Below are 144,179 nucleotides of genomic sequence, written 5' to 3'. Positions count from 1 at the left end.
TGTATGTTCCTGAGTCCAAGGGAGGACAGTCGATGTCGCTGCCTCCTGAGTTGTCAACTGAATGAGTGGCTTTGCTAGAAATGCATATTGGGGAATCCATTGTCTGCAGTACGAGGTGAGGCCTATGAAAGCCCGCACCTCCTTTTGTGTTTTCGGTGGTGACATGTTTACAATTAACTGGATGCGATCTGGAGTGAGCTGTCTCCCCACTTTGGACAGCAAGTGACCCAGGTACACAACTTGCTGAACACAGAATTGCAGCTTTGAAGGGGAAACCTTGTGCCCCTTGTCAGCCAGGAAATTTAAAACCGTCAGTGATGCTTTTTCACATTCGGGTTCGCTTCGTGCGGTGATCAGCAGATCATCGACATACTGGAGTAGGGCGGTGTTAACAGGCATGTGGATACTGTCAAGTTGTCTTTTCAGTGCTTGGCTATAGATGCTGGGGCTTTCTGTGAATCCTTGAGGTGCGCGTGAAAATTTGAAACTTCGTCCATTTAAACTGAATCCGAACAAGTATTGGCTTTCTGGATCAATTGGGACGCTAAAGAAGGCGTTCTTGAGGTCAATTACAGTAAAGAACGTCGCTTCTGAATCAATAGCTGTCAGTAATGAAGAGATATCTGGAACCACAGGATACTGTGGTACAATGCATTTATTCAATTCGCGCAGATCAATAACTAATCGATAAACAGGTGGTGCATTTGGATCAGTACGTTTAAGAACTGGAATAATAGGAGAATTACATACATTGGAGTCGGTTTCCACGACCACTCCTTGTGCAATGAGCTCGTCAATGATTCTCAGCAAAGCCACTACAGCATCTGGAGGTAACTTGTATTGTCGAATTCGTGGTAATACCACTCCTGCTTTGAGTGTGACTCGATATGGTGTAATGTGCATACAACCTACATCAGTGGGGCCTTGCGCCCACAAGTGTGCAGGTACATTCTGTAACCGGGGATCCATGTCTCTTAATACATAATGGCCTTTAAAATCTTGCAAGAATAATCGTACTCCTTCCGGAGAACAGCATATTATAGCTCCTAGAGCTTTCAGTGTCTTTATACCTAACAAGTTTTCTGGACATGATTTTGTAAGCAATAAATCTGTAGTCCGTGTCAAAGGACCAACTGCAAGGGGAAGTGGCTGTGATACTTCATTAATAATAGGCTTTCCTGAAAATCCAAGGGAAACATTCTGTGAGCCTGAGAGGGGTGCCCCTGGAACCTCATTGTGACTGATTGTGGTCCTGCTTGCCCCTGTGTCAATTAAAAACTTTCTGTCTTTTCCTAACACTTGACTGTGTACATAAGGACCCTCTTGATCTACAGGAACTTCAATAAGGGGCAAGCCAAACTCCCTCTCTAGGCTGTTTCATGTGTACCGCTGATAATCGGGGTAGTCATTCTGTGCATACTGGTACATCTGTTGTGTCGTGTTCTGTGTTGCAGTAATAGGCTGTTGCTGTGGCACTGCTACAGTTTGTGATGAAGCTGGCATAGGCGGAATATGTTGTATATTCTGTGGTACTTGTTGCTGGGCCTGATCTTGTCTAGGTGCGCGCGGTCTCTCCTTGGTCTTACCCGTGGAGATATTGTGTTTCAGAACTGCACAATCGTTTACATAATGGCCTGGCTGTTTACAATAGTTACATGTCCCTTTAACTGGAGCCGTCGAATTACTGGGCTGGGTCGCACCCTTTTTGTGCCCGTCAGCAGGAACCGACTGGGCAACTAACATTTTCATTTTCGTGTCTTTCATACGTCTTTGTTCATGTTCTTGTTCTTCTCTAATTCTATTCTGGTGGTACTGTAGCATTTGTAACATTTGTGAAGGGGTGTTAGCTTGCCAAGTCCTTTCGACTTTCAGTACTCTGTTCTTAACCTGGGGCAGGGAATTCTCGACTAATTTCGTTACAAAAAGGTGTGGATACGATTCGCTACTTGGTTTCAGGCCGCTATTAATACCAAAACATTTCTCAAATCGAGTATAAAAATCACTAGTGTCTTCATCGGGTTTCTGTTTACAGGCTGAGATTGCACCCCAATCTTCCTTCTTCGTACTTAATAAACGTGGCAACACTTGTACTAACAATCCTGGTAATGCTTTAACCTTATCCCCAAGCCCTTGGCCTGGAATTCTAGTATTTTCTTCGTTTTCTAATGCAGTCCAATCAATCTTTGCATTTCCCACTTCCCATTCTTTTTCTTTTAGTTTCTCATAAATACCAGGAGGCAGTAATACTTTCAATATCTTCATAAGGTCGGGATAAGTATAATCACCCATGAGTAACATGTCTTTTATTTCACGGTGAAAACCTGCGGGATCTTTATCATGGCTGGGTACCAGTTTTTTCATTTCCAATAATTCTATTTTGGTTATGGGTGTGAACACAAACACACGTCTAAGTGTATTATCGGCATTCTGGACTGGGTGCACTTCTCGTAACGGATTCTGTCTATCCATGTAATACATTTTTCTTTCCATGGAGTGTGCTGAATCAGACTGTGGACATAGAAAGGCACTATATCTGTGTCGATGTTCTAGAATTACCTTAATTAGATCGGTACCTAGACCTCTCCACTTATTCATGAGTAGTTCTGCTAATATATCAGGCAGGGGGCCTGGATCGGAATGTTGGCTTCTATACAATAGAAGTAGGTGTTGTATCATGTATGTACCAGCTAAACGCTGTTCACTTGGTGTCATGTTCAGAAATGTGTGTGCTAACGCATCATCACTATATTTCTCTGTATTGTCAGCCCATTGTACTGCTGACCTCGCTAATTCTTGTTCATCCATAGAATCTAGTACATGGTACCCCATTCGTTCTCGGAGTCGATTATCAGTAGCTTGAAATAAGTGTTCAGGAGTTCTTGGATTACACATGGCTTCTTGAAAAATTCTTTTACTTTCTGGACGTACTGGACGCATTGAATTATTAAAGGGTCTTCCTTTACCTACATACGCTATCGTTTCTCTAACTGGTAATTGTACTTGTCCTGTAGCTTCTTCTGGTTGCTCCTCCTCTGAGGACTCAAACTTGTCTGATTCTATTTCTGGTTCTAACTGTCTTGTTTCATGTATTTTTATTACTACGCTTCTGATTCTTTGATACATGTTTTTTATACAATTCTGTTTATCATGGTTCCCGTCCGCTATATTCTGACCCCATCTATGAAGTGCTTTCATTTCCTCCGGGTCCATCCCCGGCCTATCTTGTTCTCTTATTAAGCAGTTTATAAAAAACCGTAATATCTTGGGTTGAGTGTCAACTTTCTGGTGAGCCATGGCTTCCTTAATACTTTCAGGTCCTTGCCCTGTTTGGACAAAATGATATATTCTGTCTAGATGTTCAATCATTCCGGGTAGGGTCAACAAAAAGTTGGTGACCCGTCTTAGTCGTACTGATGCTAGTATTAATCTTTCATCATTTCTACCGGGTACTGGATCATATCTACAATCCCCGAGACGTTCTTTTATTATATCAAAATCGGCTGATCGAGGTGTACGTTGTTGTGCTAGATCCCTGTAAGTCAATCTATGTACTTGTGGTGGTGTCTGGAAACCTATCGCCCCTCCGGACGCGCCTCCTGTGGCACTGGCTCCGAAGGGGTTGTTCGGATGTAAAGTGGGAGGAATGGGTGCGGGAAGAGCTGGAAGAACGGGAGGAAGACCAGGAGGGACAGCCGGAACGAGAGGAACAGGAGGGGGAGTAGCTTGTCGCGGAGGTAGGGGCTGATTGTCTCGGGGTCGAGCGCCGCCAGTAGGAGGTGTGCGCGGCGGTGCGGCATTAGCATATGCGGGCGCTACATCATCTAGATAGGAAGAAAGGAAAATGTCCTTCGCGGTTTTGGGATGCATTTTAGTCGGGAGCATGGGAAGTGGTAGATCTTTTGGTACTTCCGGAGTGGCCTTAGGTAAACCTTCGGCCAGGAGAGGATACATACCATTCCTAAGGGTGTTTAGTTGTCTGTCTACTTGTTCTATTTTTACTCGGATACCTTCTTGGGCCTTGTCTGAATCCTCTTTCCTTTTCTCTTCTTTTCTACGTTCTTTTTCTGTACGCCTATGCGATTCTTTACGCCATAATTCGATGGCATCTTTCTGTGACTGTCTGGCTTTCTTTTTTCGTAATGCTTCTTCTACTCTTATGATGCAATCTGAATCCCATGTCCCTGCAGCGGGCCATCTCTGATTCTCTGCTAGATCTTTAGTGTAGTCCACCCATAAATCGAGAAATAAAACGGCATCTAGGCCGTGCTTGTGGTACATAAAGTACCCTGGAGTGTCCCTAGGTGGAATGGGAACAGCTTCCTCGAGTATCCCTTTTCTAGTCTTTATCTGTCTTAATTTGGAGAATAACGGCATCTTAAAAATCTGGCTACTTGGTTCTTACTCAGATATGAACACAATGAACACAATAATCACAAAAATGAAGATCGAACAATCACTCATACCACGACATTTTGAGACACATTAAAACATTTTGAGATGAACAATAACAATTAGAATGTAACTCGCTAACTGCATAATACTAGATACACTGCTCAACAGTGCAGACTGGATATACTGCTAAACAGTACAGATACACTGTCTAAAACAGTGCAGACCAGGTCTGTGTACCCAAACCTGTCTTGACCGGCACAAACTAATGCGCACGTCTAGATGCGTCCCCAGCAACGATACTCACCGGGAAGCACGGAAACAGAAGGCCTCGGAAACTCTGGACTGGACTTGACTGGATTCGGGCGGGATTCGGACTCGACTCGTGACGCAGATACTTCGGAACTTCGGAACCTGGTGGGCCTCCGTATACCTCGGATCTTGCTCTCTCAGCTAGGCTCTGGTCGGGATCCTCCGCACTTCTCACCGCCTCGTCTGGGTGTCGATCGCGGCCTCAGTCACCTCCGTTGGCCTGAGGGAGATACAGGAAATCCTGCGGGTACGCGTAGTTTCCGTCCGGCTGTTGCAGGGGGCTAGGCCTGCAAAGCACCTCCGGCGGGTGAGATGGGGGAGGGGTCCCTGTTCGGGCGCCAATTAGGTGGTAAATTTAATTACCTGGTACTGAATTTCTATGCGGTAAAGTCAATAAGAATAACTCATAATAAATAAGAGGCAAAATCCGTGATATTTGAGGTTTCTCAAAAAGGGTTTTATTCCTTAAAAAGGAATTGGGTAATTAGCATATTGGCTCGAGCCAAGGTGGCATACCGTTCCGTCACCACGCAGGTTCGGGAAGGGACAGACTGACAGAGTCAATGGTAATATGCGAGTATGCAAGTATGCGACAATACATTATTGACAGGCATTCATATATATAGTCAATGCGTTACAGTAAAGGCATATGCAGGAGGCGTAACAGCTGAGAAGAGAGATAAGAGTGCATGTACGTAATACAAAAAGGCGTTACAATAGGCGTGCATGAAGGCGTGAACAAGAACGTCATTTAACATGATGTCACAAGTAGGCGGATCCATGAGTGAATCCGGCAGTGTCAGCAGAAATACATGGCAGAGATGCGCGCGCAGCAGTATGACGTGTAATGTACGTGTAACTTGAGGGGTGAAGGGGGACTTGACATTTAGCCCTACATGTGGAGACAGAAGTCTGGATGTCAGATCAACCTAATCCCAAATCGTATCTAATATCTCATGTTTAAGGAACTGTATTATCTGGAAGGAAAAGGTCTTTTGGACAAGAGGCTATTCTATACTGACTGTGAGTGCGTGTATGAGCGTCTACGTGTCTGCATGAGATGCGAGGGAGGGCATGGGCCTACCATGGAAACAGGGCTATGAATTACTTGCACGGAGACAGTGAGGCCGAGCCCTTTGCTCTGCAGCTGGAAGGATGTTTACGCGAACTACTAGACAGGAATGTATTTTCGAGGAGCGGAGCAGATAATTCGAAGGTTGAATACAGTCTTGGCAGGCAACAGGCTGAGCCAAGCACCGTTAGCCGCGCAGGGAGTAAGGCAGAGGTCACGGGTACAGATGCAGGCTCAGGTTTGAGATTCAGAGTCAGAAGGCAGGAAAAGGCTCGATGGCAGAATTCAGGGCCTACTTCGCCAGAGCTGAAAAACGTGTAAAGTACACTACATAAAGACGTTGGCATGGCATATTTAGGAACGGACTATTTGACCCATTCATGGTGGATCTGAAAGAGGACATGTTAACGTTGGACGTAAATGTATTTGCGTCTTCATAGCTTGAAGTGGAGGGAACATACATGTACTTGTAGCGTGTACACGGAGTCGTTGGGGTCTAAGATAGGGGACACAATTGATCACAAAATTTATATTACCTCACTCTGGTGGCAGGCGGAGAACTGTTTGTTATTGTGGAGATGAAAGGGTGATAAGGAGAGAAATACGACATAGCGTCTGGCCTGTAGAAGCGTGGGAGCAGTGATTAACTCTGAGTAAAGCGGAACTGTGTCGGTGCTTAGTAACAGTAAAAAAAAATGTTAACAGTGGTATAACTGTCTTTACGGTGCGCGACCTACTAAGAAAGAGTTCACGGGCCGTAATTGGCTTGCAGGTTCTAGTATCAGTAAGTGAGGTCGAGAAAAGAAAACATTCAGGACTTTATTTATGAAGGCCTTGCGCCACCGGTGCGTTACTTTTTCCCATTTTAAAAAATGAGGCACTGGCGGCGGAAGGTCTTTATAAATAAGGTCTTCAGTGTCTGCAGTTAAGGTTATGTGGAGCCCATGAATAGTTTTTCAATATGAAATCATTTCAGTTGAGATTATGGATTAAAAGAGAAACCGTGAATATTTGAAATGTTTATTTAGAAATGTACTGTTTTAAAGGCAAATCATTATGTAATATGAGTACAGAAATTGCAAAAAACACAGTAATTGGTATTGTCAGTAGTACATGGAATACAAACGCTATAGTTGAAGAAAAATGAATATAGTTGGAAAAAAACATTGTACACTCTTATAAGGAAGTATATTATATTTTAATAAACGGAAGAAGGTCTCTGGCCTTTCAGTTTAGGATCGATATATGAAAATGCAAGTGGTTATACATCATTACTTTATGAATCAGCTGTCAAACAACACAAAATCATAATGTCCACTGTTAGTAAAGCAAATAGGTCTGTTCTTCAAAAGAAAATATGGAAAAGAACGTGAAGAATATAGAAAACCAAAAGGAAATGAGGACGTCAATGGCTTGTATGAGAGTTATTGAAGCATTGTTTAGGCAAAATAGGTAGCTTCTGCTTGTAACAGGAAATCAGTTTTATCATTTGAAAGTATGTCAGCTATCCAATGGAAAAGAGTAAAGCAGTACTGATAATCTGTTATAATCGGAGCCTCTTTTACCATCAGAGTGCAGGTCGGTGGGTTTTCGATGTAGCTCGCTGTTAGGAAAGAGTTAACCGTCCATTGTGTAGGCAAAGTATGCAGCAAGTGCCTCTAACATGAAATTATTGTTATCATTTTTCCAAATATCATCTGAAAACATGTCAGCCATCCAATTGAGAAGATGAAAGGAGCATTCATGATCTGTCATTATTGGAGCGTCTTTTACCATCATTGGGCAGCTCAGTGGGTTTTCGATGTAGCTCTCTGTTAGGAAATCTTGCGCCGCTGCGAATATATTCCAATGACCCAGAACTCCTTGTATCGCTGCAAAGGCCATAAACCCTCCGTTGTAACAAAGCTGTTCATGATCAAGTAACGGATTCATGAGGTGATTGTAATTCGGTTCAGGAGGTACCAAATTGCAGAGACATAAATCCAGGGCCCACGTGAAATCACAGCTCAGGCAATGAAATACAGGCTGCACACAGGTGAAATACGAATATCGAAATGATAATCGATATGAAGTATTCAAAGTTGAGAGTGGTAAGGTGCCGTAGTACAGAAGCATTCTCTGTCGAAATAGTTCTAAGTGGCCCGGCTCGTTTGCGAAGGCAGGAGGGACATCCATTTTGAATTTCCCAGGATGGTAAAGGAAACGGCGCAGCACCGCTGGTTGTATAGCAACTCCACAAAATTAGGTCGCCGGCTATGCAGTTGAGAGGAGCAGAATGAGTTGATACATTTTCTAGGAGTCTAGTCACTTATATATTGCTTAGTAGTTATCAAAAAAGTAGCTTTTTTTGAACTGGAGGATGCGTTAAAAAATAAGGGAGTGATTTGAGGGAGTTGTAAAGCAAGGTCAATTTTTTTTTACATCAATGCTGTTTTCTGTGAATGTTAGCTTAGTGAAAGATATGTGTGTGAGCAGATGCAACGTTCAGTTTTAAATGTGACAATGGCGGTCTTGTTCATGTCTTCCGATTCAAGGTCGGTATTCGCTGCCAAATACAAAGATCAAGAAACGCATGCGTGGGGTACATAGTCTGCATTCTTAAAGGAAAGCAAATGAAGGGTTATTTTTACCGCGTTAGCATTGTCGTTTAAAAAGTTACAGTGATTTCTATTATATGTTAAGAAAGTGTCACTGATGAAGACTGAAAATAAATCCTTATAAATGAAATGGACTGGTGTATTTTAGAAAAGGTGTGTAACATTACATGAATTGTGAAAAAAAAAAAATGTAATTGAAAGTGTATGGTTTGAAAATGAAAAGTAGAGGTTTATAGTTCACGTTTTGAAAGCAGTTCTAGAGGGTCAGATAAAAGTGTATGGTTTGAAAATGAAAAGTAGAGGTTTATAGTTCACGTTTTGAAAGCAGTTCTAGAGGGTCAGATGCATGATAGATTTATAAAAAATAGAACATTTTTTAAATAGTATTATGGAAAAAATATGTGCCTTTATGTACTATTTACATTATCTGCCTGTTGCGTATTCTTTGAGTTTTAGTAATCCTGTGTCTTATAAGTTTTCTAGGGGTGGTTTGAGGTTCATGGTGGGTTTGGGCAGGGAGGGTAGGTTGGGGGTTTGTAATAGGGGGTCCGGGTGGGGTGGAGTGCGGAGTTTAGTGAAAAGTGAGGGGGGCGGGGAGTTACGGTGTTTGGTAATGGAGCAGAGTCAGAGGACGCCACATTTGTGTTATGGGGTGCCACGGAAATATGTATTTATTCTCAGAGGTTTATTATATTAAGGATATATATCAACATGGTGGCTCTTGTCGTTTTGTGGTTCTGTGCATGTTTATAATGCTGGCCCTGTAGTTTTTGTTTATGGACCTTATTACGACACACAGGGGAGCTACGTTGCACAGTTGGAGATCAGAGACTTAGGAAATAAAACTTTATAATTGTAAGGGCTCTAAGCGATACAAATCGCCCGTTCTCGGTGTAAAAAATATCACCGCTATTGGTGGTATTTTCTACGGTGTTAGTGCTCGAAGGAGAATAGTAACATATATGTGAAATAAAATTCTGTAACAGGCTCAGCATTTCACATTATCGCGTGAAAACAAAAGTTGTTCTCACATAGCAATAAGTCTCTTATATTTAAGGGACGGAGTGTATATAGTGCTATTTACTACTCTGTTATGTGAACGATGTCGAATATTTCATAAGAGGAGGCTTTAAAAGTTTTTCGATAAACTGGTTTTCCAGGGAAGTGGGTGGAGTGGTCCGTGTAAATTGCAGAATAGAAACTAGTGAGAACCAATTGGAAGTGTTGTTTTAAAGTCACATGACTGCACATGCGTGTCTCGACGCCTGTACGCGATAGGTGGGTGCGCGCACCCGGTCGCGCACTAAATGTAAGCGGTGAAAAAACATCCTATAATATGCTCTTGGAGCACGTTTTGGTAGAAAGAGTTAGTTCTGAAAAGAACTTTTTTTTTTTTTTTTTTGGAAACAAGTGTTATGATGCTTTTGATTTCTTAAAGTTGCTACGACATTTTTCAGTATGTCATACTATCCAAATAAAGTGAAGAAATGTAACTTTTCTTGGAGCATTTATGACTCTCAATTTTGTGTTTAATTAGAGTAAAGCTTTGCTCTCCGTATACAAGAAGTTTTCCACAGTTCGTGCATTGCATGTGCACGTTCGCCAGATATGGTTTTAAGTCCATTTCAGCACTCGATGGAGATACAGGTCGTCCACTGGAAGATGTGCTGATTACTTCTGATGGTAATAGCGTGGCCTCCGTTTTTCTTGTCAAAGGTGGTCGCTCATTTCCTTCGGATTCGGAAGATGAATGCGGAACGGTAGCCATTGCAGCGAAGTCTTTGGGAAGATGTTCGACGTTGTTCTGTCTTGAGAGTAGAAAAGAAAGTGATGGAAGTGGGTGGAGTGCTGCGTGTAAATTCCAGAATAGAAACTACCAAGCACCAATTAGAAGTGTTGTTTTAAGTCACATGACTTTACATGCGCTTCTTAGGACGTGTAGGTGGTGACACTATCTAGTTACGAACGTGATTTCATACTTAGGAACTAGCATTCAAAAAACCTATGAAATTCACTGAAAAAAACCATAGGTTTTACACACGTTATAGTTAGGAAATAGCATTTGAAAAACCTATGAAATTCACTGAAAAAACCATAGGTTTGACAACAGTTATAGTTAGCTGGAAATTTTACTGACATAAAACCAATGAAATTCCACGTTATAGTTAGTTGGACTCACTATAACTTGCGCGTGTAATGCACTGCTGATGACATTACATATTACATCACTCATGACATGGTCAGTGACATCACTTATGACAACATCCAGTGAATGTGTGTCTTTCTAAAAAATAAATATGTTTTATATATGTATATGTAAAGGTGGAGGGAAGAATAAATGTTTAAATTATTGTCTTAATGAATGTTTTTTTTTAAAAGAAATGATTGGATAACTGGCTTATTAAGTGTATCTTACTGAATACATATATTAGCGAGTAATGTTTAAATATTTCAATATATGTATCAGTGTTTCACTTTGTGAATAAGTGGCTGCATGGGTTGATGAGTACCTACATGTGTGTTTATATGGGTTATTAGATGTTTTTTTAGTATCAGTATGAGCGTCTCTATGGTTTGGTGGGGGTGTTACTTATGATATAGATCCATCAATGACTGACTCACTGTTTCTATGTTTTTTGAAGACAACATATGTGCAGGACTGTATGGGTGGATGAGTGTGTATATGTTTGTGTTAGTAAGTAAATGACTGTTTTATTATTGTTTTTATCAGTAACTACATATGTTTTAACCTAGTATATGTGATTATTGATGTATATAAGTGAGTATATGTGAGAGTGAGAGATTGAAAGAGTTTCTGTTTAAATAAGTATGTGTTTCTATAAGTGATTGTTTAAGAGAGTAAGTATGTATAAGTTTCCTTAGAACTAACGTGGTAGTGTGTGTATAGTTGTATATGCAAATAAATGGATGTTCAATAGTTTATTTGCATGTGTGAGTATGTGTGTGAGTAACTTTTGGATGACTGTCGGTGTGTAACAGAATGTATAGGTGTATCACTACATATGATGAGTGAGTATATGTATGAGTGACTATATAGAACTGTTGGTGAATGACAGAATGTGTATATAGATGATGGAATTACTGAATTGGTTGCTGTAAGTGGTATGGGTATCTCCATTTTTTGGAAAATGTTAATTTCTATTTTCCAATATGTGTTTTAAGAGTTACATTACACTTAAAGGAGGTCTGTCATCAGTGATGTCATAAGTGATATAACTGACCATGTCATGAGTGATGTAATATGTAATGTCATCAGCAGTGCATTACACGCGCAAGTTATAGTGATTCCAACTAACTATAACGTGGAATTTCATTGGTTTTATGTCAGTAAAATTTCCAGCTAACTATAACTGTTGTCAAACCTATGGTTTTTTCAGTGAATTTCATAGGTTTTTCAAATGCTATTTCCTAACTATAACGTGTGTAAAACCTATGGTTTTTTCAGTGAATATATACATAAACAAGCAAAATCCCAACCGTTCCTGGTGGCGGTTCAAATGGGCTCAGACCTCCACTCCACAAGTTGAGTAACAAGATGTTGAATCATCAAGCCATCACGCCGAATAAGGTGTCAGCAGTGCATATGTATTAAGCAAAAAATGAAAGAGCAAGTGCCCTCCCTGACGCGTTTCGCTCCGCGAACGGAGCTTGGTCATATATATATATATATATATATATATATATATATATATATATATATATATATATATATATATATATATATATATATATATATATATATATATATATATATATATATATATATATATATACATATATATATATATAATTTTTTCTTTTCAAGAAATACCCCATATTTTGTTAATAAACCCTTTTATAAACAATATGTGTGTGTATATATATATATATGTATATGTGTGTGTGCATGTATGTCTATATATATATATAAATATATATATAAACTTTTAAAAAACAACTTCATCTCCCTTTATCTCTACCCTCTACTGAACGATAAAAAGGTAGCCCCATTTTCCTCTACCTACACCTGAATTCTAACATACACTTACCTCTCTTTACCTCTACCCAGCTGTTAGAAATGTGGTTTCTGGTTGACTTGAGTATGCACCTAAGCCATGCACAACTCACTACTCTAGTCACAGCAAGTCAGTTACACACCAATGATAATCTGGTAGATTGGCGCAGAGCAGGCAGGCTTATCATCAGAGGCAATGTGTAAAACATTTGTGCAACACACTCACATTGTGACGCCGTGCATACACCACAAAAGAGCCTCCACACACCGGACCTGATTACGATGGCGGTGGGACTGCCACCATCAGGCCATCAGTAGCGGTCCCACCACATAAGGATGTGGCGGGCAGAGGCATCTGGCTGAAGGGCCGGTCAGCTCGCATCCGATGGTCTCAAGGAGCTTGTCTGACCATCGAAGAGACTGCAATACCTACAATATAGCTCAGGTACAACTGTAGGGATTACAATGTCCATTTCCACCTACCAGGCAGGCGTAAAGTGATTTTGCACCTCTGGCCCTCCACTTTGGATTCTGGGGTGCACCTTTGGTGCCCTCCTAAATATCCCTGCAACGTGTGGCAGGCCCTGCATGGTGCCTGTCACAAGGTGCAGGGATGTTTACAAACATGCCTCTTAGCAGTGAGGCTTATGCTGCAGCCCTTTTACAGCCCGCAGCACAAGCAAATTTTCGACTGCCTCCATGGCGGTCAGGTCGTAATTCGTCTGGCGGGTCCACCAACTCTCTGTCGGCCGGTCCCGTTCCCGGCAAGATGGTGGTGGGACACTTGTACGACCTCCATCATAAACAGGCCCAGTGTTATATGAAAATATATAAAGAGTATATTGTACATTAAACAAGACCAATCTGATATAAATCATAAATACTGTGCATCCAATGCAATTATTCAGATAGTACATGTTATCCTGGACAATGTAACGCAAAAACAACATAAATCAGTATATCCTTAGGGCATGTAATGGAGCAGAAAAGCACATCAATGCTAGGTAAACATAGGCATAGGAACCCCTGCATTCCTACTAGCAGGGTTGCCATCATCACTTTGGCCAGTTCGCCTAATTTTCACATCTCTTGTCCGCACTAAACAATTTCAGCACCGCCCTTTCCTCCCAAGATGGCTGCCGTAGTTCCGATAATATCACGTACGAGCTCGCCACAAGTGACTTCTCCTCTTCCTTCCCCACCGCGTAGCATTCCTAACAATCCAGTTATTCCGCTTTTCAGGTTGCGCTGCCTTTCTCCTTTTTTGCCTTGAATGCAATCACTGCTTGGCTCCGCCTTCAAAATTTGGATGCATTGCCACCTTGAGTAACTCCGCGAGTTCTACGCCTCCCAAATTGCCAGGTCTGTATTATGCATCCTACCACCTCAGATCTCTCTTGCCACAGTTAGGACATACCTTCATATCCTGATTGCTTGTTTTTCCTCAGCTTGTAGCCATTGTTGCTAGACTCTATAATACAGACTTCCCTCCCCAACAGGAAACCACAGGCCCCTTGCATTGGTTCTGTGATAATGTCAGTCACCTTTCCGCCCGTAGCCCCTGCCAGGCACTTACCGACTCCGTTGGCTTACTGACACTTCTATGAATAATGAGATGCATGACGCCAGCTCACGTCTGTGCATGGTTGTGAGTGATCCATTTTTTTCCACCTTGGATCTTCATAAATACCGTAACCCTCTTTTAAATATTTCCACCTCTTCCCTTATTTCTTGTTATGCAGACAAATTGATACTCTCAGGCATAATGATCCCTATATCTTGTAAGGGGATTGAAACGTCGTGGACACCCAGTACGATGACTATTGTATAGTTCTGATTCTTAAGTATGATAGCATTGGTACCAGAAATTGTGTCATGTTTTTTGTAATATTTTTTTTTATGTTTTTCCCTTGTAAATTTCATGTGTATTTTGTCGCATGTGTCCCACTTTCAGTATGTTCTTGTCAACTATGTGATTCAATAAATATTTAGAAAATTCTTCTTGCAAACATTGTGACATAGACCTCATTGCATTTCTATGTGTATTGTTATATGCATTCCCAAACCTAGGACCACCTGTCCCTCGATGAACAATCCTTACCCATGGTCCCTTGTATACCCTTGGGTTCCCTTGTCCTTCAAAAAATCTTTTACTTACACAGCACCCTGCCCATAGGACTACTTAAGGCTTACCTAAGGGGTGAGCTATGTGTAATAACAGGGGAGTTTAAGGCCTGGCAATAAGTTGTAAATGCCAAATTAAAGTGGCAGTATACTGTGCAAATAGACCCGGTTGTGGCAGGCCTGAGACAGGTTTGAAAGGCTACTTATGTGGGTGGCACAAGCAGTGCTGCAGTCCCACTGGTTGCATTTAATTTACAGGCTCTCAGTATATGGGATGCTATTTTACAAGGGACTTACAAGTAAATAAAATATGCCAGGAAGGAATAAACCAATCATACCACGTTTAGATGCTGGGTCTTGTGGCTTAGTGGACTAATGCATCCACTGCAGGGACCTGTGTTTGAGCTCATGGTCACAAGTTCAAATCCCAGTGGGTCTATCCAGCCTTTCATCCTTCTGAGGTCAATAAAGTGAGTACCTTTAAGCTGGGTAACAATAAATATCTGTTATTCAGCGCCAAGATACTTTGGGTTTACGTGCACTTTACAAATACACATTATGTAGAGGAGAGAGAACATGCGTTTAACAGTGGTAAAGTGCCCTGAGTCATGAATACAAATAAAATAATGTCAGAGAAAGGTAGAAAGTTTGGGTTAACCCTGCAAAAAAGGCCAGGTCCAACAACATGCCTGAAACACTAAAATCCACTTACCTCCCTCATCACTAAAAACCCCTTACCCCATTTACCTCTACCCACCTCTGAATTAGCCTCGGTCGGTAGTGGGAGTACCTGCAGGGCAGTGGCATGGGGAGGGGGAGGGGCAGGGTGGGGGGTAGTAATGTATGGATTACGGAGCTTTACAGGTAAGTAAGCATATAAATAAATAAAACGAATTTCGTTGCGCGCACTGCATCGCATTTGGGGATGCAGTGCATGAGACGAAATTCGTTTTATTTATTTATATGTGTACTTACCTGTAAAGCTCCGTAATCCATACATTACGACCACCGCCCTGCTCTGAATCTCCTTTAAGTGTCATGAAAATTATGCTTCTAAAAAAATCGTACCTGCCTTTCAAAGCTTGCATTGAGAGGCGTTTAAAAAAAGCCGTTGTTGTACTTAACTGAGCTGTGAGCGTTCACGTTATAGCATTCATTGTGGTAAACGCCACTATGCAAAAGTTATATACCGTCAGGAGCTCATCTACTACAGGGGTGAAACACTTGACAGAAATCAGCACAATCACGCTGTAGTTAACTCAAGATGCATAGGTTCAGAGCTGAATTCTAAATAATCTTTATTAGTAAAGTCTCATTTATTGTAATGTGGAAAATGTTTCTTCATGTTTAATACGTTTCCTCTGAAACATGGCATTGCTCATTGCTAGGAGATATTCCATATTCTTCACTGCTGTTCCAGGCAGTTGATTGATCTATAGCAGGGTATGAAATTAACATAGATTCAACACCTCTGATATTTCCTTGTTGTGGTGAACACATATAAAATAGTTTGAACCTTGTGGGTGGCAGTCAGGCTTCATTTACTGTTTGAAAGAGGAAACCAGCGAAATCAACATATTGTAGGAAAGGACGTTTCTAATACAATTAAACAGACTCCCAATTACTTCGAGGCTTTGGGTGGCACATTTTGCATTCAACAAAATCAAACTCTGCAGCCCAAAACCTCACAATTTGCAGTATTTTTTGCTGTGGGCAAAAAATGTGCCTGCCACAAAAATACTGAAGGCTTGTGCTCTGTCACTGCTGGAGACTGTGCTTTGTCACAGTCTGTAACATTGCAGAGTCTCCAGCAGCACTGTGCTTGGAACTGGAGGGGGTCTGATGCCAAAGAGAATCATCATACAACCTGTGTGTGCAGGGCAGCAGGGGAGGATACGGGGGGCAACAAGGGTTAAGTGTATATAAAAAAAAGAAGAAAATAAGCATTTGCAATGCAATCGGAACCTATATGTATTTAGCTATGCAGCACATTAGCCAGGGTGCTGAAACATCTAGGGGGTGATTAGGATGGCGGGCGGACTATCCTCGCGGTGCTGGGACCGGCTGCCAGACGTGCGGCGGCCCGCACCGCAAATTAGGATGTAACCACCACCATGGCGGTTGCATTCCGCATGTACCACGGGTACCCCCAAGTGCACCCTCCCCGGGGGCCGGCAACAAGCCCCCAAAGCCAGTCTTTCCATGGCGGCATCGCCACCATGGAAAGGCCTTCCACTGCACTCATTACAATATGGATGGGGGTGCCTGCTGGGCACCTCCACCATATTGTGGCCCAGGACTGCCGATTGCCGACTGGCCTAAAAGAGGCAGATGCACTTTACGTCCGCCACGATACCCCTTGCCATTATAATATGGTGTGGAGTAAATCACTGTATGATGGCAGGCGGATCACCACCGCCAAGCTGGTGGTGGCGATCCGCCCACCATCCTAATAACCTCCTTAGTGTTCTTTAACATGAAGGGAAGGTAAGCACCAAATTGCGTGACATGCCAGGTATGGGAACACATGGAGAGAAATATTGTTTTTCAGCAGTATAGTCCAAAGCTCTGTTTTTAATATAAAATCAGGGCCTTTGGTGGTCATATCACAGAAAAAACAAGATTTTATAAAAATATTATTGTCTACGGGTGCTCGTGGACGACAATTTCTATGGACTGGAATCTCGTATGTTCGACCTAAAAAATGAGACATGAGGGAATGTTAGGGGTTATTAGAAACAAGATGAGGTGGTGGAAGAGGATTGGGGAGGCAGGAGAGCCTTTCAAGGTCCTGCAGAGTCCATGGGGGGGGGCACACGAATGTGTGAGACAGTTGCAGGCTAATCGCACAGGAGGGTGCCCTGCATTTCAAAGAAAGGAGATGGAGGAAGTGAATACCCCTGCTGCTTGCTGGACTGTTGCTCACCTTCCCTTAACAGGCTCAGTGGCAGCCCAGATCCAGTAAAGAGAGGGTGAATGCCATGCATTTGTTTCTTTTTTAAGCATATTTTGCAGTCACTTTTGTTAAAATTGCGTGATTTTTACAAAAGTGTAGATTTCGAAATTTTATTGCAGATCGCAAAATCACGATATGCTGAGGAGTCCGAATAAACTATTTCTGAAAGAGGGGACCAAGTAAACAGAATAGTAGTTGTTATTAATGACTGTTTTGGGTATATGCAGCCACTGTGTTGCTACATCTTTGTCTGAAAACACACAAATATACTCATTTATGAAGGCATGCACAATTGCTCATTAACCTTCACGCCTACATGCTAAAGTTTAGCTCTGATTCCGCCTTTTGTGACTTAATACATTCTCCTGTAAATCATGTTGCATTTCTATTGTCTGCATTATTTTGCAGAGCTCCCTTGACTGCTTTATCTCCCATTTCATTTCCTTTAATACCTCTACAAGCTGGGATCCACACAAAGATGACTTTGTTGCCTTGACATATTACCATGTTATAGCCATCAATAATTCCCAAAGCCATTGCTGCACTGGTGATTGAAATTTCCAGGGTGATACCAAATGGCACATAAAAGATTTGAAAAAACTGACAGATTGTAAAGGTTGCACTTCAAAAATCTAATACTGCACCGCCAGGTCGTCAAATAACTCAGCAATTTAACACAATATGTAATCTTGCAATCTGACTCCTTTAATCCAAATATGTGAATGCCATGCTGCTGGGTGCTTCAGAACAGCGGTAAAATGCGACCTTCGTAATGTGTACTTATTCTCAGCAAGAACATTTAATTCAAATAACATGTTTAGCTTATGACGTTTCTTTATCTCTGAAACTATCCTTTTTTCATTTCCTTGAAGAGCATGGCTAGATCAAGTTTATGACTAGGCTGATCAGATGTGCAAAATCCATGACTGCAAAGCTGCCTACCTGTTTTATGTAGGAAAATAATTATCGGGGATGCAGGGCAGCACATGGCGGGACCTCACAACACAAAAGTGCTTAAGCGAGTCACTTTTTCTAAAAGTTATTACAAGGCCATCAGCAGCAGTAGGTACTCGCTGCTTCACATCCATCGAAGCTATAGCCGGTATCTTCAGCCCTCCAACAATTTTTATGCTCCATCTTCCTTAACCTACCATTCGCTTGTAAACAGCATACAATTAGAGTGATTTAGTCTGTTTAGATTGACTGGAGAATGTCTGTTGCCAGAGAGTTGAATCTCTGTGCACTGCCACACTCGTGGTGAACAATTCACATATAGAAACATCAGTGAAGATAGCACAAGATAGACGGCGCACCACAATACCAACACTCAATCCTTGTTAAGGGGTTAACAGGCTGTTTTAATAGAACAGGTCTGGAAAATGTATTATGAAACCTCAGCAAGAGCCTAAAAAAACTAAGCAACCTCACTAATACATTAAAACAAACAGAACACCCAACCCACCCCTGTAAGAAAACTTACACCCCAGGTGACCCTTTCCATCCCAACCTTGTACCTCAAATACTGCACCGCTCTGAAATGTTCTCCACTGTCCATTGTTACCCTTGCCCCTCCATCCCTTTGGTCTTTGGTCAATATCCCTGACCTCTCATTGCCCTGCCTTTCCGACCCCCTCCCATCCAACAAATGCCTTCTAGCCCATCAATAAGGAAAATCCACTGGTGTTTTCCTGCGCCCCCTAAAGAACAATGAGTGATGTGCTCTAAAACTGAACCCCACAACCTTTCTCCTAATAGATCCGTAATTTTCAAACGTAAGTACATGATGTAAAATTCGTTGCCCAAGGGAGACAAATGTACTATATCCTTCCTAAAAAGCGAGCCATCTTCCTGCACACTGTCCACATGCCTCTCATCTCCCTGTGTATCTTCTTCCTCTACTTCACAATAGCCGCCTGAATCCTTACACCTCTCCAAAATCTCCTGGGCACTAATTCTGCCCATAGAATGTGTGTACCAGCCCATTTCGAATGAATCCTCTCTAAATTCATCTTCATGACTTTCAACAAACCCATCCCCAATAAAGCAACCAAATCATTCTCCCAAGAGGTAAAACTAACAAATCGGGACAAAAACCTACTGACAATTTCTTAGAGAGTGTACCCAATAGCTCACCCCATCTCATCCCACTTTTTTCAAACCATCAAACCACTACTCGAGTTCTATCCAAACCAATCTGCTGTCCAAAACGCTGTGACTCCGCCTGCTTTGTCACCCAACGCACCAAGGAATGACCCACAATCCACATAGTGGAAACACTGCTGCATGGCCCGGCATCATATCCTGCAAAAGAAAAGACAACATTAACAACTTCCAATTAAAACAATGCATAAAAAATCCATAAAAAGATACTACAATATTTAATGCCTCAAACAGGCCAGAATGAACATTACATTTAGGCAATTCGACCTCCATTTGCCTATGTTCATTATCATGAACTTCGATATACCTCTCTGTTTTGCCTCAGTAGCTCTACAAGATCCTTTTGGAGAGATACCCAACCCACCTAGAGCCAACCTCAGAATGGCTGTAAGCTTAGACCCATCTCATGGATGAAAACATGGTGTGCTTCATTACTTAGAAAACGACAAAATGAAAACCAAAGTGCCATAGGACACACTGATGAAGAGTTGATCTTCAAAATAACTTCCTGCCCTCCGCCCAACTGATCTGTTTGACTGAACCAAGCATATCTTAATTGCTTCCTTACATGCTATGACATTGGAACAAAGCAAACCCTCCCTGCCCCTTGTCCCCACTTATCCAGAAGCCTAAAACGATGCAGCGAGCACAAGGTAAATAGTTTATTTATTTACTTACCTTACTCCTGCCGGTCGTATGTCCAACTCCACTATCCCCCCATCCTGACCCTCCCCCGCCCCACTGTCCGCAGAACTCCCTCTGCGAGCTGCCACTGGAGTGTCCTCAAATGTAGTGTTTGTAGTGTGACAGCTATCATAATGTCTCTATCTATCCTCATATAGGAACAAATAATGGCAGCGACAGCAGCAGTTGGCACTGTTGCTTTTACGGCTTCATCAGCCATGGAATTATCTGTGATGTGTATTCCTTCATGCTGGTGACTCAAAGTGTGAATCACATGAGTCCATGGCAATCATTCTTTTAGCTTGGGCACTTGTGCCCAAAGCATTTTGAGCTTTAAAGTGTACACTTTGGAATCTCTGAATCCATTCTGGCTCCAGTAGTTAAGATACTCATTCAAAGACTGGACACAATCATACAAATCACACACAATGAGTTTGGGGAACCCAGGATTCTGTATTCTCAAGTGTCAGAATTAGAGCTCTGAGTTGTGCAATCACCTAGTGACAGCCTGTAGGTTTTTTCAGGGTGAAATTTACCTTCCTGCATTCTACCTTTCACAGCGGTCACACTGCTGAGTACTGGTGTTTTGTCCCTACGGCCAGCTGTGTAGAACAGAACCATCAGTATTGATGATGTAATCATACTGATCAAGAGGCATGAATTAATTAGGCAAAGGGTATTCAAATCTGTATGCGTCTGTTTGTAGTGTGGACTCAAATAGGTAGTCTCCATCTGTTGCGGTGAGAGATTGGAGCACTGTATCCATCTTGGATGTAAAGTTTTTGCATTGGTAATGCATGCTTTTATGACAGCCTTCAAGGCCGGCACTGGAGTCAAAGCAATTATTAATTTCCCCTGAGCCAATGCTCTCTCTCGCACCACAGCAGTCTATACCACTGTCAGAATATTTTCTGTCAGTGTAAAACACATTTCTGCATTGTTGTATGAATGTGATTTTGATGCAAATGGCACAGTGTCACCTTCATTAAATGTAATCTATGTATACCATGATGACCCAGCAATTATACGGATCACCAGGTTTGTTATGTTTACACGTGTTGGTAAGTGATTTGAAGCTAGCATGTCAGGTTGTACTGAACTTAACTCCTTTGTGCATTTACTTGTCCAGTGTGTACTTGAAAAGTCTGGATGAATCAAGTTGTAGAATGGCTCAACACATTCTGTGTAATCTGGAATGTAAATTCTGCCAAAATTTAGGAATCCGAATATCGATTGAAGTTTCTTCAATGTGTTTGGTGGTTGTAAGAGTGCACACTTCTTTAAGAAGTGTGTTGCAAGGCTTTTACCTTCACTTGACATTTCGTAAACCAAGAATTGGACATTGAGGTGGGCCATTTTTAATTTCTTAAAATTAAATTTATAGCAAACGTGAGCAAATCCTAGAACTACGTGATATACTTTTCTCAAGTGTGCAAACATTTCATCATCTGTCAAATATATGTAATCAACACAGGACAATGCCTGGTTGTCAAATTATTTTAAAAGTTCTGTGACCCATGTTGAGAACAGCCTCTGCCTTTTCGTATACCCTTGACAGACTGTTTATGAGACCCAAGTGCACTGAATGCTGTCAAATACCTGCTTTCAGATGGTATCATTTGGCAGAATAATTCATTTGGGATGTTTAATGTGGTTTTCTATTTTTTATGCACTATGTTGTTCTCTGGTCCCACGTTATGCGAGTTTTGAACAGCGAATGTATGTGTTGCTGTAATCTAACACTAAACAATATGAAGGGTCAGGTTTCTTTACTGGAAACAAAGGATTATTCATAGGAGAGGTGAAACCTTCTATCTCACCTTGGTATTCAAGTTGTGTGAGTATCTCTCTAACTTGTTTTTAGCTTAATTTTTAATGGGGCATTGTCTTTACAGTTGTGGGGTCGAACTCACAGGTATTACATAATAAAGGAATCCATCATCCCACCTCACATGTATGCAATATAAAGCAGGAGCTAGCACTAATGCCCACTCCTTGCCATATGAATGTTTTACTGGGTCTTGAACGAGATCGGAAAAGGCAGGTAAAATGACTGTTTCTCCTTCTGGGCGATCCATCACAAATTCAAGTGGCCAGCCCTTATCAGCCAAGAGCATATTGTAGCCAATTGCCAAAATCCCCCAAAAGAGAACATTAATGTACCTTTGTAGGCCCCCCTCCAATTGAAGGTGCACCTCATATAATCGATGTGGGATGCTCACTCTCATGTCCTGTGTTTCCACCTGGATATAGTCACTCAACGCTACTGTCACTAGACATTCCATCAGATTCTGGGAAACTATCATGAGGTCTGCCATGCTATCCAGCATGGTCAGAGCCTACTCCCTCTCAGAAGCTGTGTCCTCAATATCCGCAGCATGCTAGACTTTTATGCCAGCCAGTTTCTTCTTTTTGAATTGAGGCTTTGACTGTTTAGGTTTGTCCTCCATTTTTATCATGTTGTTAGAAGAGCGTTGTGAGTCCTTCTTTATTTTCATATACTCTGATCTGACCGTCCACCTATCTCCAAGCATTTTTAGGAAAAATCCTGAAATTAATGAGAGGAATGTGTATTAGTATTGTGATACCTGTTAGGCATCTTAATATTATCACAGTTACGCAAATTATAGCATTTTTCATCGGACTCCTGTTGAGGAGATCCACCCTGTTGTTTATTATTTTCTTTTTTTCCTTTACTATACCACTTCTTCGTAGAAGATTCAGGCATTTGATTGATTTAACCTTTTCAGAAATACTCTTAATTTGTGGTTTGCTAGATCTAGCTCCCAAATTATCTCTACAGGTTTCCTCAATAATTTTTGGGAATTTGCACGCCTGGTCTCCCTGAGCCAAATTCCTGAGTCACTGGCATTTGCTGCTTCCCTTCAATCAATCAATCAATCAATCATTTGTAAAGCTTACTACATACCCGCGAGGGTCTCAAGGCACAGTGGGGGGCGCTACTGATCAAACAGCCAGGTTTTGAGTATCCTCCTGAAGGTCAGCAGGTCTTGAGTATGTCGTAGGCTCAGTGGGAGGGTGTTCCATGTCTTGGCGGCGAGGTGGGAGCCGGTAGTTGTTCTTCGGATGCGCAGACTGTGGCGAATGAGAGGTCGGCGGAGCATAGCTGGCATTTGGGGATGTAGAAGGAGAGCCGTCTGTTGAGTTAGGCTGGGCCAGTCTTGTGGAGTGCCTTGTGTGCGTGGGTGAGGAGCTTGAATGATATACTCTTGTTGACTGGGAGCCAGTTCAGGTTTCTCAGGTGGGGGTGATATGGCCGTGGCGTGGTACGTCGAGGATTAGTCATGCCGAGGATTTTTGGATGTGTTGTAGTCATTTTATGAGCTTGGTCGGGGCTCCCGCATAGAGGGCATTTCCGTAGTCGAGTTTGCTGCTGACGAGGGCCTGGGTGACTGTCTTTCTTGTATCTGTTGGGATCCATCTGTAGATCTATCGGAGCATGCGGAGGGTGTTGAAGCAGGAGGAGGAGACGGCGTTGGCTTGCTTGGTCATTGAGAGCATTGAGTCGAGGATGATTCCCAGGTTGCGTGCATGGTCGGTGTATGTCGGAGCTGCCCCCAGTGCCGTCGGCCCCCAGGAATCGTCCCAGGCTGAAGGGTTCGAGCTGAGGATGAGGACCTTCGTCTTGTCCGAGTTCAGCTTCAGATGGCTGGTCTTCTGCCAGTTGGCGACGGCCTTCATTCCTTCGTGGAGGTTGACTTTGGCTGTGATGGGGTCCTTGGTGCGGGAGAGGATCAGCTGAGTGTCGTTGGCATAGGAGATTATGTTGAGGTCGTGCTGTCTGGCTATGTGTGCAAGCAGGCCATGTAAATGTTGAACAGCGTCGGGCTGATGGAGGATCCCTGGGGTACCCCGCAGATGATCTCGGAGGCTTTGAAATGGAATAGGAGGAGGCGGACGCTCTGGGTTCTGCCGGAGAGGAAGGAGGTGGTCTAATCCATAGCCTTGTCTTGGATCCCTGCGCCTTGGAGGCATGCGCGTAGTGTGTGGTGGTAGACGAAGGCAGCAGAGAGGTCTAGGAGGATGAGTGCTGCGGTCTTGTCGTGGTCCAGCAGGATCCTGATGTCGTTGGTGGCAGCAATGAGGGCAGTCTCGGTGCTGTGGTTGCTGCGGAACCCTGACTGGGAAGGGTCCAGGATTCTGTTTTCTTTGAGGTAATGGGTTAGCTGTCTGTTGACGGTTTTCTCGATGACCTTGGCCGGGAAGGGGAGCAGAGAGATGGGCCAGAAGTTATTGAGGTCTTTTGGGTCTGCTTTAGGTATTTTGAGTAGGGCGTTGATCTCGGCGTGTTTCCAGATCTCTGGGAAGGTCGCGGTCTCAAGGAAGAGATTGATGACGTTGCGCAGGTGGGGTGCGATGGTGCTGCTTGCTCTGTTGAAGACGTGGTGCGGGAATGGGTCCAAAGGAGAGCCAGAGTGGATTGAGCACATGTTCTTGATGGTGTCATCGATGCTCACGCTGGCCCAGGTTAGCAGGGGGTCGTGGTCATTTGTGTACGGAGGGTCTGTTGTGTTGCTGTCTACTGGGGCTGTGTGGGTGCTGAAGCTGTCGTGGATGTCTGCTATCTTGCGTTGGAAGAAGGTGGCGAGGGAGTCGCACAGGGCTTGCGAAGGCGGGATGTCATTGGTGTTGGAGCTGGGGTTGGAGAGTTCCTTCATGATCTTGGAGAGCTCCTTGCTATTGTGTGCGTTGTTGTCGAGGTGGTCTTTGAAGGAGGTCCTCTTTGCCGCCCTGATGAGCTGATGGTGGTTGCGGATGGCGTCCTTGTGTGCTGCGTGGCTGTCTGGAGTTTGTTCACTGTGCCATTTCTTCTCTAGTTTCTGGCAGGCTTGCTTGGAGGCTAGGAGTTCTGTGGTGAACCAGTTGTCCCTCTTGCTGGTGTCTCTGTGGGGGGGTTTATTCAGCGGGCGAGTGTGTTGGCGCAGTCCTTGATCCAGCGTCTGAGGCTGTGGGCAGTATCGTCGGTGTTGGAGGGTTCAGTGGGCTGGCTGAGAGCAATGTTTACGTGTAGTTGGTCTTTGGTGATTTTGCTCCAGCAGCGGTGGGGAATCTGTTGGGTGTGGTGGTGTGTGGTGGGTTTCTGGAAGGCAAAGTGGATGCAGCGGTGGTTGGTCCAGAGGAGATCAGTGGTGTGGCTGATGGAAACGTACGGGCCTGAGAAGACTGGGTCGAGCGTGTGTCCGGCGGAGTGGGTGGACATTGTGATGAGTTGCTTCAGTCCGAGGTTGGCGATGTTATCGATCAGGATTGTGCAGATGTTGTTGTTTTTGTTCTCAAGGTGAAAGTTCAGTTCTCAGAGGAGGATGTAGTCGGTGGAGGTCAGGGCGTGCATACTGATCAAGTCGGCGATGGACTCGCTGAACTGGGGGCAGGGTCCGGGGGTCAGTAGACGAGGGTGCCTCTGAGGGTGGAATTAGGGTCTGTGTGGATCTGGAAATGCATGTGTTCGGCGGTGCTGAGCGAGTCGTTGGTGCTAGTCGAGACCCTGATGCTGTTCTTTTGGACCATGGCGATTCCTCCTCGGACTCCGTTGGTACGCTCTCTGTGGATGATCTTGTAGCCGTCTGGGATGGCTATGATGATGTCGGGTGCGGAGGAGTCGTTAAACCAGGTCTCTGTCAGGAAGGCGATGTCCGGGGATGTTGTGTCGAGCAGGTCCCAGAGCTCGCCGGCATGCTTGCGTGCGGAGCGGGTGTTCAGTAGTATGCATCGGAGGTGGTTGCGGTCTTTCTTGGCGGGTGGTTCATTGGCTCTGAGGCTGGTGTAGCTGCAGTTCCGGCAGGTGAAGGGGCTGTGTGTGCATTTTGGGGTGGCCTTGAAGCAGGTGTGGCTCTGTCCGGAATTGAGAGCGGGCAGAGTGCTGGCGTCATAGTGGTGGCGGTCGTCGTGGCGAGTGCGGAACCACGGGTTCTGGCGCTGGGTGCGGTCCAGGCACGGTCGGGCCTTCTGCACGCCAGCGGCTTGGCCGTGCAGCGGCTGGCATATATGGGGAGGTGGGAGGAAGGAGCAGTTGGGAGGTGGGAGGCGGGGCAGCGAATGGGCAGTGGGCAGTCAGGGGACGCAGCGGCGAGGGTGGGGAGGGACAACGAAGGTAGTAGGAGGAAAAAGGGGCACAGAAACAAGCGAAATACGAGTGGCAGAAGGGCACAAAAAAATGAGTGGAACGGAGGTCAGAAGGCACAAAAAACGAGGGAAAAATGAGTGGAACAGAGGGTAGAAAGGCACGAAAAACAAGGGAAAAACGAGTGGAACAGAGGGCAGAAAGGCACAGAAAAACGAGTGGAACAGACGGCAGAAAGGCACATAAAACGAGGGAAAACGAGTGGAACGGAGGGCAGAAGGGCACTAAAACGAGGAAAAAATGAGTGGAACAGAGGGCATAAAGGCACAAAAAACAAGGGAAAACGAGTGGCACAGAGGGCAGAAAGGCACAAAAACGAGGGAAAAACAAGTGGAACAGAGGGCACCGAGGCACAAAAAACAAGGGAAAAACAAGTGGAACAGAGGGCAGAGAGGCACGGGGCAGCGAGGGGAACAGAAGGGAAAACCGGGCAGAGCCACGGGGGCAGCGAGGGGTACAGAAAGAAATACCAGGCTGAGAGAGTACGGGGACAGCGAGGGGAACAGAGGGAAGACAAAGGGGCACGGACCACGTACAGGCAGCGGGGGAAGACAGACAACAGTAGTCACAGACACAACAATGAAATACAGGCAATACAATAAAAGCAATAAAGCAGAAGATGAACAGACCTACGGCCTACCACTGACCACCAGGGTTGAGGTGCAGGTGGTAGCCTGCGGATGGTGGAGGGCCTCGAATGTCCTCAGCAGCGGCAGCTGGGGCAGGAAGGCAGAGGCAATGCTGTGTTGAGAGGGAGCAACCTACCTGGTGGGGTTAAGGGTCGCTCTTTAATGTTATTTAAAATTATGGTGGATACTGTGACAAAAGTGCTGATCAGTTTCATCCTCAATACCAGGACAGGGGCTGCCCCATACTCATCCGGAATCTGTTTAAACACCTCTGGCAAAAGAACTAATGAGGGTGTATCATGTATTCTGGTATATACTCCAGCAAATACTGTATCCCAAAGAGGTCCAGTCCTCTAATTGGGGACCCATGCCCATTGCTAAGTAATATTGTATGAATTCCATGCTTTTCCTGAGGACCTGTGTGGGGAAACACTGCTTCAAGCTGACTTGTTTTTTTGTGGAATCCAGAACAGAATTTCCTCTTGTCTGATGAGAACTTTACCCATAACTGCATTGATCATTTGTAGGCTTATGACTGTCATGTTTCTATGTTTGGATGTCATGTGTAACCGACTACGATTGGCCCCGTTCCTCCCTCAGTCCTACGGGGACCTGGTCTAACTTTTTCTATAGAGTGTGGCAGGGCGCCTTCAAACCAATATTCATGTTCTTGCTAAGTTAATAATATTTCTAAAGCTTCATAAGCTATATAGTTGTTTGGAATCTCAGTTGCAGTATAAATGTGAAACAGCCTTGATCGGTCGTTTGCTGCTGGGAATGGAACCCATGAATAGAATACCTCTGTCCTAAATGCTTTGTGAGTCTCAACCACAAAGGTAACCTCTCCACCCATGAGTGTAAAGTCGTGTTGGAGCAGCTTCAAAGTAACTGCATGTCTGCAGTTTTCAGGTATGTTTAGGGCTGCTGGGTCAGCCATAAGAATATGTTAAATTCAGAGACGGTACAACTATGGGGAAATACTTTGAAAGGTTCAAGTTTGAACTACCTAGGGCTGATACCTAGGGTTTATCTACTCAACTGAGGAGGATTTTTTCCTAACACCAAGGATGTCTCCTGTTAATAGGTGAGTATCGGTCTTTGGGTATACAAAGGAAACCACTCAGGTGATGTGGCCTAATGGCTAGAGTGGTCGACCTTGGAGCTGGGGAACTGGGTTCGAGCCTCAGCAGGGACGCCCAACATCCTGTGATTCTGGGCAAATCACTGTCTCTCCCTGTGCCTAACAAAAATGAATCTGTCCATCTGTAACACAACTGGTGTTCATTTAAAGTGCTCTGATACATTTGGGTCTAGTTCACGCTCTATAAATCTCCCCCCAAAAAATAAGAACCCAAGCTAGAACACTGGCTGCGCTATGCCATACGGCCTATACCTCCCCGGTAAAACTGTGTGTTTATTGGACAACATAGATGTCAGGTTTGTTCCAGACTGGTTCCTTGCACACCCTCAGGATACGATGGCCTGTGGCCCTGCTAGCTCACAGTGCATCATCTGCGCCCCTTACAGGGTAACAACTGTATGTTCAACCTCATAACATGACAACCCTGACTCCCCAAGGAAATCGTGAGAACAAATCAAGAACCCTTTTGTTTGGTTACTCTTCCATACCCAAAGAAAAACACAAGAAATACTCAGCAAGGCATTTTCAATATTTATTGAAGAATTTAAATTCTTGTATAAATTTCACATGCTGTGTTGATCAGTATAATGAAACAGATTAGTGTATTTGCATTACGAGAACAGTGAGCAAGATGAAAAAGATTAACCATTGTGCTAGAGTAGTGAATATATGCTGTCATATACGCACTGTTATAAGGTACTCCTCCTAGCATTTCCTAACCTAGGTGCCTAGAGGGGGTGCTCTGCCAAATCTCTGTTGGGTGGTCTAACTCCCCCTTACCTGCAGGTAAGTGTCATCAGGGTGCCTGTCTGGGTTGTAAGCTGGACATCCCTCTTCGCAGCGTTAAACATAAATAACTTGGCTCAAATGCCTTCATACAGCAACCTCTCAGTATCAATGAAATGCTCCACTGTCTTTAACAAGGAGGCAATGCTGTGTATATAATAACAACACCCATGCTGCAATGCAGAAGCCTTGGTGAGTCTGTAATTGTTTATCCTATTGTAACAACTTTGTTGCTTACCAGACAACAATATGAAACAACATTTGTGCAAATGTATGTTATCCCTTGTACAGAATGTTCAAGGTGTCGTAATATTGTGCCTACAAAGTGGAATTGTAAGCAATGCAGTTTCAGAGAATATTATCCTGCACAGACACATAAACAAATCTATGTCAAAAGTTACTGTGTAAAAAGAAGGCAATTTAAGAAAAAATGAGCATGTACAATGATGGTGTTTCTAACCAGGCCTATCCTAACCATGTGACACGTTTGTAGTACTGCAAAGTGTAAGCTTTGCCTATAATTATAAGTGCAGAGTTGTGTGGATTTTAGTAGTAAATGTGGGAGCGACACAGGAGGGTGGGAGGGGAAAGGGACTGACTTACTATAAAAGGGATGGGATTAAGGAGGAGTAAGAGAACCATGGAGGAGTTTAGGGAGGGACATCACACACCCATACAGGAGTAAGCCAATTTCTTTCTTCTGGGGTGAAGACATGTAACTTACACTTTTGCAGTAAGTTTGCACTTGGAGATTTTGATTACAGAAATTAGTAAACTTACAACTACATGCAAACTTACATAAAAGGTTACTTCCCTTTGTCAATCATGCCCCTTATGTTTAATATGTTCGATTTTTGACTTTAAAGCACAATGAGATTATTTATAGACATATACTTAAGTGAATTCCCTCACAGTGATGTCCATAGCAAGGCTTTAATCACAGCAGTATGGTATTACACAGTCAATTTGACTTTATTTGAGATATTCTGTAATGAATTATCGGTACAAGTGGTGTTAGGTAACAGTGCACAAATTCTGAACATGTTTTGTTTTGTTAAGATTGATGTAATTTAACTTAGAGTTGGAACGTTTTATCTGGGATGTATTGTAAGTAAATGAAATCCTAAGAAGAAAGTTGAATAAGCTTGAATAGAAAGTTTGGAGCATTTTCTTTGGATGCGGGAAAACATCCATCAAAACATGTATAAGGAACTTTATTTGAAAAACTGGATCAGATTCATATACGTGCTTGCAGGAATTAGACACACTTACCCAGTATTTTGTTACATTGGTGATGACATGTAACTGATGATGACACTGGATCTAAAAGCACATAACGCTAAATTATTATTATTATTTTATTTTTTTTTTAAAACCTTTATTGATAAAATGCACAAAACACAGCGTCTGCCTACAACCTCGCAGGGCCGGCCGCTATGACACATGGAAAAAGGAGAAACAGGAGCTAATAGGACAGAACACCGTTGAAGCCATCCCTGAGGAAAGAGTGTCGTGTGGAGCCGCAAACCATAGTAAAAGGATAGAAAAAGGTTTAATTTTATGATTTTGTCGAGTACAAATTACATCAATACAAAGAGAGTAGAGGCTAATAAATGACCAGGATAGCTATCATCATTAGAGGAACACTGAACCCCGACCCCAAAGGAAGCGAGGAAACGTAGAGAAAGAAAACCGAAGAAGAGAAAAAGAAAAAGAGGGCCATAGAAACAAAGAGAAAACACAAAACACATCCCATCCCCCCACCCTGCATACCAGCGGAAGGCCACGGCCCACCCCCCCCCAATAGGCATGCCTGTCACCCCAAGAGAACCCCCAAGTGGGAAAGAGAATACAGGGAGTGAGAAGAGACATCCCACTCCCCAACTCTCGGAAGAAGCGGGAGGAGGAGAAAAAGTAAACATACTCCCGGTCCCCACCAGCCCCATAAGCATCCCCCACCAAAAGTATCATCGGCAAGACAGTGGTTCCAAGTGGAGCTGCAGGTGGGGAAATATTCACAAATCTGCGAAGAAATCAAACAAAAGGCAGACCCGTCCTCACCCCAGCCCGTCGATGCGTCTATAACACTAAAGAGATCACCTAGCCCTGGCCCGATCTTGGGTGGCCCCATATTTCCATCCCCCGTAAGAAGTCCCAGCCACAGATAATAGCGAGAAGGCAATGCAATGAAGAGCCTGCCGAACCCTAGCCCGAACCTCGTAAAATGTCAGTCCCCTTCACAACTAAGGGGCGAGATGGAAATAAAGATCGGGGGAAGAGTATAACGAAAGGAGAAGCAACTCTAACCGATCCCAGCCCCACAGCCGAAGTCTCGACCCCCACCCTATTTATACCATCAAAGAAGGGAATAGCAATGCAGACACAGTTGGGGAAAAACAATTCGCAAAGCGTGACTTGAACAATTACATAAACAGCGATAGCCTCTGCTCAACTAGCCAATCGATCGATAACAGTGGAGAGCAATCTAGCCCTGGCCCGATCTCGGATACATTCCCAACTGGAGTTCCTGGTGAGAGCCCGCCCCCTCAGAGAACAAAAGACAACATGGCCGCACAAAGAAGGAGAGTAAAGTGAAAGCATAAAATGGCCGTTGAATATCACCATACAGTCCTTTGTCCTTCATGAGTTGTTTCCCTCGTCGATCCGGAACGTAAAGGCTCTTCAGCGTAGCGAATGTAGGACACGAGGGAAACTCCATCGGCTGGGCCGGAGGCTGCATGTCCAGGTCTTGGGGCAATAACAAAGTTGCAAGCAACAATGTGGCAGACCCCGGAGGCGGGGGAAACAAATTGTCACAGGCGAGTCCACCGGGCGGCCGGTGTTGAGCGTAGGCAGAAACAGAAGCAGTCAAATCACATTCGCGGGCAAAAGGAAACATTGTATCCTCAGCAAAGTTTAATGGAGACAGTTCCAAGGGCAGCTGGTTTTCGACATCTCGCTCCCGTCGCAGATCAGGCACCATTTTGTCTATGCAGTCGGTCATTGCTCGGAAATCCATGTGCATTCTCGAGCGAAAGTCCGACAGGGCGGCCAGGATAGAACCAGTAGAGAGCCGTATTTGTAGCCCCTCGTCATCCCAATCCGGGAGAAATGGTGGCAAGCAGTCTCCCAGCACGAGTGGGGTGTCCCAGGCAGCAGATTGGGACGGGCACTCTCTCACGCTCCCCGAGGCACAAGGTACAGCCATGTCGGTAGGGCCACGGAATAGCAGCCGAGGCGGGTGCGGCATGAACAGGCAACGATACCAGTCTCACTTCCAACTCAATGATTTGGATCGGGCTCTCGAGATCGAGAACCCTGCAGCTACATGCCGTAGCACAAGGATAAGGAAGCCTTCAGCCAATACTCGCCAAACATGGCAGCGCAATCTATTCCGCTCGCACTCCGCCTCGGACAAAGACGCCGTACCTGGGGAGCAGCTCTGCGCAGCGATCAGGCACCGGGCACAGCTCGCGTTGTTCCGTGGCAGGCAGCGCCGTCAGGGTTCCGTCCCGGTGGGATGGTGCCACCTTTACGTCCTCGGTGTCGCACAGGGAACCCCGGTCCTCATCAAGCCTCCCAGACTCGGAGACGGTAGGCGATTCAGCGCGGGGCCAAGGCGAAAACCCTTTGCGCATCTATCTCCGGCTGCCGGGCGAGTCGAGAAGCCCGGGAACGATGCTGTAGATCAGCACATCATAGCGGACGTTCCGCCGCCACAAAAAGCAAGGATAGGGATCAGGATAGTAGCACGGAGGAAGCAAGCTGGTGGAGCCGGGAGCTTACACGTCTGGTCAAGTCGCCATCTTGGCTCCTCCCCCTAAATTATTTTTTTTAATTAAGCTCTGATACTCATCTTGAGGTAAACAAACATTATTTTTCTATAATATACGTGGTCATGTGTCCTTTGAAAATGCCCTTGACAAGTGTCCTCGATCTGATATAGATCAGTGTCACTTATTATCATGAACAAAAACAAACCAAGCGTAAGTACCATATCAGCCAATGTCACATTTTAAGCAAATGTATTCATGAGATTTTGTAGGAATATAATCTAGCTCCTCACATGGAACAGCTGGTTACAGTGAGACTCAGTGCGGGGTTCCTCGCAGTCACAACGGGCAGGCTGGGCCTATATACTGCTGCCGTCGTGATCTACTCACTTAATCTGCATACTCTGATTATTTACTCTGTCAGCATGCACACTATTCCAGATTTGGTCACCCATTCTTTCTTTAGAAAAGCACAATCAAGAATGAATCAGGTTTGTGCAAAGCACAATATTTTTGGCAAAGAGGTGTCATTGTCCGTAAAATAGATTATGACTGTACCTTCAGTGTGGTTGGATATGCTGTACACTTGTGGGCAATGTTTAAAAGGAATGTTGCTAAAACACAACAATAAAAAATGTGTTAGAAAAAACTGCCGGACTTCAAGGAATTCCATATGTGCATGAGGCATGATTTTGCATGGACGCTGATACAACAAAATGCCTGGGGTAGCATTATGCATCCTTGGCCTGAATGACATCACAGGAAATATGTCCTTTGACCATTAATCTTCTAGGAAGTGATGTCACATGATCTTAATAATGGTGACATCACAATAAATAACATTGCTGGAGTTTCATTATAACTGCATGACAACTATAACATCACAACACGGACACATTTCTGTTTGAGATACCACCTGTATTATAGTAGTAGCACGATAAGCCAGAGAAACATTACTTTGTTCTCTTGTATTTTATGAAAATATATGTGTTAATAGTAAGTCTAGGGCAGGGGTCTTCAAACTTTTGGATGCCGAGACCCCCCTGTAAACATTTTTAGGTGTAAGAACCCCCTCTTGACAAAAATGTCCAAACCCGTAGGCAGAATCTGCATATTTATCAAACTCCAGCCCTGGTCCAGGCAGCACAAGTTTTGGTCCCAGAGCAGAAGTGGGCAAAAAGCCTGGATTCATGGCTCTGCCAGTGCCACAGGTTAACAAACGGTTTCCTAAGCCTACATACTCAGTGCTTTAAAATTTTTACAACTCCAGCACATCCACTGGACCAAATTCTCACGAGTAGGAGTGTCGAGATGCAATAGGACTTGTATATAATGTTTTTATGAGATAAATGATTCTTATAATAGAAATTGACAAAAGTGAAAAACATTTTGGGGCAGAAATACAAGCCTGTTGCGCCACTTTTGCGTCACTTTTAATATGGGAAAAGTGACGCAAAAGTGGTTTACGGGGCTTGTAAATCTGCCCCTTGGTGTACAAATGTTTTTTCTGTTCTTGGTTAATTTAATTTGTTGTTGAACTGTGACATTCTTAACTTCCTGGAGTTTTATTCACAGCTGCGCTTGATAGAACTGTTTAAATGTAAAGAATAGGCAGAGTGGGGACCAAGGGGGTACTGGAACTTGAAAAAAAAACAAAGCCTCAGTAACCAGTTCACAAAGCCATGTAAGTATGCAAATGGTCTTTAACGACCTATCACGGTGGACATAAGACTCCAGAAATTGCCCAGCCGAGCCCACAACAGCTCGAGTTGCATTGCAGCAGCCTGGGCTGAGACACAGACTGGGAGGAGGGGGTCTGATGCCCTTGTAGTTGTGGGGGCCTGGGCAGAAGTATAACTGGGAATACGCAACCCCCTTTGAATCACTCCACGCCCCCCCTGGGGGTCGCGCCCCACAGTTTGAAGATCCCTGGTCTAGGGTATATTGCAATGAGAAATGTATTGATAAATCAAATGGGAGAAACCCGAGTGGTTACGTCAAAATGTATTAATTGATATAGAAAACTCAGTCTGTGGAAGAATCCATCTGGAAACAATGGACTGAGTTGCTCAAGGTTCTCCAGAGTTATGTTTTAATATTGGTTGTTTAGTAAATACATCTTTTAATATGTATAACAGAATTATAAATACTTGGTCCTGCCTAAAGACTGCACCTACTGCCTCTTTTTGATATCTATTGGATAACCATACAATAAACTAAGCACATACTCATGATAAAATCTAGATTGAACCTATTGTGCCTAAAGCTGGAAGATCCAAAGAGTATCTAAAGAGTGAAAAGGTGTGGAAACAAACTTTAAAATCTGTAAGTTAATGTTATATAACTTTGATTTAACATCATGCAGGAAGGATGCTAGATATGTTCCTGTGCATTAACCAGGTGAACATAGTTTACCTTGGGAGGCGTGGCTACCGGCCGAAGAAAATGGCCGCATAGCCCCGGAGGTCCAGAGTCGTATCAGCCCTTAAGGTAAAATCCGCACACTGATCCGTATTACCGGAGTCCGCTGAGGGGCTCCCCTGGCATTGGAACACGAGCGGCATCCAACGGAGCGGTTCCGGTTCCCTGCGGATGCCCACAGCCATTGGAACCGTCGTCAAGCCGCCAGCGGCCTTGCGGGGCCTACAAAGCCGGGGACTCTATTGTTTCCTGCGGGGGCACGGTGCACGGAGGCGCGCACATCATTATCGCCGGGCCCTGAGCTGCGCTGTCATCGGCTCCGGCCCTTGCCCCCCCATCCGCGCCCCCCGTGGTGCCATTTCCGACCCTGTGAGAGGGGGTCTTGGAGCTGCTTTGTACTCCCTGGGCGGCACTTCTACTTGGGCTTCTCGACTTGCCCGGTGCTGTTGAGGCCTGGATCGCTCTGAGGGGGACGGGACTGGGGTGGTGTCGGAGGCGCCCTGGACTGCCTGCGTCCTCCTGGCGTCCCCCCCCCCCTGTGCTTGGTGACATTGTTGGTCTGGCCCGCTGTGGTCAAAATCCTTCTCCGACGTGTTGAACCATCTCTCTACCCCTGAACTGTTGACGGCCTCCCGTGTGGAACATTTAACATCCCCTGAACTACGGTGCTGCAGGCCTCGTGATCCTAGCCTGGCGCTCTGGTGTGCCCCTGCCTGAACTGTCTATACTCCTTGACCTGCCGTACACATCAGTCGTGAGTGGCGGCCCTTGCTATATTTACCTTTCTGCCTGCGGGGGGAATGATCTTGACTGTGTCGATTTCCTGGTGGTCAGAGGCCGCACCCACTGCATCCACAGAGTGCTGCCCTGTGTGTTGGACCTACCCTTCTCTCTCCGCTCTGCCTGGACTACATAGGCGGGCCCTTCCCTTGCTAACCTGGAAGCAGGCTTTGTCATCCCCCTGGTGGCTACACCATGTTTGTGACTGCGATATATCCTTAAACCTGCGTCAAGATGGTGGGCAGGCGGCCCAGGAACCAGACCGTCCAGGGTAAGCTAGACAAGTATGCCCACGACAAAGGACCTAGCACTACGCCACCTCGCACTAAGCCGCAGGAGAGCGATGGAGGGAAGAAAATCACACTAGAGGACGTCATGAGAGCACTGGCGAACGTCCAGGCAACGGTTGGCAAGATCTCAACGGACGTTTCTTTGCTACCCGCAGACCTTCACAAAATGGCGGACAGGGTGAAGGAGGTAGAGATAGTGTCAAAATCTCTGGTCCAGGACACTTCAGACCTACAAATGTCAGTGACCCGTCTTGAGAAGGACAACAAGATGCTGATGGAGAAGCTGGACGACCAGGAGGGGCGCGCAAGATGGAACAACATACAGATTATAGGTATTCCGGGGACGGAGGGGACCCAAGCTATGGATCTTTACATTGAAGAGCTGATCAAAACCAGGCTACAGCCGAAGGGCCTTTCCCACTTCTTCTCCGTTGAACGTGCCCACCGGGTCCCTGGGGGAAGGCCTAAGCCAGGGGCCCCCCCGAGACCTGTCCTAGTTCGTCTCTTTAACTTTAGGGACCGAGATGCCATTCTCCAGGCGGCGAGAATGTCTCCTCCTATCCGGGTTCAGAACTCGGCCATCACCTTCTTCCCGGATTACACAGCGGCTGTCTCTAGGAGGTGACAGAACTTCTTTGAGGTTAAGAAACGACTCCAGGCGCAGGAGGTGCCCTATTCAATGCTTTTCCCAGCTAGGTTGAGGGTAGTGGATAATGGACAGACCTGGTTTTTTGATACGCCGGAGGAGGCGCAGCAGTGGCTGGAGGGATGGCGCCCTGCGAACAGAAAAGATTGAAGACCTAAACCACATCGCCGCCGAGAAGGAGAAGACTCACCAGATGATCCGGGCCCTGATAGCCAGGAGCCCCAGCAAGACTTTACCCCGGAGGAGGAATGAACATGACTATACTATGGTGACTCCCTTGCATTGAATGCAGAAGCATCCACGTTGACGCCTCGGTTGCCTTGTTGTTGTGGACTGGGGGAGCCTGAAGGACTCCGAACTGGCTGTCGACTAGTAGGACTCTTTTACCTGATCGCAAGTATTGCAACTATGGGTGGGAAGGAGCGCTCTGCTATGTTGGGGGGCGGGCAGTTTTAAGTTCGCTGAGCATGGAGGCAGGGAGGGGGGACGGTTTCCTGGGTGGGAAGGGTATGGTTGCAGCTGATTCTGTTGTTCCTATTGTATTTCTAAAGGTTGCACTTTGGTTTGTTGGAATTTCTCACTACGGGACAGCTTTATATTACACTATGTCAGCTTTGCGGGACACTTGCACTACTGGGTGTCTGACTCGCCTCCCCACTGATAATGGCTGAGACTAACGCGCAGGAGTTACGGGCTCCTCTCCTGGCCCTCACTCTGCTTACATGGAATGTGCGTGGGTTAGGGGATAGGGTGAAGATGGGTCTAGTGCTGCAGTATCTGAAACAATGTGGCCCAGCGATGGTATTCTTATAAGAAACACACCTCGTGGGGTCAGCAATCCGAGCTATGGACAGGTGGGGCTACATGCTGAATTCTCCTCAGGTTCAAGAGGTACTGGGATCCTTATTAAGAAAAACTTTCCTCTGTAGGTGCACCAAACTCGGGTTGACGACCAGGGCCGATTCGCAGCATTAACCTGTCAATGGGAGGGTCGGATGTTCAATCTGGTATCTGTGCACGTACCCCCGGCACTCCACGCACAAGGTCACTCAGCTCTAACAGCATTTCTCCTTGTGCTACCGGCTGTGACATTCCTGACGGGGGTTGACTTTAACGACATCATTGATGGAACCCTAGATAGATTCCCTATTAGGACGGAGCTACAGGGTGGGCGACGTCTTCTTGGTCTAGTGGATGCCCTAGGTCTTACAGATAGTTGGAGATTCAAGCATCCGGTTGAGACGTGCTTCACTTTCTAATACCCAGTACACACCTGTCACACGCGCATTGACTATTTTCTGTTGTCCGCAGACGCCCTAAGAGGTCTGGAGGAGGTCACAATACGTCCAAGAGGTATCTCAGACCACTCCCCAATTCTTTTAAAATACTCCCTTCGCCAAGCGGGTAGAAGACGAATGTTTCCGTTGCACGCCGGGTTCCTTCAGGTAACCCCTGTCATGGCAGCCCTCACATGCACTACTAAGCAGTACTTCCAAGAAAATCAAGGTTCGGTGGATTCCCCCAGTACGCTCTGGGAGGCTTACAAGACGGTTCTGGGGGGACAGGCGATGGCCTCGATCACAGGGCATAAGAGGGAGCAGCGGGCAACTTTGGATGGCCTTGAGACGGAATTATCTATGGCTGTTGCGTACCAGGAGACCCACCCGTCTCCGGGAACTACCTGTACGGTAAGCAGGCCGAGATCCTGTCCCTGCAGAGGGAGATGGTTCACGACACAATCCAATCCACTCGACATAGGGTATACGAGCTGGGAGAGAAGGCGGGGAAGATGCTGGCCTGGCTAGACAGGAAGGACAGGGCGTCCAGAGTCATTGCTCAATTGCTGTCCCCCACTGGCTCCATGGTATCCAATCCTGCTGGTATAGTCAATATACTGGCGGACCATTCTGAAAAAATCTATGCCCCCCAGACGTCCTATACAGTCTCAGAGGCCTATGACTATATTAAAGATCTCACGATACCCAAGCTCTCCTCGGAGGCAGCGCTTCTATTAGAGGCAGATATTACGACTGAAGAGGTGCAGGCTGCTACCTATGCACTGGCATCCGGCAAGGCGCTGGGTCCGAATGGGCTTCCAGTTGAACTTCATAAGAGAACGATGCAAACAACGGCCCCCTTCTTTCCACACATGTTATCTGACAGCCTTGAGCGCGGGGAGCTACCGAGAGATCAGCGGCTAGCAACGATAGTTGCAGTCCATAAGCCGGGCAAGCCGGCTGCGGACTGCGCTTCCTATCATCCGATATCTCTCATTAATGCTGAGCCCAAAATACTAGCTAAATTACTTGAGTTAAGGCTGACTCCCCATCTTGCATCCCTGATTAGCCCGGACCAATCTGGTTTTATGCCGCATCGGAGCACGGCTCTTAACCTCCGTCAGCTTCATGCGGTCATGGCACGTTCGGCACTTATAGAAGAACCGGCAGTCATCCTCTCCCTGGACGCAACTATGGCGTTCGACACAGTCGAATGGCCATACCTGTTTGCGGTGATCCAACATATGGGCTTCGGCCCCAAGTTCTGCGCCTGGGTTAGTTTATTATATACTAAACCACTGGTGCATGTTGCTGCCAATGGACACATTTCACGAGACTTCCCTCTGGGCCATGGCATAAGGCAGGGGTGCCCCCTGTCCCCGCTGGTTTTTGCGTTGCTTTTGAAGCCTCTCGCGATTTAAGTCAGGTGGGAGCCCTCTATCAAAGGACTCAATTGGACTGACGGGTGGGAGGATCGTATAAGTCTATACGCGGATGATATACTTTTATATCTCACCTCCCCCAAAAAATCTATTCTCGAGTTATTAAATGTCTGTTAGAAGTTTGGTAGGGTGTCTGGTTATAAGATCAACTGGACCAAGTGCTCTGTCTGGCTCACCTCCCATGCTTCCTCAGAGCTGTCCCCTACAGGTCGCGACGCGCCATTCAAATATCTAGGTATTCTTATTACCTCAGATCCCGACTAATTTTATGATTTGAACCTTCGACCACTACTGGAAAGGTTTAAACGCGACGTTAAAGTGTGGCAGACTCTTCCCCTCACGCTCCTGGGAAAGGTGGCACTGTACAAAATGATGGCGCTCCCGCGCTTTTTGTATGTGCCTGAAAATTCCCCGTTTCTGGTCCCACCAACTTACTTCAAGGAGATCGCTGCAACTGTGTCTCACCTGCTTTGGGGGGCACAGCCGCCCCGAATCGCCCAGGATAAACTGACCAGAAGTTGGTACGATGGGGGGATAGCGTTCCCGAACATTGAACTCTACTACTGGGCGGCTCATCTTAAACAGATTAATTTCTGGTTACATGCCCCGCAGACTAAGCCGGCGTACTTTGCTGATAGGCACTCTCTTGAAGGTAGGGGTCTACTCCGCAATCTTTACTCCCACCGCCCTCCGTCGGACCTGGTGGGTCCGACTCACCACTCTGTACAGTTGTGGTACAAGGCCAATAGACGTCTTAAATTCAGGGACATTGTCACCCAAATGACTCCTGGCAATTGGGCTTCCTTCGGAACAGGAAGGGGTTCCAGGCTTGGGACTCCATCGGCATATCGGTGGTAGGTGACTTATGGAGGAAGAGTGACATAGTCGACTTTAGCCACCTGCAAATGCAGTATGAAATGTCTCTGACCGAGAGGTTCAGGTATCTGCAGATTGCACACGTGTTACACTCGGTTATACCACGGAGCACTGTCTTGCAGGAGTCGTCCCCGCTTCAGGACAGACTTCTGACAGACCACATGACGGATAAGGCCACTTCCTTTACTTATAGGAAACTCATTAATAATCTTCCGGATGTAATGTCAACATTGAAACAGAACTGGGCTGAAGAGGTGGGCCCCTTTGACGACTCAGAATGGCAGGAGGCCCTCGCCTCACCACGTGAAACTGCTATCCCCTCCAGGATAAAACTGGTCCTTTTAAAGATACTGCACCGCACATATTACACTAGAACGACTATGTACAAAATAGGTAGGGCCACACACAAGTACTGTCTTCGTGACTGTGGGGAGGAGGGAGCATTCTTCCATACCATTTGGGACTGTAGACACATGGCAACGTACTGGACAGCAGTAATGCGTACTATTTCCCAGACGATTGGTATCTCCTTGTTGCTGGAGCCTCGCCACTGCTTGCTGAACGACTGGGAGCTTAACGACTTGAACCATCGCCAGCTGGACTGGGTAATGTTGGGCATGATGATAGCAAAACGCAACATTACCATGTTGTGGGGATCGGTGGTTTCCCCGACGCTCAACAAATGGTGCAAAGATATGGACAAGGCGATGGTAGCGGAAAAGGCTGTCTTCATCCATCGTGGTTGCCCGAGAAAATGGGAGGGAATATGGGGGTCCTGAACAGGTTCTGAGGTTGTATTTGTGAGCCACCACGTACCACTGGGGAGGATGAGGACTTAGACTGATTGCTTGTAGAAACCTCGCTAAAATGGAGTTATGATGTGCTATATTGTGTTTCTAATTATGTTTTTTCCCTGCAAAGCCCTGAATTGACTGTGACCAGTATGTACCCGCTGACTTACATATGTATGATGTACCATGATGGAAAGAACGTTTAAGAAGCTGTCCTAACTTTTCTGTTGAGATGAAAATAAAAATATTTTTAAAAAAATAGTTTACCTTGTTGTTAGTTAAGAAACAAAATAATAAAGTGAGGTGATGGATGTTAGAATTAAGAATGGGAAAGATCACTAGTCAGATAAAATGGAGTCTTATAACATTAAAATGAAGGTACTATATAAGTGTCCATTGTCTAATAAGAAACCATTATCCTTACAGCACCTTATCTTTATTTACATGATGTTGTACTCTGAAGCGGGAAACCTTGTTATTAACTATTATGGGGATGTTAAACATTTGACAAATGTAATTGATGTAAGAATGCATAATGACATGCAAGAATATAACACTCTGTAAATAATTATGATCATTCTCTGCAACAATATTCCAGAAACTAAATGTTAAAATGGATATTGCATAAAAATGAGGTATACATTCGGATACATATGTTTTACTTAATAGACTATTATTAAATTTCAGAGTTACAAAAACATGCTTTTATATCAATTGTTTAGAAAAAAATTAGCTAGCTGCTAATGGAAATAATACATTTGTTTTTAAGAATTATGAAAGTGTGAAGGAATGGGAATGATTGTAAGTATTTTATTACTTTTTATGTTTGTTTTCCACTACTGAGATAATTCAAACCTTAAAAGAATAAACCAAAAACTTGATATCGAGAGTATATAGACTATGAACTATATTATAGGTCCAAATGAACCCTTATTATTAATAATATCATTTGAAAGGCACTATTACTCTAGTGAAGCTCAAAGATGAAGGTTTTATTCAAACATTTAAGTTTTCATGCATTTACAATAATGGAACATTTAACAGCTTGTTTAAAAATGTTTGATTTTTAGTGATTGTTTTATTTGTTAAGCAGAGTGAACATTGCACTGGTGATTTCTTTTTTTTTATATATATAATTTAAAGAGTAATATCCTATCCCGGGGGAAGCTACAGAAAGTAAACAGTGCTCATCAAGACACTGTTTACCATCTGTTCTTGCAGTGACAGAATTCAATTTTTGAAAGTGGTGGACTGTAATCCTGGCTGTGAATTGTAGTGAGTCAAGTGAGTAAGCCCACCCTCTTCTAAGGGGGGTTCGAGGGGACTCTCCCCCCGAGGACCAAGAAACCGGATGTTCCCCTAGAGTTCCCCTAGAGTTTAGCACAGTTTTTCTAAATGATGCCATGGATTCCCTTCTTTATGCCAGGGCTAGCATGTTGTCATGGGTGTTCCCCATTGATGCCCCTTTAAGACCACATGACGTACAATATGCGAGCCCCAGAATTTTACCATTAGTGCCCTGCATATACAGTGTGAGATACTTAGCTAAAAAAGTCCTTTAGTATCTTTGTGCCAACATGTTGCCATGGTTGCCCCTCTCCCATATGCCCCTTTATGCCAAGAATAACCTTTAATGACTAGCATTTTGCCCTGGGAGGCCGTGCCAAGAATGTCTTCTGATATGCGAGCATCAGCGGTTTTCCATGGATGCCCCTCTGCCAAGGTTTACCTCAGTATGCTAGTGTCCGCATTTTCCTTGAGTTTCCCAAATGCCAAATATAAGCTCTTGTGTGCCCTAGTTTGCCCGTATTTTGTCACAAGTGACTGTATTGCTAAGAACTGACTTCAGTTTGCCAGCACCAGCATTTGACCTTGGGCACCTCTTTAAGGTACAAATTATCTTATACATTTCAGGGCCAAAGGCAGACTCACAAGCATAATACCACACTCTCACTGACTTACATTCACTCATTAAATTATTCTCACTCACTTGCACTCACTCATTCTTTCTCACTCACTCGCTTGTACTCACACTAACTCTCACACACACTTGCACTCACTCTTACTCTCACTGGTCCTCGGTTACTCTGACTCATACATTCACTCTCTTTGACTCTTACTGTCTCTTGTCATTTCTCACTTACTCACACTTGTTTGCACTCATTCTTACTTTAAGTAGCTCACTGTCATTTATGGTCACTCATTCTGACTTACTCATTCACGCTCACAGTTATGCAGGCCCACTGTCACTCACTCTCACTCCTTCTCACAGACACTCTAATACTCGCTCACACTCATTCTTACACATTCATTCCCACCCACTCCTCACTTGTAGTCACTGTCTTTCTCACTGATACATTCTTGCTCACTGATTCACTCATACTCATGGAATCTCAGGGGCACATTTACAAAAAATAGCTCCGCACAGTAACCAAAGTTACTGCAATAAGATATGGAGCTGCTGCTCTCTTTCTCAATATTGGCTCACAAAGAAGCTGCCTAGCACTAGGCACACATATTTGCACCATGGGGCAAAGATCTGTGTGTGTGATGTCTGTCATATGTTTTCTACTGAAATGGCAACCTTCTAGTACAAGTTCTATGCCTAGACAAACTTTAAAACTTATCACATGTGAAGGATTTGGAGAAATTATAAAATATCTCCAATTTACAGCCTACCTCAATGAGGGGTTTATTTTATGTAAAGCCCTTACTAACAATATTAATGGATAGGGATTTGCAAAAAAACATGGGTTGTAGATTGGGAACTCCCCAGTAACACCCATGGAACAAGCCTTTATTTACAGGAGCACAAAGTGCTGTTTGCACTACTTTGAGCCTACTACTTTTCAGTGTTAAAGCATTCTGCAGTGGAAAGCAGATGGTTTAACAAGACTTTTTGCTACTTTGTGCCACTTTGTGGGACTATGCACCAATGAAAAGTCTTGATAAATCTGCCTCTGAGTCTCACTCATTCTCACTCACTACCTGTCCCTAATTCTCACTCACTTTCATGAACACACATGTACACATGCTCACTCTCACGCAAACACACTGTCACCCTCACACACTCAACATATATTTAAAAGCATTTTATTTTATTCATCACAGCTGCCAGCAGAGGGTCCGTTCCAGATCACGGTGCTTCTTTTTTATACACTAATGGTGAATAAAACATTATTGCTCAACATTAGCAAAATAAATTTGAAGAAAAGGAGAGTGGGGCCTGACACTTCCAAGTGCAAGCTGCCTGTGTGGTCATGACACTCTTCAGCACAGGGTTGCAAATGCAGTACCAGAGGGGGCAACTAGGAGTCGGAGCTTCAACCCTTGGTGACCCCTAAATCATATCAATGGAGCTTTGAAACATGGCTTGTCCAGCAAATGTCACCACAGGGTCTAGATACATCACACCATTCATTTATAGTGCAACATGGGAGCACAACATAGGGGCATATTCACAAGGAGCTATCGCGGAATTAACTGCACTTTATCGCAGCCATTTTCATCATAAATTTACCCCACCATTCACAAGCTGGTGGTAACTGCCCACAGCGCCAGTTTACCCGCGATAGCAGCTGCAAAAAACATCGCCACAGAGGACCCCTGCAACTATCGCTAATGAGATGCAAAGTAGATGTTCCCTTGACAAAAGTCGCATCAAAACCACTCCTCAACATTTACAACGACCAGACAGATCGGCGATGAGAACACAAAACACACGATAAGGTGAGTTAGCAGCAGGAATTTTACACCTGCTCTGACCTGCTGTAAAATCGGATGGCAGCCTGCACCACAATAGGGAGTCCTGCCCAGGGCGTAATCTGAAGGGCAACAGATGCCATGGATCAACTGAACATGCAGCATGGACACCCAAGAGGGCCACAACACCCACCCAGCACATCCCCCCGGACCACCACATGGGCAGCTCAGACAATTCCAGTGGCCCCCCCAGGAAATGCACCTGCCTCACAGGTACAAGATCTGACAATGGCACTATCCACCACAGGCTGAATGGGACAACCATCCCACGCATCCTGGCCATTATCGCCTAAAAGGCTTACAGCACCAACACAGTGGACAACCAACATCCCACCTCACACCAAGCTGCTGGCCGTGTCCCACCTGTTGGCCCTGGTACAACCCAAACAACACCCGCCAGAGTCGGCGAAGTCTCACAGCCAGCCACATCCAAGACCCCACGCCTGTCCTGGACATCCCCATCTTCCTGGCACCCCAGTCACCAAACAACCAACACAATGTGCAGGAACCGTTGGAGACCAAGCAAGGACCACATGCCACAGCTGGATGCATGCACCTGTAGGGGGAAATCCACTGCACACATGTTCCACATGTGCCCTCTGGTGACACAGCACACATCAGCGCAACAGGAAGCACACATCACACTTCAATGTGCAGGCAACATTCAAACACAGTGGGACCTTCACCAATGTCGCCTCCAAATACAAAGACAGTGTGGGTGATCCCTTCTCCCTCCGACAGTCCCTCCGTCCTAAGATGGCAGAAAGGGAAATGCACAGTCCCTTGGCAACTTCCCAATTAACATCCCACCCACCTCAACTCCACAACCATGCAATCCACAACTCTGGCAATGCACACGTCACGTGTCCACCACCAATATGCACAACAACATGCCCACCCACCAGACAAGATAGAACAACTCACAATGGTAACCTGGGCAAGCCGCGAACATGACCAGTCTACGGTATGGCACCTTAGCCACACAATAGACAAACAATGGAAGAGTTGGCAACCAGGCATGTATAAAGGATGCAGTAGAACCATGATTGGGAGAGTACACAATGCCAAGAGTGGTGGTGAAGTACTAAACAAACCGCAGTATGCAGAACATATCCACAGCAACATACACCTCTGGTGAATGGAGTGCAGTGGACCGTGGACGCAACCATGTCACCCCAGCCAGTGGGGGTCCCAGCGAGAAAGTTCGCCAGGCCAGCATAGGGGTGGGAATAAAAAGCACGTAGTCCTGGGTGTAGTCCTCTTCTGGAAAGCCCAACGTATCTGCCAGGGAGGCACCTCACTCTCCGCTACGAGGCCGATGCCGCCCTCATAAGCGGAGTTGCCTGGGATCCTGTCCGCCTGCCATTCCCTGCCCACTGGACCACGAACCTATCAGGCCTGACCCTACGCAGCTAGGCCACACTGATCAGCATCCGACACCGACGTGTGTCATGGAAGGCCAACCACGTGCCAGTGTAAGCTCCAAGCCCGAGGCCCCCGGCCCGGCCAGCCTTTCAGACCACCGCTGTCCCCCCAACGCTGGCCCACATTACTCATTTCTCTTTAACATATTCTACCAGCGTCCTCTGCGATCCAGTGGGTCCGATATGTGAGACTGTGTCCTAGTTCCTTAATGGCAGTGGCCCCAAATCCGGGACAAAAAAACCCTACTGGGTTTAGGTTCCCAACAGTAAGGCCAAGCCTTGAACAAATAACAAACTTACCAAATGCCAATACAGCTGCCTTATTTGAACTCTTTCTTCTGGCAAGTCCTATTGAAAATACAACAACATGGCCTGCAGACTCCTTTTTCTGTCAGAAATTAATCTTATCTTATCTTTTATTTAACCCCTTGGCCGCTGTGGTAATTCCGCCGCGGCACTGGGGGAGAGGGGGGCAGGGCGGCGCCATGCTCGTGACGGAACCACTCCGTCTAGAGCCACGGGCGCGTTGTGCTTGTGACAGATTGGTTCCGTCACGGGCCCACCCGCTCAATAGAACGTGCCGCGCAGCGCGTCCGTGGCTGGTGATGGAATGGTTCCGTCACCAGCACAGAAAGGGTTAATTCTTTCAAAATATATCAAATTTTAGTCATTACTTTTTTAATCCTATTCTAACATCAAGCTCCTAATTTTCACTCATAACACATCTTTTGCATTCATTCTGTTTTCTATCATTCATTCATATCCTATCTCCACACACCCTTCTCTTTCATTCATTTGCTGCACATCTCCCATACACCCTATATTTTAGTAAAACGTTTTAGTCCCTATCTCTATACAAAGCCATAGTTGACACTATAAACACAAAAATTCAAGTATTTACAATAAATCAAACTTTGTTTAAAAAGTCTTATGGCTAACAACATAAAGTAGTCTACGTGTTTCGAACTCTTGCCCTTTCTAGCGTTCTCTTCAGGACCACGCAGCTGAAACACAAAACACAAACAAAGCTTGCATTACATCTTGGAATCCCACGGTCTCTTTTGGTCACAAGTAACTTCTTGTCTACTAAATCTCACCTTTTCTTATGCTTGCTTGGTTCAATCAAAATCTTTCAATAGCAGACCAAGTACCTGAATTGAATAAGCAGACAAGTCTTAGAAGATGTCCTTCTTTGCATGTCTGGAGATTGCTCGTATAAATGTAGAACACAGACTTACATTAATTGCCTGAACTTCAGCCTGTTTGTCTCGTAGAAACTTAGAAAGCGGAGTGTGGGCGTCAGGCGTCTGTAAAAATCTTAAATATATATACAGGTCTGTTAGGAGTACGTCCTGCTAATAAGATTGAGGTTAACTGCACATGTTTGAATACATTCCAAAAAGTGTTGTCAGAAAATGCTTACTTGGGCTGAAAATTATGCTACACACAGTATGATGCTGAATAATTCTTTGTTTCTGTCAAATTAATTCTTGCCGAGATTTTGCCCTACAATTCAAACAGACGTATTATTCCATTGCATCCTTATAAATACAATATCTACTTTGGGATTGTCCAAGTGTGTGTGTGATTCTTACCTCCTGTTTTCGTCAGACTTTTTGGCCGATGTTACATGGAACCGTGCAGACGTCCGCAGCCGCGGCGTTTATTCTTAGAATAGGGTTAAAAAAGTCATGACTAAAATTTTATCTGTTTTGAAAAAATTAAATAAAAGATAAGATTAATTTCTGACAGAAAAAGGAGTCTGCAGTCCATGTTGTTGTATTTTCAATAAGACTTGCCAGAAGAAAGAGTGCAAATAAGGAAGCAGTATTGGCATTTGGTAAGTTTGGTATCCCAAATCTAGGACAGCGGCCACAGCACCAAACTCCCTTCGATCCGTGAGGCATACTTCCATATGCGCATCTTGCGACACATCCTGCCACAAACCCTGTCCAATGCCATCTGGCGAGTCGTGCTGCCACAAACCCTGTCCAACGCCATCCGGCGAGCCGTGGATGAGGGACCAGGACAACCTTGCGACCAGTAGGTCTCACATCTGAACTACGCAGGCAGGTAGGGCCACCAACCTATACCGGCGAAACTCAGTGAACACCCCGTGCTGTCTGTTGCACCCGGCCTACACTACTCTCGGCCTAGGCTAGTGCTCGAGTAGGCCACAGATTTGGAACTGAACATCGATAATGCAAAGGCAGATGCCACATCATTGCACACAAGGAGAGGCCTAAGAGGATGTTGCCTTGCTTCTTAGTGTAGAGAAAAGGATCATTGTTACAGAGGTGTTTGTACACTACCAACAACTGCCCTGGTATCACTAGTGCTGTGCATCGCGAGCCAAACATATGTGGCTGGAGGGCACTGCTGACAGCTGCCTACGGCCTGCACTGCGGTCCAGTAGGTTACAGAGTCATGATTTTGCAATGGCGAAGTCCATATCAGTGTACCGGTATCATCGCAGTCTGCATCCTCACTCAGCTCCGGTGCCACTAAGTCTGTTCCCCAACATTCATGGACACTCTCTGGTCGGACAGTGGTGGCGTCTGAGCCAATGGATTAGGGGGCATTTTTCACCCCCATGTAGCTGATACGGACTTGGTGGTGGTAACAGGCAGCACCATTCCACTCCTCCATTTGCTGCTTACTGATTAAATCAAACCTTTAGGCGTCTTGCCCTGGAGAACACCTTCCACTGTCCCATGAAACACTCTGAAACATACACCTCGGACAATGATTATTACCCACCCAGGTCGCATGGCCCATCTGACTGCATCAAAGTCCCCGTAACGTGGCTGGGTGCCTGTGCCAGCCGCAGTGCATCCGGGGCCACTAACCCTGTGCTGGTCAGGTACGGAACCCCTTCTCTGGGGCCATAGGCTGGACCCCGAGTTGTGGGCCTTAGGCTCATCAACATCATGACTCTGTGGCCTTGCGCTGTACGCAGCCTCCGGGCCCACATGCATCCCTCCAGGGCTCACCACTAAAGAGAGTCCAGACCGGCACGGATAACGCATCACCGCAGGAGGCACATGCCACCACCCCAAGGATCACCGCCAAACACCATTTGCAAGAGTTGAAGCAGTGGTCCAGACTGACTTCGTGGTTGCTCAGGCCTGTCGTGGATGCCATCATCGGCCTGTTACTCTGCTCAGCACTCCAGGTGCCAGTGACTCAGTGCACCGCAGGTCATTGTCCATAGTTGATTGTGTTTTGCGCTGTGGAGCGGTTGTGCAGGTATATCACCTCAGACAGTGTGGGGGCCTTGAGACATTGATGGCGAAGATGATGCAGGTCTGACACACCCCACTGCATCTGCATCAGGAATGAATCATAGGGACACAATCCAAGACTTTTTCTGCACATGAGTGCGCTCATTTCTAGTGTCTACAGCTCAGTGCACTGCGACTCACAGACACTTCTGTTTGCATGTTGACTGTCCTCTGGACTTTATCCGGATCACCCCATGTTGCTCATCAGTTGGTTCTGTATTGCATGTGTTTTCTGTTTGCTTGCACTAGTGTGCAATGTCCAAGTGGTTGCCAACACCGGACATTCTGTGCGGAATGGCTTACACTCACCCCACACACATCCAGCACAGGAGTAAGCGTACATGTGGCCCTGCCAATAAAGGGGCCGGGAGCACGTGCCTGTAGCCAGTTCTACATGATCTCTGCGTGTGTCCCTGTGGTCTTGTAGTATGCATGTGGTCCCTGGGCCCTACGACTTTACATTGTGAAGTGTAACACGGATGCAGACATGTTACAGGAGTCAGTGGGTTGAGGCTTGTACATGTAGCTTTGTCGTCACGCACTCCATTCGCGAGGGGAGTGGCTATGGCTGTCATATGCACAGCCAACATGGGTGTGTGACTGCTAATTGCACGCCCCTAGCAGAGGTTCTGGGCTGTGCATGTTTCTCTATGGCACTGTGGGTCCACCTGGTGGGGTGTGGCTGGGCCCTGTAGGGTGATGGATCCCTACGTATGTGTCCTGGTTCGAATTCCATGGGTTCGATTCCCTCCAACACATGTTGGGCCACCTCCTTTTGGTGTGCTGACACATGCCATTGGGGTGTCATGTGTGGGTGGGTAAAGTGTTGTGAGCCAGCTGTGCCTGTGGGTGCTTCCTGCTGTGTGGTCTGTTGCAGGCTCAGCGGTCTCCTCTGAGTTGCTTGGCTGTCCGGGTCCTGGGGGGAGTTGCGTGGGATATCCATGGGCTGTTGTGGGGCGTCGGTGTCGACAGTGTGGTGGCCCTCTCCGGCATCACTGATGCGTTGTGGTATGTGCTCTGCTTCAGGTGTTGTGTGCCCTTCTGCGATATGAAGAGGAGGTGCGTGTTGCCTTTGTGTTGGCATTTATGTTGGCGAATTGTGCTAGTTTGCATGCAGACTGTATGGCAGTGTACATTGTGACTGTTTGGGGGTGCTGGATTCCTCTGTTTGTGAGTCAGTTGCTGGTAGTGTTCTGTCACTTCCATAGCGCTGGTCTTGTTTTCCTGCGGTCTGCACCCCATCTTCCTCTCCCTCTTCTCCTTTACCTTCCCCGACCCCGTTGTTCCTTGCTGGTAGTCTCTGGGGGTTGTGGGGTTCGAGTTGGGCTCTGCGCTGGGTCAGGGTGCATCCATGTTGCTACATGCTTTGGCTTGTCTCTGGTGTATTTTTGCCGGGTTTTTATGGTGCATTGTCCCACCAGACATTTGTGATTTGCAGCCCTGTGGCCGGTTTTCGCTACTTTTTGTACTGCGGTTGGCCTCATCGCATGTTTTTTTGCTTTCGTGTATTGCATTTTAGCTGCGTGGCATTGATTTTCACGCGGACATTTGCCACATTGTCTGGTGTCTTTCGCATGCCACCGCCTTGTTGTGAATTCCATGTTGTCACATGGTTATTATACCGCAATTGGCTGCGATGCTGGAAGTTGCGTTACGCTACTCTTGCAGTAGTTATCACACATTCTTGTGAATATATCCCATAGTTTTTTCGTATAACGTTTGCACATTAGGATTAGAAAAATATGCCTAATGTTACCCAGATAGAGTAACACGTCAGCAGATATAGATAAACATAGAGAGCCTAAAACACTGAGCCCAATAACTCAGGGGTCCTGTTTCACTAACGTTTTTAACTCTGCTAGGGCCCATTGGGGTGTGTGAAAAAAGCCATTTACTAGAATACATTGCACATGATCATTTGCAAGATCATAACTCTTGTAATTTCACTCTCACAAGGAGTACATAGAAATGTCCAAAGTACACCAGTATGGTGCATTTACTACAAACTTACATTTAGGGATCGAGATGAGAGCACAGGCATTCTTGAAGGGCTGCCTTGCATATAGCATTGATCACTTGTGTTTTTTAACACGTGTTTCTATGTTTTTTAACAATTTGGAGATCGTTTTTCAAAATAGAAACACGTGTACAATTATTTTGGTGAAAAGCAGGAGTAAATGCCTTTCCAGGGTAGAGAATATGCTTTCAGGGGTAAGGGGTTTTTGCTCAGGGAGTAAATCGCTCACCTAATTAAAAGAAATCAGATATGTAAATTCATATTTTTAGATCGTTGACCAATACAGAATTTTCCACCTGGTGGAAAATCCACGAGTACATTTTTCACATTTTGTACTAGAAATCTACGACTGTTATTAATAAATTACTCCTGGGATTCATTGTGAATAAAAAACAGTTGGAATTACCCGAAAAGTAGGAGTAATTTTTTGTGAAAAGACGTACAACTAGTTCAGCCAGGACACTTCAAGCTAGGCCCCAGGTTCTGTGTTATCCTATTCTTTTAAAAGTTATAGTTAAAAAAAAAAGTACAGCAAGGTTTCATATGTAATATGTCTTTCTCTTTTTACTTAAGAAGACACACATTGCTAAATTACAAAACGAAGGGTTATGACCTGACCATTGCGCATTATGCAGTCTTACTCCTAAATATTTAAATTCGGCAGTAAATGTCATTCTTCTCTTTATTATTAGAGATCTGAAGGTAATGAATTACCGGTGGGCTGAAAGTAGTCATGGATAATTCAAGTTACCACTGGATTGAATATCTAACCTGGAAATTAGCCTCTTCAACTTTTAAATTAAAATTTCACATACAATCAGATTGAAATAAAGCGTTTCCTTTTACATAGCGACATGCTCCTCTATATATAGGTCCAACGTTTGGGGAAGCTGGTCTGTTTTTTTAAGGTTCAAAGTGTACCGACTCTTCAAACTTTTTTGTGCCCCTGAGTGAAAGCGTGCACGAATGGCAGCATCTGTGCAGGCAAATCAAGGAGGATTTGCAGGGCTTTCCAGGCCCAGCGGATAGTGACTCTGATGGTGTTTTAGATAAACAGTTACAAGTATGGGTTCCGGACTGCTAAAGGCTCCTATGGCAGTCCCGTGGGAGATGGCATTGCTAGTGTGGTGAACACCCACTGATTAATGCTCCTCGGGCTATGCATTTTCACAAACCTTGTCAGTGCATTTTCTCAAATTTCTTGCATTATTTATCTCGCACCTACTTCAAGTAGGTATTCGTGATGCCATGACTACAGAAAATCTATCCGTTTGTTGCTGTGCTTAATTTGTAAATGAGTGAGTGCCGGTGCCTACAGCTCTGCTCAGAAGTCCGTGGCCAGTGCAATTAAATGTTGCCGCACCTCAGTGGGCAGGATCTGAGGGGCATGAGGTGGTCATACTTGTTTAATTTAAGAGAACCAGTTTGCATACTTTTTAGGAAGAGGCAACTGTTAAATTCAGTAAAATAATAATGATGGGTCCTTGTTGTAATGTTCATGTAGTATATTTATTCTTGGGATTAGATAGTCAGGTACAGCATTCAAGTAGGAATGTAATATGGTAAGAAACCCCACCAGGAGCAGATAACTTCCTGCTCAGCCTCCAGGTAACTGATAAATCCCTTGAATAGCAACAGGTAGAATCATGGATGACATCACAGAGGCATGACATAGACAAGCAGACACTAACACTAAGGAGGGACAAAGATAGAGGAAGAGCAGGATATAACACACCTCCCTCCTTTAATTGAAAAAATGAATAAGATGAAACAGAAGATGGCAGAAGCAGAAAGGCAGAAGAAAGAAAGAACATATATGCACCAGAAATAAACACCCTCTTCACCAAGATGGAAAGAAGAGGTAATATCAAAGGGGCGAAGGTACAAAGGTTGTACAAGCACCGTAAACTAACAAAAGAATGTAAGCTTAAATTAAATGAATACTTAACATCTCAATACAAATGAGCAAAGGTACAGTATGGCTCAGTACCGTAGATAGAAAATGAAATATCAACTCCATTTTCGATTCCTCTAAAATAAGCACAATAAAAATGAGCCCAACTCCTCAAAGTAAACACATGAACTCCTCTAAACATAGAGCACAGTAAAAGTGGTTCATGACAAAACGGCTCTTCACAGAAAATGCACAACTTCTCTATCAATAGAATAAAACTGAGCCCATGCAGCTCCTCACAGTAAGTAACAGAACATCAGCAATAAAACTGAGCCCTGCGGCTCCTGACAGAAAGTAGATGAACTCCTCTAACCATAGAGCACTATAAGTGGTTCATCTGAAATGACAATAAAATTAAGCCCCTATGGCTTCTAATAGCAAGCACATGAACACCTCTAACAATAGAGCACTATAAAGTGGTTCATAACAGAAATAAACATCAAAATTGAGCATCACTCTAGCTCATCATCACTAAGAATGAAAACAAACTGGAGCACCTCAATATAGTTGAGCACATAAATGACCCCAATAAGCATAACGCCTACAAATCATCACCAAAATTAAAGCAAATGAGCACCTCAACAAAGGTTGAGCACAAACGTGGCTCCAGTAAAGTAGGCAATAATAGAATAAATTATTTCAAAATGTATCACTTGCAAATCCACACAGAAAAGAACATGTAACAGCATACATACATAACCTAGAAACAGAATTATAAGCATTGAGCATATAAATCGATATTTAGCACACCACAGTACTTAGAAGAAATGCACTCAAGGGTAAATTACAGCGCTAACTACACATTGCATAAATTAGGAAATATGCAAAATTGTTCACATCTTAAACATAACAAATCAAAATAATAAAAGTAGTCACCGTTGTCATTTGAATGAAGGGAGACACAAACAGCTCTGTAGAAATGTCCATGGGAAAATGTAAAGAAAATCAAACAGTACCTTGTTGGAGAACACAATTTTTTTTTCAAGGGAAATAAATAAATAAATAAATCATGAAACAGCAAACACAGGTGAGCGATCTCTCACCCGGGTTACAGATCCAAACGTAGTGTAATGTCAGAAATTAATGGTGTGCAGATAAAGTTTCAATTCTCGAAGTCAGGCATGTAGACAGACTCCTAAATGGTGTAGAGCCAAGCGCTGGCATGTGAATTCCAGCACAGTTTGCAGAGTATGCTCAGGACGTGGTTGGCAGAAATAGGCATCAGGTCTCAGCGTAGGCCACACAGCAAGCCAAATAACAAAGTAGAATAGCCGTCTCTTCACTCAAACTGCTAGTGAACAACCTCCAAGGTACCGAAACATGGAGTTCACACAGATTGATGCAGGCAGACTTTAATTTTAATTGCAGGTTGTAACGGTCCCAGTTAGTAGCGCTTTTGTAAACAGGAGACCTTTAAACAGCAGGTTGGCACAAGTTGCGCAGGCAATAAACTGAAGTCACAAAGTGAGCTGACAATCTTTTAAACAGCAGATTCCTGAAATAGCACAGGCACACATAGGACAGACAGCAGCAGCAACGTTACTCATGTAAAACGCTGACTCACTAGATGAAAATTGGGAGTCCTTTAAGTTTGCTCTAGTGCCAGATGATATAGTAGTAGTCTTACTTCAGCAAAGGTTCAGCAAAGGTTATTCCAATGCTCTGGGTTGAGGCTGTCCGTTGGATTCAGACACCGGTGGGGTACCCAGAAGCAGGAAAGTAACTTTAAACGTTTCTCTTTTTGTCTTTGGTTGAAATGATGTCCTTTTTAAATTCAATGAAGTCCTTTTTCTTTTAAATGGGTCCTTTTTTACCTCGTCGCCAGTGTTAAATTCAGTAAAATAATAATGATGGGTCCTTGTTGTAATGTTCATGTAGTATATTTATTCTTGGGATTAGATAGTCAGGTACAGCATTCAAGTAGGAATGTAATATGGTAAGAAACCCCACCAGGAGCAGATAACTTCCTGCTCAGCCTCCAGGTAACTGATAAATCCCTGAATAGCAACAGGTAGAATCATGGATGACATCACAGAGGCATGACATAGACAAGCAGACACTAACACTAAGGAGGGACAAAGATAGAGGAAGAGCAGGATATAACAGCAACCCTTCCTGGACAGTTGATTCCAAGAGTTAAAATGCTTCAGCTAAAGTGTATGGCAGGGTATTTCCTGTGCTGTGAAACCAGGGAAGGGGCAGAGAGCTAAATAAGCCTTCTTGCCAGGGTGCCTGCTTGCCTGAAAGAAATGTAAATGTGCACAAATGGCTAATTGTAAATGTATAGGATGTTTGGAAACCAGTGCTGGCTTTAATTGAGGGAATCACTTGAAGCTATCTAATAATGAACAGAACCAAAATTGTAAATTTAGGGCCCGATTACGTTGTCGTTAGGAAAGGCTCTGGATAGGATTCGGTATTGCAGAATCCGATTTGGAATCCCTGTTCCCGAATGAATCATACAGATTTCCCAATAACAGATTACGATGCCTGGAAACTGTTCAAGCAGTCTGAATTGTTTTCGAAAGGCATCCAGATAACCCGAGTCTTTCAGAGCCGATTCGTACAGCCCTATGGGCTTGGTTTCCATATGAGCGATTACGATGACTGATTTGGACAGCCGCTCCGATTCGGTTTGCCCGAGATGAAACGGCTGCCAGAATCTGTCTTTGGGGCCTTGTCGCAGGCCCCCTTCGACTGAAGCTGTATGAAAGTAGCCCATGGGGGTACCCAAGGGATCCTTCTACCCAACCATGCATAATGTGGAATGCACCATGGGGTGCTCGCCACAGGGTGCTAGGTTTTCTGGAACCACACCTTTTTTTCAATGGGAGCCTGAGTTCTTGTTTGGAACAAAGGCTCCTATTTAAGTCATTGCAAGTCTGACCAAACGGAATTGGGAAGCACCGTAATCAGTCTTCCAGACTCACAGTACCCAATTAGTTTGGAAACTAGCCCAGAACCAATTCGTTCAGGACAGTAGTTTCCTAACAACGTAATCGGGCCCTTAGTATTTAGATCTGTGCTTCAAAACAAAGTGCCACCACACTGTTTTCACCAGGCCATTTCATAAGGTAAAATTGGCCGAAAATTAAAAAAATATATAATATTAAAAAAAGCATTAGCTTGAATCATCATCTCTTTGCAACAAGCTACAGTGAGCCATAATATTGCCCTTCATAAATTTGGACTGGAAACAGCATTGACAAACTGGCCCAGATTGGTTATTTATTTCATCATGCATTTTCACCTCTGGCTTGAGCCATTGGTGGCTGATTTTTTAAGGTTAATGATCGAGTGCATAATTTGTAAAAAAAAGTAAGTAGCTGGCCCTTGCCTGTAAGGCACTGCAGCTTACATCACACATTGCCCTTGTAAGTGCTGCAAATGACAGTCCCAACATAAGTAATAACCATCACACTCCAAGCAGTGTGAGTATTAAGAAAATTCCAGGTCCCAAATCTTATAAGAATGGCTTTGGTAACAGGTATTGGCCATTTAAAGGCATATTGAATTAACACACATCTGTTCTCGGGCTTGTCTCTAAATTAGACAAACAACAAATCTATGTGGTGGACTGTGATAAGTGCTGGTGTTGACAATTAGGTGCAGGTGCCAAGAACTGGAAGCTACCGCTCAAATTAAGCACAGCAAAGGCCACTGTCTCTACCTCTGACTCCTGGGATTGTAGTCACAGGCACAAGGGGGAGTGAGTGAGAGAAAGTGTGAGACGATCTTTGCAGAGTTCCGGACTAGAATATAGAAGATAACCCTATACTGAAGCTCCAAATTGTTCAAAACAGGGATGTATTTCATCGAACCGGTTATTTTCTTCATGTCTGGCTGACTTCCCTGAATTGATCACTATGCTCAACTATTATCTTCCTAAGTTTGTCTTTAAGCCAATTTCGATATTAATGTACACCGATTATCTAATTTTGAAGTGTCTTATGCCAGTCGGTCTCCAAATTCAGCTAGATTCTCTAGCATTTTATTCAGAAAACCATTAATTTAAGCATGAATAAAGGAAAGACAAAAACTGTGGTCATGGGGGGTTCTGGCCTGAAATCTCAAACCAGATGATAGTATAAGGGGTCTAGATTAGAAGCGTTACAGGTGTATGACTACCTAGGGACGCTTATATCGAATAACCTTTCCTGGTTTAAACATGTCAAGGAGCAGATTTCTAAGGCTCCCCCAAATGGGTTCAGTCTGAAGGTCAGTAGTATTATATGCAGCATAAGCTCACTCAATAGCTACAATTGACAATTATGCCAGCATTGAGTCAAAACTTTGGAAATAGTTTTTAGGATTTGGGCAGTCATCCTCAATAGAAATGTTTAATTTAGAACTGGCATTAATAGGTGTCAAATACAGGGCAATTAGTCAAATCCTCTAGTATGTGTACAGTCTCTTTTCTAGTAGCAAAGATGTTATTAAAAAACTCATTTTTGAGGGGGCATTTATGCATGATTCTGAAAAAGTTTTTACCTTTACTAAATATTTCTGTTATTTCTCATCTAAACTGGTATAAGAGATACAATTCAGCAGCTTTCAAAGTGATTTAGCATATTGTAAGCAGATTTCAAGACTGCAATTGAACTGTCCGTTACTCATGGTGCAATATAGTTGTATCTGAAAGCAAATTTAGAACCTCAGGTGAGGTCTATTTTTATGAAGTTCAAATTTGGCCAGCTACTACTTAGTGTTAGCCCATGGTCAAAAGTCAGAGGCGTCTAAGAACCACATAGTTTTTCATTTTCTGACACAAGCTGTAGTGTAGTTCATGTGGCATCACTGACACAATATTGAGGTAAACCACATTCTTTGAAACAAAGATTGTGTCAAAAATATTGTTTACCAAAATATAATAATAAGCAGAAAAACATTGGAAAAAAATATTGTTGACACTAATATTGTCCATACATTCATACAAATATCAATGTTTCATATATAAATAAAGTTTAAAGTAGTAAATGCTAAATATTTTAATATAACATTAATGTAATGTAAATTAAATAAATTCCACTAATATTTAATACATATATAATTATATAATTATATAAACCTACAAACACATATGTGTGTTTATAATATATGGCTCTGACCTGCAGGGGAGCAGAGCACACAGCAGGTCGCAGACAGGGACAGACCTTTGATGTGTGTGTGACTACAAGGCCTCCCTCTCATTCCTCCATTGGGAGCCGAAGCCCTGTTAATGCGGGGTAATTCCTCTTGAGAACAGCGGCAAGTATTAGACTTATTTCGAAAATATTCCCTTTTACTAACACACATGCAAGTTGCATGCTCACGTACACTCATGTCTTCGGGGGAAGTGACTTCATTGCATCCCACCCTGACGAACGTCCAGGACCTTTTTTAGGCCACTAGGAATGGCTGAAACATGTTGGTGTTCTAGTCTACGGTCATAGGACCATTACATCCCATCCTTTAGCCCTAATATTTCTTTTAACCTTCCCTCCTACTCTGCGAATGAAGAATACTTTAGGAGTGGGGGAAGAATTTTATTTTTAAAGTTACGCCCCCATACACCAAGTCTTCACAAGTGCTCCCTGGAAATGGTTGAGCCCACCCAGACCTTTAGGAGTTGGGGTGAACCGATGATGAAGCATGCCACTACTAGAGTGAGTGAGGGTTATATTAAGAAAAGGGTCTCTCTTCCTTCCCACCCAAATGGTTTGGCAAATGACAGGCGTAAAAACCCTTGGTGTTCCTTCCCCCTATGTTTTTCCTGCAGGAACCCGTCTGGTTCCAGAAGGGATACTTTGTTTGTTTTTGGTTGTGTATACAATAGGGGGGAAGTATCCCTTCCAACCTCATCAGTGAGGACCTCTCTACCCTCCCACGGCCCCATTCTGGGTTTCCATACTTACTTAAAAATGATAAAATTAATAAATAATCAGTTCTTACTTAATTAGCAATCCTGACCCACTGCAAACCCAACAACCCTCTACAACACTATAAATTACTAGTAGCTATTAAGTAAAAAACTTGAAATCACTTAAAATTACAAATTATATTTAAATAAATTAGTAACTTTTATACAAACAATAACACATAAAATAAATATGTAAATTCAAACACATTAAAATAGTTAAACAATATTTTTTACAATTATATTATTGAAAACGATATTAACAAAAACAATGATATTAGTTACCTAAAAAACGATTTTCTCGACAATGATGTTTCTGCATCACAATATTTTGTATCACAGTATTTTTTCCCCAAAATTTCTGTCTCCGGATATAAAAAAAACTTTATATTTTGTCCCAAAACCGTTCCTGGGATTTTTTTTGCCGTGAGTTAAAAGCTATGAGATGTAAATATATTGTTCCAATATGGACTGCACCAACGAACAACGAACACTTTCATCTTCTAGGTAACCTTCCGATGCACCATCACCAACGATGACCCCACGTCTCTCATGGAACACCTCAACTTCCTACTCCTACTACAAACTGATGCACAGACCACGATAGGAGGCACCCGCACCTATAGACCCCTGGAACCTTGAGAAACATTCTGCGAAGCAATCCCCAATCTCATCGCTCCCTAGCAATCAACTCTCACCACTAGGTCTTACTCTGCGATCTCAATTTCCACATTGACGACCACACTGAATCCAACTCCATCGCCCTCCTGGAGAACCTGAACAACATCGGCCTCACCCAACTGGTCTCCAAACCCACGTACAAAGCTGGACACACACTCAACCACATTTTCACCTCTAGTGGCAGAATCAAATCCAGCCACAACACAGAACTCTACTGGCCTGACCACACCATCGCACACTTCACCATCACCGACGCCAAGCACATCATCACCAGGCATCAGACCTCCTCCCAGCACAGCTGGAGGAAGGTCACCAAAACTCAGTGGTCGCAGGCCCTCACCACCTCCCAACCCAAGGCCTCAACAGCCCTTGACTAGTCCATTCAGAACTTTGCCGCCTGGATCACCAGCAGTGCCAACAGAGTCGCCCCACTGACACCTACAAAATCCAACAAGATCTATAAACATGCCAGCTGGTATACACCAGAATTCCTGTCCACCAAGTGTAGCTGCCACCAAGTGGAGAAACTATGGCGCACCACCAAGAATCCCACCGACAGAGCAGCTCACAAAACACCCTTCAGCAACTATCAAACGCAAATCAAAGAAGCCAATAAAGCAGCCATCACCATCCGCTTTGCTTCCTCTGCCAACCACACGAAGGAACTCTTCAAATTAGTCAAAGAATTCTCTAACCCAACAGATATAGAGAACACTATCCACCCATCCCAAGACTACTTCCACAGCAGGATAACCAACATCTACTACAATTTCAGTGTCCGACCCTTCCCCCTCAACCCCCAATGACCTCATCCAACCAGCGAACATCAGCCAAACAATTACCACCTGGTCTCTGCTCACCACTCTGACCACCTCAGCCATAATGTCTTCCATACACTCAGGGGAACCCACCAACCCCTGATCCCACCACCTCTACGACCTCACCACTAACCCAATCAGCATGCAACTCACCAGCATTCTCAACACCTCCATCTCCATAGCAACCTTCCTAGAAACATGCAGATGTCAGGCCCCTTCTAAAGTAAGCCTCCTCCAATCCTCAGCGATCTAAAAATATTGTCTGATCTCCCTGCTCCCCTACCTGGCCAAAGTACTTGAGAAAGCCATAAACCACCAGCTCAACGGATTCCTGGAACAAGTACATAACTACTGGATGCCTCACTATCAGGATTCTGTGCAGCACTGAGACTGCTCTGATCGCCACCACAGATGACATCAGAACACTCCTCGACCATGGAGCAACTGTGGCACTGATCCTCATCGACCTCTCCTTAGTGTTCAACACCGTCTCCCACAAAACCCTCATCAAGAGACTCTACAACATAGGCATACAGCAGGATGTCCTCAAGTGGATTGCAGCTTTTCTTACAGGACGCATACAGAGCATCCGACTGCCTCCCTTCTCCTCCTCACCCAAAGACATCATTTGTGGGGTACCACAAGATTCATTTGTCAGCCCCACCCTATCCAACATCTACAGGACCTCCCTCGCAGACATCATCGCATCCCATGGAATCCACAGGCAAATTAAACAATTATGGATGTTATCATTTCCACAGGCTGATGCAAATGAATAAATACTCTAGCACGTGCTGCAAGACGTTCTTTTGAGCTATGTTACTATAGAGATACACCAGTTACATACTTGTCATGTTTCAGTTTTAAATATTATTGACCTAAGTCTTGTGAGCTCCGGGGTACATTTTTATAAGTGACTTATTTTATATTTGACATAGGCTTCTGACCATGCCAAAAATGTTTTTCTGACAGGTGGCCGGCAGCTTGTCCTGCAGCAGCTCAGCTCTGCCATATTTGTAAGTATCATATGTGTGTTAGGTGCAACACAGAACTGTTGCATACATCTAACTTTTGAATTGTGCATGATAAGGGCACAATTTCTATGACACAGCCTTATGTAACAGCCAAATAAGGAAATTGGTGTTAGTCAATTGCTCATAATCGTTTAGGGGGTCAGAGCACACAAACTAGGAGGTATTTAGTAGCCCCCTCAAAACTCTAAGGTGCATATATACCAGTAAATCGCTCCTGAAAAAATAAAAAAGTAACCTCTTAGAGGTGTACTGCTGCACATGTCTTTAGGCCAGATCTGGCAGAAGAGAACTGGAGGCAAGACATAGATATTGATCATCTAGGGGACTGAGAAATATGCATTCCCTTGTGGTATTAGGTGGGTGTGGTGAAAGGGATATACACAACAGCTAAGCAATGTTTTAAAGAAAGATAAAGTGTTTATTTTTCCATATTAATAGACAAATGTTTGGTCTAGAGTATTCCACACAACTCTCTTTCTTGCTTGAACTTTCTTCCGTCTCAACAGTAGGGTGAAAAACCAGGTAAATATTACAGTGATCAAACTAGAATATTCTCCCTTTCTTTCTTCTTTGAATATATTTCTCTACTTTCTATATTATTTGTTTGACAGCATTCTTATCTGCTTCTTGTTTTCTGGTCTTTCTTTCCCTAACTGCTGTTTTTGGGTTCTGTTTCAAAAGCGTGTTTCTTCAGCTATACAGAGGACATGCGGCGGATCTATTCAGTAGGCTGCAACCACAGCAGAGATCAACATATCACTTATACCAATCAGAAAACATATGAAATAAGGAATTATTTTCTGTTACCATCCCATTTTTGTTTCAGCGAGGTCCCTTCCCTCTTCCAACAATTCTGATTAGTGTTCCATGTCAGGCTTTGCTGATCTCATCAAATTATTGAAGCCCACTTTATAAATAGATAGATTGATTCTTGTAAGGTTTTTAAAAGTAGAGCCCCTTACACATTCCTGTCTATTTTTGGCATCTGGAAGATGGGATTTTAAATTGGACTGTACCATTCAAATTGGTATTTGTCATAGCACTTTGTATTTTATGCTTTACAACCATAGAAATGAGCACAGAGGTTGACCATCATTGCCTAGCTTAAACAAATGACTTATGTAAAAAGAAAATGTGAGGATCTGGGTGTACTATATGATGTGAATGTGGGGCATTAATATGGAGTTCACACACAGATACTATCCTGGGTCCAGTCAGTATTGTTTGCTTAACCTTAGCTCAGCGGTCTTCAAACTTTTTGATGTCTAGACCCCCTTGTCAAACCTTTTTAGACGTAGGGACCCCCTGTGACAACATTTTCTAGAAACCTGTTCTCATCATCAACATCCATCGACAACCATAAATGCCCCTGTTAGACCTACCATCTTTTGGCATATTTCCCCTGTTTATTTCCTTTCGAACCTCCTAGTTTTTGCTGGCTCAGTGTCTCTGCGCACTTTCTCACTGCTGTTCAGTGTTAAAGTCCAAGTGCTCCTATTGTAAATTGTATCATGAATTGGTGTTCCCATGATACGCATGTTTGACTTACTAGTCACTAAGTGCACTTAGGGTGCCAGGGCCTGTAAATCAAATGCTGCTGGGGGCCTGCAGTACTGATTGTGCCACTCACCCATGTAGCCCTGAAAAGAGTTATCAGACCTGCCATTGCAGAGTCTGTGTGTGGCTTGCAACTGCCATGTCGACCTGGCAAGTCCACTTGCCAGGCCCTAATTTTCCTCACTTTTCTTACATGTAAATTCCCCCAAGGTAGACTCAAGATACCCCTGTGGACAGGTTGCAATGTATATTAAAGGTAGGACATGTACTGGTGTGCTTGACATGTCCTGGTAGTAAATTTCAGTGTGTTTCATTTTTCACTAGGGAAAAGGCTATCTGTCCCATAGGATAGAATGGGAGATTACTTATAACATCTTATAAGCATATCTTACTACTGGGACAGGATAGAGAAATGGGGTTTAGTATGCCTAAACTCAGAATATAAAAATGCATCTTTTAGTTAAGATAATTTTTATGTTCTGTGTTTGAAAGTACTACTTTTAGAAAGTAGGTATTTTCTTGCTTAGCCATCCTGTGTGCCTCTGCTAGGTTGTGGATTGACTGTCTGGCTTTGGAGTGACATGGGCTGGGGTCATGCATTTTCATCAGACAGCCACTGGGGGGGGTCAAGGCTTGTCCTGCCTTTTCTGGATGAGTCAGGGTTGGGCTGAATAGACTTAGAATGTATTTAGAGTAGTGGGACTAGATTTCCTTGCACCTGAATGGGCCTGTTCTTCCTTGGACAATGCTGTCTCCCCCTTCGGCCAGAAAGCTGGACCAGAGAGGATGGAGCTGGTTTGGGCTGGGCGGAGATTAAATATTGGGATCCAGACCCCAGAACTTTAGAACTCGCTGAAATCAAGGAACCTGCCAAGAAGAAGAGCTGGAAGAACTGCCAAGAGTACTGCAACTTTACTGTGTTGTTGCTTTGTTGGTTTGGCCTTCAGTTGCTGCTTCTGCCTTTCATTCAGGCAAGCAGCTGAGGGGTGGGAATGCATCATATTTAGGGCAATTCAGCGCATTCCTGCCTTTTCCCCTGTGCTAGTGCCCTTTTGGAAGCCTAGTGCCTACACACCCTTGCGCCATGGTGCAAGGGTACTGAGTTGCATAAAGCATTGTTTTTGAGCAGGAAGGGACTCCTTCCTCCACAAAAACAATCCTAAGAGGCAGATTTCTCTTTCTCTGTGTGCTGCAGAATGCAGCACACATGGAAAGAGGACGTAACAATGAGAAATGAAAATATTTCTTCTTGTTACGCCTCACCTGAGACTACACTTTGGGCTAGTGTGATTGGCACTGTGCCTGCGGCTCCTGACACGGGGAAAACTTGATTTTCCACCTTCTCCCACAGCTGTGACTCCAAGGATCAGTCAGCTGATCCCCTGGAACCAACTCCAGGGTTACAGGACCTGTGCGAGTTCAAATGGACAAGTTGGTAGTCACCACAGATGTTTTGCCACTACCAGTGGAGGGGAAGGACAAGAGACATATCAGAGGTAGCCAAAACTTTTGTCTGTCGGACCCGGGAGTGCTATCAGAGTCCAAATTCAGTGCATCTAAGGGACAACGGCCCCCTCCAAAGGATTTGCATCCAATTTCTGTGCAGAGACCAGTAGTGTAGTGTTGGCTGTTTGACTACTGCAACGTAGAGGACTTCAAGGGACACCGATTCAAGTCACCTCACATCACCCGTAGACCAACGGACCACCACAGAGACAACCCCATCAAGCAAACCACAACCAGAGCATCTTTTTGAGCATATTTGCATGCATTCCTTAGCATAAAGACCACGCCATTGAAGTCTATGACAGTCATCCTATAAAGTTTGGAATTAAAAAAAAAAACACTTTGGTGGCCAGCTAGGTGTCCAAAGTATCCTTTCTGCCCCCCTAGACCTTTTCCCTTCCGGATTTGTTCACCCAACCTGAGCAGGAGTAATTCACACTAACTCTTTCAAATTTTTGAAAAGTTTACAAACTTTTTATTGACCAACGCTTGTTTGCAGTTGCATTTAAAAGTGGTAAAAGATTCTAAAATCCATATCTGTTGAATCCTCTCACGGATTATAATAATCAAGGTCTCTAAAAATTTATAAAAATAAGTTCTATTTTTATAAATTGTTGTTGAGTCTCTTTATTGGTGTGCGATTTTCTTATTCTGTTGTTTGGTGCTGTTAAATGCTTTACACTATGTTGCTTATTTAAGAGCTGGTTTGTGTCACTCTTGCACCATGCAACGTGGTGCAAGAGCAACACAAACCTTACATGTGATGTATGAACCCACACAAGGCCACTTTGCATGGCCATGAGTGGCTCCATAAATCTGGAGTAAGACAGTGCAGCGCAAATCGGTGCGTTGTCTTACTGTGCCCTGGGAAGGCATTGCATGGGTGTTCCCATGCTACTCCCATGGTTTTTGACGCATTCCCAGATTTACCAGAAATGGTAAACCTGCGATTGCGCCAAAAAGATACGACTTACCAGAGAGTTGTAACAAGGATAAATATTTGTATTTCTCCTCGTTACTTCTTTCTATTTGTGCTTCATTCTGCAGCATGCAGAGATATTTGCCTCTTAGGATTGTGTTGAAAGTGCCCCTTCCTGCAAAAAACCATCCTGCATGCAACACAGACAACCTTGCACCAGGATGCAAAGGTGCCTGCTTGGCACTAAGCAGCCAAAACGGAGCCAGCGCAGGGGAAAAAGCAGGGATGCGCCATATTGCCCTAAGCATTGCCACCCTTTCCCTCTGACGCTGTGAGCTTACGGACCAAAGATCACTTGTTTTGGATCAAACTGGTGCCCATCTATCAGGCGTTTTGGACTAAATCAACAGGTAAAAATCATAACATAAACAACCCCTCTGGGAAACAGTAATTGGTGGTGCAAAACCTACTTCACTAATTCTTGTGCATGAAGCGGTTTGCTATGCAAACATATTGCACCGTAGACAGATCCACGTAAACTCTTCCCTTGGAGGGGTGAACACATAGCAACGGAGTTTTGTCTCTGAATGTAAAGACTGTATCATAGGTAGCTTTCTGCAATGCTCTCTAGCACCTCTATTGTTCTATTTTTTTCAGCCGATTGATCTTTTGTTATGCTTTTAACCTTGAGATTCTTCTATAAAACATTGACAATGATTCATACCGACCTTACTGATGCATGTTCAGTTCTTCCCATCCTCCACCTCAGCACATGCTACTGTTGGCTGTATATGCGTAGGTGAATGCATCATCTTGTGTTTGCTTCCCAGTGTGTGCTCTTGCTTGAAGACAAACATCTGCATGCTGACTGATAGGTCAACCTCCTCTTAACACTGCATATTCTGCACATTGATGAGGGTTCTATTTTTGTCTACTGCTATTTTCATTTGGATATGGTGTACAGACCCGCTGGTTACTTTATTAAAACTCTGCACCCGAGCGCAATTAATACCTGTGGATAAGCAAAAGAAAGTGTAACGACGATTTCGCGGACACCAACCCCAAAGATCCATCGCAAAGAGCATTAAAAAGAGACCATTAAACGGCATAGTGCAGAAATGCGGCCCCTGGTCCACTGATATATATCTCATATATATTATGAACTATAGAATGCTCCCTAAATTCGCCTGCAGTATGCGTTTGAATTTTAATAGGTAGAAGCAGTCTGGCAAGTATTGTCCCAGATAGCCAGAGGTTCCTTAATTTTCTCATCAATTGGTATTAATTTTGATAAGTTTTACAATGACAAATGACATGCATCACAGGTACAAGGTACTGAATATTAAGGAGCACGGAGGCCCAAATTCGTGCGTAATAATCCCTCAACAAAAAGAATTCAGAGAGGTGCATTAACAATACAAGGGGCCCGAGTCCTGGGACAGGAGTGCTTCCACAAGGGGGCATGAAAATAAATCAAACCACGGCAACTTGGTAAAAATTACACGGGAAGGGCAGGAGGACATGTGAAGCCTCAGGGGTCGAGTGGGGTTGAGGTGAGGGGGAATTCCAGTGTTGCCAAATTGACGACAATCATTGGTAGCCTTATTGTGGGTCCAGGGCATCACCGGGGGGGGGGGGGGGGGGGGGGGGGGTTAAGAGAATCCTTGTAGGGGGTTGTCAACAGGGACCCGAAATATGGCAAGGGTCCATCTCCCTTTATGTTGGTGAATGTGAGGGATTGATGTAAGAGAGGGGAAGCACGTCTCCCTCGTGGAATTATGTAGAGGGGGAGTAAGGCTCCTCCCTTCCATCTCCAGAATCTGGTATAGCATCTGTCCCGTACATGTCCCTGGACATCGAGGAAGGCGCCTTGCATCTTCCCTTTGTAGGGCAGTTACCTCAAGACACACAGTTGATGGACGCAATGCAGAACAAATTGAAACATTCACCCCCAGTCAAGAGATCAGGGTTAAATCCGTCATTCTTTTGCTCACCATGCCACCCCAGTTTAGATCAGGCCATATGCAAATCAATCTTGAGCCTGTGCCTCATGGGAACAGTCCAGACCGAACTGCCAAGCCAGGTCCTCCCTAGACCAGAAACAAGCGACCTAAGACTGGTTTTGGGGTTATACCCCTTATCAACCAGGATAGCTTAAATCCAGTGGTATAGTGAGCCTGGGGCCCACGTCTGGGCATACCCAGCACACTTAGGGTGAGAAAGATAAAGACACACAGTTGATGGACGGAATGCAGAACAAATCAAAACATTCACCCCCAGTCAAGAGATCTGGGTAAAATGGGAAACATCACTTACAACGCATTTATTACAACGCACTACCATTACAACGCAACCATTACAACGCAAACCATTACAACGCATTGCGCTGGGGGGCGCTCTAGGATAGGGAATATATTTAATTTACTATCCAACACCTTCCCTACTATCCACGGGGACTGGAGTTGGAATAGTAAATTAAATAAATCACTATCCAGCGCTTAAAAGCACTATGCGCTGTAGTGGTATGCGATGTAAAAACTGCGTTGTAACAGCAGGCGTTGTAATAGCCTGCGTTGTAATGACACCAATCCGGGTAAAATCCATCATTATTTGGCTCATTATTCTGCCCCAGTTTAGCAATATGCAAATCAGTCTTGACCCTGTGCCTCATGGAACAGTCCAGCCTGAACTGCCAAACCAGGTCCTCCCTGGACTGGAAACAAGCATCCTAGGACTGGTTTCGGGGTTTCACCCCTCAACAGCCAGGATAGCTTGAATCCAGTGGCACAGTGAGCCTGGGACCCACGTCTGGGCATACCCGGCGCACTTTAGGCGAGAAAGCAGAAGACACACAGTTCATAGACCGAATGCAGAACAAATCAAAACATTCATCCCCAGTCAAGAGATCTGGGTTAAATCCATCATTCTTTTGCTCAACATGCCACCCCAGTGTAGACCTTGCCATATGCAAATCATTCTTGACCCTGTGCCTCACTGGAACAGTCCAGCCTAAACTGCCAAGCCAGGTCCTCCTGGACTGGAAACAAGCATTACTTCTACACCAGCCCAGCGCACCATCAAGGTTTTTCTTTCTTGTGAAATATTATCCTCATAAAAATTGTTCTGCCAGAAACTCCTCCTCTATTATTAATTTTTTTGCCGGCTCACTATGAGTCACTTATTTACTGTTTTGAGACTGTATAATGACCAGCAGCGCTGTTTCAGTGCGATCCAACCATCTGTTTTGTTGCATTTGCACTTTCCAAAGCACATGCATATAACACCTGAAATTCTCAGAGCTAATACATGAGCTGTAGATAGCAAAGCTCAGAAACAGAGAGAGGCAATCACTTGAGAAGGACAGGCCTAACATTTATGGGAAGAGATGATGCTGAAGAGAGCCAGATGCCTGGCTTGTCTTTAAGAGAAAAACTAAAGCCATGTTGATAAAGCAAACTTAAGTCACTACCTAAAATGATTGAAGCCCCCCTCTGCACAGCCATGAATAGGAATATGCTGTTAAGTTAATTATCCATTTGGTTTCAATCTTACTCCATCACTGTCTTAATATTAATCACACACTTGATTAACAATTATTTTTTGTTTAATTATTTTCTGTTTCTAGACATAGGAACATGATTTTCTCACCTAAAATAATGGGTTCCCGAGGTCCAATAATTCATTTGAGCACCATTGGTAGGGTTTTACCTACTTCCTATGCAGTTTGAACAGCCATTGGGATGTCATTGCGGGGACTAATCACATCTTGTATTCATATGGTAAGCAACATATAGAGATAACTATAGATAGCTGCAGTTATCACATTTATTTATATAAGGTACATTAGAACAGAGGCTATGGAGAGAACATGAAAAATAATGGGTCTATCAAACCTTTGCCATTCGTAAAGTAGATGACTGTGCATGGGCATGTGCACACCATTCCAAATCAATTGCTCCAATTGTGAGTGATGGGGCATTCTCAGATCAGTGAAATTTTGAACAGGGTCCAATATAAAGACTTGTGAAAGAGAAGTTCTTTGTTGCTTTTATTGCAAATGTCTAAATAGTAAACAAATAGGGAACTAACCTGGTGGCCACCTTGGTTGTCAGTGTATCATTATAAAAAGCTTAGGGCCATGTAGGGGCCATAGCCCTACATATAAAATCGGTGAGTGACATATTAGCCATAACAGTCAGAAAAATGTGGCAGCAAAAGTGTTCCCAATTATTTGGGCATCCCAAAATTGACCTCATTCTGTTCTCTCTCAGCATACTGGATCAGAGACGGCGTAGAACCTCAAATTCACAAGCAAAGGTGTCTAAGTGTTAAGGCATCTCCCTAAATATCAAATTAGTTGAATAAAAATAGTTCAATAAGTAATGGGGCAACCAGTAATCGAATTCTAGACCAAGGAAAAGGTAAAGGGTATTATTTAAAAAAAATCAAAATATGCCATATACAGTCAATGCCATGAAGCCTCTCAGATGCAACGTTTTATACAGAGTATGCAAAATCAGAAACTATTCTAAGTCCCAAATGAGCAGCAAAATCATAAGAAAATCAGGCAGCATCCCTAGCAGCAAAGTAAAGCTCAGGAACATCTCTGGCTCACCCCCAAAACAAGGGGTTCTTGTACACAGTTCTTGCATAGGAGATTAGTAATACTGCAAAATCAATGTGATGTGAGCAAAAGTATAATGTATTTAGCAAATCAGAACACAAGAATATTACAAGTCATTACCTTAACTCATAAGCACCATTCAAATTCTTAAAAAAATATTTAACACCCTCTTTTCTAATATGATCCGGAGATGTTCGAACATATATGAAACATTTAACAATAAGACTTTCTCTCAGTGAGTAGACCTAGTGAAGAAGTGAATGAGATAGTTACAATCTTACATCCACACCAAAAAGTTAATTGTGAGCAAAATAATACAGCAATGGAGATAAACTAATATGACTTTAGACTGTGAGCTGTGAAGCCTTCGGGGAGAGGATGTACGCAGGGAGGGAAACAGGAGTGAGCAACAGAGATGATATCCATTTTGTCTAAAATGGCGTTTTACAGAGAAATGTGCCACAACTAAACACATTAATAAACACAATTCTACACAAACAGACAGAAGTTTTGTTTCAATTGAACTTATGTTAATGCAGTCTATGTACTTAAAATCAAGTGGAAAGAGGCAAATTACTTTTCATTATTAATGCACAAAATATAAACCTGAAAATACTTTTTCACAATTCCCCCTTCTGAATATTTTATAGACACGAAAACAAGTAATAACACTTTATTAATCAGGAATTCATTCAGTCTGCATCACTTTTTGCTTCTTTCTGGAATTCACCTCCACCATCTTCAACTGATTGTAGACACAATCCTTGACATTCTCCAATTTGTAATTTTCAGATCATTTTCTCTTTTATGGTCTCTTCTTATTTTTATACCCAGACGTTTTAATTAGACACTAAAACTTTTAGTAAGATAGACAGAATAATTGTACAAATCTTTTTAATAATTACAGGGGATATTATAATAAGTAAGATTGTCTCCCAAATTGTTGATCCTTTCACCATCCTTGCTAAACCCTTCCCTATTTCACTAACCTAGGAACCTATTGCTTTCCATAAGCCATGTTCTTATAAAGGTTGAAGTTCCGAAGGGATATTAGTCCATTTTGTGATATATGCATTATTAATAGCATTAAAAGTGCAGCATCTCTTAAACTTTAGTACTTTGCAAACCCCGTTTTCCTTTGCAAGATGGCTATCTAATGCTAAGCAGTTCTGCATCACTATAGTTCCAATAGCAATTATTCTGAATTAATTTGAGTTAGTGCTGCATCTCTTCTTCAGGCAAGTCTATCCACCAATATAAATAAAGGCCTAATTTTCACATAATTTATTGCCACCTCTATAGGAGGAATAATAGGACCTATTATATCTAAAACTATCTGTTGAATTCCTTGCTTCACACTCCTCAAACCAACTGGACTATACATTCCACTCATTTGATAAACTCTAGGGAACACTAAAGCAAGAAAACAAGATCCACACCACTTAGGCAGCAAACTAAAACAAGTAGTCTTAGTACACACATAATAAATTCCTCTCAGGATAGGCCCTTCACCAACCAAATAATCACCACCTACAACATAACCCTTTTCAAACTGACTCTCTCCCACATTTTCACCCTTGTCACATTTAAGAGGTTCACAATGCACATTTCACTTCTCCTTTCATGTTCCATTTTCAATCTAGTATGTAGATTTCACAATCTAGATTCCAGCCACAGCGCATCTCTCTTGACTATCGCAAATATATTGACATGATTTATATCATTCCTCCCAACATTTATGAATTAACAAATGTCTTGTACCCTGAATTTTGACCTTACTTCATGCTGTTTCATGCTGCAGCTGGTGTTCCCTGTTTGTGTAGAAAATAGCTTTTACACATTTTTTACCATGCATATGCAAGGTCAGGTTTCAGGAGCCAAAGAAACATCCAGAAAATACCCCAGAATAAGTATCAAGCAACCAGCATAGATGACCTCAACATGAACCTTCCCGAAGACAGCCCTCATCAAATTAATCACCTGCACCTGTTCCTTGCTATAAGCAAGAACACAATGGTGAATTAACTGTACTGAAGACTGAGTGGAACTGGTGCAATTACGTTTGGGACTGTTGGTTCAATACCATGGAATCACAAGACATAGCACTGAATATTTATATCCATGTACAGGATTTAACTATCTCCTTAGAACAGATGGAAATATTGTTGAAATTTGTCAACACTTCGGTCTGGCTAGCTAAAGGAGTTGATGCCATAATATCTTTGACTGCATATCTTTTCAACCAGTCCTACACTATGTCTCCTTTGTGCCACAAAGTGTGAATACAATTGAAATCCCTGAAGAATTCCTGTTTGATGAAACACGTTGGCTACAACCAGACATAAGAATATGTTTTTATAGGACTATAAATAAAGAAAGTGATTTTCAATAACAAAGATGATGGAGTCTGTGAATTATTTGACATATTGATGTTGACACTTGAGGTTTGATTTATTAATTGAAATAAGTAGTTAAAGCAGTAATGCTGCTCTATGTGGAAGACTAAGAGGTTTGACCTTTATGAATCGTTACCACTTTTAACCCTACCCACTTTAGGGATATGTACTAAGTTTTGCTGGCTCAAACTCTTTCTGTAAATCACTTAATGCCATTATTAGCTTCTTTATTATCCAGGGTAGGAACGTTCTCCTTTAATACATTGAAATCCGATAATCAAGGAGACAAAAATTCATTATTATGAAATATACTAACAAACACTCTGCAAGGTAGGCCATGAGAGATGGGAAACTGCACATATTTATTTATTTATTATGTTTCTTATATAGCGCCTGAATCAACCCCCGAAGGGGTATCTCCGCGCTTGCCTTGGGAAACCGTCCTGGCTTTTCCCTGTGAGATAGCCCCTACAGGGCATCCCCAAGGTGAAAGCCAGGCATCCCGCCGCGGGGGGCCGTTGTGGAGATTAAGCAAGCTTAATGCCCAGAGTTGCAGAGTGTGAACCCATGATTAGGTCAGGCACCGAAGCGAGAATTATCGAGTCCATGGACATTTGAGCTCAAGACCCTGCCGCGTCGGGAATTGAACCCTGGTCCTGGGTTTGACCTCTGCTTCAGGGTCTGCCTGCTCTAACCAGTGAGCCACGCTTCTCCACACCGTCACCTGCAGAAGAGGGAAATTAAGTGCAAATAAAACAATTTGCAACCACCTAAAAAATCTAAAAATTCTTTATCATTTTAATGGAAATGTTATTTAGAAATTCACTAACTAAACTTTCCTTATGTATCAGTGAGTTATATTTCACTCTATTATTTACTGTAGTTAATTCAAGTCTTATGGCAATGTATCCCACCGGAGATAGTAAGCACCACAACAGGCCAACTAAGAATATTAATATTATTAATAAAACAATTACACCATTAATTATACAGCATTTGCTGTATTCAATTTTCTATTAAGACTTAAAATGATTCTGAGGATTATAATTAATTGCATATGTCGCAAGACCATTGTGGGTCTATTATGCTGTACTATTCTTTTATGAATTTTCTTTTCTTTACATTTTTCAATAAAGAATTACAACACAAAAAAATTATTCTGAGGCTCTAAAATTTTAAAAACGAACTACATTTTCTTTATAACTCACAGGTTTCTTGTTTTCTTTATTTTTTATTCAAAACAGTAATCAAGACAAAACATCATAACATATTTTTTTCCAAACTTTTTTTCAATTCATGCTCACAGTAATTTTTATTTGTTCATTTATTTCAACAGGAAATTTCATTTTAACATGATCTTTACAGTCTTTTGTAACTTTTTCAAGGTGGTTCTTCTTTTCCTTCTGATTCACTTCCAAGTTCATTTTCAAAAGTTTATTGCTAATAGTTTATTGTACTGGTTTTTCTTTTTCCTGTCACACTGTAGCTAGATATACCCATTCATGCGATACATGCTTTCTATTTGTTTTTCTCTTTCCTGCTGGTTAGTTAGCAACAGGTGATTCATTTTTACTATTTTCTGGATCTAGTGCATTTACTACTGAACTTTCATTGATTGGCATCAGTCTTGCTTGTTTCTCTTGTTGACTGATTTCTTTTCCGAATTCTTTTTAATGATTTATTTTCCACTGTTCTTTCTTTTTCACCTGCTTCTCCACTCACTGATGGGCTTGAACCCTGATCAACCTAGACTGCAAGAGTCAATGTGAACTACTTCCTTCCTCTGGGGGTTCTTGTGACTTGAATTTTCATTGTTTGGATCAAGTACTATTTCTTCTTTCTACCACTTGTGCTTTTGCCATTTAAACAGATCTGTATTTATTCTGATCCCCACTTTGAAACTGGACAACAGCACCAGGATCTTCATCAGAACTTTCCCTTCCATTGATCTGGACTTTTATGACATCATTTTCTACACCAGTTTTAAAATGTTCACCCTCCTCTGGATCCACAGCACAAACTTGAACTTGACCTGGAGAATCAGTGGTTGTTTTCACAGCTTCTTCATCTGCCACCTTCACTCTTTTCATGGGAGCACCATGGATCCACAGCGGGATTCCAGGACACTTTACTGCAGTGTTTGTCATCAAGATCACCTGGTAGGGTCCAAGCCAGGTAGTTCTTCCTCATGTGTTTTTGAACCACTAGGGTTCAATTCATAGTACAGCATTTCTTTCATTGCTTCTGTTACCATGTTCACTTGTTTATAGACAGATTTCACCATCTCAGGCAGACCTTTGCAGTAATCTAACACAATGTCATCAGTTATTGAAACTAACACAGCCAAGGGAGTATAAGCCAATCTCATTGCTCTGTCCATGATGACTTCATGGTGTGATAGATCAGTCTTTTTATCTGGGGTACATTTGATGCTCATAAAAACAAGAAGTAGAGTATCCAGCCACTTTAAACCAGTAGAAGCACTAGCTTTGGCCAGTAGCCACAATGGAACCTCTGATCAATTTGTAAGGTAGTACAAATTATCTGTAATATTTCATTTTTTAAATGTGAGTCACGATTTGTCTCAATAGAAGTTGGTAAGCTGAAATATGGAATTAACTCCCATAGCAAAAGTTTATCAACTGCAAGCCTATCTGATCTCGGGGTCAGATAAACCTTAACCCATTTCGTAAACCATCAGGAAATGACCAAGATATATATCAGACCACTACAAACTGGAATCTCCACAAATTCGGCTTGGGGTCTTCTAAATGGGCCTTCTGATTTGGGAATATGAGTTATCACAGTTAATGTCCTTTTTCCGTGATTATTTTTCTGGCACACCAAACAACTGGAACATAAACTTTCAGCAACATTTCTAAAATATTTTTTTTCCTCAATATTTTCTAAATGTTTGTGTCATGGGGGTGGCAGGTGGGAAGGTAATGCACATAAGGGGTACACATTAATAAATACTTACCTCCTTCTGGTACTGCAGAATGACTAGGAGACGTGAGTGTGTGGTAAACTATGTTTCCCTGCAGCCTCAAGGATTTTTAAATTTTTTAAATACATTTTTTATTGTAACATATGCAGTGTACACATCCATTACCCTACAACCCGGAGGCCGGTGGTGTGTTTAGAAGCCTTCAATAGTATGAGACACAGCCAGTTAGCCGACATCCCTGTGGCTCAGCGGCAATTAAAGCTTGTGATACATCTTTATAGCATTATGCATAACTAGAGTCTCATACACTAGCTCCTGTTTCATTCACATGTCTTCTTATAATCCCAAAAACCATCAACAAGAACTCCCCCCACCCTCCCTGCCATTACTCGGTCCTGCATGCAAATCTGTTATATAATCTATACAGAGTCATTTTTATTTGTATGTGTGCAATCAGCCCTCGACCCCGTGGATTTCAGTAGTCTCTCTATTGCCTGCATCCACTTGGCTGCCATACCGAATCTTACCGAGGCACCCTTGACCCACTTCTCATCCGTGCTTGCAAAAAATACCTTTAAGTGACACACAGATGGTCGGTCCCCCCATATTTAACCAACTCTCCAATGGTCCCCATATATCCATGGGCCGGGATCTGGTGGGTATCAATTCCCAATAGTTTGTTAATTGATCCCTGCAGTACGTTGCAGTATATAGCCATCCCGCTATCGTGGGTGGGGACTTTTTCTTCCAGTGTAGTCCTATCTGACGCTTAGCCAACAACAGTAACATAGCTGCGAGCTTGCGGGATCCCTTAGGAATTTCCATAACAAATCCTAGTAGAGCTAATAGTGGTGTTAGAGTCAGCTGTATACCCACAATATCTCCTATATGTCCCATTACCTCGACCCAATATTGGGCTACCGACCTACAGGGCCAAGCCAAATGTATGAATGTTGCATCTTGGGCTCCACATCTCCAGCATTGTGTATCGGGCTGCACACCCATGCGGTACATTTGTACCGGTGTACGGTATGTTCTGTGCAAGAAGTTGAAGTGTATGAGCCGCAGCCTGTAATTAGGTGACAGGTGTTCTAGCTGGGTGCAGCAACATTGCCACTGTTTTTCGGTTATTTCATGTCTGATGTCACCTTCCCAGTACGCTTTAGAGGAGGTAGATATAATGGGGGATGTATCCTGGGTGGCACTATATATACGGGATGTCAGTTTACAGGGAGAGGGGTTTGACAAGACATTTTCGAGTGCCGCCAGAGTTGGGGGTGCTTGGGGGAAGGAGGCGTATCTAGCTTTACTGGCTACCCGGAGCTGATAGTAAAGCAGCATGTCTGATGCTGAGGGCACCTGCTGTTTACACATCCTTTGAAGGGTTAGGAACGTGTCGTCTGGCTTTCAGTTTGGTTGCCCGATCCGTCAAGGGTGCCAATAGTGGGTTGCCCCCCCAATGGCATTGAAGGTGCAAATAGTTCGCTGTGGCCCGCCCTCCTAGCTATGCCCTTCCACGCCCATCGCATAGCTTCCACAGTATTTATCTCCATATGAGGCATCTTGTAAGGTTGATATACTGCCGCGTTAAGTGGGGTAGGTGCAGCTCTGTCAATCTCTATCGCCACATGGGGCTGATAGGGTGTAGGATGATGCCAGAAGTGCAAGCACTGCACCTGTGCGCTGAAAGCATATAGTTCAAAATCTGGCGCTCCCAATCCACCCTGTGCGAAGGGCAGAGTCAAGAGGTCCCAAGATACCCGTGGTTGTCTACCTGCCCACACTAACTCAATTATACTGGTGCGGAGGAGTCTAAAATTGTGCTTGTTCAGTGGCATTGGAATATTAACAAATAAATAAAGACGTTTGGGGAGTATTACCATTTTTGTAACAGCTATGCGAGCCGTCAGGGATAAGGGGAGGCGCTTCCAGCACTGGACCTTGCTGTCTATCCACTCCATAACTCTCCCATAATTTGTCAACCATATTTCTTGCATGGATCTACTGATCCAAATGCCTAGGTACTGCGTTGTGCTTTCCACCCATTGGATAGGAAATTCCATCGGGCAAGGGGCACTGTCTTCAGTAAGTGGAATGATTACAGATTTTGAACAATTCATTTGAATCCCGGTAAGCCCTCCGAATCTGACCAATTCCCTCATGATTATGCCAAAATTCTCCCTGATGTTTGTGAGATAGATTGTCATGTCATCTCAGTACATGGAGATCAGTAGTCCCCTGTTCGTGAACCCTATGCTCCGCTGGGTATGGTGTTGGCGAAGTCTTGCCGCCAATGGTTCAGTGGCTATTGCAAACAGGAGGGGGGACAGGGAGCAACCCTGCCTCGTTCCCCTCGTGATGCCGAATGGGTCTGACACGTGTCTATTTACCCTTACTCTCGCCATCGGAGTGTTATATATCAGTTGGATCTGCCCTACCAAACCTAAGCTCAGCCCGAGGCAGAGGCGTGAAAAGGTATTTCCACTCCAAAGAGTCAAACGTTTTTGTGGTGTCTAGGAGGGCAGCCGCAGCCTGGACCTGAGGGGCCAATAATGCAGCAGTCCATAGATAGTATGCAAATTGTGTGCCGTCGAGCGACCAGGAATGAATCCAGACTGATCCGGTAACGCGATCTGCGGCAGCACCGGTTGTAGCCTGTTTGCGAGCAACTTTACATATATCTTGACATCTAGGTTTATTAAGGATAGAGGCCTATGTGAGTCTGGCTTAGCCGGGTTTTTTTCAGGTTTAAGTAGTGTGATTATTGTGGCTTTTCTGAGGGTGGGAGGTAAAATACCCGTCTCCATCGCCTCCAGATAGACCCGCAAAAGGTGTGGCGCAAGTATGTCAGTGTATTCTTTATAGAAGGCCGCTGACAACCCGTCAGATCCCGATGATTTATCTGCTGGCATACCACTTATCACCCGGCGCACATCCTCCACCGTTATCGGTAAGTCCATATATTCCTACACACCCCGGTTAAACCACACCAGCGCAACAGTATCCAGGTATTCTGCAATGATTGTCTGGGGGGAGTGTTTGGGAAGTGTACAGGTGTTTGTAGAATGAAGTCATTGTGTGAAGAATGCCACCCGGTGTCCTAACCATCTTGCCACTCTCTGCCTGCAATTCCGTGATGTAATTAGCCCCCCTCGGGGATCTAAGCATTCCCACTAGAGTTTCCCGGCCCTATCCCCTTCACCGTACCTCCTAGCTCGTGCATGTTTATACAGGTAGGCCGTTTCCCGTTCCGCCTCCACCTGGTAGTCTGTTATTTTTGACCGTAACTGAGCCAGAGTAGCTGGCTGCAGGGATTGTTGAATCGAGCGCTCCAGCTCACCTATTTCGTGCTCTAGTCTAGTTAGCATGGAGCGGATGTCTCTCAGTACCCCTGTTTTAAGCGCCATGCAATTGCCTCTAGTGACCACTTTAAATGCCTCCCACAATACTCCCGGCGAGTCCAATGACCCCTCATTGCATGCAAAATAATCCGTTATTTTTCCTCTCAATTCCTCTCGGAAGACCTGATCCCTTAACGCCCCCAATGGGAATCGCCAACTAAAGGGTTGGCGGTATGGAAGTTGTAAAAGAAGTGTCAACAGGACTGGTATGTGATCAGACAGTCTGCGAGGGCAATGTGTGGCGTCGTTCACCCATGCATGTATATCTTTGGTAGCTAGCCAATAGTCTAATCTGGACCAAGCGTTTCGGTGGTGGGTCATGCATGTACCTTCCCTCACTGTGGGGTGTAACGCTCTGCATGAATCTATGAGGTTAAGATCCTCCATGACTCCCAACAGTGCTTGGGCCGCATGTGGATGTTGTTCCTGCGGCACACCCTGCCTTCCAATGAGGGCGATAGAACAATGTTAAAATCTCCTCCCCACATAATCGCTACATCACCCAAGGCCTGGATTTTCTGTCCTATATTCCAAAAGAAGATGGGATTGTCCACGTTCGGGCCATACGCGTTGATTATCACCATAGGGGGTATCATACAGCGAGCCATGTAACAATAATAAATGTACCCTCTTTATCAATAAATTGCTCATGTGTTTTCTATTGTACTCCCTTACGAATGAGGATAGCCATACCCCTAGAGTAATTTGAATACCCAGCATCCAGTACCTCCCCCCACCTTGTGTGTTTTAGTATGGCGGCAGTAGCGGCTGTTAAATGTGTTTCTTGCAGCAACAGATATCTATAGAATGCCGTAGCAAATACGAGTGAACTAGCCTAACCGTTCGACATTCCAAGATATACATTTGAGCGTCGTCATGTAGAGTGAATGTGGCGCACCATCAGGTAGACAGCTCTATGCAGGTCTTATATCATATCATGTACCAATGTATACAACACAGAAAATGCAACCATCATATTCTGTCCGCATAGTGTCCCACATCCCGGGGGAGAGTAAGTGTGTGTCGATGTAATTACTCCAACAAGCAATGGCATATATAATGGCAAGACCAGCAAAAATAATGAACACTTCCCCGCCCCCCTTCACCCACACAAACCGCCCAAACAGGTTGCGAATTACCCACCCTAACCCACCTAACTGTAAACATATGGTCCACAGCAGTGAACGCAAGGGAATCATCCCAATGGGGTACATGGGTTAACCGGCAACCCTCCCCTGTGCTTGTGACAGGGTGACCGGGTGTTGAACGCCCCCTCCCCGATCTCATATTCAAACTGTAATTACACATTCCACAAACCGTAACCAACCTCACAGGGGTTTTAGATAAAACAGGATTAATCTCTCACAATTCTAACTAATGCCAACACTGAGGTGATCTCATAGGCGATGTTAGACCTGGCATCATTGGCTTGAGTCTCTCCTCCATTTTTTCTGTTTGCCTCCACTGTTTTACGATGTTTTTGCTGGTATAATGCTTTGGGCACTGTGCCACTGATGATCAGTGCCACAGTGCAAGTGCTCCTATGCAAAATTGCTGTACTGATTGAATTCCATGTTTTGCTTATTTGGTTTACTGTCAGTCCCTAGTCTAGTGCACCAGGAGTGCCAGGGCTTGTAAATACAAATGCTGCTCGTGGGCTTGCAGCATATTTTGTGCCACCCACAAGAGCGGCCTAGTAAAAGTATGTCTGAAGGTCTGCCATTGCTAGACCTACGTGCAGTCTGGTACTGTCACGCTGACTGCACAAGTACACCTACTTGCCAGTCCCTAAAACCTTCCCTTAACTTCATGTTAGTCACCCCTATGGTAGGCCCACGGGCAGGGTGCCTTGTAAGTATAAGGTAGGACAAGCCTGACCAAGTTGGCATGTCCTAATAGTGAATTACAGCCATATTCGTTTTTCACTATTGCGAGGTGACCTGCTCTCCATTAGTTAGAATGGGCTGCCAGGATTATTAATGCTATAATCCTAGCTAGCTCGGGGAGCATGGTGCGATGTCGAGTTTGGTATCCCTGAACTCGGGGTTTAATTACGCATCCATTTGTGTGGATGGTTTTTGGACTCTGGGTTTGAAAATAGTACTTTTAGAAAGTAGCTATTTTCTTGTCTAACTATTTCTGGTTTCTGCTGGTTTGGTGTGTGTGTGACAGGAGCTGGGCGGCTCCAGAGGTCTGAATGAGTCAGTGTGGGATGAGTGGGACATTTGCGTTGAGAGTAGGGGGAAAGTACTTGCTGATAGCCTGCCCTGCCTGATACAATGCTGGCTCCACCTCCTGCCAGGCGACTGATGGCTCTGTGCCTGACATGGACGATCCTGGCCCCACCTCCTACCAGGAGGCCGATAGCTCTGCTCCTGCCAGTGACAATGCTGGCTCCACCTCCTGCTGGGCGTCTGAGGACACAGCCCTGCTCAGTGAATGGCCAGGTGCCTCTGCCTGGCTACACCCACAACAGACCCAGGATGTTGGGAAATTCTCCTGAATGGACAAAGGGATCAAAGCCAAAAAGGAGTTTAAGAGAAGGACCCCTGAACCAAGAATTTAAATCACTTCTGACAAGGAAACCTAAACCAAGGAAAAGAAGCCTGCTGATACAAGGACTTGCCTACCCCTTCTGCCAGTGTGCTGTTTGCTGGGGGAATCCTGCAGTTGCTTCTTTATTTTTGCCAAGGAACCAGGAGAGAGGAACTGGGTGTGTACTCTCAAGCTTTGCTAAAGAAAATCTCCAAGGGCTGGAAGAGTGCCAGCCTCCTGTTGAAGTCACAGGGCTAAAGGACTTCATCTGCTAAAAGTGCTTGTTGCTGGAACTTGAGAATCCAGTACCTCTGAAAGAAACCAGCAATCTCGACGCCGACGGACGTCGCCGAATCCAGCTCGACATCGTGAGTAACGGCTCCAGTGTCCCGCTTCCTCGACGCCGGCCGCCGGGCCCAATCGACGCCAGCAGCAACGCCAGTGAGTAGTGAGTTCGGCTCCAGCTCCAAGGGACCTCGTGTCTGCACCGCTGCTGATCGCATCGACTTCATGCCCTCTCGAGGCCGTGAGCGCTGCTCACTCTTGCAACATCATCATCGACATCGACGACTACTGAGGCCTGATCGACACCGAAGGCGCGACGCCGGATTGCTCTACGCCGCTGATCATCGTGTGCTTCATTTTTCCTAAGGTACTGTGTTGTTGGGGGTCCGTGTGACTCCGGGCTCGACGTAGCGCTCCTCGCGGTTGATGCCGAACCCTTTGGATTAACTTTGCCACGACGTCGTGTGACTCCCGTGTGGGTTACATTGTTGCCAAGAACTGTGTTTTAAAGAAGAAGAGTTGCTTTTGATACTAAAGACTTTGTGCTAAGAAGAAACTACACTTGAACTATTATTTTTCCTTCCAAGAGTATTTATTAAGATTGTGGTATATTTTTGTCGTTATTTGGCTTTGTGCTAAGCCTTATATAAAAATCCTTATTTTTATAATACTACTGTGTCGTGTCCATTTGTAGTGTATTCACTTTATTACTGTATGTGGTCATAAATGCTTAACACACAGCCTCTGAGATAAGCCTGTCTGCTCTGCCAAGCTACCAAGGGGGTGAGCAGGGGTTATCAAAGGGTGTGATCCCCTTGCCCTGACTAGAAAAGGTGTGTCCCTATCTGTCAGAAATGCATACCTCTGCCAACTAGAGACAGCCGGTTCTAACAGGCGAGATAGCTCCAGTAACCCAATATCACGAACACAGTACTTATCTGTATGTCCAGCATTTAGGCGTATCTTGCTCAGTCATTGTCCCTAAGATTTGCTTCAGCCTGTGAGGTGCTCGTGGCAGGTCGGTGTTTATGTTCTTTCGCCATCTGTTTCGCATATGCGAGCTCCGCTTTTGCGTCTATGAAAAAGGTGGGCTTCCCAGGCCCTTGGATCCTCAGTTTAGCGGGATATATTAGGGAATATTTAGTGCCCAGTTGGTGAAAGATTTTCTTGGCCGGTAGAAACTCTCTTCGAGATGCCTGGGCCTGCAGGGTGAAATCCGGGTAATATGCAATGTTGTTTTCCTTGTATTGGATGTCTCCTCTCTCCCTCGCAAGCCGCAATATCGTATCTCGGTCCCTGTAATTTAGCACTCGTGCCAGGACAGGCCAAGCCGGAGCCCCCGGCCTCGGACGAGGCCCCAGCATGCGGTGAGCTCTTTCAATGAGAAACATGGCTGATAGGTCTTGTCCAAAAAGGTCGGTCATCATCGATACTATGTACTTCTCCATGTTTGGAATGTCTGAAGTCTCCGCAATTCCTGTTATGCGAACGTTATTTCTTCGTGAGCGAGCTTCCAAATCTCATTTTTCTGCTGTATTGCGTAGAGGATGCCATCCATTTTCCGTACTTGCTTTTCCAGCTCCGTATGGTCTTCCTCTGTTTCCGTCACCCTTGTTTCCCGTACGCTAACACGTCCCTCCTGTTTATCCATTCTCTGTGTGATTCTGTCCATCCTCTCGGCCAGGGACTCCATCTTGTTGTCTATGCCCTGTAGGCTGGTTTTTAAGTCCTTGAACATTTCCAGTATGTCGTCTGCTGGAAGCTGCAAGGCCACAGGATCCTCCGGTGGTTCTTGGTGGCCTGAGTCCGCATCAGCACCCTTAGCATTCTTTTTGTCGAAGTTCAGCTTCGGTTGCCTAGTGTCCGGATTGCCCATTCCGGGTTTTGCGCTCTGTCAGGTATGCGAGCTACAATTGAGCAAATTCCAATGTAATGACCTCACGTGGACAGAATAAAAGTTTTGGGCGGCCTGCGGTGTGTGCAGCAGTATCTTCCCTCTATCTAGCGCTATGGGTCGCTGATCATTTGTGTTCCCTGCTGTAAGGCTTATCACTTCCATTAGCTAACACTGGAATACCTCATAACATTTATTAGGTGCTAACTTTATATTGGGAGTAGGTAGAGGTATACTGTTTGAACTCAAATTAATTGTAATTTAAAATCATTTTTAATCGTAAAATTGGGGTTTAAGTCACAATTTTTAAAACATTTTAAAAGTTGGTGTTTTCTTGTCCTAACCATTTGTGCCTTCTGCTAGTCTCCTTGGTCACATCCCACCATATCTCTGGGTACTTGCTGGCTCTTTTTCCCATTTCTCTCTGTATTCCTTCAAAATACTCCATTCCCTTGTCTTCTCAATACATCTCTAATGTGATTATTAATCCAATTTACTAATTTCATCATGAGTTAAATCAATTTTGCAATTTTTTCCCACATTCTTAATTTTACTGATGTCAACCTCACACTCATCAACTAATCCCTCTAATTTATCATGTGTTTTATTTGCACATCTGGCTGCATCTCTTATCAAGTACATCATGTCATCAACATCATATAACAATAGTCTCTTTAATGGGCCTGGGTGGAGTTAGTGGAGTTCTGCTGTGTGGAACTCAGGAAAAGTGACAAAAAACCTCAGCCGCGCTTTGCTGAGTTCCGCAAGCGCCGGAGTGCATTAGGTCATGCAGTTTGCATCGATTTTTAGCGCCTGGTGTTTGTCCAGCGCTGGAAAATCAGCGCAAATTGCACCATGGGCAGCGCAAGAGGGCGTCGCTTCTTTCTGCCACTTGAGTAGATGTTCTACTGAAAAGGCAGCTTCCTCAAAGCTAACAGAAGGTTTCTCAATGAGAGGGGTTATGGCCATCGTGACTGCCTGCTTTGAGAAATCTCACAAGATGTCATAGATGTGGTGCGCTGTGTGTTGATGACATATGTTTTTTGAATTCCCTCTGTTAAAGGATTACTCGTCCACAGTGGAAAAGGCTATAAATGAAATTCTTTGTGCCAACATAAAAATAAGCTTATTAGTAATAATTTTGGGAGTAGAAGAGAAGCCGATTTCGCCCCTTACTAGGGATAAGCAGGACCTGCTCTTTTATCTGGTTCTCTTGCTAGGCGAGAAATTTGTAAAAAATGGATAGAAGCTGTTCCACCCCTAGGGGTAGACTGGTTCCAGGCAGCAAAAAGCGCTTTGTAAAAAGGATACAGGTTTAGAAACTAACACACATTCAAAGATCTGGGAGGCTTTTCTGAATTGGAATAGCACAATAGGAACATAATTGTATTAGTCCAATGATTACACCTGCGTGGAACTTGCAACCAGGTTACTGGATGGGCTCGTGCGCAGGACTATAGAGATATCGCAAAAAGCCTGGGGAGGTACAGAATGGCTGGCAGGTTGCACTTTGCATACAATGGTGGTATGAGGACAAAAAAAAAGGGAGGTGGTCTGGAGTAAGCATATCCTCGCTCGCACTCACCAACTTACTGTTGAGCTGAGTTTTTCAGAACTCCAGGTGCTACTTGGATCTGCGAGCAGAGCAGAGCAGAATTTCACACCCAGGCCTACTCTTTATATCAATTGTCCGTTGTGAAATTGCTCTAAATTCAATTTTTAGAAGTCCAACATTAATAGTACTCTCTTTTGGAGCCTCTTCAACCACAACTGTATAAGAGGTGGATCTATTTGAATTTGAGAAACATCTGAGGTATTTCTGCTACTACTCAGCAATGCTATCATTGCAGTTTCAGGTGGGGCTCTCGCTATCATTCTCATAAGCACAGCTGTTGATGAACTCTGTATTTGTACTTCTGTTCTATCTCCTGCTACCCTCATATCTGTTCCTCCACCAGGACCAGCACCAGTTCTTTGTCAGTATATGGAGGAATTCCGTAATTCAAAAGGTCTTTTAAAATGTTATCCTCCTTACTTGTATCATTATTCTATTTTTTTCCTCATTGTGTTTGTTTTTATCATCTGTTTCTTTAATTATTGCAGGAAAAACCCTCACACCTCCCATCGTATCCTCCCTCAAACATTTCTCTTGTTGATCCCATTTGTTTTCTAACCAGAGTATAAATTAGCCCTTCAATGGCTTTATCATTTTCTTGCAATCTGATCCCACTTGTTAAATGCCTTAAAATGTGTGGGTCTAGGTAACGTCCTTCTTTCATTCACATTGTGCCTCAAGAACTCAAGCTTTATAATAATAAAGGTGCCTTCTAAAGGAAACTGCAAGCACTTATCAGAAGTGGTGTAGTCGTGTCATTCAGAAATCCAGATATATGAATAAAACCCAATATCCATCACTATTTTGTATGCAGGCATTCCCTCCAGGTAATTTCCGACTTTTAGGAAAACGGTCGATATAAACTTTAGGCATTTCCAACACAGCACCCATTATTTTAGTTCAAGCCAATCAAAAATCTTGCACAAAATAATCTAAGAAGCAACAACCAATCCCAGTGAGGCTCTGTCAAAAGTCAATTTATCACAGCTTGGCTTTGCCAGTAACCAACCGATGACATCACAGCTGTGTGGTGATGTCTCACCAGTCTCAGCGTGCTTCCTGGCTGACTATCCAATCCGAGTGTGACCGCTCTGAGAATGAGGAAACCAACTGCTAAACCTTTCTCACTTAATTTTACAAAAATTGAACCTTGTCTGATCGACCTGGCTAGGAAGAAATCGGCAAGTTAAGGTTTGACCACTTTCAGAACCAATAGAAAAAAAGAGCAACAAGAACAGCATCCTTCACTGTACCATCTTAAATCGCAATTCACAATATGTAGATTTGTGTCCAGTGGTTATCCACTCTGGCTAATGTACCTTCTCCCATGCACTTAGGAGCATATTAAACAAGCAGCCCTGAAAAGGAAAACTTGTTAAATCAGAAACACACTTCCTTATGCAGGCAAGAAATTGGATTTCAACAAATCATATAACCACACTAACTGATAATAAAACAAGAATCACAAAATGGAATAGTACAGCAAAATAGCAGTGACTAAACCACTACTTGAGCCCAAAATCAGCATTTCATAACCAAACACTTCATATATGACATAGCAAAACATCTCATGAATTCAAACTTCAACACACACCATAGACATCTCAAAAACACACACAGCTTACAGAATCATTCTACCCTATTCATACTTACACTCCAGGGCCCTGATTCACACAAGTACACTTACGTTTTTTGTCTAAGTTTATGTTTTCTTTGGCATTTACAAACTACAAGTTAATAGTAAGTTTAGAACTGTGGAGACTCTGCAGTCTGGTGAAGAACTTTGCACATAAAACAATAGACCTATCCTATCATTTAATGTGGGGACTTCTCTCCCAACTACGGAGTCTCCAGAGTCATAAGACTACTATCAACTTGTAGCTTGTGAATACCAAATACAACATATACTTAAACAATAGTAGAAGTTTACCTGTGTTAATCAGGCTTCAAGTCGTTGAGGAACAGCCCTGTAAGTCAAACCTCTCTGCAAAATCTTGACACCAGGAACTCCACCGGAAAATCCAGTATCTTTCTGGGCAAGTCATAAGGGGTGAAAGGAAAGCCTACAAGGGTCTATTACATGCATCCATCCTATGCTACCAATATTTGTGGGATCAAAACCATACCAAAAAATGTGGACACTCTAAAATGTACCTAATTTGGTTCTCCAACAGTTTAATGGATTGGATACTGTGTTAAACCTCAATTTCATAAGGCAATGTGTCCTCCCATTAAGGCACCTCCCCAAGCATCACATTAGCAGAGAAATAACAGTTCAATAAGTAAAGGGTCCCCTCAATCATTGTGTTCCAGATGAATGAAAAGTTAAAGGGTTGCATTAAACACATTCAATGCCTTGAAGGTTTTAAGCTGCAAAGGTTTAAATCTGCAAAGGTATACAGATTACGTAAAATCAGAAATGATTCTAAATCCCAAACGAGCAACAAAATCATAAGAAAATCAGGCAGCAACCTAGTAGCATAGGAAAGCTCAGGAAAATCTCTGGTTCATCCTCAAAATCAAGGGATTCTTTTACGCAATTCTAGCAAAGGAAGTTAGTAATACTGCAATAATTATTGTGGTGTGGGCAAAAGTATAACTGCCATAGCAATCAGAACACAAGAATAATACACAACGTTACCTTAACACTAGCCCTGGGCGGAGTGACCAGAAAACTCTGCCGGGGCTCGTGGAGTACCGCAAACGGCAGGGTGTGTTAGGTCGCACCGCTCATGCAGATTTTTAGCCCCCGGGTGTTTGTCTTGTGCTGGAAAATCAGTACGAACTGCACCATGCACAGCGCAAGAGGGCACTGCTTCTTTCTGCCAATTGAGTAGCTTTTCTACTCGAGCAGCAGCTTCCTCAATGCGAATGGATGGTTTTCAATGCGAGCGATTGTGACCATCTGCGACTGCTTGCGTTGAGAAACCTCCTGTGGGGTAGTCTAGCACTGGGTTTTCTTTGCTCGCCAACTTAACGTTGGTGAGTGCAAGCGAGGAAACAACTCTGCTCTGCTTTGAGGAGCAGACTTTTTCGGAACTCTGCGAGCTTTGCAGAGTGTGGAAAACTCCACAAACTCCGCGCTCACCACCCAAGGCCTATTCAACATCATTTATGCTAATGGAATGTGGAGATGTTAGAACAAATATGAAACATTTAACAATAAAACTTTCTCTCAGTGAATAGATCAAGTAAAGAAATGAAAGAGATAGTTGCAATCTTACATAAGTACCATAGAAAGTTAATTGTGACCAAAACATTACAGCAATGAAAATAAAATAATATGACCTCAACTTTACTGCATGCTGTGGAGCGTATGGGGAGAGGACGTAAATGGGGGAGGCAGACAAAGCAGTGATGAGCGACAGAGATGGAATCTATTTTTTATAAAATGGCGTTTACAGAGAAAAACGACATAACTAAAACATGTTAATAAAAACCATTCTATACATTGTAGAAATTTTGTTTCCCTTTCAATTATGTTAATTCAGTTAATATATGTAAAATCAATTGTAAAGAGGCATGTTAATTGTCAATAGTAATGCACAAAATATAAAAATATAAACCAGAAAAAAAGTTTACCCAAAAAGAGTGGATCCTTTTGCATGTTCAAAAAAAGACTGGCTTAGTAGAGACTGTTGGTCGCATAGAAGAAGCAGACCCTCCATGCTTTCGCGATTTCGCGGTTTGCCGCGAAATCTGCACTATTGTAAAAATGCCGCAATTTTTACAAAAGTGCCCGCAAAATCACTTCTGTGAGGTGGAGGCAGTAGGAGGAAACAAATCTCCTATTGCATCTCCCACCAGTGTAGTTGATGTTCCTTCTTGAGTGGATGACTTAGTGGTATTTGTGCAATTCAAGGTTGTGTCCTGAATGCACTATGTGCAGCAGTCAGCGGTCTAATATTACAGATTCCCAAGAGGATGTAAAGTGAAATTCTCCTCCCAACTAAATAGGTTTGGTATGGCAAGAGGGCAAGTCAGAAGAGTCAATCTCTGTTCAAGTTGTCTTTGGTGTGTGGTTTGGACACACCCTTCTTATTTCTAGAGGTTCTGCCATAGCCTCGTTTTTGGCCTCTATTGGTTGAATCGCCCAGGTCATATCCACCTTGGCCAGAAAAAGAATAGGATCTCTTTTGACCCCCATACTGGGGGAAAGCTCCCTATGAGCGTCTGCATATAAAATATGATGCCTATACAGCAAAGTTCAACAGGACCATGCAGTGTTTAAATTTTGAAGTGCACTGCCCACATGTTTTCCAAATAGTGTTTGTTTTGAATTGGACTTCCAGGCAGAAAGCTATAGAACATAGCCACCCTTGTCTTCTTAGGACCGTGCCCGCTGCCTGTTGATGGAATCCTGCATTAGGCACATCTATTGCTGCATCCATGATGGAGGTGATGCATAGGCCCCCTCCTTAACTTTGGCCTTGGCCTCTTCTTTTCTGTATTCTGAGATCACATTTATCAGTGGTGAGATGGCTTGAACATCTATCAGTCGTAAAAGCCATGGATGGCTAAGGCATTTCATCTTTTATAGAAATTTATCGCCATAGAATTAAACCCTGTGACCAAGTTTATGGTTTTTGGCCGTCTCAGTCAGGTGTTGATGATGTTGACATGACAGGATTTTTTGATCTCCTTTGAGCTGCTGCCCTTATGTTGGAATAGGACTTAGGATGGCCCGTCACCATGGGTGGGGTTGAATCAGGGACCCTATAATTCTTCTCCAAATGGGGCTATACTGCTTGCATCGTCACTGGTGCACCTTCAATAATTAAAGACAAGCTGACCATACAAAATCCAGGATGGGACTGACTTTGTGGTCCTACTGGGTTGTTCCTGACATTCATATGGAATGCACTACTGCTCTACTAACATCATGAGAAGATTGAATCTTTTAGCTGCCCTTCTCAATAGAGCATGAAAGCAGGTTACTGTTGCCTAGTGGTGAGTCAGGCACTGCAGGAGACACATCTCCATCTTTTGGAATGCTGTAATCCTCACATTCATGCCCATAGGATTTTTGCTCTTCTTTTTGCAGCTCGCCTGCTTCTTCCATTTCAGATAACCTGTCAGAATCTGATGCATTCTGTTCACCCCGGTCTCTAGGCAGACCCTCCAGGATTTCACGAGTTTGCGGTTTGCCACGAAATCGGCACTTTTGTAAAAATGCCACGATTTTTACAAAAGTGCCCGCAAAGTCAGCGCTTTTGTAAAAATGCTGCAATTTTTACAAAAGTACCTGCAAAATCACTTCTGTGAGGTGGAGGCAGAATCTGATCTACTGCCCGGTTCATTATAGTGAACCAGAAAGTATGAAGTGTGGATACAGTATAAGTACAGGTGTCAAGGGCTGCACACCAGTGGAGGTGGCCTAGTCAGCTGGTCTGGCAATTTGCAGGTCCAGTCTCCCAGGCTGATCAGGTTCACAGCAGCAATATACAGGTATGCCCCCCTGGGCAGATCAGGTTCTGAGCTTCAAGGTGCAGTAGTAGCTGCACATCACGGCTACATTGGACAATAGATATGGACAAAGTAGGATGAAACAGTCTTTGGGGCAGTTCTCATGTAGGATCCACAGAAAAAGACAAGTGGAACGCCTCAAGATGCTGGTCGCTCATGGCTTCAATCACTGAAGTTATCCACTAACTCTGTGGTGCAAAACACTGGGAAAACACCGGACTTCCACCTCCTTGAAAGTCTCTCCACCTGCAAGGCCAGCACATAGGGATTCTTATAGGCACCAAGCAGACCTTTAGTTCTTCCTGCAGTAAGTGCAGACTTTAGATGGTATCCCAACCTCAGGGATGCAGGTCGTCAAGAATACACCAACACTGGTTACAGAGCACCTCTTAAGGGACTTTGAGGAGCACTTCATACTTGTTCAAAAACAACATGGGACTGGAACATAGTGGGTGGCTTCTGAATCAATTTGGGGCAGTTTTCTTTCAAGTGTGTTTCTCAGGCAAAACTGCAGGCAAAGTCTTTGTGTAGGGGACGTGTTATTCCCTGGAAAAAGCATGGTTTGCAATGCATCTTGGGATCCTCAGTCAAACAGCACCAAGGCAGAGCCAGGGGCTTGATGCAGGTACAGGAGCGAACTTTGCCTGCAATAACTGTAAGAAACTGAGGAAGTGTGCTCTCCTTTGTCCACACGTAACAAACCCAGCTCAATCCCAGTCTGATTGATCCTGCAAAACTGCTGACAGGGTCAATTGTCAATTGTAAAGCACAACTACTCAGCTCCTACTACTTGAGATGCTTCCTGAATTCAGGCAGAGACGGTGATTGGCTGGGATGTAGAGTTCCAAGCCTTCGCGGCAAGGTAGCAGAAGGATGTTCCTCCAGCTGTGGTCTTGTGGACCTATGGGATGGGTCAAGGGCCAGTTGCGCAGAGTGGAAATGCCTGGTGGGTGTATGGAAGGGGAGGCAGTGGTTAAGGAGCATTCACCTGTGAACTGCTTCCTCTGTTCCATATCCCAGGTTGCCTATTCAAAGTGGAATACTCTGCTAAAACAGTTTCCATTGATTTAAGGCTGAAAATTAATCAATATGAGTAAAATAAAGGGCAGCGAAAATGCCGCTAATTTTCCATATTTGTGCAGCTAAATTTGCTAATCCAAGCCGCTATATATCCTGGGGGTTCAGAAAAGGGGGTGGTGATGAACAGAGTGTCTGAATTAAGCAGACCACTCTTACCCAGTCCAAAGATCAGGGCTTGATCCATCACCGTTATTTAGCTCACTGCACCATCCAGCTCAGAACCTGGCTATATGCAAATTAGTCTGTCCCTGGCCCAGTGCATCATGGGAACAGGGCAGACCAAACTACCAAGCCAATTCTTCACCAGAAAGGAGACAAGCTTCCGGGGACCGGTTTCTGGAATTGCAGCCGTTGTCGGCCCGGCTTGCTTGAATCCTGATGGTGCAGTGAGCAAGGGACTCATGTCTGAGTATACCCTGCCACACCTATAGTGGCCAAAAACGATTCAGAAAAGGGGGTGGTGATGAACAGAGTGTCTGAAGTAAGCATACCACTCTTACCCAGTCCAAAGATCAGGGCTTGATCCATCACCGTTATTTAGCTCACTGCACCATCCCAGCTCAGAACCTGGCTATATGCAAATTAGTCTGTCCCTGGCCCAGTGCATCATGGCAACAGGGCAGACCAAACTACCAAGCCAATTCTTCACCAGAAAGGAGACAAGCTTCCGGGGACCGGTTTCTGGCATTTCAGCCGTCGTCGGCCCGGCTTGCTTGAATCCTGATGGTGCAGTGAGCAAGGGACTCATGTCTGAGTATACACTGCCACACCTATAGTGGCCAAAAACGATTCAGAAAAGGGGGTGGTGATGAACTGAGTGTCTGAATTAAGCAGACCACTCTTACCCAGTCCAAAGATTAGGGCTTGATCCATCACCGTTATTTAGCTCACTGCACCATCCCAGCTCAGAACCTGGATATATGCAAATTAGTCTGTCCCTGGCCCAGTGCATCATGGGAACAGGGCAGACCAAACTACCAAGCCAATTCTTCACCAGAAAGGAGACAAGCTTCTGGGGACCGGTTTCTGGCATTTCAGCCGTCGTCGGCCCGGCTTGCTTGAATCCTGATGGTGCAGTGAGCAAGGGGCTCATTTCTGAGTATACCCTGCCACACCTATAGTGGCCAAAACGATTCAGAGAAGAGGGCTGGGGATGAACAGAGTGTCTGAATTAAGCAGACCACTCTTACCCAGTCCAAAGATCAGGGCTTGATCCATCACCGTTATTTAGCTCACTGCACCATCCCAGCTCAGAACCTGGCTATATGCAAATTAGTCTGTCCCTGGCCCAGTGCATCATGGGAACAGGGCAGACCAAACTACCAAGCCAATTATTCACCAGAAAGGAGACAAGCTTCCGCGGACCGGTTTCTGGCATTTCAGCCATTGTTGGCCCGGCTTGCTTGAATCCTGATGGTGCAGTGAGCAAGGGACTCATGTCTGAGTATACCCTGCCACACCTATAGTGGCCAAAAACGATTCAGAAAAGGGGGTGGTGATGAACAGAGTGTCTGAATTAAGCAGACCACTCTTACCCAGTCCAAAGATCAGGGCTTGATCCATCACCGTTATTTAGCTCACTGCACCATCCCAGCTCAGAATCTGGCTATATGCAAATTAGTCTGTCCCTGGCCCAGTGCATCATGGGAACAAGGCAGACCAAACTACCAAGCCAATTCTTCACCAGAAAGGAGACAAGCTTCCGGGGACCGGTTTCTGGCATTTCAGCCGTCGTCGGCCCGGCTTGCTTGAATCCTGATGGTGCAGTGAGCAAGGGACTCATGTCTGAGTATACCCTGCCACACCAATAGTGGCCAAAAACGATTCAGAAAAGGGGGTGGTGATGAACAGAGTGTCTGAATTAAGCAGACCACTCTTACCCAGTCCAAAGATCAGAGCTTGATCCATCACCATTATTTAGCTCACTGCACCATCCCAGCTCAGAACCTGGCTATATGCAAATTAGTCTGTCCCTGGCCCAGTGCATCATGGGAACAGGGCAGACCAAACTACCAAGCCAATTCTTCCCCAGAAAGGAGACAAGCTTCCGGGGACCGGTTTCTGGCATTTCAGCCGTCGTCGGCCCGGCTTGCTTGAATCCTGATGGTGCAGTGAGCATGGGACTCATGTCTGAGTATACCCTGCCACACCTATAGTGACCAAAAACGATTCAGAAAAGAGGGTGATGATGAACAGAGTGTCTGAATTAAGCAGACCACTCTTACCCAGTCCAAAGATCAGGGCTTGATCCATCACCGTTATTTAGCTCACTGCACCATCCCAGCTCAGAACCTGGCTATTTGCAAATTAGTCTGTCCCTGGCCCAGTGCATCATGGGAACAGGGCAGACCAAACTACCAAGCCAATTCTTCACCAGAAAGGAGACAAGCTTCCGGGGACCGGTTTCTGGCAATTCAGCCGTCGTCGGCCCGGCTTGCTTGAATCCTGATGGTGCAGTGAGCAAGGGACTCATGTCTGAGTATACCCTGCCATACCTATAGTGGCCAAATACGATTCAGAAAAGGGGGTGGTGATGTTGCAGTGAGCTAAAAAACGGTGATGGATCAAGCCCTGATCTTTGGACTGGGTAAGAGTGGTCTGCTTAATTCAGACACTCTGTTCATCACCACCCCCTTTTCTGAATCATATATCCTGGGGGGTCTGAAGAAGGAATGTCTTAATGGAGGCCTAAACTGTACTAAGCAAATTCTAGGGGGATGAATGCTGCCAGCATGATTACCAGGAGCCACTAGCTGTATAGAAAAATGTGTGTGTCTGTTCTTATAGGATGTAAGAGTGTTGTACAGAATGAGAAAAGACCTGGCAGCAATCTTGGAGAGGAATGTATACTTGTTTAGAAACTATATGTGTAAATGTATCCAATCTTTTCCCTGGTAGCCCATTTGCCTTTTATGTTATGTTTATGTTAATGGATTTATGGAGCGCATGGGTGCCCCAGCAAAGGGGCATCCCAGTGCTGGTTCCAGATCAGATTGCAGAACAGTGATAGGACTGGGGATTAGGCGTGGTATACCTGAATAAACCTGTGTGACTCATGCCAGATGTAGACTGAAACTCACAGCTTTCACCACTCTTATGCTCATGCCCATGGACATTCGATGGGACCGAAAATACTGCAGCATGGGACATTCACCCTATTGTCTTGACAAGGCAGCTATATGCAATATCTATTGCAGGGCTAGCAAATTCTTTCTGTATTAGGAACTACTAATGTTCAATCAAAATTGTCCAAAGCTACTAATATTATTAGTGTTGTAATAATAAGCACGTCTTGCAAGATTACAATAGTGGCCACCCTCAAGCAAGATTACCGACAGTGATCACCTTAGTGCATCAGGGAGGGTTGCCAGCAGTTATGTAAAAATCTTTTTTCAATTTGTAATGCCTCTATATGAGTAATACATGACAGCCATAGCTGAACTGTCCCTGCCACCAAGGCAATATTATGATTGTGGTTTACCACTCCTATGTTAGGAGTTTAGAACTTCAATGTCAGCTTCAATTATATTTTGGAAATCCATTTTTCTCAAAACGTTAGCTTATAAGTTCTGAAAATACACACATTTTCATCACCAATTTTTGGGATACATATATTCATTTAACCAAACAAAAGATTATAACTTAATAGGTTGGGCTGTACACATGAAAACGACTTCAAGGTAGCTGAAGAGCTACAAGTATCTTCTAGGCTACTTGTTGAAGAAGCCTGATTTATTTTTACCAATTCTTTATTAAATAGATATAGGGGGTTACCCTCTCACTGCTTGCTGTTGGTTGTTTGGTGTGTTATTCCACCTCCTATGGAGTGCTTGCACTGTAATGCACTGTAATGCACAGGGTACACTTTTATGTTTCAAAGTACACAGAGTCATCTCACATTAAATTCTTTATCTCATAGAAGCATTAGATACATACATAATCATATTTTATTTGTTTTTTCACAGCAGGGTCCGTTAGAAAATATTTTACTAAAGACTCAAAATGCAAACCTAATCTATTGGATTTGCCAATGTTTCTTGTACGGGCTTGCAATTTTACAATTTCAAAATACTAGTCTGTTAAGTTGGTGGTACACATCTTTTTATGCCAGTTTCCTGTACCCATTGTGGACAGCCTTGTTTATTTTTATTAACACTTTTTTTGATTCCGATAGCATGGTTATAGCTATGTATTTTTTTCTTTTCTCATTCATGCAGTTTATGAATTGAAAAAAAAAACATTTCAATGTATTAGTTTCTTTCTTCAGTTCCAAAGGGCACATTCTCTTTCTCTAGGTTTTTTGTTTGATCTATTTGCTTTCTTCCTTAAATGGCACGTTCTTGGTTATAACTATTTTAGATATTTTAAGTTAAAGAAAGGGGAACATGTTATTTGGTAACTGGGTGAAAAAGATATCCTAAAAAGATAGCAGGGGCAACTTATTGTGCAAGCTGAAATGTAGGGTTTCCATGCAGGAGGATAAAAATGCTTCTGTCCAAACTCATAAATAATGTTTTAAGTAGTAAAATACTGTGTAGGACTCCGATTGGCGGTCCCGCCATTGCGGTTACAATGTGACCGCACATGGTGTGGTTGCATACTCCCATTTCTCTATGGGAGCTTGTGCTGTGGCAGTAAACTGACCGTAGCACAAGCTCCCATGGAGAAATGGGAGATTCTGTTAATCCCTGGATGGTGTAGCAGGCATCCCACCTGGAGGTCATTGAAAAATAATTAAGGCCCTGCTAGGGCCCCCAAAGTCGCTTTCTGACTTTCAATGTTAGAAAGCCCGACATGGAAAGCCTGTTGTAAACCGACATCTTAATCCAGACGATGGAAACGCCGACCTCAGGGATTAGTTGGGACCTCCGACTGGCTGACGGGATCCTTGAGCCCAACGGAATCCTGCCGGAATGACCAGCCAGTTTCAATTCTGACCACCTACATTGATATTAGGCAGTCGGAACTGAAACCAGAGATGTCGGTCAGAAAGCCTCCGAGCTGCTGTTGCAGGCTTTCTGACCGACATTATAATCGACCCCAATAGTGTACTCGTAGTTATGGACAACATTTCTGACTGGTTATTTCATTCTCAAGTCACAGAACCTCCAGCGGTATACAAGTTAATCATAAGATTTGTGAAATATTAACAAATAAATAAAGGAGTGTGATTCAGATATATTTGTGGCGTTCAATTGTTTTTTTGTATTCATGCATATGCAAAGTCTCTGCATTGTGCAGATTCCACATATAAAAGCAAAATAATTACGTTTTTAGAACTATGTTTACATTTGCTGATTTTTTTCATGGTAAATAGTTCTTAAGTATCAGTTTTTACAACGGAGCCATCAAACAGACTTATTGCTTACAGTATGCTTAGAATGGGCTTTGCGATCGCCCCTTTAAAAGACTGACTTTCTGTGAACAGCCTCATGAGGCATTGGTCAAAGACTTTGTCAATGACATCTCGGCTCAGCCCAGTGGAGAATGTGTCTTTCACTTTGGGCCTGATTATGATGTCGGTGGGATAGCCATCGAGAGGTCCTCAGTGTCGGTCCCTCCGAGATCCAGCATAGCGGTCTGACTGCCGGATTATGGTGCAGTTGTTCAGGCAGGAGGGGTCAGAGGGACAGATGGATGCTTCTGACAGGCTCAAGGGTTTATCGGTCGGATCGTAATCCCTACAATGAAGGCGGTGCCCGCGCAGGTACCGCTGTAGGGATTACAATGTCCCTTTCTGACAGCCTTTCCATGGTGGTCTGACTGCAACAAAAAGGTTGTCGGAAAAGGACTTTGGGGGCCTATAGCAGGGTCTCCGCTATGTAGCACCTGTTTTCCCCCACAAACACCTGTGCCTGGCACACGAGGCCTGGCTATTTGAAAAAAGCTCTTTACCGTTGCACCTTGTACAGCATTTTAAATACCTTTCAAGTGCAGGCGAATCCTAATTGGGCTGGCAGGACCTCCGACTCCTTGTGGGACGGTCCCATGCTGGAAAGGATGGCGGTTGGACTCTCATCCCACTGCCATCATAATAAGGTCCTTCGTGTTTTTAGCTGTCACAGTGGAGACAGTATTTTATAAAACAACCCTTTTTCTAGCATTTTTAAAAAGTAAATTGTGTTCAGTATCATATTACATACTGGCTAATACATATTCAGCAACATTTCACTTTTTGGGTCACCAAAGATACATTAATATTTAATTTTAACTAGGCAGGATGTCAGACTAGGATATAAGAATAATCACCTTAAATGGAAATGGGGTTAAGTTGCGTGACAGTACTCTGGTACCCAAATTAATTTGAACTCTAGAAAAAGTGCCATATCTGATAATCTCTCTGAAGAATGGTTCTACGTTGATGCTTGGATGTTATATAAATAATAATATTTCATCATTATACATTGATAGGAACATTCGCTTGGTTGACAAAGTCAGGGTTCTTTCAAAGTATGATACATATATTTATATCATGACCCTGGGCACCAGAGCTAGAGAATAAGGATCTCCCTGGGGACTAGAGTTGAGTGCTGTCCACCACTGGACCTGGTAAATTGCCTAAAAAGCATGAGCACATTGAACCAAAATTCAATGTAAAGTCTAACTGGAATGAATGCATATTCACATGATTGCTTTGCATGGCTCATGTTGTTTTTGGTTGTCAATATGCTGTTAAGAAGAAGCACACAAATATTGTCAGGGTAGGAAACTACAGGGAAAAATTGGTTGAATAGGTATGAATGGGAAGGGCCCGGAAGAATGTATATGTGTGTTAATCCTGGTTTAGAGAATGAGGGCTCTAGAAATGTGGCACAAACTTGAAAGACAGGAAGGAACATTATGACCCTTGAAGGATGTGATAAAAAGAGGTTGTCTGCTCCAGCCGCCCTGGGACATTCACAAGCCCCACCGGGTGTTGACTGGTGGAAAAAAGATTCTGAACGCAAGGAAATCATTGCGTATGAGTGCATAATACCTCCCCAAGCTATGAGATCATATAACTGAGGGAACCCTACCCCAAATTTCTGTTTTCCTCCCTAGATTCCCCCACAGGTTGAGCAGTGCGCACAAGGTTGGCAGACTCCTTTCCTTGTTAACTGTGTTTGAACTTTCAACAGGAGTGATGGGGGCTGGAAGAGAAAATCATAGCAAGCACAATCCCCCACCAAAAGGAACTCCTGCCCATACTATGTATCAATGTGATATGGTCAATACATAGCAGCTGGCTGGCTTAGAAGCTCAAGTACAAAGGCAAAATGGAGGACTACAACCTCAATTCTGGGTTCGCTATGTGCTCCTACAATTGTGTTGTTCACTCTAAAGACTTGGACAGCACTTAAAATGTGCCAGGTACCCATTAAATAATATACTCCAAACAAGGTTCTTGAGCTATATTATCATACTTAACTAAAAAAGGGGATCAAACCCACCAAAAAAGAGTGAAGGGAGAAAAGCCTATGAGTGCCACAATGTCACAAAAAAACAATACATAGTTAAATACTCAAATAAATTTAATAAAGTGAAATGAAAACACAATGGTGCTCAAACAATCACACTCGCGATTAATGCATTAAAAAAACATAAACATATATAAAATCAAAAAACAATGGCAGAGACTAATAAACAAATCACATTAGACACAATACACAGTCGAAGAATAATGTGATCTCTAATTTGTGCCATGTACAATGCGTCAACAGCGTTTCACCCCAAAATTCCTTTAAGGGTCATCATCAGGACAAATTAACTTCAAGAGCAAAAGCAACCACTTGATAGACTTTCTTAACGGTCTTTCTAAACGTAGAATGGTTCTTCACTTCTTGTACCAACTAGCTTCCAACAGGGGGACCTGGCAATTTCCAGAAGTACCGCAAACTGGCGAACCTCCAAATTAGATTTTACAACACAATTCAATGACTCAGTGAATGTGTATCACGATCATCAAAAAATTGTATGAACACACCCAGCATGCAGAAGATTTCATAAATTCAAACGCGTATGTCCAGCGATCGCGTGTTCCACCAAAGACGCCAATTACTTAGGCACCCATTAAAGGCACTACAGGCAGGAAAGCTTAGGTCTCAGTGGGTCACATAGTCAATGAGCCAGGGCAAAGGGGATGTGTGAAAGTAAAAAAGGAAACCCTATCTGTGAAACCCTGACCTATTTGTCTCAAAGATTTTCAATGGGTATAGTATTCATATTCAGTAGGATCGCTGGCATTATGCTTCCCCCATCATAAAAACACTGAACAAAAATGACCCCAGAGATTATAATGAGAATTTGAGATCATTTAGGAGGTGCCTGAGTTGTATAGACCAAGCCACAAGGAGATATCTGTTGGTGGCAAATACAATAAGCCTAGGGGATCCATTGTGAAGATCCTATCAATACCCAGGGTGATGCACAGGTGGATCCATTTGCGATGGGGGCACAGATAAAGTGGACAAAAGAACATAAAGTGGTCAGTATCCTCACACTTGGAGCCACACAATTGGAAATCAGATGCCAAAAAGTGTTCCAGCGACCAGTTACTGGTAAAAGCCCCCAAGGGCAAAATGTAAATAAGAACTTGCCATTGGCGGGGTGATTTCGTCAAGATAACACTCAAATTTAGGGGCAGGTTTCCAGTTCAGAAACAAGAGTGAATAGGAGCAAAGATTACTTAAATGGTGCCACTTGTCCACTATGTAGTTCCAGTAAGCTGTCTTCAAGATGGCTAGCAAAAAAATGGTTAGGGGTCCTGCCCACTTAACCCTCCGGTACCTGAGCAGGAGACATCCTAGGATGAGAAAATAGTAACAAAAGGTACCGAAGGGATTGATCCAAATTTAATTCTCAAACAAGAAACAATTAATTCTCTTGTGAATCAGAAATTAAACATGAAGAAAATACATATATAAATGTATCAACACACATAGGAGCGGACATCAAGGGAAGCACAACAACCGACAGTCTATATACAAATCGTCACATATACATATATACAAATATACATCACATTTACAGTATCACGTTTCTATGTACCCAAAATACAAGATATATATAAAAAAATATATATATATATATATCCCAATTCGGATCAGTGCCTCCACTTAATTTACAATAGAGAGCACAACACAACGGTAGTCCCAAGAGTAAAGCGCCTGGGGGTTAAAACATCAACCCAGTCTATAAATGTAATAAGTCAACCCAATGTTATACTATGAGAAAGGCAGGCCCTACAGCAGTGAAAAATTAGCGTTTTACTGTACCAGGACCAAACTGCACACAGACTACAATGGCAGGCCTGAGACATGTTTAAAAGGGCTACTTAAATGGATGGCACAATCAGTGCTGTAGGCACACTATTAAAAAGAAAAAAAGATGGACAGAATGCTGAACAACTCAAACATTCATCCCCAGTCACAGATCTGGGTTTACACAGCCATATGCAAATTAGACTTGACCATGCTCTTCATGGGAAAAGTCCAGACCGAACTGCCTGGCCAGGTCCTCCCTGAAACGTAAATAAGCATCCGGGGACCGTTTTCAAGGTATCACTCCTCATGAGCCAGGCTAGCTTGAAACCAGTGGCAAAGTGAGCACAGGACCCACGTTTGGGAATACCCTTCCCACATAGGGCGACAAAAGCAAAAAGAACAAATGATGGCTGTAATGCAGCACAAGTCAAACATTCACCACCAGGTCCACCAGTAGCATTTAATTTACAAGCCCTGGGTATGTGCATTACCACTTTACTAGGGACTTACAAGTAAAACTAAGTGCATCAGCTGGGTGTAAGCCAATTTGAACATGTTTTAAGGAGTGATCATCCCATACTCGTTAGTTGTTGTTAGCAATGGTACAGATTCCTAAGGCCAACAAAAACAAGATCAGAAAAAATAAAAGAGTAAGGCAAAAAGTTTAGAGGAAGACCAACCTACGGCTGGTCTAATAGTTGGTATACAAGCCATATGAAGGTTGTTCATCTTGCACTTTTTGTGAAGACAGGAGTTTCGATGGTGGATAATTTTCTGGATAAGAGAAAAAATGCGAACTGATTTGAATTTGATAATGGATAAGTGTCTCAAAAATGTTTGAGGGATAATACTTTAAAGCCCAAAGCCTTATTCGGAACGTCTGCATCATAGTCATACTTCTCTGTGGACAGCTGAAAATAGATAAGCATATAATATTCGGGCAGATATTATAAGAATACGTAATCAACACTTTATGGAAAACTTGTCATCATTGGATAAGCGTACTGCAAATAGTATCCGATCCTAAATGTTTTGTTTCAGCAAAAAAATAACTCTTCAGTAGCATTAGACGCTATCCTTAGCCTTGTTACTCCACCAAAAAGTAGTGTAATAGTTTAATTATTTCAATGTTTGGATGTGGACATTTTTAACTCTTACATTTAGGATCCAGAGAGGTTGGGACAGGATGGAGGAGAATTGCTCCTCACCCCAACACTTTTTGGAGGTGGCCTGACATTACGGACAGATTTCACGAAGGATTCATCAAACATATGGGGTTACAACTTTTGTCTGTAGTTTTGTCCAAACTTGGTTTAACATCTGTACACTTACTTTAAAAAAAAGCATATTTCTTCCTGCATGTTTCTCCATAAATTGTGTTACATGATTAGGTGCTAACTTATTTTTATTATCAAACTTATGTTAGAAAAGCATGGTGCTTTCAGGAGTCTGACAATTATTATACACAGGTTGTATGAATGGTTAAGCCAACAAACTGTCCCTGAAACCTTATGTCCACTATTGTTTTCTAAATAATGTTGTCCCAGCTCCTTATCCTTCTAATCAATTCCTTTGTAAATAACGTGTGCCCTATTAGCTTTCCGTCTGTACAATGATTTGTAAAGAATTTTACCCAAACCTTATTTTTTCTGCATGTAACTTTTGTAGACTTATTAGGTACTCCAATGAAAATAAACTTACGTGGTTGGCTTCTATGTTCTATTTGTAGTAGACTGGATTTGCTTAGTAGACTTGTGATAGTGTGAGTTGAATAGAACATAAAATAGGTTAAATGATTGCTCTGCATGAAATGCATTCTGATCTTCCATTCCAAGGAATTTGGCTGATTCAGTATTCTTGCTTGCCTTCTACCTGTAGCAACTCTGCACCCACTCGCTACCTGTAATAGAAAATAAACTTCTCATGGTATGTTACCTGCAAAGGAAGTCCAAGGTAGGAATCATACCCACCACAACCTGTCCATCGCAAGGGTCACAAGCAGGTCCAGGATGAGCGATCCGCAGGGAGGGACTGCACTCACTTGTTCAACGTGAGCACAAGGTGTTAGTACTCTACAACTCCAGGTATGCAGTGATTCACAGCCCTAAATTGTCGGGTCGCGCCACACCCCAAATAGAGGGGAGCACGAACTGGCCAATAAAGGATGGTCCATCGTCTCAGGTACGGTTGGGGCCTCAGTGATGTGCATTCTTCCTTATGTCTGTAGTAAACAGAAATGTGATCCTAGGTTTGCTTGGGGCGGAGTGCCACAATGAAAAGGGGAGTGCAAAGTGCGGGGTATTAATGGAGTCCGTCTGCAGTATTTATAGGGTAGGCTCACGCAAATCTCTAGCACTCATTCAGTGCCAAGGATTGTAGGAGCTATCAGGAGGAGTTCCCTTGATCCTGGTACTCAGGGAATTACATCACAAGCAGAGTGGAGCGTGGCCCCTTCAACAGAACAATCAGTGGTGGCCGTCCCGATCAGTGCGCTCAAGCATGTGTGCTATTACAAACAATGGGGTGTCCCAAAATTAAGGATAAGGACCTGGGTAGCTTATGATACAGACAAACAGTGGTCCAATCGGAGGAAACTAAAAGGAAAAGGGGAGCTAACTATATCAATATCTCCTTACAATGTATGCAACATAACATGCGAGGGACAAAGCAACAAAACCAAAATAAATCAAATAAATTGAAGGTACATACACATATATTCTCACTTCACAAGATTTTTAGTTCAAATTCTAGTAAACATAGTAATTATACAATTTATTCAGAAACAATATTTTTGAGAAATTGAACTCTCAGCTCCAGAGAAAATTAGATGATAGAGTGGGTGCTCGTAGAAGGTGCTCATGAGAATTAAGAGTGAAAAAGGAAAAGGGGAGGGTTTATGGACCCATTTAATCAATTAGGTTTCTTCATCTAAAAGCCTGTCCAATGTGTAGATACATGTATAGCATTTATTCCTTATAGGGATGTCAGACTTGGAAGGTAACAATTGGCACCATGCGGATTGTCTAATTAGTTCAGGCTTAGTTATAGGGTGTCGTCGTATTGACTTGGCACGAAAGAAGGAGTCACATGTGCTAGCTCATCGCCAGTCTCCGGGCAGACCTTCAGGCCGTGTAGAGCGCAACGTCTGTGGGCAGGAATAGCATCCCAGGGCTCTAAGATGCTCTAAGATGCAGGCGTGAATGCACTTTAGAGCCCCCGCAGGCCCTCGTGGCAAGAACTGGCAGCCAGCAAAACGTCCCGCACCCAAGATGGCAGCTGCGGCCGAGGTCAATTCCAGGCACTGAGTCTGGACTTGCCAAATCGCATTGGACAGGCAAAGCCAGCACGCCACATACTGGAGCATCCCCAGCAGGCGATAGTTGTAAGGATCGGTTGTTGATGTGGCAATGACCCTGGAACCTCCCGAGATCTTGGGGGAGTAGCGACTGAGCCCTGACTGAGCCCTGTCACACGCCCTCTATGCAATACCACCAGGACTTCCCAACTGGCTAATAAAAGCTTTGTGTGGCTGCGGCAAGTCCAGGAGAGAGGTAGGAGAGGTGGGGGGGGGGAAGGATGCCCCTGGGAAGTGTGGATAATTAAAGGAGTAGCTCCTCCAACTGGTGGAGCCTCAACAGAGTGTCTTGCTAGCCGCTAAGACATGTGAAACTTAAGTAGATATGTACAAATTCTTTAATACAATACACACTGCCATATGAGACGTTAGGGCCTACCTTAGGTGTGACATACAAAAAGTAAAAAGGAAGTTTTGGGCCTAGCATAAATATTTGCTTTACCAGGTCGAAATGGCAGGTTAAAATGGCCCACACAGGCTGCAGTGGAAAGCCTGAGATATGTTTTACAGCATCACTTTTAGTGTGTGGCACTACGAGTGCTGCTGCCCACTAGAAAAAGGTAGGTACTGGTAATGCCATTTATTAGGGACATTCAGGTAAATGAAATGTGCTAATTTGGTTTAGCCCAGTTTTACCATGTTTGAAGGAGAGAGCACAAGCAGTTGGTTAGCAGTGGTAAAGTGTGCAGAGTCCTAAAGCCAACAAAAATGAAACAGCAAACAGGAGGGCCGAGGGTAAACAGTTTGGAGAAATACCACGCCAAGGATGTCTGGTCTAACAGGGAGCTAGTAGAAAGAGGCACAGGGCTAAGAACCAAAGCAAAGTATATAGTAAATGAGATAACATGTCAGAGAAAAGGTAGGGATCAAGAGGGTAAGTTCAGCTGTCGCCAGTCAGGAAGTGTCTTTGGAAAAGAAGACTTTAGCTTAGACGTGAAGGTGGTCAAAGAGATGCTGGTAAGAAGGATCAGGGACAGAGAATGTCAAATTATTTGGCACTGCCTTAAAACGATTGTGGCATGCATGATACATTCACTTTAAACGGGTGGTGGTTTTGAAAAAACTGTTTCTATTCTGAAAATTCATCTTAGGCCACCAGAAAGTCCCAGCTATGTTGCTTGGAATTGAGGAGCAGAGGTGTGTAAAATCTTTTCTGTGAAACAGATCATCTTGTAGAGGGCTCTGCCCTCCATTGGAAGCCATTGTTAATAATACTTGTGATAAGTGTTGATCTTTTTTATTTACAGCAATGAAGTATGCCGCTGAATGTAACACTGCTTTCAATGGGTGAGGTACGCTTTGGGAAGTCCAGACAAAAGAGAGATATCGTAGTCCATCCTTGACAGAACTAGAGATTAAAAATGAGACATGAGGTGATCTTATTACCTGTTCTCCTCCGTAGAATCCTGTCTCTGCACTGCATTTCGGTAGATTTACACTGTGTGGAAGTGGAGGTTGTGGCACCTGACTTTGCTGAGTAACTACCTGCTGCTGTGGCGATGGCTGTTGAATTACCTCATTCTGCACCTACGGATTCAATTATGTATTTTCGGGATTAACCTTTGGTGGGTACTTACACTCTTTCTTTCAATGCCCTATTCTGCCGCAATTATGACAAGGAAACTTTTTCTTAAGCTCATCCAGATTTCCTATTACTTTAGTTTTATTGAAATTTCCCTTAATTTTTCCTAAACTCCCTTCTGCTATTTTATTTTTTAATTGAGCTACTTGATTTTCAGCTACTTTCAATTGTGCCCACATATCTTTCTCTTTAAGCTTTCTATGTTTAACCTCAATCTTATCACTGCAGTATTTTGCGTGTCTCAAAACCTCATCTACTGAACATGACTGCCATCCCATCAAATTATGCTTAATCATATCTCCTATTTCTGGTCTTAATCCAAACACAAAGCAATACACAAAATGACTTGTATCTTTTTCATTCAACTCCTCATATCCACTGTACTGTTTAAACACTAATAACAGTCTCTCATAGAATGCATGTACCGATTCTTTTGGTTCTTGCAATGTCCTGTCAATCTTTACTCAATCTGTCTCTTTTGGTGGAATTTTATTTTTCAGAAACACTATCACTTGTTCATACTTCCGCATTACTTCAGGCCCAGGAGCAACTGTTACTTTATCTCATGGATATTCCGTTTTTTGCCAATCCACTGTAAATTTGCACTCGGACCATAGATCTGCTGGTACTACTATGTCAAACAATCCATCTAAATCCTCCCATAGTACCTTTGAAACTTTAACAAATCAATCCACCTGTCAATACCATTCCACTGGCTTCTCTCTCAGTCTGGGGAAATCATTTGGGAACGACAATATATTCTGACTAGTCCAAGGAACATGTACACACCCTCCTCACTGTATTTCTCTCATAGGGAATTCATTTGCTACAGGTTCTTTTTCTCTTACTGTGAATGCTAATGTTGATTTTTCACTGCCTTCTTCCTTTTTCTTTTCCCATTTCACTTTCCACTTATCAACATCTCCCCATGTTCTCAGCAATGCAATTAGCTCTTTTATTTGGGTTATTCTTCCAGCAGTATTCATGTTTTCAATGTCTTTTTCTGTAAAATTTACTCTGTAAGGTTTCTGTAAGGTTTTACGCTTTACAAAATCTACATTTAGCTCACTTGCCAATCCTTCTAATGCATAGTTTTGGCTTTCCAAGTAATGCTTTTACACATAAACATTCATTCATCATCTTGATATGCTTTTAACCTATCTGTTCCAATTGTTCCAATTATTAATTCTTCCAAGTCGATTTTTAGTGTATCCACATCTAATACTTTAGGCTCATGATCTTTTACTTTTAAAGTGTTAATCCAATCAGTTAATTCCTGTTCTGTCGATCCTACTGGGGTTTGTAACAAATCTATTTTCTCTATTCTTTTCTCAGGAGTCACAGGATCAGATTCCGCACCAGTTGGAAACTTATATGGAAGACTTTGGTTGAAAGTCAAGTCAGGTGGTGTCATAAGGCTAGTACGCCTAACCTCAGGCAAATCTGGATAAACCTTTTCTCTTACTTTTTGCAAACTTTGATTCAAAGGAATTGTTAAGGACGGTTATTTTATTTTCTGATTTTCAAACACTGGAATCACAGGACCTATTGTTACTGGAACAGTAATAGCTTCTATATTTTTAGTGAGTTCCTGTATCTTTTCAGTTAATTCATTTGTAGAGAGTATATATATTCAGAAGTACTTGGTTGTTCTTCAATTCGGCTCTCCACTCTTGCCACACTTCCTCTAGTTTCACCATTTTGTTTAGGTGTACCAGTAAGTCTGGTTTCTATTAACCCCTCACATGCTCATGATGAGCTCAGCTCGTCATGAACCATGGTGGCCGTGTGCTCATGACGAGCTGAGCTCATCATAACGGCCGCAATGCTCGCACGCGGGGCTAAATCCCCCGCTGTGCTGAGCATTCCAAAGCAACGGGTGTGGCCGTGATGAGCTCAGCTCGTCATGAGCACACGGCCACACTGGCTCATGACGAGCTCAGCTCGTCATGAGCACCCGAGCGCTGTGCGCGCACCCCAGCACAGCGGGGGGATTAGCCCTGCAGGCAAGGGGTTAATTGGAAATTAGGATCATATCTCATTTCTACTCTTTCTGGAAGATCTCTAAAATTTGAAAAACATCTTGGGGTATCAGCAAACCTATCCTCCATTGGTTGAGCATTTGGGGTTGTATTTACAGAACTCGGTTGATATGGTGATGGTTTTCTATTTAATATCTCCTCCAGCACTGTATCCTCTGAATCACAATCCTCATAACCTTTCCTTTCTGTCTCCACATTATTTCTTTTCTCCATACATTTCTGTCCTACCACTTCATCAACCATTCTAACCGGATACATCCCCTCACACATATTAGCATTTCTCCATCTTCGCATTCTACTCTCATGAGTTTCTCTCCAAAATCCACGAAATCTGCTTTTTGGTCCTATGAACTCTTCAAACCTTTCTCGCTCCAAATCATGCATCTCATCTTCCCACTCAGCTAATGCTTCAAATTGAGTCAGACTAGGTCTTGGTTCAAGCTTCATCATCTTTTCTCTCAAATTTCGTAGTACTGCAAGACTAAAAAATCCTACTTCTGTAAAAGCTAATGCACCATCATTCTTAGTATATCTAGCCCAATTTTCTAACCATATACATGTATGGTAGCCATATTTTGTCATCATGTACAATGCAGGCATTTTAGGCGGAGGAAGCAATTTTCCCTCTCTTGTCACTACTGCCTTGTCCTTTTTAAACACATTTTTCAATTTTTGGAACAATGTAGATTTTTCTTTCTCCGCTCCGTACTAAAACTAAATATTTCTGATGATTTCCTGACTTTCAAAACAATCTTTCACTCTTCCGCAGCTGTTTCGTTAAACCAACCTATCAAAGCGCGGTTCACACTAACGCACCAATTAGAATAAGATATGTTTTACTTGCGAACAACCAATGATTTCATTGCCTTAGCTGATGCACCAATCAGCTCTTACTCCATCCTAGGCACGTGGACAATCCTAGCGCAACATTTTTGATGTCAGCCCTTCTCCGGCTTCTGCAGCTTCGACTAACCCCTCCGTTACAAAATTTATCGGCACACTGTATTTACAACTTTATACAACTAAAACCAGTTAGTAACCACATAAAACAACTCCATTCATCTGTTTCGCTAAAACCAAAGTGATAGTTTCCTCATTCACACGAGTATTCTGATTTTCCAGTAGACAGAGCTTACCTATTCTCGACCACAGAATTTTAGTTTCGCCGATAAAGTAGCATATCCCTCTACTTTATCCTACTCTCAAGCTAAGGTTAAACTCTAATACTCTTTCAGGGATAAGTTTTAAGTCAGAATATGCAATGATTCCTTTGCTAATGCCCAAAATTTCATACGTTGCCTTCGCTATACATTCACCACTTTTACACGTAAAGGTCCCTAAACTTGTAACATATGACAATGTCACTACTTTGAAACAGACTATGTGATGTATGACTTCACTTGCCATATGTCCTTTGCCTGCAGACAGAGTAACCAGCTTCCTACTTCCCAGATGCCTTTTCCGGACTACATATAATGCAATACAGACTCAACATATAATGTAAGTCACAAATTCTGTATACTTTGCCCTATACATTATATATCCTAGTTAACCTATAGCAACCTATGCTCTGCTACCAAGAAATAACTGATGCAGCGCAGCTCCAGAAATTTCCTACAAACCATCACCTTATCTTTAGAGAACTATTCACACACTAGTCATCAGTGGGGCCCAAAACACTGCGAGTCATTTATAGACACATTCACCCTGCTCTAAGGATTCGGTGAAGACCAGAAGGAGAGCTGCTGGATTATAGCGGAGTGTCTAAATTAATACTAAAATTTGTACATTATATACATCTGCAGTTTATCTCTATTACCATGGTTTTATATTTAAAGAAAACATTTAAACACACCACCATTATTTGTCAATGGTTCTGCTAGTAAAAGGTAACTGATGGACAACAAGACCAGCTTAATTCTCCATTTATTTAATTTTTTATTTTAGAGATTATATTTCCCAGCATAACCTTTCTTTTATTCACTCTAATTTAATAGTCATTTAATCATCAAAAACCTAAAGAAGGAAAAAGGTTAAATTCAAACATTTATATTTATTAGTTTAACAGTTCAGAAATATAAGCAGAAATTCATATTACCAAGATTTCAGGACACGGACATCAGCATAAGGACAGAATAGTTCCCAAAGACCACCTCTCTATTTTCTCTTGGTATTCACCTCCCATAAGGAAAATTTCAAAGTCCTTGGGCCATAGAAAAATTTAGCAGAACGGCAGCATGTCGGGGTGCAAAGATAAAATCGAAAAGCAAGCTTTTTTCTTACTTCCAAACGTCCTCTTTATACCCTTTTCCCCTAACTTATCTATCTAAAAGTTGTAACTTTTGGGGTCTTTGACTGTTCCGATTGGACAAGTAGAGGGGGGATGAGCATAACCTCATCACCTTATTGTTCGTATTTCCGCAAAGTCATCATTAGGATTGAAAAAATAAAGTCACTATTATCTCTTAGCAGTCTCTTCCACTTGTTTCCTTAAGTCTTAATTTGTGAAGATTTTCCCAGGCCCACAAAGCTGACATTCAAATTTGTTGGCACCACGTAGGTTGTCCAGGCCACACTGTCCTTGACCCATACTGCACAGGCACAGGCTGCTCGCGCTCTTCTCGAGTTCAGTCACGCATGCGTACATCATTGCAAACTTGGAGTCGCAGACAGCTTCCATTTTAATGCAGGCCGCGTTGGCCACAATGGGAACTATTATAGAAACAAACACAATTAAACGTTAATTTTCTAAATATAGCCCTTCTGTTTACCTCCCCCCATTCTAAGGTAACCCAATTAGTTATTACCTAGCGATTCAGCAACACATAAGCATGGTTTACTCACCATCCTCCATCATTTATGCCACAATAAGGCAGACAAAAAGCATATCCATGCAAATTTTGGTTAGATTATGACAAAGGCACACAAATTAACGTAACAACTTCACTTAATTAGTACATTATGGTTCTCAACATAAGCAAATTAGTATCCCACATGTGTTTGTGTGTGTGCATTCTATTCTATGTTGGTTAGTTTCAAAACCACACAATTAATTCATGTTACTGTTATGGGGAAGTAACTTCACAAGTGGTATACAAAAAATGTTGTTTCCAACCTCGCTCCATCAGACATAAAATATCATGGGGAGATGGATGTGTGTATCATCATCATATTGATGTAGAGGAACTCTGGGGTTTTTGAGGAGGACTCCAAAAGGTTAAGTATAAAGTTTGAGAAGAGTGGAAGTCAAAATTAAACCTTGTGCCTCCGCATCAAAACAATCCACCCAAAGAAGTAATTGGTGATGTTTATTTGCTGTAACTGATTTGTCAATTAGGATAAAATCATTTGAGGACTACACTGGCAATGCCAATGTGTTCATTTAGGGTCCAGTGCATAGAATGGATCTCTATTTAAAATGCAGCAGAAATGTCAAGACGTTCAAGAAGGCAAGAGTTGCGAGAGTCATGAATGCCAAGGGAATCTTTGAATATCTAGAGCAAGGCAGTCTCTGTGTTAAAGCACTATCTAAAGCACAATTAAAACTCATCATTATGGGTTGTATGAATTTAATGGCAAGATATTTTTCAACAGCTTTGTAAGGGAAAGGAAGACATGAGACACAATAAAAGTTATTTAGATCCCCACATGTCCACGAAGTAGAGTAGAGAAGTGTTGTAAATGAAGCTAGGAGCTTGTCATCAAGAAGTCCAGTAGCCAGTAATCCAAGTTATAGAAGAAGGTTTATTAGGTCTTTGTTACAGATAATTACTAAGATGGTAAGTAGCAGGTAATTAGCCCAACCAAGAGCAACATCCTTGCTGCTCAGCTCACACACTCCAACTGACACTCATTCACACCAGGCACTCAAGCATTCCATTACATCACCAGGCACTCCAGCATTCTATTACATCACGAGGCACTCCAGCACTACACAGCATCACACTCACACTGGCTGAGCAGCAGGGGACAGGTGACCGAGGAGGGCATGCATAATAAAAGGTAAAGCCACAACACATCACTTTTCCTTGAGGAAGCAAAAGACAATATCAAACAAAGTGCCATGGGAATACACACCATCCAATATCATGTGCACAACGGATGGAAGAAGAGATGCCAACTAACAGATCGCTGATTACAAGGACTAAAGATGAAAAATGATAAAACAGTCCTACGACATTAGATGCATTAAAAATCACAATAATTAGAAATTACAATAATATAATCCTGTGCAGGACGTAGAGAACTAAAGAATCCACTAAGGTGTAACACAGTGTAATACCCTCTCTCAACCCCTTCTGCACACACTAGAACAATAAAGTGCAACATTCACACTAACTGGGGCGCACAACTCTGCAACAGACACCAGGGTGCACAAGGACTTGGAGATCTAAAGACACCACTGCGGTGTAACATTCTCACTCACCCCTTCCTGCACAGACCAGGACAGCAAAGTGAAAGATTCACACTCACTAGGGAACACTGCCCTACCACGCACACACACACACCTGCATTCCCGACAGAATCAGGACTCTCAGGCAATGCAGGGCACACAAACCTACAATGCACACACCTTCTGCACACTTGGCGGGATGAAGAGTCTCATGCAATGTGCACTACGGCACACAACCCTAGAATGCACACACTTTTTGCACACCACACGGGACAAAGAGTCTCAGGCAATGCACACTAGAGCACACTACCCTACAACATATTACAAATAATGTACACTTGATGGGACCAGGGGTCTCAGGCAACGCACACCAGGGTACACAACTCTACAACACACACATATTGTGCACACCAGGCAGGTACAGGGGTCCCAGGCAACCCACATAAGTGTACACAACCCCACGCCAGAGTACATGACTCTCAGACAATGCACACCAGGGTAAAAATATAACATAGACACCAAAACAAGCAAGGTATGAGAAACGTAGGCAGCACACTAAGAACAGAATCTAAAACCCACGACTCAAGGAAATATTTATCATTGTAAAACACATTCATGCAGTAAATCCAGACTTGCATAAAATAAAATGCACTTAGGCAAACAAATAATCCTAGTATAAATAAAAACAGGCAGCAAATTAAGAACAGAAATAAGGTATAAACTGGCATGGCCCAATAAACAAAGTTAGCATTCCACCAACAACACAAGATGTCCTCGGTGAGCGACCTCTCACCCGAAACTCCTCACAAAATACCCGATCTATGAATACACTTCCAAGTATTTTGCAAAGCACTTTGGAAAGTCCAATCCAACACAGCGTATGGGGACATCAAGGCAAAGGCAAAATTATTTCTTCAAAGTACATACAGCCTGATTCATGAAGTAAAATTGCGCCCGCAATCGCTGCGAAAATGCAATTGCGGGCGCAATTTCCGTAATCGGCATTCAACATCAAAATTGCGAACTCGCAAACACATAATAGCGAATTCGCTATTATATTCGCAGAATCCCGGTAGGAGAGCATTAGCGAATCGTAAAAAGCGACAAACCAAGGATTCTGCGAAATAAATAGCGAATTCGCTATACAATCGCAATCGGTATTCATGAAAAATCGCAAATAGCGAAAAACCCAAAAATCGCAGTTTGCGCTGCGCAAATTAAGGACAACTCAAAGCAGGTGGTAACCATAAAAGCCATGCAAAAATTACATTTAAAAAACCGTTGGCCAATCACCAACAGGTTCAGGCCTGACCAATCACACATAAGGACAATCAGCAGCAGCAGCATTAGGAGCTCCACAATGCCAGGAATGTACATGGTGGTGAGGCGTCGAAGGCTACAGCGATTAGCACGGAGGAGACGCAGGATCCAGGACAGGATTTTCCGCCAGCGGGTCACCTTGCTGGGCCAAACCAGAGAGCAGATATATGCAAAATACAGGCTGAATGGGGAAATGATAATGCAGCTAATACAGGACCTTGATCCCCTGATGCAGCACCCAACAAGCCGTACCAATGCGGTGCCTACACATGTGCAGGTATTGTGTAGCCTGCACCTCCTGGCCTCCGGGAGTTTCCAGGGGATAGTAGCGGCTGCTGGGGGGATATCCCAGCCCACCATGTCACGCTGCCTCCACACTTTTGTTGACGCCATGCTCACCCAGCTACACCGTCACATCAAATTTCCCACCAGCCAACAGGAATTGGACTTGATCAAGCTACAATTCTACAATGTAGCCCATTTTCCACATGTACTTGGATGCATAGACTGTACCCACGTCGCCATCTGCCCACCAGCTGCCACGGAGTATGTGTTCCGCAATAGAAAGTCCTACCACTCCCTCAACATCCAGATGGTCTGCAATGCTAAGACATACATCACTGACATTGTCGCACAGTACCCAGGGAGTAGCCATGACTCCTTCATATTCCGGCACAGCGGCCTCCACACACGACTGGTCAGGGGAGAGTTTGGGGAAGGACACCTACTTGGTAAGTACACTTTGTCGACAATGTCACATTGCTTTGAAGTAACAGCGCAGCACAGGCAATCACCATCTACTCCTCTCATTCAGGTGACAGTGGCCACGCCCTCCGTGAATACCTCCTGAACCCATACCTCAACCCTGCTACACCACAGCAACGGCGCTACAATATTGCACACATACGGACAAGGAATTGCATAGAAAGGACATTTGGCCTGCTCAAGAGCAGGTTCTGCATACTGCACAAGACAGGTGGGGCAATGTATTACAGTCCTGCAGTGTGCTGCCGCATTGTGGCTGTCTGCGCAATACTACATAACATTGCAACCAAGCGCTGGATACCTGTCGACATCTCTGGCAGTGAATCTGAAGGGGACAACCGGCCAACTGCACATGCGCGCCATGCACGCGGGGAGAACCCAGCTGAAGGCCACAGACGTCGCAACCACATCACAGTGAACAGTTTCTAGTGCACCCTCTTCCCTCACCCCACAAATCACTAATGCATGCAAAATGTAATAATGACACAACGCTAATGTGTGCTGCAAAATAAATGTATTTGTTTCAATCACAAAAAAGGTACCAGTTCAACTATCTTCCACTAACAGTATTACTGCATACTGCAGTGTCAAAGGACAGGGCAGGCTTATAGTCAGCCTGTGCCTGTTATTGTCAAATGTACTCAAGTGCTCCTCCTGCTCATTCCGCCCAAGCGCCTCTGAGGCGCATCCTCTTCCGGGGCATCTGGACCTGGCGTGGGCCTGGTGCTGCGCCTGAGTGGCGGGACTTGTGAGGCACAGTGGCTGCTGATGCTGGATGCCCCCTCACTAACATCATCACCCCCAACAGTGGCAGGTAGAGCAGGAGGGTATAGTGCCGTAACCGCCGTGGTCAGGTGCTCCAGGACCCTGGTCATGTCCTCACAGCACTGGACGAGTTGGTGCTGCTGTGCTAGTGACCACCGCGACAACTGTGAAGTTGCATTGGCTGCAACATAATTGGACCTGCTGTAGGAGGCCAGCCGGCTCATGAGCTGATGGTGGCGCCGGCGTGCTGCACTGCGCTGAGTAGTCATCGCAGCAGTGTTGGCCTCCATGGCTGCAGTCATGCGGGCCATTCCCTCCCCCACACCTGCCATGGCTGCAGTCATGTTGTCCATGCGGTCCCCCATACCTGCCATGGCCACCGTCATGCGGTCCATGCGGTCAGCGACTCCGGCCACATTGCGCCCAATCTTGTGGAGCTGGAGCTGAATGGCACCTTGCTGCCGTGCCTGGCGCTGATGGATTCTCAACATGCGTCTTTCGACGCTCATACGCGCCAGCCCCTGTCCATTGCCCCTCCTGCTGCTTGCTGCAGTGGTGTGCTGGCGAGACCTGCCACGCCTGCTTTGCTGGCCTGACACTGTGGCTGGCCGCTGTGTTGCAACTGTCGCAGGCCCAGATGTTGTAGCACCAGCTGCTGGTGGTGTCACAGCAGGCGTTGCTGGTGCGGCAGGGACTGGAGGCACACTAGTCGCGGGCCTGGCTGCGGCTGTAGGTGGTGCGCCAGATGCAGGGGGCACAATAGTCGCTGGCCTGGCTGTGGCTGTAGGTGGTGCGCCAGATGCAGGGGGCAGGGGGCACAATAGTCGCTGGCCTGGCTGTGGCTGTAGGTGGTGTGCCAGACGCAGGGGGAACACTGCTGGTGGACTTGGCTGCTGGTGTTGTTGCAGCGGCAGGGGCTGGTGCCTGTGTCTAGTGACCTATCGGCCACACCCACGAACAGTGGAGGCAATTCCCTGCCGGATCCTCCTTTTTTCTTGCTCCGGGACCCTTCTGTAGTCTTTACCTAAGAGTTTGTCGTGGTTGGCCACCACCCCTTCAATCAAATGTTCGAGCTCCTGCTCTGAAAATTTGAGCTTCCTCTTCCGCCCTGTGGTGTTGCTGGGGCCAGGAACAGGTTCCTCTGACATGGCAGCAGTGTAGTTGCAGAGTACAAATCACCAGAATAGCAGCAGCTCTCCCACTTGCTCCCTCGAGGTCTGCCTCACTGTGGTGAATGGGGGTGGGAACTGGCTGCTTCCTGGTTGTTGAAGAAGAAGAAGGAGGACCCCACGCAGCATTATAAGGGACCGGGGGGAAAACAGTTTTGAATTTTTTTTGACAAAGTCCCAAACTGGAGGACGAAGTGAAATCTGTCCTATTTTAGTAATGGTACTAAGAATTATCTCCTAACTTGACAGTTGACAAATCAACGGGAAAAGCAAAGAATTAATCGAATGTGTTTGATTATCAATCTCTATCAGTTCCACATTATATTATCATGGACAAACATGGGTTGTGACAGATACGGTACAGTGTTAACATCAAGGATATAAATTAAAATAAGACTTATAACAGTGTATGTTTGGTAACGTAGTTATTTAAATTTTATTTCACATAAACAATATACAATTCACAATTCATATAAAATCATCATTAAAACATTTGTAATGTGCATATCAATAAAAGATTATTTTGCATAAATAAAAACAAGAAAAGAATCACAAGGTCGCGGCGTTTCGGCTTTCTTTTGTACACCTTCCTCAGGACTGATTCTAAACAATTTAAAAATATTAAAAACATAAAGTTACCAAACAGTTTTAGCTAAAGGTTTATATTCCACACATGGATGCATTTCATTTTATTCTCCTAATCTGTCACAATGTAGTTCTTTGTCTTGAATATGAAAAGCAGTAACACAATGTAAACACTATCACTTTTTTTCTTTTTTTGCAGATTATTTACATTATTACATTTTGTACACCACTTATTTAACATCTAGTTCACCTGTCCTTTGGAACTGAATCCAATGCTTAACAACCCATAGTACCACTACTAAAAAGAGGGGCATGACGGATCTTATCGTACATGCATACCTTATTAATCCAGATGGAGTTATAGCCCATGTGGAGAATGTTGTTTTAGCGAAAGTCCTGTGTAGAATGGGACGATCAACTGAGCACAGACTACTACCATCAATCTGTAAGGTGTGCTGTCTCTAAATGAAGACATAAAATATATACAACTGATTTGTGCTTATTGTCTTTACCCATCTGTTTATACTCGGTGGGCGACGTACTTAATACATACCTTTTATCAAAGGAGTGCCCTTAATTTCCTTTTGATCTCATTTTCTGTTTGTTTATATATTAATCTGTAAATAGGAGATAGTAAGGGAAAAGGGTGTTTTAAATTACCGTTCCCCATGTTTATGTACTATAGTTATTCTGAGTGTAACATGCTTTGTACCTGCATATAGTACTGCCGGGTTCAAGCTGCCAGAAGGAGCCACCGTTTGTATGAAGGATATTGGTCAATTTCTCCCTGTGGGGTTACAATTGTTTTCTTTATTCTAATTCTCAGAAACAATTTTTAGGAAAACATTTTTGTCATGTTTCAATCGCAACAGAATATCACTCACCCTAAGACCCTCGGGATCGGTCTGTAAAGTCGGAGATCTCTTTCAATTAGATCTGCGTCTCGCAGTGGGACGATCAACACACTTGGGGTTCGCCTCACAGGGTTCAGCATTCAGATGTGCCTGTCACCGAAGGATTAACCAAACCAGCGATGACAGGCTGGTACAAAGACCATCAAACAACAATATTAAGCGTTGACCAACCCAAAATGGTGGCTCAGCATGATGAGGTGAGGCGCTGCAGGAATTAGCCAATGCACATCCAACAGCCTCTATGACCTCAGGTGGCTATGTGTAGAACACTCTGCCCTGCTCATAAAGTTGAGCACACATAGCATCCAGCAGCAGCACCAGACAGCGCACGATGTAAAGAGCACGAGTTGCTGTCTCACTGCCAATTCAAATGCTGCATCAACTCCACGTAAGAGGAGATGCACTAGATGTGAGAACAAAGTGCAGGTCTCATCAAGTCATATAACGCAGCGGCTTACCAGTTTCATGCCTCACTGTTTTACCTTCTCAAGTAAGTGACTCACACCTTGATGCACAAGTTCTGCACCCTTCACCAAAGAAATAAATATCCACCAACTGTAAATTCCAATTACGCTGCCAATTCTTTTCAGTTAAGCGCTGTTGATCTACTTAAATTCAATGCAGCAAGCTCACAAAAAATTCCATGCTGCCAGTTCACTTTAATTCTGCCAGACATTTTAAGTTTTATTTAATGTATTGGAATACATTATTATTTTATTGTTTTATTTTTTTTATGCTGTCTTTAAATTAAATAAAACATATTTTGCCTTTTAAAGTATTCAGGATTTCTTTTTTGTTTTAGTCTCTGTGTACATTTGTTTATAGTTGTTTTTTTAAAGTAAAATATAGTTGATAGATACATTACATTTGATTTCTTTCAGGTTTTATTGTATTCTCAAATATTGAATTATTATTGTATTTTTGTGTATTTATTTTCAGGTACATGTATTTATTTTGTAATTTTGTTTAGGTAGTTTATTTTGGCATGGGGATAGTAAACCCAACCCCTTTAAAGTTCAATACATTCCCCAGTGTGTCTTAGTTTGAAGGAGGAATAGCAAATCTGCCCTACTGTATAAACATTTTCCAAGATGGTCAAGTTTGAAGTGGGGATAATACGTCTGAACCCCCTCCAAGTCCAAAACATTCTACAATGTGGTTATGTTTGGAGAAGAAATAGTAAATGCCATCTCCACAAAGGCAAAGCCTTTCCCCAATGTGGCTAATTTTGAGTGGGAATAGTAAATCTGAGCACCCCTTTGTTCAACATTTTCCCCATTGTGGCTAGGTTAGGAGAGGAAATAGTAAATCTGAGCGCCCTAAACTCGGAAATTTTCCAAATTGTGGCTTAGTTTGAAGTCAAACCTTTCCACAATGTAGCTAAGGGCTGTATCATGACTTTGGTGGGCTCAGAACAGGGCCTCCATGCTGCCACCCTGCTCCGAGACCACCAAACCCATTAAAGACCGCCAGCCTGAGTAGAACTTATTTTTAATTTGGTGGGCAGTTCTTTGGGGGTCCCACAACAGTACTTTTGAAAAAGGCATTGCAGTGGGAGCATCATAGGCAGTTCCGGCAAGGCATGGGGTAGGGTGTTTTAATATTGATTACACAAATATCGTTGAAAAAAATATAGTTGTATAAATATCGTTTACATTAATATCGACACCCTATACCTAAACAGGTAAGTACATAAATATCGACTCACAAATATCGATGTAATAAATATAGATGTTAAAAGTATCGACTTTAAAATTACATTAAATAATTAATAAATATACGTACTATTAACAAAATACATTACATTACTTTAATATTTTAACTATTTTTAACAAATTAACTACACTTTTTCATTATAAACCTAATAATTGTGTACATATACATATATTTAACACATAAAATTATATAACAACAATAATACATACATTTAATTTAAATATTATAAATATTATTAGTTAAAACATTTGATAGCGAAGGGGTAAAAATTACTATTCCCACTCCAAAGGATGCAACAGTAGGGAAAGCGCGTGATAGCGAAGGGGTAAAAATTACTATTCCCACTCCAAAGGGTGCAACAGTAGGTAAAGCGTTGGATAGCGTAGGGGTAAAAATTACTATTCCCACTTCAAAGGGTGCAACATTAGGGAAAGCGCTGGATAGCGTAGGGGTAAAAATTACTATTCCCACTCCAGAGGGTGCTACAGTACAGTAAGTGCTGGATAGCGTAGGGGTAAAAATTACTATCCCCACCCCAGAGGGTGCAACAGTAGGGAAAGCGTTGAATAGCGTAGGGGTAAAAATTACTATTCCCACTCCAAAGGGTGCAACAGTAGGGAAAGCGTTGGATAGCGTAGGGGTAAAAATTACTATTTCCACTCCAGAGGGTGCAACAGTAGGGAAAGCGCTGGATAGCGTAAGGGTAAAAATTACTATTCCCACTCCAGAGGGTGCAACAGTAGGGAAAGCGTTGGATAGCGTAGGGGTAAAAATTACTATTCCCACTCCAGAGGGTGCAACAGTAGGGAAAGCGTTGGATAGCGTAGGGGTAAAAATTCCTATTCCCACTCCAAAGGGTGCAACAGTAGGGAAAGCGTTGGATAGCGTAGGGGTAAAAATTACTATTCCCTCTCCAGAGGGTGCGACAGTAGGGAAAGCGCTGGATAGCGTAGGGGTAAAAATTACTATTCCCACTCCATAGGGTGCAACAGAAGGGAAATCGCTGGATAGCGTAGGGGTAAAAATTACTATTCCCACTCCAGAGGGTGCAAAAGTAGGAAAAACGTTAGATAGCGTAGGGGTAGAAATTACTATTCCCACTCCAGTGAGTACAACAGTAGGGAAAACGCAAGAACTCAAAAAATAAAATAAACCATCTGTCAAATTTAGTTTTACATTTAATGTAGTTTATAAACTTATTTAAAATATACATTAAAATATATTATTATTAACAAACACCTACACACCTAAAATTAATTACTCAATTACATTAAATATTTTCTCATTAATTATTGATTCGTATTGTATTTTCAAAATATTTACATAAATAATTATTTTTCAGCTTTCACACCATATACACTTATAAACACCACTACACATACTAAAAATTATTTACTGGTTTAAAAATTAAAATTTATTTAATTATAATTATTTATTCATTAATTAATTATTTATTCAATTAAAATGTAATTACTTCACTACATTTTCTATTTAAAATTCCAGTACACACACCTAAAATTAATTAAAAAATGTAACATAATTAATTACCATAAATAATTTTCAATTAACCAATTGAAATTAATTAACTAATAATTATTAAAATATGTATATTAATTTCAAACTTTAATTAATCAATTATTTTATTATATTTAAATTACTTCCCACCCTATTCCCCTATGAACCCACAACCCACTACAGAACTTTTAACACTAAATTCAACATAAAATACATTATTCACTAATAAAATGCTACAAAATATACTATTTTAACTAACAATACTCATTAAAAACACTAATTAACTTATAATTATTTAAATAACGATATTTCTGTAAACTATGTTTTTGTAAATGATATTTATTACAATTATATTATTGTTATCGATATTTCTTACCTGTCTGCCGATATTCTTGTCAAACTATATTTTTTACATCGATATTTTTTCTTGTAGATATTTCTGCGACGATATTAAAGCAAGGCGATATTTTCCCGGCGATATTCCCGCTCTACACCAAGGCATGGACTGTTAAATCCATGCCCTTCAGGAACTGGGGGTGCATGCACATATGGGGGCACACCATGTGGCCCAGTGTATGCACCCCATGGCACAGAGGCAACAGGGGGTCAGTAGTGCCCCCAGTGTTTCCTTACCACCATGAAAAGTGTGGCACTGAGGAAACCCTTAAAATGCCTATTAGTGGCCTCAGACCACTGTGCCACAACCAGGGATTGTGGCAGCAGCAGTCCTGTAGCGGTCCAAGCATCACAGTCCTAATGCAGCTTCCAGTCTGTCGGTCCACGGACCGGCATCTCGGCTTCGCTGGTCCATTGGACTGCCAAACTTGCAATAAGGGTCTAAGTTTGGAGTTTGAATATTAAATATGACCTCTGCATAGTCCAGCACTGTCCCTAATGTGGTCAAGATTAAAGTGGGAACATTAAATCTGACCTCCATCAAGTGCCACCATTTGCTAATATTTTAAAATGTGTAGGTTGTATACTTATAGCAATTTTTGGTAGGGAATATTTTATACTTTACTTATATAGTTTTTTGATTCATTATATTATTTCTAATTATTTAGCTTTAAACATTTTACCCACATATATACAATGTGTAATTAAACTGCAATATTTGTAAATACTTACACCAATATTATTGGAATATATTTTTATTAACAAAATAATAGTATTTAGTGCAGAAGATTAACATTTTATATGTAATAATTGTATTGTACTTACATGTTTACATTATTACACAACTAAATGAAACATTGTCTACAGAATTCCTTTTAAATGAAAGTCATTTTTCACATTATTTTTGTTTTCTATAAAACAAATTATTTTAAAATGAACTGTAGAATTCATATAATTAGTTTTTCCATATTCTTCATGTATTGGTTTAACTTTTATAAATTATTATATACAAGAAAATACATCCTAACATACTTAACATGTTTTTTATGAATTTACAAACATTGATGCTTAATAGTCATTTATTTTGTGCTTTGTTTCCTACGGGATGGATGTCTTTTTTTGGTCCTGTTTTTGTCTTTTGTTACAGTTTGCTTGATTTTGTAATTTGTCTTCCTCATTGTGGACTTTGCAGGTACAGCAATTAAGAGTAATTTGCAGTTACTTTCTAAGGAGTTTGTCTTTGGTAGGAGGTGTTTCTAATTTGTTTAGCTAGTGCACATTAGTTCATGTTATTTTACTATGTTGTTTTATTATTGTAATCTGTATCAGCAATTTAGATTGCTTTGGTAGACTTTATTGTAATTTCTATTATTTCTATGTTTTTGTTAAGTGTTTTATATTAATGTTTGACTGTTTTTAATGTTTTATGTCTGTGCTGTGTTTTATATGTGGGTAATACGTATTGTTTGAATGGGTTTAAATATTTTTGCTGAACAGGTTTGGGATACCGGAGATTAGTTTTGAACTGGATGTGTTGTTTTTCCCATTTGTCTGAGTTTTCAGTTTTCCAGCTGCAGTTACTCATTTGTTTGACATTTGTCTCTGGTCTTGGACGGATTTGTTGGAATAATGAAGTAGAAATCAGTGTTTTTTTAGTGCTTCATATTTATTTATTTTTGGCTATATTTTTAATGGATTCCTTTTTAAAATTGACTTTTTGGGTTGTGAATTCATTTAAAAGGACGTCAGCAACAAAACTCTAATTGTAATTTGAATTCATATGTTTATAATATTGTGTTGTAAATGTTAATTTTTATGTTATTTATGTTTTGTTTTGTTACTGTGTATTACTGTGTTTTAATATTATGTTAGGACATGTGTATTGTTGATGGAGAGGTTTTTGTTATTTAAATGAATTAACGTTCTTTTGGTTTGAATATTTATTTATTTATAAATATTTAGTATTGCAATTTTTATTTGCCAATCTGAACTATCATCTATTGCATAATAATATGACGTTTCAGATAGATATTTAAAATATATAATAATATTGTTTTAAATATTTAGAAATATCTGTTTTCAGTTATTTGTGAAGTTTTTTTGATAGCCAATTCTTTTTTTTTTTTCTTTTTATCCTAATTTGCGTGCATGGCTCTAATCTATCAAAATCAAAAGACCGCCACAGAGCAATAAGGCGTATGGTTGTGTTCTGTGCTGTCTCAGCATATAGCTGGTGTGGGAATTCATTAGGGAGGGAGGAAGACCAATTCCCATCAGCACCATTCACACAGGCCAGACATGATCTTGCTTAGGGCTGAGCCTTAGTAGATAGTGCCCGAGTTATCGAGACCCCCATAACACCAAGACTCTTAGTCATGGAAGCAAGGGTAGGCAATGCGCGCATTAATCATAGGACCTGGGGGGAAAAAAACAAAAAAAAAAACAAAACCCAGGTTTATCGCTACTATCCAAGCATAGCCCAAAAAGCTCTCCTATTGGAATTACCTGCCCTGGCGAGGTCTAGTTTGGAAATTTGAAGAAGTGATGCTCTCCATTCATGCACTGTGGGTGGTTGAGCATCTTTCCAGTGTCTACATATCTCCCTACGTGCCGCTAGAATGGCATAAAATAGCAAATTGGTTGCGGCATTGCGGGCTTTGCTTTTAAGACCAAAGATAACAAGAGCGAGGTCTATAGAGATGTGTTCACCCAAAGATTGTGATAGCTTATTACTAATGGCTTCCCAATAAGCAGATAAATTTGGACAGTCGAAGAACATATGGATGTCTGTTGCTGCGATTAACCCGCATCTTGGGCATAAGACCGGGCCTGTTAGAGAAAACTTGGTCAACCTATGCGGGGAATAGTATGCCCTATATATAGTAAAAAGGTGGTTCCTACGAAGCCACGCAGGTTTAACTAGGTCCCAGAGTGTAGAGCATGAAGCCATCCAAAGCTCCTCCACATCTAAACCTGGCATTAATTCAGCCCATAGTGATGTCAGTAAATGGAAGTTGGCATCTATTTCATCGATTATTTTGTTATACCAACGTGAAATTTCTTTCTTTGCCACTGGGCTGTCTAGAAGGCAAGTTACCAAATCACTATAACCACCTATAGGCAACTTACTAATCTGTGCTGGCTGCTCTTTATATGACTGTGACCAGCTAGAGATCTGAATATATTTAAATCTTGACAGACTTGGGCCTACTTTGTTAATTAAATAGTCCCATGGAAGCAATGATCCATGCATAAACAAATCATCCCAACTATTAATACCAGCTTCTATTCACGGATTGGTAAGTGCATCAGTTGTCCATGAAGGGGGAACGGGCAAGTTCCATATAGGAGCCTTCCCAGAATAGTAGCCAACTTTAGTCGCTTGCCTCACTTTATACCAAGTAGATGCAATCCCTTGTAAAACTTTTAATTTTATTTTCTTAAAGAATTTGGGGTCACCAAATTTGAACAAGAAACCAGATTGGTCTACTCTTTCACATTCCAATAGTGTAGAAAAAAGAGGGCCCATCCCTGTTGATGTAGGAGTTTTAAGCAACATACGTGTGTGCGAAAGCTGGAACGCCCATGCATAGATTTGAAGGTCTGGACCAGCCAGCCCTCCCTTCTCCCTACGACGTCTGATTTTTTTCCATGAGATTCTGGGGCTCTTACTATTCCAAATAAAGCTGGTAATCGCACTCTGCAGCTTTGAGATTAATTTTGGATTAAAAAAAAGTGGAATTGAGTTAAACAAAAAAGAAATTTTCGGTAAGATACTCATCTTCACCAGGTTAACCTTACCCAAGACAGTGAGCGGAAGATGTGACCAATCTCTCATAAGTTTCCGGCACTCTGCAGCTACTTTGGTGAAGTTTAGAGAGGCAATTGAGTTGATGTCTTTGATTATGTTTATCCCCAGATAACGAATTTGGGTTTTGGATGTCTCGTTATTGTCAGTTATATTAATATTCCAGGACATTGACTCTGTCTTTAAGGCGTTAATCTCATAGCCTGAGACTTTACCAAATTTGAGAGCCAGATCAATTATCTCTGGGTATGCCTCCTCATAACTTGTAGTAAAAATCATAATATCATCCGCATAAAGTGCCACCTTTTTCACCCAGCCATCAAAAATAAAAGGTTTAATGAGTGTATTGTCTCTTAAAGTTTGGGCAAAGGGTTTGATGTATACATCAAAAAGGAGGGGGGACAGGGGACAACCCTGCCTTGTTCCTCTCGTAACCCTGAATGGCTCCGTCAAACCACCGTTTATCAAGAGTGAAGCAGATGGGCAGCGAAATAACAGATTTATCGTTCTACGAAATCTATCCCCTACATTGAACTTCCTCAAGGCCTCCGACAGGTATAGCCAATTCACCCTGTTGAAGGCCTTGGTAGCATCCAACGTAAGGACGGCCAAGGGGATAGCCTCTTTTATAGCGATATCTATAGAGCCTAGTAATTCATAAGTGAGCTCACACAGCTGTCTCCCCTTTATAAACCCTTTTTGGTTCGGAGCTATAATATTAGGAGCTACTCGGCCCAACCGATTGGCCAGTATTGTGGCAAAGATTTTGTAGTCTGTGTTTAAAATAGAAATAGGCCGATATGAGCCACAATCTGAGGAGGGTTTGCCAGGCTTTAAGATGAGGGTTATGGAGGCATTATTCCATGATTCAGGTGGCAATTCGCCGTCTCTTAGAATTTGATTAAATAGGGTAACTAGGACTGGAGAGACCTCTGTGATCAATTTTTTATATATTTCACATGGCAAACCATCAGTGCCTGCAGCCTTTCCACCCTTTGCTCTCCTTATAGCCTCCTCTACCTCTGTAATGGTTATTTCCTCATCTAAGGAGCAGCTCTGTTCTGATGTTAAAGATGGTAGAGAGATACCTTACAACCAACTCATGATATCATTCTGAGTAACATTAAGATTGTCTTGATATATAGATTGAAAGAAGGTTCTAAAAGCTGCTCTGATTTAATCGTCCCTGGAAAAGGTGCCCCTCGCTGATGTAACAGAGGAAATGTTGTTTCGGACCTGGTCAGATTTTATTTTCCAGGCAAGTAATTTTCCTGCCCCCTCCCCATATTGGAAATGTGAAAGCTTACTTGCCTCCCATCTCTGCAAGACACGTTTCTCTAGAATTGCCGATAATGCGTTCTTTAGCCTATCCAATTCTACGTGTTTTTCAGCAAGGTCGTGATTGTCTATTAAACCAATATTGTCGATATTAGACTGAACTGTCAGAATGTTATCTTCTATAGAAGTTACTTCCTCTGTATACTGCCTTCTTCTATAAGCTACTTTATTTTTAATGAGGCCTCTTAATGTACATTTAAATGCATCCCATATGGTTCCTGTTGAGGCTGTACCATTGTTAGTGTTGAAAAAGTAACGTGTTTCTAGCTGTAAGAATTCTATATCCTCTATTGATGAGAGTAAAGACCTGTCAAAGGACCACATTCTAGTAGGCGGTGCCATAGCCAATTTTAATTCTAACTCGATTGCCGAATGATCGGAGAGATGTATTGGAGTGTAGTGTATTGAGGCAATGTCATCGGCCAAAGCTCTACTAGTAAGAATAAATTCAATTCTAGATTTATGTTTATACTTAGAATTTCTGAATGAGAAGTCTTGCCTTTGACCCTCTCTAAACCGCCAGATGTCAATATATCCATACTGGTTCATTAAACCTAAAAGACAGTTTCTAGATTTAGAGATAATTTTTTGTCTACTGTTAGGGGATTTGTCCAGAAGTGGGTTCAAAGTGATATTGAAATCCCCGGCTATAATCACCGGGTCTGGGAAACTTAACAAGTGGCTGAATAGGGTTTTTAGTGCTGAGGGATCGTCAATATTTGGGCCATAATAGCCCACTAGTGTTAACTTCATTCCTCCTAACTCTACTGCTACAATGGCCCATCTCCCTCCAGAATCCACTTTCTGTTGTATTATCTTAAACCTTACGGATTTCTTGAAAAGAATCGAGATCCCCCGTGTATTAGATCCTTGTGTTGTTGAAATCGAGGATTCTATCCATCTATTCCTTCGGACCAACTCAAGTATCTCGCTCTCGATTAAATGTGTCTCCTGGAGGATAATGATCCCCGCATCGGTATCTTGAAGATATTGCATGATTTTATTAGCACGAGGCCTGGTGCGGAGACCGTTAACATTCCAGGATAATAATTTGAGTTTACTCATTGTGTTGTGAGTTTGGGTTATTTGGAGAGACTGGCAGTAAGACTAGTAATTTATGTGACAATTTGTATGAATTCATGTTGTTTTGCTTAAGATGAGTAAAAAACCTTATATTCAAAAACGTATTTACAAAGAAAGATTGGAGCTCATTCTTTATAGTGTGGCTGTGCCCCAACACCCCCGTGCCCTTCCCACCCCCCCTCATACCCTGGGTAAACACTGTACTCACCAACCGGAAGTTTCCAGAAGTAAGTGCCCCTAGCTCTTCCCCATCTCGATCCTGCATGCCTCTTATATTTATAGTGTGACTCGCCCTCATTTTCTTTTTTTTTTTTTCCCGCTAACTTTCTCCGCTTTTTTTTTCCGAGATGGTTCCACTTCTTTATTTTCTTATGCTGTGTTTTATCCTCCCTACTTGATTAATGGAAATTTGGTAGTTTGAGGCATTAGAACAGTTGAAGGCGTTTATCTATGTTTTCAACACATCTTCAGTCCTACTCCCTTTGTTTCCTGCTGCCAAAAGAGAGTAGAAGATCATCTGCAGCCTGCCCTGATCTTATATTGTACATTTTGTTGTCTAGCATAATCTTGAGAGATGCGGGGAAACCCATCTGTACTGTAGCACTAAATTTGCGAAAAGCGTCCATCCTCCGGCCCAACTCCCACTGTTTGTCTAAGGTGAACCGGGACAGATCCGAGCGAATCTGAAAATTAAAGCCTTTAAATGATTGTGACTTTAGCTTAAGCGCTAGGTTTAGGATATGCTCCTTCAAGGAGTAGGTATGGAAATTTACAAGAATTTTCCTGGGTTTAGTCCGTTGTGGCTTGCGTCTAAAAGGATCCCTATGTATACGTTGAATGTCAGTTGCTAGCTCCTCAATAGAATGGGAAAGATTTAAAGTTTCCTTTAGTAGAGTGATTATGTAGCTCTTAATATCCGTGCCTTCGCTTCCTTCAGGAACATTCAGGATGCGTATATTGCTACGCCTTGCGTTGTTTTCTAAGAGCTCCATTCTCTCCGAAAGGGCTTGATCTTCTTTTTTTAATCTTGTGATGTCTTCCTCGGTGCCCTCAGCCCTCATCGATATTTGCCCCACAGTTTCCTCCAGTGCTTGGGTTCTCACCGTCAAGGTACCTATTCTCTCATCAAGAGACTCGCAGAAACTCCTTATCTCCCTCTGATTAGAGGCTGACTCAGCAAAGCCTTGTTTAATCTCGGCAGATAGTGTTGAAAACATTAGTTGTATTGAAGCTACAGAGAAAGTTTCTGGGCACGACCCTGCGGCGCCATTTGTTTCTTGGGGTGTTATCAAAGGGGGTTCAGAAAATATTCCAGCTACAAAATTGTCTTCCATGTTAACTGTAGTTAACTTTAGTTACACTGATAGGATCAATGATAGGGTCACTGCAGCCGCCAACTGGTACTGAGGGTAGTACTGTTTCATCCACTGTCCTTGTCACATCAGAGTTTTTTATACCTAGGTCTGCTGGATTTTTAAGCAATAATTCCTCTCCATCTCCATCTCCCTCTGTAGAGGACTTCTCTGCTAGTTGTAATATATGAGAGGAGTCAGTATTAGCTGTTTGTTGCTGATTGTCTAAAGAGTTAGCTGAAGCAGCCGCTGCGGTCTCTGTCGCAGGGGACAAAACCTTCCCATTGGTAGACATGGTCTCTGAACCCTGGGTTGAATCTCGTGATATTATTACTGCACTGCAGGTGTTCTTTACCAATTTTCAGGACTTGGCGAACTACCTTGAAATATGAGCGTAGAGATGGAGTGATTTTAGGAATGGAAGTTGTAGGGGGTTTCGCCTTGCCGCGTTTCCTGCCCCTTTTTGCTTTAACTTCAGTTGACAGGTAAGAGGATGTTTCCTGATCTGAGTTTAATTTTGCTCCGTCTTGGGGGCTTTTACCTAACTCAAAAACCTCCCTGGCAGCCTCCTCCTCAGTAGCTTGCAGCGCGCCTTTAGCTCTCTTTTTACGGGATATGCTGGTCCCCACCAAGCCCTTTGCTGCGCTCTCACCTCTTAACTTCCTAGTAGATTCTGCAGTGCTCATGTGTGCCAAAGTTGAGCTTGTGGATTTTTGATAGCTTCTGGTGTTTTTCACCTCTTCAGCGTGGTATTCACGTCCAGTGGCTAATTCGTTAACTTCGCCCTCATGTGATGCTCCTGTGAGCGGCAGAGCAGAACAGCCGTCAGACTTTATGGGCGATAAATCACTAACTTCAAATGCCGACTTGCTATTTTGACAGGAGCCGCTTATGCATGAATCCCTGCGGAGGCTTCGAATTCGCCTGGTTCTACGAAGCTCCAGGGCGGCTCGCCCCCAACGTAGCAGCTCAGGTGTGGGCTTTCCTCGGGAAGGGCGTTCACCTCCGCTGCTGCAGCTGATCGACTCCGCGAAGCTGCCGCGCCCTCCCTCCAGAGCACCGAAGTTTGCCCTTTGGTCAAGGCACATCGAGGTGAGAGCAAAAAGCTTGATTTTAGCTATTTCACCAAAAAGCAAAAGTATTTGATTTGTGAGCAAAAACCTGCTCAAAACAACCGCATAACTCAAAGAGTCAGCGAGTCAAAAACGCAAAAGATCAGGCACCTTGGACCAAGACGGAGCAGAGCACCGCAGCAGTCAGCCGACTGCTGCCATGCTTTCCCCTCGCTCAATTTATTTAATTAAATTCCAAAAAGTTCAAGGCAGCAGACCAGGTCAAGCACTACAAGTTCTGTAGTTCTAAATTCTGGGTGGTGCAAACTTCTTCCTACACCTGCTACCAATAGGTGTTTGAGTCAAAGATACAAAAACATAAGATGGAAGGTGCACACAATTTATTTAATTATAATTAATTATTCATTAATTAATTGATTATTCAATTAAAATGTAATTACTTCACTACATTTTCTATTTAAAATTCCAGTACACACACCTAAAATTAGTTAAAAAATTAACATAATTAATTACCATAATTAATTTTCAATTAACCAATTGAAATTAATTAACTAATAATTATTAAAATATGTATATTAATTTCAAACTTTAATTAATCAATTATTTTATTATATTTAAATTACTTCCCACCCTATTCCCCTTTGAACCCACAACCCGCTACAGAACTTTTAACACTAAATTCAACATAAAATACATTATTCACTAATAAAATGCTACAAAATATACTATTTTAACTAACAATACTCATTAAAAACACTAATTTACTTATAATTATTTAAATAACGATATTTCTGTAAACTATGTTTTTGTAAACAATATTTATTACAACTATATTATTGTTATCGATATTTCTTACCTGTCTGTCGATATTCTTGTCAAACTATATTTTTTACATCGATATTTCTTCTTGTAGATATTTCTGCGACAATATTAAAGTAAGGCGATATTTTCCCAGCAATATTCCCGCTCTACACCAAGGCATGGACTGTTAAATCCATGCCCTTCAGGAACTGGGGGTGCATGCACATATGTGGGCACACCATGTGGCCCAGTGTATGCACCCCATGGCACAGAGGTAACAGGGGGTCAGTAGTGCCCCCGGTGTTTCCTCACCACCATGAAAAGTGTGGCACTGAGGAAACCCTTAAAATGCCTATTAGTGGCCTCAGACCACTGTGCCACAACCAGGGATTGTGGCAGCAGCAGTCCTGTAGCGGTCCAAGCATCACAGTCCTAATGCAGCTTTCAATCTGTCGGTCCACGGACCGGCATCTCGGCTTCGCTGGTCCATTGGGCTGCCAAACTTGCAATAAGGGTCTAAGTTTGGAGTTTGAATATTAAATATGACCTCTGCATAGTCCAGCACTGTCCCTAATGTGGTCAAGATTAAAGTGGGAACATTAAATCTGACCTCCATCAAGTGCCACCATTTGCTAATATTTTAAAATGTGTAGGTTGTATACTTATAGCAATTTTTGGTAGGGAATATTTTATACTTTACTTATATAGTTTTTTTGATTCATTATAATATTTCTAAATATTTAGCTTTAAACATTTTACCTACATATATACAATGTGTAATTAAACTGCAATATTTGTAAATACTTACACCAATATTATTGGAATATATTTTTATTAACAAAATAATAGTATTTAGTGCAGAAAATTAACATTTTATATGTAATAATTGTATTGTACTTACATGTTTACATTATTACACAACTAAATTAAACATTGTCTACAGAATTCCTTTTAAATGAAAGTCATTTTTCACATTATTTTTGTTTTCTATAAAACAAATTATTTTAAAATGAACTGTAGAATTCATATAATTAGTTTTTCCATATTCTTCATGTATTGGTTTAACTTTTATAAATTATTATATACAAGAAAATACATCCTAACATACTTAACATGTTTTTTATGAATTTACAAACATTGATGCTTAATAGTCATTTATTTTGTGCTTTGTTTCCTACGGGATGGATGCCTTTTTTTGGTCCTGTTTTTGTCTTCTGTTACAGTTTGCTTGATTTTGTAATTTGTCTTTCTCATTGTGGACTTTGCAGGTACAGCAATTAAGAGTAATTTGCAGTTACTTTCTAAGGAGTTTGTCTTTGGTAGGAGGTGTTTCTAATTTGTTTAGCTAGTGCATATTAGTTCATGTTATTTTACTATGTTGTTTTATTATTGTAATCTGTATCAGCAATTTAGATTGCTTTGGTAGACTTTATTGTAATTTCTATTATTTCTATGTGTTTTTTAAGTGTTTTATATTAACGTTTGACTGTTTTTAATGTTTTATGTCTGTGCTGTGTTTTATATGTGGGTAATACGTATTGTTTGAATGGGTTTAAATGTTTTTGCTGAACAGGTTTGGGATACCGGAGATTAGTTTTGAACTGGATGTGTTGTTTTTCCCATTTGTCTGAGTTTTCAGTTTTCCAGCTGCAGTTACTCATTTGTTTTACATTTGTCTCTGGTCTTGGACGGATTTGTTGGAATAATGAAGTAGAAATCAGTGTTTTTTTAGTGCTTCATATTTATTTATTTTTGGCTATATTTTTAATGGATTCCTTTTTAAAATTGACTTTTTGGGTTGTGAATTCATTTAAAAGGACGTCAGCAACAAAACTCTAATTGTAATTTGAATTCATATGTTTATAATTTTGTGTTGTAAATGTTAATTTTTATGTTATTTATGTTTTGTTACTGTGTATTACTGTGTTTTAATATTATGTTAGGACATGTGTATTGTTGATGGAGAGGTTTTTGTTATTTAAATGAATTAACGTTCTTTTGGTTTGAATATTTATTTATTTATAAATATTTAGTATTGCAATTTTTATTTGCCAATCTGAACTATCATCTATTGCATAATAATATGACTTTTCAGATAGATATTTAAAATATATAATAATATTGTTTTAAATATTTAGAAATATCTGTTTTCAGTTATTTGTGAAGTTTTTTTGATAGCCAATTCTTATTGAATTATTTGCATAAAACACGAACAACGGTACAGTCAAACGTACCCTTTCACAGACTGCCCACCCAATGCACATACATAGGATCATCATTCATATAAGCCCAAACCATGAAAGTCCCACCATTCGTCCTTAATCTTTGCATGCTTCTGTGGACATCCTCAGGCCCTGTATTTGGTAAGTTTTAAATTGTGCTCTTGCTTTGTGTGGTGGTTTGAAAGTAGGTTTTTTGCTATTGAATGTGGATATGGTAGGCCTTTGTTGTTACTGGATACACAGAAAGGAGCTATAGAATGAACAACACCAAGGGATACCCTCCACTCAAAATTAAATTAGAAACGGTGGTTCTATTTGAAATGGTCTAAACAGGGTATGTTGTTTTTAATCATGAGTGCTGGCATTAATAATAAAGACATTTGCTCATTGCCACACGCAACTCATTTTTTACCTTTTTTTGTGAGGGAAAATGTTCTCCTCCCTCTACAGGGACCGAGGGGGGTTGTTGAAATGTCTTCCCCACATAATATAGTTAAATAGAAAAGTACACACACACAACATTCTTCTGAACTTTTTCGGGTGTTGGTTTCTCCTGATGGAGCGGGTTAATGAACAATATTTTGTTCAGGCTTGTGAAGTCAGACTTCCATAATGTTTAACCACATCGCTGCTGCACATTTTCCCCTCCGGTGCTGAAGAATTCAGATTTACATCACTTCATGACGAGCTCAGCTCGTCATCAGCACAGCTCCACTGTGCCTCATGACGAGCTGAGCTCGTCATGAGCATGGAAAGGGTTAATAAAACTAATATGTTTGCTGCATGTTATTAAATCAACCTAGAATAAACTGTGCAACATGAACATATGGAACTAACATTATGCTTATTTGTGCAAAATGCAAAAGAAATAATACAATAATTATTGTCTATTGTCTTTGTCATATACTAACTGCTGCTGTCAAAAAATAATAGCATGTGCTTTTAAATGTGCTTTTGTCTTGTCTTTTCTGTGACAAATGCAGTTCCAGATCGGATTGGTATATCAAAGGTAATATATGCTGCTTAAATGTGCTTTTGCTAGGTAACAATTAATGGGTTAACATTTAGCAGAGGGTGTGGGTAACAGAACAAATGTCAATCCTTTAATTAATTGATGTTTTATGTTTGTTTAAATAATAGTTTTCCAAATGAAGCTTAGAGTTGGCTGCAGAAAAGTAATGCATTCTAAAAAAGTGACGCAAGAAAAAGTGGCGCAGAAAATTGACGCTTTCTGAAAAGAGTCCTGCTGATGTAAAGCCACAAGAGAAAACTTATTTTGAAAAAGATGAGCAGCCTATAAACTTTTATTGTAAATAGTTTTGAAAGGAACAGCCAAAGGCGACTCTGTGGAGAGGTTTGCTATTGTGCCACGGGAAGCTCAGAACGGACGGGCTCAAGGCCAGGATGTGAGTTGTGGCATTTTTGTGCACTACATGAACATCTTTGCTACAAAATGTGGCAGCCTAAGGAAGTGCCGCCAGGACTCTGTGCATGAACAATGGGTTAGTGAAAAGGCTAGGACCTGAGGAGGAAGATATCACAATTTACTGTGGCATGAGGTGGTAGATGGTAAACAACATTTATGCAGAATTTTGGTAGGAGCGCTGGATCACTCACTATACATAAGAAAGTTGCCCATGATTATAAAGCAAGCGAATTGTGACACTCTTCTACTGTGTTATTGTCTAATTTGTCTTTGCTTCTTGAGAAATGGTGCTGATGCAAACATTCCGCCATGGAATGTGATATTTGGTTTGGTGTCTGTGTCCTGATCAGTGCGCGTGATCAACCAAAGTATTTTTTTAAGTCCTATATTGGGACTAGTTTTGTTTCATGCTTTTGTCTATATGGGAATTTAACTACGTCATAATGTCTTCTTACTTCTAATCTAGGAATGTGTGCTAAAGCTATAACTTTTTTGATCTCTATGTGAATTCTCGGAGAGTTGCTTATTCTCTACTCAGAGTGAATTTTTGTAGGTGCCTTCATATGCTCTGGTTGAAGTGATAGCAGCACCCTGAATTGAAGTGTGTGGGGTTATGTTTGGAGTATAGTGAAAAACATTGAGCGATCAAACTCTATGATGATTTTCCTATGGTTATAATTGTTAGCTGTTTTTTGTGTAGTCATTTAATTGTAACTTGCACTTTGTTTGTATTTAACAGTGCAGCGACCAATGGGATGTTTGAAGTTTGGTACTATTGACCATGTATTGAGCATACTTTAGTGACTGGTGTTTTGTTTACATAAGTATGCAAATGTTTGTCTGTTTGCAATGATCTGAGAACATCGGTATGTTCTGAAGTCTAATGTTTGTCTGAAAAATATGGATGAATTAAGTCGTACAACAGTTTGACCCACTGTGCATAATCTGCTAGGTATGTTCTACCAAAATTGAGAAAGTGATTTTAGCTTTTTTGAATGTGTTTGGTGGCTGGAGAAGAGCACACTTTGTCATTTGATCATTTATATTCTACAAATAAGATACTAAGAAATGCATTCTTAGATTTGTTTTTTATTTAATTTGTAGCCATGTTAAGCAACTCCCAAAAATTATGTAATCTACTCTGGCCAAGTGTGTGTTTAAATCATCATCTGTACGGTAAATGTCATCAACGTATGACAACCTTTCTGGAAAATTGATGTTACTATGTCAGCAAACAGACCTGGACTGTTCTTGTACCCTTGTGGGAGTCAACCAAGTTTTCATTGTGACCTAAGTGGTAAACACTATTAATTATCTGCTTTTGAAAGAAAAAAACATTGGAAATGTCCACTGTAGTCTTTTTTTCAAACAATGTTGTTAATCAAAGCTGTGCTGTGTGAATTTTGTATTGCAGAGGTGCATGTATGACTGATTAGATGTCAATAGTCCAGGACTAATGATAGGAATTATCTGGTTTGGCTAGAGGAAATAGAGGAATATTCATAGGTGAGAGACAATGCTCAATCACGTCTTGATATTTTAATTGTGTTTGTACTTCCCTTACATGTTGTCTAGCTTCATAGTTAATAGGGTATTCTAGTTGCGCTTGCGGGCTGGACTAAATGGGTATTATATGATAAGGTGATTCCTTCTTTTAGCCAGCTTGGTTGCGATATAATGCAGGGACTTGTGCAAGAGCCCATTCTGTGGTATATGCTTCTGTTACTTCCTCTGGAACAAGAACCGTATAGTAATATTACCTCTTCTTGGTGGTAATATTAGCTCCTCCTCTTGTGGTACTTTTCTAACAAACTCGGATGGCCAATCTACCTCAGCCAAGAGAATATCAAAAACATTTGTAAATTCTGCAAGAATTTTACTTTGTTAGTACGTGGTATGTCACACTCGATTTGGATGTCCAAATCGGAAAGTCTGTCTCCGTGTTTTCTGTTTGCATTTTTTGGTATTTTCATCCCAGCGTTTTATTTTTTTTTAGAAAACGTGGGTGTCTGCTTGGTCGTTTCAGAATCAGATTTAAGCCTAACTGTAGTCATGGTGGTGATGTGGGCACCACTGCACCAGCGGTCCAACCGCCCTCTTACCAGTGATCACTGGCAGTTTTGCGGTAGTCTTGAGGCCATATTATTAGTTTCCTCTCCATCACGGTTTTCACTGTGGTGCGCTTGCCATTGAAAACTGTGGCAGAGAGAAAACAAAGGGGCCCCTACAGGGCCCCCTGTTGCCTCAGTGTCATGGGGTGCATGCAGGGGGGCACATGTTATGCCCCCCTGTGTACATGCACCCCAGTTCTTGTATGGCATGGGCTGCACTAGTCCATGCAATGCAGGAACTGCCTTTGACTCTCCAATTGAGATGCTTTTTTTTTTCGGCACCGCCTAGGAATCGCTCCCCAGAGACTAAAAATGTCATGATCTGACAGGTGGTATCAGTACAGCTTTGGTTATCTTGGAGCGGGGCGGCGGCATGGAGGCCCTGCACCAAGACAGCCAAATGAATTTATTAGGCCCTCAGTTTTAAGTTTTGTCTTACCAGGCCTGGTGTACAGATTATCATGACCTATAGAAGCATAGAATTCAGAAATAATTTTTGGTAGCTAGCATTCCTGATTTGATGCAGGAATATTTGTGAGCTGCTGGTGTATCATCAATACTGCTGCCTCGCCCTTTAATGTTACTTAAATTCATTGAAGATACTGTGGCAAGGTTTCCAATTAATTTAATATCCAAGCCCAGGTCAGGGGCCGCCCGTATACATTTTGAATTTTCTTTAGCACATTAAGCAAAACAGCAATTGATGGGGTGCTGTGTGTTATGGTATATATATGGCAGCGAACACAGTACATTCAAACAACAAGATCCACCTCTAACAGGTTTTCCTGTGAGCCAAGATATGACAGGCATACACAGTATTTGTTAAAATACCCCTCACACACCAAAAGGTCCCTTGGTGTCATGCTTCATCATCGGGGTCTTCCCGCCCCGCTGCAGGACTGGGCGTGCTACAACTAGCAACTATGCAGGAGCACTAAGATATTGTAAGTGCTATGTGAGGTGTATTGTCATGAGTGTAAGTAGGGTCAAAAAGTGATAGGAAAAGTGAGGTTAAAAGAATTCCTGGCCTTTTGAAAACAAAAAAAATCTTTATTACTCATAGGCTGGTATTGTTAAAAATTGGTTGTCAATGAGCTAGTTCTCCTGATGGTGTCAACATGTTTTGAGGCTACCTGCCTCTTCGTCAGGACAGGGTCAGATCCCTCTATCACTCACTAATGTTGCCATCAATGTGTGTTATGTGTATATACAGGTGAAACGGATATTCTAATACCTATCTGGTATGCAATTAATTTACAGTTTATAGAGCCCTAACAGTATTACTGATTTGTGGGCTGAAATAAGTTGGAGACAATGCCCCATGAGCCGATCAGGAATGAGGGGTAAATGAAACCTCCATTCAACCTCGAGTTCTCCTCACATCCTCCCTCGTCCGCGGCTTCCCTCCCGGACGAGGGAGGATGCGAGGAGAATTGAATAGAAGTATGTGTAATTTCCTTATTACAGGTGGATTGTGCCGTCTCTAGTTACTTGTAATAATGGAATACCATTGTATCTTATCTGTAATAAGTTATTACAGTTGAGTTCTGATGTCACAATGCCTGCTGCCAGCAGCTAAAGTGAAAGGCATGTCATGGAGCATATTGACAGCTGCAGTTTAAGAAGGAAAATTGAAACTGGTTTGCCTTCTTCTGATATGTTTTTCTAAAAAGAACAAATTATCAAGAGAAAGGAAATGTTGATGGTAAAAAATGTTTCCATGCTATACATTACTGTAGGAAAGACAGAATCTTTTCATGGTCCAGCACAATTTGAGTCACATGCATTTTTTCACCTGACATATTAAACTGATTTGATTATCTTTTTGCAAAAAATACCAACTGCTTTTCAGTGTGTTTAATTTCAGAATAAAGATTCTCGTTTTACTCTTCTTATATACAATGAGCATGAAATAGAAATGTATAGAATTGTACACACTGATTACAAAAGGAAGCCTCTGGCTTTCATCAGCTGCATACTTCAAATACAGCTCTACTTTAAAGTCTCCTCTGCTTTAGACATCCAATGCTTCAAACACTACCTGCACATCATTCAGATGTGGATGCCCAGCTCCCTCCTGAAGCTCAACTCACCCAGGACAGAATTCCTTTTATTTGCAAAGAAGAACAAACAATATAAAGTAAAGACCTGGCTCAATGACATTAACCTTGACACTTTAAACCCCAACTTTCACCAAATGCCAAGTCACATGGATTCACCCTGAACACCAACTTGAATGAATGAATGAATGAATGAAAAATGTATAAAGCGCGAACTGTCACTCCGAAAGGAGCATCCTGGCGCTGGTTGGAGGAGAGTGAGAGGAAACCCCGGTGTTTCTGTTTTTTTAACTCTCAGGTGAATTGGTAACTGGTTACAGGCTTTGGTTCACAGGGAGGCCACTGTTTTTCCTCCCTTTATTTTAGATCTAGGAACATGTTCCCAAAAGTTATAAAGACACCATGATACCAGCTCTCTGTCCTAAAGAAAGTAAACCTTTTTTCCCAGAAAGCAACTTTAGCACTGCTGATCAAAACCTTGTACTCTTGCATCTAGATGGCAGTTAGACCATACTCTGTGGTCTCCCACACTCCACATGTGCACCCCTTAAGGGCCTTCTAGCCGTCGCAACACATCTAATTCAGGGACTGAATAAATATGATCACATCACCTCCATCCTGATGGAATTCCATTGGCTTCCCTTGGCAGCCCACAACATCTTTAAACCCAGTTGCATTATTTTCAAAGCTATCAAGACCAGCACCCCTACTTATCTTGCAGAGAAGCTCACCATTTCTAGTAGTCCCTGGCATATCGCAGCCAGGACACCAGCAGATGGCAGCATAAGAAGTGTAAAAAAGAAAAAAAACAATACTGCAGGCCTTTGCTATCTATGTATACAGGATCTGGAATAATACCCTTGTATCAATCAGGACTGCCCCAAAACTGCTCTAATTTAGATAAGAGTTAAAGAACACTACATCACAATTCATTAACCGGCCATCACCCAGCTTCCTCTCCTAATACTGTTTGACTTTATGCTTGTCTTTCATCATGCATAGTACTTTGCTAGGTTTGCTTTAGGGATACTACACACTACCATATACATACATACATACATACATACATACATACATACATACATGCATGCATACAAGACACCAACTATTTAATAGGTTTGTGGGAGGGGTACTGTTCTGACAAATGTATTAATAGGAAGAAAACATCATCTGCAGTGTCACGAGGGAAGGGGCTTGAAAAGCAATCTGAGAGTCAACTTCTGCATTTATTTAAAGGAAAGAAATTGGCAACAAGACCAAATGTGGTAAGAAATCTGTTCTAGCTTACTTAATTGTTCACAAATAGACTGTATTTTAAAATATCTTACAGGGTTAAGATACCTGTTGTAAAGTTCTTTTTGTGCCCAGAAATGTTGATTGGATTATAATAGCAGTAAATCAACTCCTGTGAGAGTTCTGTATATTGTCCAGTCACAGTTTTGATTCATAAAGTAGCATAGAGGGTTAATGTGCCTACTGCAAAAAAAAAACTGAGCAAAATGCAGATTGCAGATTTGTATTTTACCTAGATAGGTAAGTAAGTGATTGCTTTTGACACTGAGATCATTTTGTTAGTTCCAATTCATAAGTTACAGGCCTTCTAATATAGCACAATGATCTATTTACCAGCATCAAGGAGCTGCAAGCAAACTGTAAGCCATGGGCTTAGATCCTTATTGTTTTTCCCCCTAAATGTATATATTATAAGATTGCAAAGAAGGGTCCCTTTGGGAAGTAATATAGTCTTGTTAGAACAAACAACCCAAACAACTGCTTTTCATTTTATATCCAGACTAGCAGCCCGCCCCAGCGTTGCCTGGGACACAAGGGGGCTGGGGGCAGCATTTCAAGCTTGCGTGCACTCCCGCCTGGCCTCCGCCCGCCACGACATTGTCTGTGTCCGGGACAATGTCGTGGCGGGCGGGGGCCGGGGCGGGAGTGCACGCAAGCCTGTAATGCTGCCCCCAGATCCTGAGCCTTACCGCAGTTGTTCCGGCCCAACCTCCGGCACCGGCTCCCTCCCGTCCCGTGTCCCAGAGCCTTACCTGAGCTGCCGCTCCTCCCCGAGCTCCTCACTTCACCGCCGCTCCTCCTCGCAAGCCTGAAATGTTGCCCCCAGACCATGAGCCTTACCGCAGTTGTTCCGGGCCAACCTCCCGCACCGGCTCCCTCCCATCCGGTGTCCCAAAGCCTTACCTGAGCCGCCGCTCCTCCCCGAGCTCCTCACTTCCCCTGCGCTCCTCCTCATCATCACGTACGTTGCGGCCAGCGCTACGTCGTGGCCGTCAGCGTCGCGGCCGGCGCTACTTTCAGGGCACTATTTTTTTTTAAGTTATATTTTTTAATTTACGTTTTTTTTCATTTTCTATAGCCTATGTCCATCTGCACACCCTGAGGATTACAACAATGTATTGGCTGTGTGGATTGGCGCTGTGGTTCCCGAGTTTACCTTGCCAAAAGGTTTGTGTTCTCTCTTTATAATAGTAGTATAGATTTTGTCTTTCTCCATCCATTTACTCTTAACATGCAGGGCCTCATTACGAAGGCAGTCGGACGAGCATCTGACTGCAATCACAGCAGAATTGAGACCGCCCCACAAGTAGTTGGTGGTCCGTCCGCCATGTTATGAGGAGACTACTGTGTAGGCGGTTGGAAACAAGCCTTTTTACTATTGCGGTTTGTGCTGCAGCCCGGAAAAGTGCTGCGGCACAAGGTGCAGTAGTAAAAGGCATGTTTGCAAACATCCATGCACTGTGTGCCAAGCACCACATTTGCCTCCCTCAACAGATCGCGGTTGCCCATTGGGGCAGAGGCCCTACTAGGGGCCCCGAAAGTCCCTTTTCGTCATGGCAATGGAACTGCCATGTAACAGCTGTGGGAAATGGACATTATAATCCCCACGGCGATGCCAGCGTAGGCACACCTTCGTTGTAGGGATTACTGTCCAATTGTCACCCAAATGGGGTCCTTGAGCCTGTCGGAGGCGGCGGTCTTTCCCACCGCCCTCTGCACTCCGACCACTGCTATTGTAATCCGGCAGTCGGACCTTAACCCTAGATGTCAGGCAGACCACCATCGATGGACTGTCGGTGGCGGTCTGCTCGACATCATAATGAGGGCCATAATGTCAACAACTATGGACGATATGTGTTTCTTACACCTTGTAACCTTCATTGTCTTATGTAACAATTCCTTTTTTCACTCATTTACATACTTGGATGGCTTATTGTATCTGTGTGATGCAAAGGACTCTGACACCCTATAGTGGGATGAGTAGCGCTATAAAAAAATTAAAACTAAATTGTAGGTGTAATTTAAATCATTACTTTTGTAAATACACTCAGATACATCAGACATTCTTACAGCGCATGCACATCTCTTTCATGGGGGGGGGGGTTGAACAAAGTTAAAAACCTGCTTCCAACATTTTCTGTCAAGTACCTGTGAAGTGATAATAAGCTTTGCACCTTTGTTTCCTTCCATTGCATTGGAGTCTAGGTGTTAGGATTGAGATGCCTTCCAGCCACGATGATACTTCTACAAAAGAAGGGCTATTGGCCCATTAAATCAGGCCTTTGTTTTCGGCCCAGTAAGTAACATAAGAAAGGCCCTCAAAACCTGTGGGTTGCTGTTCCAAACGAAAAGGGAGCAGACGATGTGCGGGCACTGCTAAATTGTGTTGGAAAAATTACACTCGGAAACATTCAGCATATTCCCCTGCCTCGGGTGGATCCTAGAACTGGTCCTGGAATTCCTGCTGGAACCGGTAACCCCCAGTGTCCCCCTACTTTCCAGCATTGCCTAATTATACTTTTAATACAAACAAAGAATTCACGAAAGTAATATGAAGAATGAAATGCTGGAAGGTGATATCATTAAACATGACTTGCTCCTCCCTTCTCCTAGCGATCACCCAGTTTATTAGTTTAATACAGACGAGGGGCTTCATAAAAATAAGCTATGCACAATCATATTTTAGACGTTTGATATTTCTAATTCCACCTTGTGAAGGTCTCTATCATTCGTCATATTAAAAGGCGCAGGTGACTCACGCTTTTGGCGCGCCGCTAAGTATAATTATAACGTATGGCTCTCGTGGAAGGAAGCCCAATCTTTAATTGTACATTATGTCCTGATTAGAACAGGCATCGCTTTATTCCCCAGATCCACTCAGTTGCCACCGCCAACACCTCAAACAGCATCGAGCAAAATGACTGTAAAAGAAAACTGCATTTCGGAATGCTTATAACTACAAGTGTTCTACGTAAAACACGTACGTATACACCCTTTCTAAGTGTCAATATAAACCCTGGAGGCACTTGGAGAAATGCGGTGTAGCAAAGAAGAATTCGGGAAAGAAGAAGGCCTACATCAACCCCCATCACCCCCCCCCCCCCCCCCCCTCCCCGAGCAGATCAGCAGTGAGTCCAATCCCGACTGGGAGGACCATTAAAAGCCATGGAGAGCTCCCACAGTGGAAGATTAGCCTAGTTCCACAGGAAGTGAGTCGGACTGGCCAGCAGGGCAATCAGGCAGTCCCCTAAGGGCTGGTCTGACAGGTCAGAGTATGGGCTTTTTTCACTGCTTGTGGGCCTGTTTTATGGTCTGCTGGTCCAGTTGTTACTGTTGATTTTCCTGATATTAAAACACACATTGCATGGAACATACTCAAATCAATGCAGTCTCACATACCTTGCAGAACTCTCATACAGTGCATCTTTACAAGTTAATCCCTTCCCCAATTTGCA

This window comes from Lissotriton vulgaris, chromosome 4_1, assembly GCF_964263255.1.
Source record: "Lissotriton vulgaris chromosome 4_1, aLisVul1.2, whole genome shotgun sequence".
Classification (NCBI taxonomy): domain Eukaryota; kingdom Metazoa; phylum Chordata; class Amphibia; order Caudata; family Salamandridae; genus Lissotriton; species Lissotriton vulgaris.
The sequence above is the reverse complement of the archived record's forward strand: the minus strand, read 5'-3'. Positions refer to the sequence as shown.